Below are 144,179 nucleotides of genomic sequence, written 5' to 3'. Positions count from 1 at the left end.
CCGTCAGGGAATGTGCAAAAAAAGAGTCACATCTTGGCGGCCAAAGATGTCAGCATTGCAACTGTACTAGAGAATGCGTTTCAAATAGGTGTAAATGTAAAAAGTCAAACCTCATGTGTAACTCAAAATGTCACAAGAGCCTTACTTGTAAGAATAAATAATAATTATGACCTGGTTAATTAATGTCAGTTCGTTTTAAAAACTTTATTATTTTTGTCTTTACTGGGTGTTGATCCCTGTGTTTTTATTTTTTTGTTTTATAGCCAGTGAGCTTTAAATTTACTTTATAAATTAAAGTTAAATAATTTTATAAAAATGTTAATTTACGTGAAATTACTATCTTATGTTATTTTAATTTTTTAAATAATCTTTATGATTAGTTAAGGCAAATTGAAATATAATTTTAAATACATACCTACGTGTTTTATTACACTATCCACGTCATCGAAGATATTATATATAATAGCTAGTTAATGTGATTAATTTTGTGTCCATTATCACTTTAACCAAATTGAGTAGATATTATGCAAAATGGCTAGCCATTATACATAATATCCAGATTTATTACTTTGGCTGTAACATATATACAAATAGAAAAAGAGAAAGGTCGCCTGAAGAGGCCATAAAGGAGTTTCCTTATGATATCTGCCCAAAGATGTGTTATATATTAATGGAAGCGAGCGTGCTATGTACTTGTATAAAAATATATGTATATAACACGAGTCGTTCGTCGAAGTTCAAAGGTTAGTTCGACAATGAATAAACATTACTATCGGATGTTCTGCTCGCTCTGAATTTACATTCGCCCACGACAACGGCTACACCTCCGTGAATGTCTAGAATAATTCAATTATTTTCAATTCAACGTTTTTCTAAATGATCGTTAATTTTAATCACTCAAATGTAAATCTATACACCAATGTTCTATTTTTAAATCGTGTTAAGGTCAAATCACACTGGATATGTTTTTTTTTTTTAATATTATGAACGTAGTTTATATACAGTTCTGGACATTTAACTATCTTTGATTATTATTTAATAATTCTATGTAAATATTATTTAGACAAGCATGGAAAAAGTAAGCTCTGAAAAGTACCTTCTCATCAAATATATGTCAAAAAGCAGTATTTATTGTGTTCTGGTTCGAAGGTTAAACCAATGTAATTAGACACGTTACATCTTAGAGCCTAAAGGTGGCATTGGCTATGTAAGGGTTGGTTAATATTTACTATAACGCCAATGTCTATGGACCGCGGTAAAAACTTACATCTGGACTGACAAAGGAGTCACATCACGTGACTCCTTTGTCAGTTTACATCAGATATATTTTCAATAAATAATAATTAAGATATAACAAAGCACGATAGTGAATTAAGTTTACCTAAGAGAGAAGAGTTAATCTTATACGTATTATGATAAGATCTGTTTGAAAATATATATATATCAAAGTCGGTTATTACTATTATCAGTTTTTACTTCAGTTTGTTACCTTCAGTATTAAATACTGATGGAACGCGCAAAGCATTTAAATACAGCAACAAAAGCGAATACAAAATGAAAAGCAAATTAAACCGAATTTCCGATAGAAATGACAAAACACCAAAACTACTTTATATTACCTAGTACATCAAGTGTTGCTATATTAATCGTTAACTGTCGATATACATATGTATTAACAAATAATTGTTGATTACTACACTCACTGCCGGTATTATTTTTAATTATATTTACGCATATATTTGTATATATATATATATATATATCATCGTTTATGTGTGTGCAATCAAACTTGACCGATGACGTTATTTCATTATATATTTTTTGTCTATGGTGCTTATCTATGCCAGGATTCAATAGGTGGCGCTGTAGTCAAATCATTATACAAAATTACGTTATTCATATTATATATCAATATGATATGATCTCTATTACATATGTATAAAAATATTCGACAAATTTACCTACACTATTTAAAAATAATACTATTCATTTTCACTCAAATCAAAAATAAATAGTAAACAGCAATATTTCGTTACGTCAAATGAATATATGTTCTACATAATAAACGATCTTATTGGAATAGTTTTGTGTTTTACAATTACCATTCAAAAACCTAAAAAATCTGTTCTAAATGATTAAAACAAATATATAAATTCAGACGCTTCCCCCATTATAATGAATAATATAATCCTTATTAAGATTTCGTCGTTAAAAGAAAATGTCTAAAACTTTCTTTAAAAATATTTCCGGTTTTATAACTTCACGGACGCGAGACAAGGAAAACGCGACTCCCTCTCTCGCTCGGCGCTGTTTTCCCCTCAGCGTTCATAACTCAAATATATTTCATTACAAGCAGCCAGACGAATGAATAATGATTACTTTTGGAACAGTAAAACATCATTTTATGAAATGTTAAATAACTCAAAACCTTATTACATAAACTGAACGAAATTGATAATACTAAAATGTTACATATATGATTATAGTATCTAATTAATTCATTGTTTACTTAGTATATACCATGTAATCACAACATAGTATAAAACAAAGTCGCTTTCTCTGTCCATATGTCCCTTTGTATGCTTAAATCTTTAAAACTACGCAACGGATTTTGATGCGTTTTTTTTTTAATATATAGTGTGATTCGAGTGGAAGTTTTTTTGTATATAAAACATGGTCAATATAATAAAGGAATACTGATAATTTTAGAATTTTGTAATGTGATGTCGTAAATAAACAAATTCTGTAGTATATTTAGTATCAGTATTGCACCATTAATAATATTAAGTCAAAACCTTTAAGAATAAATCATAAGTATGTACTATGAATCTGTAAATAGTAAACAATGCAACTGAATATTATTCTACTACAGACGAAATGCTTTAAGCTAACTTGTCCTCGCAGTACTACCTCGTTTCGCTCAAACTTTAGCCATAGAGACAATTACTATAGACTTCAACTGTACCTAGGAAGCTCTAAAAACTTTTGTAATACTACAACAATTTTACAAATATATTTTAAACTTCATACAATGTTGAATAGTATAATTGTAATCTACACAATATTCGTGCATTTGGAATTTATTGCACGTGGCGACTCGACTCTGTTGTATGCGATTATATGTATATATATGTATGTTACTCGTTCCGCAAAGTACGTGTGTAATCCTAAAGCGGTGCATCATGCAACGTATCAATTTGCCCCAACAAAATGGCGGCCGTTAGCGGCGCGGCGACCTCGCGCGTTTCCCGGAAGACGGCCATGTTGGCTTTCGTTGCGCCCGCGCATTCTGTGTCGACACACGACAAGTGTTCGATGTAAACCCTGCCTTTGTACGCCTCGCTATGCGTTGCTCGCGAAGATAAACTATTGTAATGGACGAGAAAATCAAATTGAATATATCTATGTTTCAAGCTGAAATAAATAAAATATTAAAATTGTATAGAACAAAATTGAACAGAGAATTGACGATATTATGTTATAAAAACTATAACACTAATGGCATAGGTAATTTGTTATCGTCATAATATGAATTTACTCATAACACGACAACTATAAAACAGTATTTCATTTCATAGTCCGGAATCTCCGTGAGTTTTTCCTTATATCATCATCATATTTAAAAAGAAATCTGTTATTTCCCCGTACACTTTAGACAGGGAAGAGACATATTCTAGTTGATAAAAAATTTATAAGGTATTTTGGAATTTAATTACTAGCTAATACTTTGTCAGATTGAATGTAATAATGAAATTAAATTATATTAAAAACTAAAGCACTCTCAATCGTGTCTGAATGTTATCAAAACCCGAGATGACTTGGCGGATGAACGTGTTCACAACGCTCGTGGATACATTGTGGAGTTCAAATTCGGGCAAACACTGAATTATCACGCGCATAATTTTTGTTATTATTATGATTCATCTCGTGATCATCGAAGAAACAAAACATCTTTAGGTTATGAATTCTAAATATGTAACGAACAAACAAAAGGTATTTAATAACATGGTGAAATGGCCTCTAAGCCAACTTATAGGAGAGGACGCCTTCGCCTACTCATATATTTACCAACTAGTAGCCACCCATGGCTTCGCTTGCGTTGTAAGCTGTTGTTTGTCATGTGCCAAGCAAAAAAGTAGCCCATGTCCTTAATTAGAGTTCAAGTTTACTTCAAACCAAATTTCATCAAATTCGATTCAGCGGTTTGGTCGTGAAAGAGCGACACACAGACATAGTTATAGTAATAATATAAATATAAATTGAGTAGTTTAAGTAGGACTGGTAAATAAAAGCTCCTATGACGTCATAAATAGCATAATTACTTTAGTTAAACAAAATTTTGTCCTTGATGATACTATAGAATTAGATATATTATATTAAAACTCGTTATATGTCGTTACTTCTATTTTTTTGTATCTAACATTAAGCTTATAAGATAAGATATTATTTCGTGCAAGCTCGCGTCACACGCCAGTGATCCCGTTATGTAAATTACACCAGCCAAGTGTGATGTATTTCATTTGGATATAATGCTTAAGAATCAACTCGCTCAATGGTTTATTTGCTTCAAAGATAGCAGATTTCAGGATGTATGCTCAAATAATATGAGTTTATAATCTTGATTTTATACTTGAAAAAGTTTAAAACCTATTCTTCAGCTTAGGCTACGTCTATTTAATAATATTATTATGAGAATAAAGTGAATAGAGTGCACCTGCTTTTCGCGTCTTAATTGAAAATTAATACGATTGATAATTAATTATTAAAGTTAATCAAAACTATCGTTACAAATTACTATTGACCCTCAAAAACAATTAATTAAAAATCACATTAAAATTATCATCGATTATAATTTATCTGATGAAGTTTGTAAGACCAATTTTAGTCCATATGTTGATTTGTATTTGATCGCAGGCATAAATAAAGAGCTTTTTGTCATGTATATTTTATAGTACTATGTCTAAATAAGATACAGTAATCCATTTATGCTATATATGTGTGGGTAATGTAATAGTGAACTTTAGGGTAAGTTTCAAGTATCTACACGACCCTGCTGTTTATTCGGCGTGTGTTCTTTCATGTAATAAAAACGTTCCTTTAGCGAATTCCAATGGAGGTAGGAAATAAATGAAACAAACCTTCATTTAAGGAATTCATGCAAATTGCTAATGACTCAGCTATATAATGTACTACTAAGAGTTTATGATTAATGTATATTTATTTATAAAACAACATTATTGCACTTCACCACTTTTTGTTCCAAAATTTCGATAAGTTTCGTGAACGTTTAAAACTCCATGAATCCATGAATATCATGGATTAATCGAGCTCTCAACCAATGGCATCGCTTCGATTTGTCGTCAAATGTTGCTTATTTGACTTTTTTTCCTGTCATATTGGAATGGAATATCAACTATTTACCTTTATTTTTGTAAACCCTTATTAGCAGTCATGATTCAAATTTAATCTTTAGTAATATTACTGTCAGTGTGTCTGTTCTTTAACAGTCAAATCACTAATTCGATTTTGATGTAATGTGATATAAAATAAGTTTAATACTTTTAAAAAGATAATCTCTTATGCCAATTAAACCCTAAATCGCGACGAGAGCCGCGCGATACAACTAGTTTCTAATAAATATTTAATATTATTGAATAACATAGTAACGGATTTGCGTGTCTATGAAGCATGTAATTACATTAATATGACATAAGAAACTATGATAACGCTGTATACTAGCATGCTAACGGGAAAAGTAGCTTATCTATAGAGTGCATATTATATTGTTTATCATTATTCCAAATCTAGAAACTATTAATTTACATGATTCATAGTACTTTTTAGCTCATCCTGCGGCTTTACCCGCTCAATTATATAGCACAAAAACCATCAAATCCTATTTTACCCCCTTGAGGAGTAAATTTAAAAAAGTAGCCTCGGTCTCTCCCCAGGATTGAAACTATCGAAAAAAAATTGGTTCAGCGGTTTAAGCATGAACAGTTTCATTCGTATTTATAATCAATTTTAATATTATGAATGTGCAAGTAACTCCATCTGTCTGTCTGTAGCTCTTTCACGACCAAACCGCTCGCGCTGAATCGAATTTCATGAAATTTGGTATTAAGCAAACTTGAACTTCAAGGACAAGCTACTATGACAACCAACACCCTAAAAAGCGAGCAAAACCGCGGGATAATTCTAGTATTAGTATAGATTTGAAACGAAATTAAAATATATCGTTACGTGCATTAAATTGACACGATGCAAGAGATAATAAGCGTTAAAAAAGCGCTCGATTGTGCGACTCCTTTGTGTAACGTCTACCTGAGGACGAAGCTGCGTTCGCACAATGCGGCCGCGAAGGGACCGGCGCGTTGGGGTGAGCTAGGTAGATTCTGTGAGAATCATCCGGAACTTTGCAATATAATAGATAGCTTTGTGATTATTATTAATGTTGTTTTATTCGCTTCTAATAATATTTAAAGTTGCAGAACACATTTGGTGTAAAATTTTGTTTCTTATTTTTGCTATTTACATATATACAAATGTAAATATACTTAAGTAAATGGTTCCTCTTTTAGAGAATGCTTATCAATCTTTAATTAGAATACGTATTATACAATCGGAGTTTATCTTTGTTATATTAAAAAAACCGCTTTTTACTAAAATATATGCATATGTACGTATATACCGAAGTAACATATTTTTACAATTCTTGTTTATCTGTCTGTTTGTTACGGCTAAACACTAGAAAGGAAAGGTTGGACCGATTCTGATGATAATATGGAGTAACTAACTTTTTTTATTCAAACGCCCACGAAGTCGCAAGCAGATCTAGTTATAAAATATGCTTTTATTAAAAATATAAGTTTGTGAAAAAACATTAGTTAATGAGTCCACACAATAGTTTGTAAAGCGTCGCGTAAAATTTCATCTTAATTACATATTTATTGAAAAACAATGAATTTTCTTTTAGAAAGTTTGGTATACATTAAAAGCGTTAATGGAAATATTCTAAATAATTTCAATATATAAAAAATTATACGTGTCATTGGTTTAGGTTGGATCCATGTCGTACTTATTTATTTTCTTTATATGGTATATAATAAAGTAAAGTAAAATAATTTCAATGGAGCGTTTTAAAACTTTTCTTAGGCGTTGATTTTAAAAACTTTACCTATTAATTATCCTAATTTTAAAAACTTGAAAGTTTCATTCATCAAATATTTATAAAATTTCAGTAGAAACAATAGGGTAGATTTTAGTTATATTACTATTGTAAAAGAAATATCACGTGCTCGTATTTAATCGTTCAATACACTTGAACGTGTATATAATGATGGGAATTCCCAACGTTGCTGCAGTGTTTAATAATTCCACGAATTCATGTATTGAAAAAAGTTACTTTAGTAAACAATAGTCTGTAGGTGCAGATACGTAATACAAAAGAACGTTAAAGCTCTTTGTCAGTATGTTGTCTATATGTATATTAATATAGAGCTTCGACAATAATTACTCATTAAACCCGAACGCTATCAGCTTCCTTGAGAGATTGAGAGGAGATGTCATGGTACTCTTATCGATTCGTCATCCTCCTACCCCTTATCCCTATTTACTTGGAGTCGGCGCAGCATCTCTTCTTCTCCTATATTATACTTCCCCATCTGACGTCACCTCGCAAGTAACATTATATATGTATAATATCGTCTTTCACACAATTATTAATTATATATATTGCTCTTATATATAAAACGATATTTTTGACGGTTTTTTTTTTTAAATTTAGATTTCGAAAAACTAATGACACGAATAAATATAACGTATGCTGTTCGCGAAATATTCAAATATCTCTGTTAACTTGTTGGTGGAACTTTTTGCAAGCACTGCTATAAGACCATACTTTTAACTAAATATACATAAACTAGATATACATATTATTACTATGTTTCGATTTGAAGGATGAGTGAGCCAATGAAAATACGGGCTCAAGGGACATAATATCTCAGCCCCGAATGTTAGACCCGTATTTCATATAAGAGATGGTTAATAATTCTAACACCGCCTCTGGGGTGACCACTTACCATCATGTGGCCGATTTGCCCGCGAGTTTTTTATATTATAGAAAAATGGTTGTTGATGACGTGTAATTTTAAGTAGAAATACAACACTTACTTTGTTTGCCTTCTTGTTTTAAATCGATGATTAATTGAAATAATTAACGATTTTAAAGATGACTAAATATCCCCCAAATAAATTCAAATCAACCAAACAATCGATTCGCATAATTTATACAAAAAATGTTATCTTTGTCAACAGAGTGAAAAATGGCTGACGTACGAGAAATTAAAAGAAGAAATACTCGAAAAGATCAGGAAAATCGAGGAGGAAAGACACGCAGTCGACCTGTGGCCCTGCGGTACGGAGTGGGGCCGCAAGCGGCGGAGACGGCAGGTGTCGGTGTCGCCGCCCTACGTGGTGTACATGCTGCCAGACTCTGACATCATGGAGGATTGGAGACTGGTTAGGAAGCTGCTGGAACGAGCGGAATGATGCGAATCATTCAAAGAGGTTTCCGGACATTGTGACAGGTGAAATTTTGACAGCTGGTATCGAAAACTCTTCGGCGGTACCGAAGTAGAGAACAAATGACGCGATTCTAATGTCGATTTCGTATGTTCTTTCGTATATACTACTACTTCATAGTCCCAAAATTAACACACAAAACAAATTTAATACAGATGTTTGCAGTTCGATACGACACGGAAACACAAAATGACTTAAGACGCTATAACATACTACCTCTGTCTTGTAAACATTGTAATTTTTGTTCTTCGAATTCCGAAAAAATTTATTATAAAATAACATGTACATACGGTCAAATAATGCACCCAACGGTGTACTTCACAATCAGAATATAATAATGTAATACGCGGCCTATTAGGACTTATACTACTAGGACTAAATATAGATATATTCATATATTAATATCCTGAAAAGTATTCGTAAGATGAGATAAGAATGATTTGTTCTTCCTGTTTGCTATTTTGTAAGTCTTGTCTTATCTTGGAATAAGTTTGGAAACCTCTGATTTATAATATATTGATTTTAAGATGTAAAAAAATTGTACAATCTACGCAAAAATTGTGCATAATTATTTAATTTGTTTTAGCTCCGTATGGTACGGTAAGTTTTCTGAAAATTATATCTAGAATAGGAATCTGCGTTGTGAGTAATTTTGTAAAAATCTATTATCATCTTCTATTTATTAGTAATTCTTACTAATACTATAAAATGTGAACGTATGATTGTTAGTAAGTCTGGTTATCGCTTAATGAAATGACTTGAGAATATATAGAACTGGCAATTAAAATAATGCTTAAAATGTCTTTTGTAATTAATTAGATTGTTCTTCATTGGTGATTATCATGTTTTTATTTTCTATAAAGTAACTACTTTTATACCGTTAGGTTTCCTAGTTTTTTTTTTCTTAGTATATAATGATTGTCGTATAGTGATGGGTAACATAACCGATATTTAAACGTTGTAATTGTAAATAAATTTAGTCGTTGTCTATGGGAAATAATTTTGTTCATCAATTGTAATGATAATTATTGTAACTCAGTTTCATTCAACCTTTTCTCGATATCTTTGCCCATTGCAACTGCACTTATTAGGGTTAATTTGCAAAGTCAACTATTGATTATTTTTTCAAAACATAATTTTTCATTTTTCCTTTTGTATAATAATAATGAAAGATAAGGATAGATAAATTACTACTAAATTTAATGTTTAGATATCGTGTAATATTTGTTAAACAATTGTTGCACTAAAAGAACTTTCAAGAATTTCCATGTATACTGTTAAAAATCTCTGAATATATATTTAATACAATACATTTTTGTCGGATGTTAAAACTCAAAACGATAAATTAGTGCATTAATTTTGCATGTTATCGCTCGAAACGGTTGTTGTATAAAGGAAGGAAAACTGTGGGCCAATTGACTACACGCGCAATCGTATTCCGACACAAGGCGATAATTGACTTAAAAATAAATCAATATTCGCAGTTTCACTTGTACATGCTTAGTAAATATTTTCAAACAGAAATAAAAGTGTCGTGTAATCAATCGAAGCACCTTTATGATGGAAGAGAACATTTTATTTTTATAATTTAACGGGATGATAATCAATTAGGTCACTATTGTATACTGAGGGGTAATTCTACTAATAAGTTGTCACTTCATCGCAATCAAATCGAAACGTTAACGACAAGCCGTTTTCCAATTCTACTATGTTCTAGATGCAGTTCGGTTGTAGTTAATATCTTAACCTTTATGAATTAGTAGAATTGTCCCTCAGTAACGATTGAGTTGTACTCATGTTACAAAATTTAAGTTGGATTGGGACAGAATGGGAATATATATTATAACCGTTATATGTAAGTGGAATTTGCCTTACGTTCACTCACGAAATAGCGCCCCTCCACGTTGAATTATCTGCGTACATTAACTATTACAATCTAATTTGTATTTTTTTCTTTTTCTTATATTAGTCATCTCACTCACACTAAGACATCTTGTAAGCATGATAATTTGGCGTGAAGGGAGGCTTTGGTGATTAAATAGATCTGTAATTGGTCACCTCTACAAGTTATTAACACTCGATAAAAATGTAAGCAAATACCTATAACTGATTCATTACGGGAATTCCAAAACTATTGTTCCGATTGACTTGAATTTAGTATGGTTACTTCTTTATATATATAGATAGATAAGGGGTAACTTTTGTATGATTTATACCCGAAAATAGTCGAGATAAACATCTAGTAATGTATTTAATACGTTTTTTTTTTAATGTAAATGTGCGACAATAATAAATAGACGTTTTTTATTTTATGTATGTCAAAATTATGTTTAAATTACAAAGGTCCGATTCCCACCCGGGGAAACATCGCTGTGTTTTCACTTGTTTATCTTGTGCCTATGAAACCTTCAGCAGTGGAACCTACATGCTGTTACTTTACTTTGTAATACATAATAAGTTTACCAGATTTATTTTAATTTATTGTCGTTTAAAACCATGTGTGTCGGTGAATAAAGACGTTGAAAATGGTTGGTGGTTTTATTGAAATATTTGTACTTCTTAGTAAGTTCAGTAATTAATTTATTTTTCACTTTTCTTATACGAATAATTTGCTATTTGCCAAATTTATATAACACATTAAAATATAATTTTAATGTATAAAAACTAAATTTATTTTAAAAAGATATAGCAGATAAATATATTATGTATACGTACGAATAAGCCCAAATAAACAGGCTTACATTTTTTTTTATTATAACATATATTGGGATATAGATAAATAGACAATCTGACCGTAAGTGGTCACCACATACATAGGCGATTTAAGAAATACTTACCATTCCTTACATCGCCAACGTACCACCAGCCTTGGGTACTAAGATAGAATTCCTTATGTATCCTGTATTTACACTGGCTTATTAACCTTGCAACTGCAACTTGGTAACCTGCAAATAGGAACACTCCCATAATATTGCTGCTTGGAGGTAGAATATCTAATAGATGGTGGACGGTACCTACGCATACAGCTTTACGTGTGGTACGTACAAGTATAATCTGAAGGACACTTCTTATGAAAGGATCTAAAATAAAAAAAATAAAAAGTTTACTTGGTGGTATGGCTTTGTGCAAGCCCGCCTGGGTAGGTACCACCCACTCATCAGATATTCTACCGCTAAACAACTTTACGCAGTATTGTTGTGTTCCGGTTTGAAGGGTGGGTAAGCCAGTGTAACTACGGGCACAAAAGACATAGCATCTTAGTTCCCAAGGTTTGTGGCGCATTGACGATGTAAGGAATAGTTAATATTTCTTACAGCGTCATTGTCTATGGGTGATGGTGACCACTTACCATCAGGTGGCCCATATGCTCGTCCGCAAATCTATTCCATAAAAAAAGTGTATCTACTAAATTCGCGTTCAAAACGATCGCCTCAACTTCAACATCTTTACTAATAAGGAGACGGTACTAACGAATTGCACTTCGCATTGTAGTCGCCATCACAGTGAACGAATGTGCAACAAAAACATGTCGTATCAACTGCAGCAGCTTAGCACGCCATGAGCTAATTACAAACATTGGATCCTATGACCACGCCTTGTCCACTGCACTTTGCTGTAACACATCTATGGCCTGTACTTGGGCATGTAAACGATCAAGTTTTGTCTTTTTCTAGAACAACTTGAAGGGTTTTGCATTATATATGTACATTTAAATACTATTTGTGTAAATATTAATAGAGTCCCTACTGTGCCAGTTTGTGTGCTCAGTTATAAAAATAGTTGTTTTGCAATATAATTAACAAAAATAAGAATTTTCGGACGGTAATAATTTACTCCAGACTTACCCCTACTAAACTAGAATGTAATCATGGAATTAGTGTTTTACAAATGTCAAAACAAAAGATAAACGCGACTTAGCTATTCATAAATGCATATATATTTACGATATACATACATATATAAATTAATGTGGATAATTTCCTACAAGTAGATGCACAAGAAAAGGGGCCACCGAAGTAAGTGGTCATCATTACCCACAGACATTCTATACATAATTCATCGCCATCTATACATATATAATGTCTGTTTGTAATATTGAAACAACCACTTTTACTAAATGCCTTTTGAAATAACTAATTTTACTAAATTTAGCCGTACATATACTTTTTTTTTTCATTTTTGGCCTTGACCTAAGAGACAGAAAAAAATTGATTAATTTCTGGAACATCAGTCCAGAATTGTTTCATGAATGTTCCATTTATGTTCTAATCTTGAAGGACATTTTTCACCAAGTTTAAATTGAATTTTAAGGTTTACAATATAAAAAGAAACAATAAAATCAGATAGATAATATGATGAATAGTTTTTATTTTTAATAATTAGTCATTAAATTGTTTATTGTGCGCGTTGACCTCACGTTTGTGCATTCTCAACCAGAAAAGATTAATATGCTTTTCTTTGTTAATAGCAGAACGACTAATAGCCATTAAGTGGTAAAGGTAAGAGATAACTTACATTAAACCCCTTAATTCTTCTCACGAAGCATAAGTTATATCTACGACCGTCAACACACTAGCAATTAGGGCGACGACTTTCATACATATTTCGTACCTGTAATTCCAAAATCTCTTTTCTAACCTAAATAAAATATATAATATCTAACAATAGAAATCCCGCGGTTTCACTCGTATATGATTTGTATTATACGTGGAATAATAAAATATCCATAAAGCTTTATATACAAATGGAAGAAACTTACCTTTTTTAAATGTAAAATATGTTTGATTATTGTAAGATATAAGATATTCTTTAGTGTATTTGATGGTAAGGTGTACGTATACTACCACGAACCAGCAATACTTAGTATTTATGGTGTTCCGGTTTGAAGGATTAGTGAGCCAGTGTTACTACAAGCACAAGAGACATAACATCTTATATCCCAAGGTTAGTAGCGCATTGCTGATATGTATAAGAAATTAATATTTCTTATATCGACAGCGTCTAAGATAATTTGTAAACATTTACCACCAGATAGACAGATGCCTGCCTACCAGCTAACCTATATCACAAAAAGTGTAAGTATTTATAACTTAAAATACTCAAAGAATTTGATGTAAACAGAAAATTGAAGGGTTACTTAGAAAGTTTTGTAACAATTATTTATTGACTAACAAAAAAACAAATAGGTAATACATAGTAAATAACGCATGGCCGTACTAACTTTAAAAATATCGCTCAAATTGAAATCACAAACAAACACATAGTTGCATATCTGAGTAGATGAAAATATATATCAAAAACATTAGTGTACCATACAAAACAAAGAGTCTCATATTAATGTAGGAAACGGGAAATCTGAAGGGCCTTTGACGTAACTAACGTGACTACAAAGCCCGCGGTATTATCATACAGAGACGAGCATCCCATAGAGGCATATAAACATCAAATAACATATACATATATGTATAACACAAACTTACATTCAATTTTTCAGACAGCCGATCCCATGAATCCTTTAGGAAATAAAGTCAGAACTAACACGATTTTTGTATTTACCTGCGACCTACATTAAATATGCTACAAAATTTGTTTATTTACATTACATTAGAAACATCTAAAATTATCAGTGTTTCTTTACTATATGTACTACATACAAAAACCTACCACTGGAAACACTATCTATTAAAAAACCGCATCAAAATCCGTTGCGTCATTTTAGAGATCTAAGCATACATACGGACAGACAGTGGTAAGTGACTTTGTTTTATTCTAAGTAATGATAATAATAATGATGATGATGATGATGATGATGATATAGTCTTGATTTTTCGCACTTTGACAAATAATTTATCAAACAACCTCGCCTCAATGCCTCCACTGGTGACAGGAGAGCTGGTTCGTTTTTTACCCAGATGATCGGAATTGCGATTCAACGAGGAAATGCTGCTGGCATTCTTGCCACGATTCCACGCGGTCAAGATTTATACAGTAACTAGTTTTAATTTTTTACACTTAATTTTATTAATTCTCATGTTAATGAACTTATTACTTTTTATCAAATTATACTTTATTCAAATAGGCTCTTTAAAGTAATTTTGAAACGTCATTTTACAAAGTTAATCTATACATATAATAAAATTGTGGAGTTTTTTTTGTAATATTAAAATAGCCTTTTTTACTCAATGTATGTATATGCATATACACAAATAAAAATGTTTAATAACTTTTTTTACAATTTTTGTGTGTCTTTCTGTTTGTTCCGGCTAATCTCTGGAATGGCTGAACCAAGTTTGATATAATAACGAGTAACTTAGGCTACATTTATTTTAGAATGATGTATAAAATCTTATGTCCACCGTACGAAACCGGGTAGGGCCGGTAGTCATACATATTAAAGTAAGCTACTTACTCAATTAAGCTTACAAATCCAAATAAAATATGGTGCCCTGTAATTTGTTAAAAGTGTTAACAAATTACAGGTCGCGATAATGTCGACCTTACTACTTGAGCCCAAAAATAAAAATTAATGGCGTTATTATTCAGTAGAGCGCGCTCTTGTTTTTAATAAGATCTAGCTGCTTATAAAGATATTTCATAAATATATATATTCAATGTATACAACAAAGGCTTAATATAAAGCTACCATGGGTTCGTCATGTTGATTCTACGAAGCAAAACTGACAAGAAATTCAACAGTTACTTTTTTTTCAATGAAAATAAAATGCATCTAATGAATATACTCGTTTATTTTTTACGTGTCCTGTAATACGAATATTAACACCGCGCTCTTCTATTGTTTATATAATCCTATGCGGTGTCATATACCTCACTTGTGTTTTTTAAGATAATTTTAAATATAGGCAAATGTAAAAGTTTCTCTTATGTCGATAATAAAAGTTTTTGTTTTATCTTGAAACTGATAATACACGCAAGCTACACTACATTTATGTGTTAAATTATATAACGTTTAATATAGAGGTAAATTAATTATTTAAAAAAAATATATATTAAAATATTCAACTATACCCTTTTTTGGGTTACGATCTACTAGTTTGCCGTTTGAATCACGCTCTCTTAAGGCGTTATTCCTCCTTTCCGACAGCGCTCTCTACCTCCTTTATTATTTGTTTACTAACAAAATATATTTTTTTAATTATTTAACCAATAATTTAAATAGTGGTTTTCTTTAATATCTATTAAGTTTTCTCGTTGCGTGTAAGACAAGTGATATAGCACAGAGAATCTATAGTACCTAGTTGAAAATATTAGCTTTTACTGAACATATTATATGACATGAATGACAATATGACATATAACTTATGATTATATTATTTATATTATTATATTTGTACTTACCGGCCTTCGAAAGATACGCTTTGAGTGTACGTTTCGAAAATATAATAAATTATCGATTATTTAAAAAGAAATCACACGACAGATTCGAAATGACAACAATAAAAGGGGGTAATCATGTAGTGTTTGTTTGTACATGATACATAATGTAGTTCCAGTTCTTTTATAATTTATATTATCCTGTACAGTATATAAAAACTTATTGAATAATACTTTTGAATTGAGGATAAAAATTACTCAGGCGAAATATCGTAAAATTTGTGCTATTAAGGTCGATATATATTAATATTTAAAAACAAAGTGAAACAAAATCTTACTTTTACCCATTTCATACTTAGTCCACTATGGGTCACGGGAACTTGCGTTAATATTAAATACATGTCAATACATCAACTCCTTAAGTGGTCCTTATAATAGCTCTAAAAGGGTAACATTTACAAATTATAGGTCCTTTTGTAACTACATATTTCGTAATAATAACTGGTATTTAACTTAACAATGTGATAATTTGACGCTACGTAATTTATACACAATACTTTTTTTCAATTAAAGTACAAAATATTCTGAAATGTAAATACTATGGAAAGCAACGAATACAGCCATTTATTAATACATATTTACAATATTTAAAATTAATAAAGAAAGTCATATAGGAACTAACTTATTATATAATGACCACTCGTACGCAAGAATCCGTTACATTCTTTTATTTAGCAAGAGTTTCAAGAGCGCTTTTAAAAAAATATTAATAATTTCATGATGATACCTTTATCATAAACATATATCATAATAAAGTATTTTAAGTAGTATTCAAACAAACAAAAATATTCTTTTAATATATTTTCTTACACATTTTCTGGCTTAATGCTGAAATACTAAGTGTTACGGCGTTTGGATAGAATATCCGACGAGATGTACAAGCCTTACTTAAGATTAAAATCCTTTCCTAATTTATTACTAATCTACTTTGAGCTGAGCACTGATGTCATCGACGCCTTTTACGACGGCTTTTTTATTTTTATAAATATTATAATAACTAACTATATTGCATAGCACAACTTTTTTAATTTATTATTTATACCGTGGGAGAAAAAAATCCTTTAAAAAGTTACATGAATCTTCTGTAGTCACTTAAATTTGTAGTAGAGTGACTTAAGTGTGTTATTGATGTTTCTCCTTCACCTTGTTTGTTGTTCAATTTGTGATAGGTTTTGGAGTAGATATGGGCTTCCCGCCCCACATCTTAGCTACCAAATTTGGTGACGAATTTGTGATGATAGGAATGGTTAATAGCTCTTGCTGCGTCAATGTCCATTGATGGTGGTGACCACTAACCGTGAGGTGGCCCATATGCCCGTCCTATATTATAATAAATAAGAATAAAGGCTAAAAACCAATGAAGGAAATAAGTACATATATTTCCTTGATCATTGAAACAAAAATATAATTAAAAGCAGCTTACAATAAAAAAATGTAATGTTTATTTTTACCCTTCTTATATTTTATTTTTGATATTATTACAGCCTTAATTTAAATACACAATACAAAAAATGGCTACCCGGGTAACGAGGTGAAAAGAAGTTCTGGATAATGCGGACCCCAAGATATTGGCAGCGGGTAAGTCCAGAGATAAAAAAATACATATACATACATATATTGAGTCTACTCACTAAGAATTTAATCTAACAAAAAATTTTAATAATAGTATGTATATAGTATAACGACTATTACGGTTTCAACGAATACCTCATATCGATGAAAGGTTTCTAATTTTCCTTCTCCAAATATCAATGGAGTGTTTACACGACCTCTTTAATTATCAGAGATAGTTTATATGCTTAACAATAAGGCTGGTTTCACATGGATAGAAAATTAAGCTACTATTCCTGAATAACATTACCAATGATATGTATTAATTAATTCAACCTTCCGGCAAAAAATGTACTCCGGAGTAGCGCTCTACATATGTATGTATGTAATCAGCTCTACTTAGTCCTATTGTTTTCCGGTTTGAATAAGCCAGGTTGGTAGCGCATTAACGTTGTAAAAACGAATAATTTTAAAAGCAGATAACGCATCTGCAAGTCCCCGGTGTTGCAGAATGCAGCGGTGGTAATCACTTTACATCAAGTGACTCTCTTTCTCATTAGGCACCGATGTAATTAAAAAAATGTCTTACAGTACAAATATACTATCAATGATTTGCTTTCCACCAATTTATAATAAGTGTCATAATATACGTACACATCGTTGTGAAATTATTTCTTAACGTTTTTGCATTATACATGAAACAATAAAAAGTTCCTTATCGGATGTCATACTGTTTCGTGTTTGTTTAGAAAATCTTGAAAACGTTAGTGAATGCAATATGATTTATGTGTCTGAAATAGCAGCATAAAAATATACAAACACTTTTGTTATTATAACTTTTGTCAGACATTAGATTTTAATAAAATAATAATATAGGTTTATCTTTAACCATGGTATATTCTCTATAATCTATAAATATATATATATATATATATATATATATATATATATATATATATATATATATATATATAATCTATAAATATTATGAAATTCCGCTTAGAAACAACAAACTTCAGCACTAAGGAACGGCTTCTTTACTACTCCTAACACCTATGAAAGAAAGCCTGGTGACAGTAGAACTGGATGGTTTTTTGCCGAAAGGATCGGAATATATGTTTGTATTCTTGCCTCCTTTCCTCGCTATCAAGATTTATACAGTATACATACATAATTGTACATATTTATTAATATTTGTATATATTTAAGGACTTAGGTAATGTTAATAGATATACATAGAAATTTATGTTTAAAACGAATTTAATATTTAATTGTTGGTTTCATTATTTTAGACACATTTCATGTTCCTTGTGTTGCTTAAATTATATGTGAGTTATATTTAAGGAACACTAACATTTTATAATATTTTAGCACGAGGTAGCCGTAAATGAATACCCTTTGATGTTGTTAATAAATAAATAAATAACCAGTTGAGAAACAAGTTGAGACATTTTAAATTAATCTGTTTTTAGGGTTCCGTACCTAAAGACTACCTAAAACTCTGTAACTAATAGTCCGCGGTATCTGTCTATCACCAGACTGTATCTCACAAACTGTAATAGTTGTTAATAACCGTAATAGTTTGTAAATTTTAAGAGAAAAGGTAGTTCCGTTTCCACCATAACAACGAAAACTAAAAACAACCCAAAATATATATGTGCAATTCTCATACAATTTTGTGCCGCCTTTGTAATAATACGGAACCATTCGTGCACGAGTCTGACTCACACTTGGCTTATATATATAAGTACATAAATACCCTTAAAACTTCGCAGTGTATAGTACACCTTATATATGTTCAGCTACATATTTAACTCATCAATCGCCGGTTGGCAGTGAGCCACCGCGCATAACCTTACGATTACAATATACGAGCTATATGAACAAAGATAGACCGAATGCCAATCGCTAACGTTAAGTTGGAAATGTCTATTATATTTAAATTTGAAAATCATTAAACCCTTACAGAGCCGATATGGCCCAGTGGTTAAAACGTACGCATCTTAACCGATGATTGCGGTTTCAAACCCAGGCAAGCACCTCTAAATATTCATGTGCTTTATTTGTGTTTATAATACATCTCGTGTTCGGCGGTAAAGGAAAATATAAAAAGAAACCTGCATGTGTCTAATTTTATAGAAATTCTGCCACATGTGTATTCCTCCTATGAATATGAAATATATTTCCCTCCTTTAAACCTTCTCATCAAAGGGAGAGGAGACCTTAGCCCCGCAGTAAGAAATTTACAGGCCGTTGCTGTTGTTGTTATAGAGGTACGCAGCCAACAGTATTAATGTACGCTAATCAAATCATCGCCAATAAACGTCAAAGTTTTATAACCTTGTTAATAAAATTGTATACCATTATTCTTAAAAAAATAAATCGAAATTTAAAATAAGGAAGAAAACCTCAAAATCATAATAAACTTTATTCAAGTGGGCTTTTACAAGCACTTTTGAATCCGTCATTTAACAATTAAGTGAAGCTACCAAGCCTACCAAAGCTGCCGCTACAAATTTCACTTCATGAACTCACATTTCAAGAATTAATTCTAGCAATAATTTAATACCAGTGGGCCGCACACGAAACTGCGTTTATTAAATTTTTATGAATTTTTAGGAATTTTGAAACCTATGACAAGTTTTGATTTTATCAACCGACTTTTCCATGGGTATACGATTTACGATTATTTTTTGCTAGATATATTGTATGGTTTTCTGACCCCTTGGGTTGTCTGACACCGGCTCCAAATATAACAAAAGTGACTACATAATATATATATTTACTTGTAGTAAGTTGTGGTAGTGCTTTGTGCAAGCCCGTCTGGGTAGCTACCACCCACTCATCAGTTATTCCACTGCCCATATACTCGTCCGCCAACCTATATCCACCTATACCCATAAAAAAAAAAAAAATTAAATCGTAAATCGACTTTTAAGTAGTCTAATAGTTTTCATTTTACTTAGGAGAACTCTATAAAATATTTTGAATACGTAATTTTTTTTTTACTTTTTAGTGCATATTAATTTGTTTTGAAATAGTGTATTGTTTGAAGTAAGTTTTTCTTTTTGTTAAAATTTTTTATTTATTTAATTTGGATTTTAATCTGACTAGTCTTATCTTATGATGTATGCTGTGTTTACCTTTTAACTTTAGTTTATTTATTTTTTATGTTAAGTAGGTACTTTTTTGTAATTGTGATATTTATAGTTATAGGTAAATCAAATAAAGAAAGAAAAAATTACCGTTGCCTCGGAAAGCACGATATGCCTTATTTTTCTCTTGTTTCGGTTTACCAACCGTAGTAGACATGTACCTGTGGTTGCGCAAACATAGTTCACAGTTAGCTCGCCTTAGAAATATGCTACAGTGGCTAAAATTCTATTAGAAGTTTTTAAAATATTATTCCCTAAAATTTGATACCGCAATTTAGTTTTATGTACCTGATTTTATTTATTTTTAATTAAAAAATATGTTATATCATGTATATAGCATACATAATGGTATTTGAAATTCTGACTTAATTCTATTAATATTAATATTATGAGTAATTATTAAAAGTAAAGTAAGGACGTTGAAAGCCTCCTGTAAGCTGTATAGAATCGACTGTTTCGACTTTATTCTACTACGCTCCTTCACTGTGCATTTGTCGAATTGCATATGACACATGCACCATTCTTAACAGTGACTTCCTTTGTAACTGAGTACGAGATAATTGAGATTGTTACCAATAAACCTGAACCAATACAACACCACCACATCTAAACTAACTTATCCAGGGATACTTAACACACTCAAAAAAAACCATCAAAATCAGTCCAGCCGTTAGGACACAGATACAGAAAAAATATACAACTTTATAACAACACACAACACAATTTTCTTATATAAGAAAATTAGAAGAAATAAAATAACAAATTATAACTTTAATATATAAAAAACATGAATGAATAAATTTATAGCTAGTGTTAGACTGGTGTATAAGGATTGTAACTTATACATCAGTTCATTAATTCTGAGTTACGGAACAAATAAACTCACATATACCCTAAATGCATTATGCTTCTTTTTAGGGCAGGACTTATACGTAATAATTGTAGAGTAGAGTGTTCTAGTACTATATTGTTTGAGTGTGTAATGTTCATCTTAAGTGTAAATAAACTAACTACTCTGGTCGTCCTTGCACGGAGGCCGGAGCCGAGGTAACTTTGGTCTGGATATCAGGTAAATTGTAATAAATAGTCGCTTCTGCTTTTTACCTGCAAAATTGTTCGCATTACTGAATGCTATCGAATTGAAAAATTAAAATAAGTTATTTTTGCTATTATGCGTCGTTTAAACCAGGAAACAGATATTTGCTAAAAGTTATATGTATTTAGTATTTTTTAATTGAGATATCTAAACGTGAAATAATATTGGAGATAACGTAGGAAAGTAGTTGAAACATCAAAGTAATGGAATATTAATTAATAGGATTTCAAGTTTAAAGTTTTTGTACATATTTAAAAAGAAAAATTTTAAAAAACAAAGTTATTATTATTATTCTCAATACGAGTATGATTATTATCAAGCACTTTTGTCATTAAATATATTAAATAAAAATAAGCACTAATTACCATCTGCCTTTTAACAAAAAACAATATCTTTGGAATATAAAGTTTACAGAAATGAACAAACAATAAACTCAGTAAATCTATCCTTAATGAAAATCAACGAATAAAACTTGAAGCTTTTGTACATAGACATATTTACAGAATATAATGTAAAATACATTATTGAGAATTAAGATGCATTAAATTTATATGCGACTTTGAGTATAATCATTATGACATTTGAAGGTTATATGAATCAAATTAGCGTATCACCGTATATCAGTTTTGACATTTCACGAATAAGAAAAAAGCACAAGTTTTTTTTTCTTTTAATTATGTGTTATGCCAAGTGTAATAGAAATAGAAAGCCTTTAATTTTTTGCATAAATTAAAATGATGATGGTTTATATTAAATTTATAATATTTAATAGTGATGTGAATAAATGGTAAAGAATAAAATTTGAAAATACAAGGTTACAATAACTTATCATTCAAGCATGCAAGGACCTCTCATCTTATGTGAAGGTGAAGAGCTTCTCCAGACTTTTCTATATGTGTCTGTCTTTACCAATTGTCATCCAGTATTTACTATTTACCAGCTATTTTCATCATGTCATTATCCCAACGAATTATTGATATTCCTCTCTTGCTGCATGTAATAGCATGCTAAAATAACATTATTTGTATTTTAATTAAATTCGAAATTCAAATTACTATTTTTAAAATTGGAATTCATTATGTTTGTAATATTTATGATTATATGAATTCATTAAGTATTCTGTCGCTGAAAATTTATAGTCACGTCACCGTTTTAATATATGATACTATAAATATGTACACTAGAAAGAATACATAGGAATTCGTTAAAGTTAAAGCTGTCATTTCTTAATTGTAATAAACTAGTTGTTGAACGCAGCTTCGCTCACGTTTAAAAAATCATCGTTAGACATGAAAAGCTGTCTTTCCTTAGAGTTTATAACAAATTTAATGATATTCCCTGCAGTGGTTCGGCCATGCCTTGATGAAAGATCAACAGACATACATTCTGTCCTCTTTCATATCTATAACAGTATAGACGTATATTTTTTTAATAAATTAATAGATCTATGCAGAGGTATTGCACATACCTGTGCTGTAACTTATTATTCTACTTACTATAATAATTCAATTAACTTTTTTATATTCCTGGCCGTTTTAGGGTTGCGTACTTAGAATCCACTATTAGGTACTTTATATTACGAACCAATAATTATTTATGACTACAGCAATGCGATCTGTAAGATTTCACTTCGTGTCTCACTCGTGAAATGATGACAGCCGATTGATTGACATTTAGATACGAGTGTCCTATAAATTTCATAATTATAACAGTTCATGTAACACATACAATTTGACATTTTGTGCGGTGTTTCTGCGATGAGATTCGAGTTCTTGATACAGAATAATGCTACTAGAATCGAACGTGAATTTTGTAAATGGAGATATTTTAATATCTGTTGCTGTGTTTAATCTTCATTATTGCGTGAAGTAGATTTGGCGGGCTTTTAAGAAACATAAGTTTGAAAAAAAATGGCGGGTTTTGTGACTATGTAACTGTATATACATATGTACTTAATTAATCATTTGATGAAATAATGATTAAGTTCATTTTTTTAAATAAAAAATTAAAATATTTTAAGCAATAGAATACAGTTTTCATAATATGGAGTTCATGTATCCAAACAAACAACTATTAAGTTGTTCTGACTTTAGCAAATTAAATATGGCGATTATTATTTTTTATAATTTGACACGTACTGGTCGTAGTATATTCAGCCTATTACGTGTCTAAACATACCATTTATAATTGAGGTAGGTATAATAATGCGTGAGTATTGACTATTATCGTAGGTACATTCTTTTTGGAGATACATCGGTATATAATTGCAAATAAATATTTTAAATTGGAAGATTCGACCTGGCGATATGTTTTTTTTTTAATAAATGTTCTTTGGATACGTTTGTAAGTGAAGTCCTTTTAAACGTTTGCATTGACTTGGATGCTTTTTTATCTGTATTTATGAATATGAATAGTTTAGATTGAACCCCGTAGGTATTGGTGCGATCGCTCGAACTATTTGTTATAATTTGCATATTTACCCTGCAATAAAATCATAATTAATCCTATTATTCTGAATTTATTTGAGTACTATGACGTTTTCCCTACACCTATTTTTCAATATATTTTTCCCTGTTCAAATTTGACTTATACTCGTATCTACTACAAATAAAATAACTTTTTAAAATTCAAATTAAGAATTTTAATGGTGCAATATATTGTTTAATGATTTAAAGCTTATTTTGGTTATTTGGTATTGTATGCATCTTACACGAAACCTTAATCGTTTGTAATTGATATATGAAACAAATATTAAAACTGGAAGACAGGATCTAAGGTGCGTAGTGTATAGTGAATTCTAATATTAAATTAAAATTAAAAAGCGATTCAGCGATCGTCAAACTGAACTATTTATAATTAATATTAATTAAAAAATAATTCTAACAAAATGACAAGAATTAAAGTTAGTTCCAAGCATTTATTTAAATCGTTTTATTTTTGTACCTAGTAAATTAAAAAAAATTACATTGCGCAACATTTTGAGCAAAGTACAGGTAATGTAGGAATCAAACACTCGTATTTAAATGCAACATTTACCTTAAATTTGCCAAATTATAATATAATATCATTACTTCCCTAAAGCTTCCTAAAGTCCCCTAGTTCCTTAAAGTCCTTATTAGTGACACTATCTTCCTTCTTGGGGCATGGTATCCTTTTCTACAATAAAATTCCACAGACATTTTTAACTTTGCCGTTTCATAAATTTAATTCATTTGTTAATAATACTTTGGTAAAAGAGGCATACTATTCAATACAATAATAATACAGACAATAAAAAAGCGTCGAATTAATACTTGTTAACTTCCAGACAACATACATTTATAATTGTAACTAAATAACATGGCTGTTTTTTTAAATATTAAAAAAGAGTAAGTACTAAGTTTTTTGCCGGTTCTTTCTTCTCGGTAAAATCTACGTTCTGAAACGGTTGTAGCTTCACTTAATATAAAAAATGATTAAATGATGATTCAAAAGTGCTTGTAAAAGCCAACTTGAACTAAACCTACTTGAACAAAGTATGTTTTGATTTTTTTTTATTATAGAATGGTGCAATAATTCAGAATGTTTTTTTTTTCAATACAGCATTTACGTTAACTGGCTAGTAATATTGTTGTTTTTTTTTATTCCAATGATTTCGTTTTAGTTGTCATTTAAATTGAGCACCAGATCAATATCATAACACATTTTGAACACTCTTTACTTTTCCTTATCGCTTAGGTTTTGGCCATACATAACCAAATGTAAAACTTACACCGTGTACCTATTTTAAATTGTTCTGTCTATCGGAATCCAGGTATGTGATCGCTTTTATTTAAAACTATTCATGATTTACCAGCTACCCATTCCAGCTTTGTCCCGGTGGTCGAGAAGTGTGTACACGGGTTCGATTCTCGGCCGATTCGATGTAGAAAAAGTTCATTATATTTCTATGTTGTCTTGGGTCTGAGTGTTTATGGTACCGTAGTTACTTATGATTTCCATAACACAAGTTCTTCAGCTACTTACATTGGGATCAGAGCAATGTATGTGATGTTGTCCAATATTTTAAAAAAAATAAAGAAAATCTGTGTATATATACAACTGTTAGTTCGAAGAACATACAAAGAAATAATCTTGATTTTTTTCCGGCTTGGAAATTCTCTGCGGTTTTCTCCTTTAATCGTCGTATCACGTCGGATGCCCCACCAACGACGTTATATCATTAAAGCTGTCTAATTAATAAATAAGTTATAGTAAAATCTGCGAATTGAGCGATAACTTTTTTGTTAATTTCATGAAGTTGCTCCATAGCTAGTTACAAATATATATTATGTACGTTTTCACTTATAAGTAAGTGCTATAATAATAGAACAATTAAATTTTATATAATAAGAATCATTATTCTATTATTATTATATATCTATTAATAAGTTGACTGTTATTATTTTATTATAGTCAAAAACAAATTATATTTTATTCAAGTACGGTCATTCAAGCGCTTTTCGAATCGTTATGTTACAATGTTGAATTAAATTTAAAGCTACCACCGGTTCCGAAAGTAGCTTTTAGCGGCGAGTATCGGTAAGAAACTCAATAGCTACTCTTTTTCATCATTTCAATTACAGAGTGTTTATTACTTAGACACTGGAGTCCGAACTCAAAAAATCCGAACGCAATTTAACAAAAAATTGCTTTAAAACTAGTTTAATCTTAATATTATTCCAATATAATTATACATTATTACATTGTCATTAATAGTAAGTAAATAAAAAACAAAAGAAGTTCACAAAACATTCGATTTTACATATTACTTTTTATTTTTGAATGTTTTAAAAATGGTTTTATATATAGCAAAATAATGTTAATTAAAATTAAATAGAGATTTAGATATTTATATAATATAGATATAATTAAAAGAAAAATCGCAGGCGGTTACACAGAGTATGTTCGTAAAGTATTATATATCGCGCCTAGAAATCAATAAATACTTAGTCCTAGCTTTTTTATTTCAAATATACATAATATTGTATTGATTAATACGCCTCATATATCAATATAATTTGAACAAAGCTTTATATTTTTTAATAGAACAACTTAAAAGTAGCTGTGGAATCATATTAATTATTTCCATATAAATAAAAACTCTTTCCAATGTTCATTAGTATGTACTATGTACACGACGCACTTTTTTGTAATAACTAGCAACCGTCCCGACTTCTCATGAGTACTTCATATGTATCGTTATATTATGACCAAAATACATAAAATTATTTAATTATTAACAAATTGTAGCCGATGTGTATTCTAATGTACAATCTATTTTACTGTAATTTAGTAATTTTTGCTACCAAGAATAATCGGCAAGAAATACAGAAGTTACTCTTTCCTGCAATATGTTACAAACATTTATTATTATTAATATATACTATGTGTGTTCCGGAATGTAAATGTATTACAGTTATTTGAAAAATTTATACGAGGATTAAGTTCTAATGTGACGAAAATCAATAGAAAATTATAACTGTTTTAAAATTATATCATCAAAATCTTTATTAATATTACAAATATGAAAGTAACTCTGTGTCTGTCTCTCTTTCACGACGAAACCGCTGTACCGAATTTGATGAAATTTGTAACGAAGCAAGCGTAAACTCCATGAAAGTACTACTTTTTTGCCTAACACATGACAAGCAACAACCTAAAATGAGAGCAAAAGCCGCGGGCGATTACTAGTCTCTACATAGTATAAAACAAAGTCGCTTTTTCTGTCCATATGTCCCTTTGTACGCTTACATTTTTAAAACTACGCAACGGATTTTGATGCGTTTTTGTTTAATCGATAGAGTGATTCAAGAGGTAGGTTTTTGTATATGATAAATAGACAATATAGTTAAGTAACGCTGATAATTTTAAAAGTTTCTAATGTGATATCGTATTTTTTTTAAAGTTTTTGCGCTTACATTGTAAACGCTAGCTGAACCCTGCAATATAGATCATAATAATGTACTACAGAATTGTACACCTCAAAAATGTCTACAAAAAAGTCTGTGATGGTATATGTCTATCTCTTAAATATAACCCACCATAAATATTTAGAGAAATAATGACTTATTTTCGAAGCGACTTTAAGCAAAATAGCATTAATCCTTATCGAATTAGGTGCCTTAAATTAATTGTGCATTCAAATAGATCAATATAATAAAACAATTATTATTTAAACATTATATTTGTCCGTACCCTAAAATATACAGACTGTTTTTTCAAAGTACCTTTATTTGTCGATTTAATATCCATAAGCTTTGTTTTATGGAATAGGTTGGCGGACGAACATATAGTCCACGTGATGGTAAGTGGTCACCATCACCCATAGACAATGAAGCTTCATTTAACTAACAGCGGTTAGTAATATTAACTATTCCTTACATCGCCAATGCTTGGAAACTAAAATGCTATTTCCATTGTGCCTGTAGTTACACTGGCTCACTCACCCTTCAAACCGGAATACAACAATACTGCGTACTGTTGTTTAGCGGTAGAATATCTGATGAGTGGGTGGTATCTACCCAGGCTGGCTTGCACAATGCCCTACCACCATGATTGAAAAAAACATACACTTTTAAATTTGAACCAATACTTTAAGATATATTAGTTATTAATTTCATAGCAAGTGCAGGTAGAAAGCATGGCTTGATTGCTCTTTTATTTTAGTTTATTAAAATTTTCTTATTATATTATTATTATAAGACAATTTAATATGCGTTGTATGTACTTATTTATATTTACATGTGTATTATGTATTATTATAATTCATACGCAGTATTAATTTGTTCTAGTTATTGTATCCCTTCCCAAATTTACTTTACAGCCAGTCCTCTGCCCAAAAGTTGCTTGGAAGTGATCGCTGTACTAGCGACAAGTCCGCCTGTTGCATTCATGCAATTTTTGTATAATTTAATCTTTATGTATCATTTAGATTTAAGTATTGGTGCATTTATTCATAATTAAATAAATATTGGTATATTACCATACCATATTTGGTAGTTATACCAAGTAATAAATCACTAAATTGTTATGAAATTCATAAGTTAAGAAACACTAAGTCAATGTATAAAATTTATAAAAGGAGTGCAGCGTGTTTCGGGTTAAAGGTTTTCGTATATAATATTATTATATTAAAAGCCATATTACGTATTTTCTCGACCTTTAAATTTTGATAATCGATGTCACAAGCGTGAACTTTATGTTAGTATAATAATGTCCTATGGCTTTCATCTTTACTCAAACTATCTCCGTAACAAATTCCATCTCAATCGATTCAGCTGTTTAAGCCTGAAGAGGTAACAGATTTACTTTCGCATTTTTAATATTAAGTATAAATAGCCCACATAATCTCTATAAGGAAATATTATAGCTAAAATAAAAAAATAAAAAAAGAAAAACAAAATTATAGTATAGCTATTTAAATTCATTCTAAACAAACATAATTGATAATTAAGTCAATTAAAAAGACAAATTTAAATCATAGTATTCTAATCCATTATAATTATATTTAAATTGAATATTGCTAACATTTTAATTTAGAATTTCGACAAAACCTCTTTAAACCCTCTGTTGTTGCAGATGTCCATGTGCGGTGATAATCACTTTCCATCAGGTGATCCTCCTCGTCCAGGCTCGTTTGCCACCTCTTACATAAAAAAGAAAGAAAAACATATCGAAATCCTTGTAAGCAGTTATCTAATTTTGTTGTTGTAATTAGCAAAACTTATTATACTGAATTCAGGAATAAAAGATGTCGTGACGATAGCGTGAGATCTCGATCCAGTGACGCCCAAGAGACAAAGGGGGTGAAAGTGTGAAGTGTGATGAAGGTCAAATGAGACAGTGTACTTATTGCCACAAAGTTCTATAACTGCTTACTTCCCAAGGATGGTGGTACATTTGCGATGTAAGCGATGGTTAATGTTTCTTACAGCGCCTATGTTTGTGATTCGACCTACAGGTCTGCTAGGCTACATTAGTCAGTCTGATTTACAAATACGATTGGCACATTGAAAATTCTATATTCAAATTGAGGAATGTAAACATCGAATATAATTAATCGAGTAAATATACTCTTATATTTACTCGATTAATGTCATTCGATATAAATCTATCAACGGAAACCATATAGCAGAATTGTTACACTGTTTTAATCAAATAAGTCAAGAATAAAGTGGAAAAATGGACTACTTTTTTCTATATACCTACACTTCTACAGGTAAAGCTCAAAGCCAAAACAGCTAAGGACCCCTGTTGACTATTTTTAGATAATATACCAATTGTGTTAATAATAAAGTAAATATGCCTATAATTACAATAATGTTTATCTTAAAATTTTTAGGCACGGACGAACACAAGTATTTTTGATTTATCGAAAACTGAAACGAGCAGCGACGCTGTCGTGACGTGACGTGAAATAACTTGAAATTAAAAAAAAAGAAGTATAATGGACAAAATAAGTTCCAATTTTAAAATACACCTACATATTGCAATTTTTGTTTTAAAGATAAAAAAAGTTTCAAGCTGATTATTTATATGAGGGACTCATTTAGTGTAATAAAATTTATTTATAACCAAGATTTGACTTAGTTGTAAACAAAAACATAGGGTGAAAGGGCCGTCGATAGTTGCGTTACTTTATCTAAATGATTTATTCCGGCCCTGACTGTAATCGCTAGTTTATCAATTTAAAAATCGAAGGCTTAATCTCGGCACTTTAGGGTAGTACCAACCGTAATACTGAGGTGACACACATATGTATATTAATAACTATCTGAGCCTGCGACTTCAAGCGCATTTGAATTTATCCTAAAGGTTATTGACGTAGCCTAAGTTACTCCTTATTACATCAGCTTTCTGCCAGCAAAAGTCCCGTCAAAATCTGTCAAGCCGTACATACAGGTAAAAATTGTAAAAATGGTATTTTGTTATATGTATCAAATATACTGTATACATATTCATTTAGAAAAAAACGATTTTTTTTTTAATATTAGGAACAAACAGACACTCCAATTTTATTATATGTATAGTGTACTACAAATAGAAAATTAAGTAAATCTGTTTACATTTAAATATATTTAAAACAGTTCTTGACTAGACGGAGGATTCCGTGTGTAGGTGTGGCATAATTAATTAACATTTGAATGTACATACAAATACGTCGAGATGGCCCAGTGGTTAGAACGCGTGCATCTTAACCGATGATTGCGGGTTCAAACCCAGGCAAGCACCGCTGTTTTATGTGCTTATTTCATCTTAATAATTCAGCGGTAAAGGAAAACATCGTGAGGAAACCTGCATGTGACAAATTTATAGATTATAACTAGAAATTCAGCCACATGTGTATTCCACCAACCCGCATTGGAACAGCGTGGTGGAATATGTTCCAAACCTTCTCCTCAGTGGAGGCCTTTAGCCCAGTAGTGGGAATTTACAGGCTGTTGTTGTTGTTGTTGTTGTAGTACATACAGCCTTACTATGGAAATAGTATACAAGTATACATATTCTTTTAAAAACATATATGCCGTTTTTTAAGTTACATATGTAACGATTTATTTTTCTAAATATAATAACAACTTGATCCGCTCTATAAGATTAGAGTCCAAGGTCAAAATCGATTTTAGAAATTGACCAATCGACAGATAAATTACTTGTCAAAAAAGATATTACTATTTCAGTGATAAGACTATTCCACTTTGCATGATTTATCTTTCAACATTACTCGTTTTAGGCCTTCTGGTATTTTACTTTGTCATTTGTAATAAAGAAGTTCATTTTTGTATTAAATTCTCAACAATTGTTATGTTACTAAGAATTGTAATATAACACTGATAAAATTCGAAAATCATCTAAAAAAATACGAAAAAATACGAATAAAATATTAAAACACACATTAATTGATGTCAAAATTAAAATCAAATAAAAGCACGAAATGACATTCCGATTTTAAATATTTTAGACTTGATTCATAATTATAATTAAATTTTTGTATACAACAACAACAACTACAGCCTGTAAATTCCCACTGCTGGGCTAAAGGCCTCCTCTCCCTTTGAGGAGAAGGTTTGGAACATATTCCACCACGCTGTTCCAATGCGGGTTGGTGGAATACACATGTGGCAAAATTTCTATGAAATTTGTCACATGCAGGTTTCCTCACGATGTTTTCCTTCACCGCCGAGTACGAGATGAATTATAAATACAAATTAAGCACATGTATACAGTGGTGCTGGCCTGGGTTTGAACCCGAAATCATCAGTTAAGATGCACGCGTTCCAACCACTGGGCCAGTGATGATATTAGACATCAACTTAATTTGTATTAGATATGCGTTAATTGTAAATGCAATGTTTGGAAGTTGGATAAGATATACGTTATATGATTATATACTCATGTTGGCTCAGGAATTTTATTATAATAATCAAAAGGATATCTTTCAAACCAATTTCGATACAAGACCATTCACAAAAGAGACTAAGTACACTGATGGCGTTAAGGGTGCAAAGTCTGGTATTATAGGAGAGATTTTGCGCAGGAGTGGGTTTACGTCGTTTCCGAGACACTTCCAAACTCTGGGATGCTATCGAGAGGACATATAAATGCACTAACTTTTTAACCGACTTCAAAATAAAAATGTTAATTCGTATTTTTGTTTGGTTCGTACGAACCTTGTCGTTTATAAATCGTTTGAGAACATTATTCTTTTACTTAGTAATTATTTCCAGTTTGGTCTCATCTGCAACTAGAAAATAGCAACGTAAGGGTAAAACAATACGGGATAGAAAATTATGTACTCGACTTTTATCGAATACTTTTACTTTTGTATAATTCAATTTCTCTGAGAGTAATTTGAGGTCAGCTTTTTTGCGAAAATTTTATAGTAATACTGGCCAATTCTAGGATTTATATTTAAGACCCCGAGATATAGAGCTCTGTAAGCCAGCCACAAGCCTAATAAAGCAGTTGACCTACTGTTAAACTAAAAAATGTATCTCGTTATTGATAATGTTTCATAGTTTAAACAAGCTGATATTGTTATTATAAATGCAGTTACAATTTGAAAAACAATAATTATTGTCATTATATAAGTAAACATAATCGTCGCACAAATACTTGTAAGTAATTAACGAGTCGATTACGCCATCTTGAAATAAGCGTGACGTCACACGTTTAATGTTATTCTTAGAAATAAAACAAATACGACGACGAATTCGGTGCAGGCATCTGAACCGTGGGTGGTTGTTTCAATACACGTCATATTGTACACACAAAGTTGTAATCTTTTGAAGTATGGTTCAACGAAGTCAATTAGGATCTAATTTAACTATAAATTGAATTATATTATAAGCTGAATCGCTATATTGTATGACAGAGACTCGGAACAATACTATGTGCATGTTATTTTTACATTAGCTTACTAAAAAAACACACGTCAAAAAAACATTGACAAATAAAGCATATTAGTCAATACAAGATTATTTTAATGGTAAAACGCGTGGGCTTTGTACCTATTCATTGATTTCTGAGCAGAATACATACAAATTTATTCGTACTTTACTGACATACACTGTAATTAAATTTTGAAAAATAGAACTGAATTTCTGGCGTGGTTTTCTCGGTAGAATCTAAACTAGAACGGGTAGTAGCTTTAACGTTTAATATACTTAAAATGTTGATTCCGATTTTTTTGAGCCCATTTCAATAAATATTTTTGTAATTTTGATTTGACTTGTACAAAATAATAATCGTATTAATGCTGGAAATAATACATACATATATAATGAAACAACTACACATATATACATAGGTAGTAAGTTCATGTTTTGGTTATTATATAAACTGTAACTTTCGTAGTAATATCTCTACTAGTATTAAATGTAAAATTCGTTTAATAGAACGTAAAATGCAAAGGATGTTTTGTATTTTACTAATAATAACTTAAGAATCGATAACAATAATGCTTAAAAAATTACAAATATTAGTTAAACAATAGTTCAATTATGAATTTTGGCCACGTGGAATGGTGCCTAGAATCTGCTAACATTCTTCCCCGTTGAATCGCAATTCCGATCCTCTGGGCAAACGAACCAGCCCTCCTGTCACCAGTGGAGGCAATAATACGAGGTGTTCTACTTTTGTTTAAGCTTTTTGCTCCATTACTCCAAGGCCAAAGTGTTTCGACAGCAAATGGGACATAAGACACAAAGACTTAGAAATAAACTATATTAAGGCATTAATTTTCGTCAATGGGTCACTAGCCAACAGAACTTATATGTTATATGTACCTTTTAAATTGAAACAACAATACTAAGTATAATAGATAATAGTCTCTTTGACGGTTGAATATATGATGGATGGACCAAGCCAGACCAATTTGGACGAAGTTCTAACACAAAATAATTAGTATATTCAATATTTATTTTATTATATTTTAGATCATTGTTAGTTTCAATTAGTTTTTGCCTCGAAATTTTTACCAAATTTTTAAGATTTATAATAAGCAAATGATAATATATTTCAGCCAATATTATCGTTATTCTCTGTTATATTCATTACATATAACGTTTTAGAATTTAGTAACAGTTTATATAATATAAGTATATATAGTATAAGTAAATTAGTAATAGTTTCTATAGAGGTATAATATAAGTACGTATCCGTCAAAGCCTTATGGCGCTAAAGCGTCTGAAATGTAATTTTCACTAAGATAATTTATGTAAATCATCTCAATATCGATGTCATAACATTCGGTGACCCTATCTATCAGCCCCGCGTAATAAAAAGTATTTAGGTAACAAAGTCAGTATCAACTAACACAATCTTTCTGCCCTAAATAATAATTATCGCGCACCACTAACATCTAAAATCTTCGAAACTACGGATTCAATGACTGAAACTTTTTTAGTAAAATTATTAATAAAATTAATATTATTTATATATGTTACCGTAAAATTGTAAGTCTATCTTGCGAGATTGAGAACTGTCGAAAGATTGCGAACCGTAACATATACTACGTAGAATATAACGCATTATTTTTCAGTAGATTAACCATCAAAGTAAATATCAGTTAAAATATTAAAACTATAACCTCACCGAAATATTATGAACTATCGAAATTGTATGTTTTATTGCAAGTTGTATAAACGTTCGCAATCTTTCGACAGTTTATAATTTCACGAGATAGATTATAATCTAACAGTATTTACAATTTTACGGTGATATACATTACGGATTATATCAATATATAATTATTATTTTTTATTATACTATTTTCCGTCTTCATTTTCTTTCATACAAATAAGTCTTTCATAAACATTTTTATGGGAACATATACTATTTATAATATAGAATAAAAGTAGTACAATATAAAATTATAGGTACCTATTATAATCTCTTACTATAAAACTTTGTATGAAAGTTTTATAAACGCTCGCCGGAAAAGTGACAAACCGGATTTTCCCTCCCTTCGTTCACACAACTATTTTTAACAAAATACGTAACATATAAATATACTATGATACAGTATGTTACATCTTTTTTAAAAGTATACATGACTTATATAACAAAAAAGTTATTGGTTGAAACAATTGGATTAGAACTTCTGCGTAAAATAAAAAAAAAACGTAACATTGTTTTTTTTTTAAATATGCATTAACATGACAAACGTCTAAATTTAAAGGGGTTGAAATACAACACGACCAAGTGCTTGTATAATAAATAAAATATACAATAAAAACTTCTTGGTAATCCGCTTGGTTTTCTGGTATACATTTTGTATATATGGGTTTAATAGATTTTTCAGTTAGATGTTACTAAAAAACGATTCATCTTTTTGTGTAGTTTATATAATTATGTAATCGTGGTTTATTTAAAAAAATCTCTAAAAGTAAAGTAAAGTAAAGTAAAAATGCATTAATTATGTGATAAATTTACTTTCTCACGATCGTAACATCTTATTTTATCTTGTCTAATATTATACAAGTAAGATTCAGAGACGTACCTATTGTTTTGGTTGTATGTAAAATTGTTAAAATTAATCCTGATTTTTAAGCGACTTCAAAAAAGGAGTGTTCTCAATTCGACGATTACTTCGCCATTTATGAACCGATTTTGATGATTTTTTTTAGTTAGAAAGAATATAATAAGTATAACTACATTATATAATCGTAAATCGACTTTTAAGTAGTCTAATCTTTTTCATTTCATTTTACTTCGGAGGACTCTAAAAAATGAGTCGGATTTACTTTTTGTTAAATTTTTTATTTATGTACTTTGTACATATTTCTTTCGGTCGTACTTCAAATCACAAAACTAATCAACTACGGCGAACTTCCAATGTTTGCATTTTTATTTATTAGTAATTTTGTTTTGTTTCAATACTTATTATTAGTAACATACTTTTATTAATTATTTATTTAAATCTCAGTGTCGGTCCAAATTGTATTTGCTAATCGATCTATTGATTGGAAAATATCTAATATCAATTTTCAATTTTGATAGATAAAATAATAATTTTGAATAATGTACGAACAAGGCTTTAAACATCGCGGTAAACATGATTTTATAAATAATATTATTTGTCTGTGGTCTACTTGATAACAATAAAAAAAATATTACACTAACTATTTGTAAAAAAAAAAATAAACTATGATAATTATATTAGAAACCTTATCGCTAAAAAAGGATCTCTTCCGGGTAAACTAAAGGCAAAGGAAATGGCCGACTGGAGGTTTAGAAGTACTTGCAAGCTGTAAATATGAGCAAGACAGATCTAAAATGACAAATAAACAAACATACCTGATTAATATAATGATAAGCCATTAAACTAATTAAATTTAAAGAACATATACAACGAATCTATGATAATTCGTTCATATATATATTTAAGTATCTTACGTACCTCATATATTTTACAAATGACTCACTTTGTTGCAGCTTGACGTATAGAGCTGCTCGTTTACCATCAATAGCAGGTAAAAAGGAAATACAATGCTATTTACTTTGAGTTAAATGATTATAGACAGATTAATTGTTTTTATGTATAACTTATTTCTAAGTTTACGAAATATATTTTGGAATTAAGTAAAGAGTATTTATTATGATGTATTTAACTCATCGTTCGGCTGAATACAGTACAGCACTTGTTAAAAATATATATCTAATTTTTAAAAAGTAATAAAATATTCGATTTAATTCTTGTTTTGTTTTGTTCAAAGCATTTAATGTTTACTTAATATTATGTAAGTGCCGTCACTACAATAGACTGAACTAAAAGGTCAGGATCAGAGTGTGATCTTGGTACGTTACTAATCCTACATTTGATCCATTTATGTCTGAGTGTCGTAAGGAAATGTCACTTTGCTTCGGATATATTGCATTCTATCTCAGAATATTTATTGCCTAGCGAACCGGCCCGACTTCGCACGGGTGCAATACTGTTACTAAATATATTACAGAATTTGTTTATTAACGACATGACATTAGAAACTTCTAAAATTATAAGTGTTTCTTAGGTATATTGTCTATGTATTATATACAAAAACCTAAATCCTCTCGATTTGCCTATCTTTTAAAAAACCGCATCAAAATCCGTTGCGCAATTTTGAAGGACTAAGCATACATAGGGATTGACAGCTGTAAGCGACTTTGTTATACTATGTAATAATAATGATGAATGAAGAGACGTATTGTGATGCTTAACTGAAAAATCTACTAAACCTATACACACAAAAGTTATACCAGATGATGCAGCGCTTTTTGGAGAAGGTTTAAATACATATATAATATTGTCATATAAATAGTTGCCCTTCGTAGTTTCACTAGCTTTAAATGTAGACGTAAACGTAAATTTCTTGTACTTTTTTACATATATTTTTTTTAATATAGAAGCAACAGTAAGTTACCTTAAGGTTTAATGTATACGGTCAATAAATTTTGTAACTAAGTAGGTATTTGACTGTGTTTATATGATGTAATATTTACGTTTATCCGTATCATATAATAACGCTTAAGTAATTTACATTGTTTCGTTAAGTGCTATTTAAAATAGACTAAAACTATTAAATATATCTACAAAGTCAGCTTTTATTAACAATATTATTCTATTTTTTCGTTGGACTTAAGTTTATTGCTAGTTTTTCGTAGAATCTAGATAAATTGCGAAACGGTGTCAGCTTTACGTTTAATGTGTTTTTGTAAAATTATGATTCAAAAGTACAAAGAAAAGACTACTTGTAATAAATGTATTTATGTTTTCATATTTGAACCACGTTACCAGAAAAAAAATTGAAGCAAAGTTTTAAATTCTATTTTTAAATTGTAAAATAAATGCAGATTATAAATAATTCTACCTTGATTAAATCGAGTGATAGCGTAAATAAGTAAATCTAATTATGTTTTAATCAATTAACATATAATTAACAACATTACATTATTAAACGAGTTTTAAAATAGGCACATAATATAATGGAATAGTCAACTTTTTAATTTAGAAATCGATTTCGGGTAAAAAATTTAGGTGAAGAAAACACAAAATAAATATTTTAAAAAAAAATGGAATCGATTTAATTGACTGGTTACGTTACTCATTTTACGGGTACTCAAGTTTAGTATTAAGATTTCTACGTACGAATATAACAAAAAAAAGTTTTATAAAATACATAATAATTTCGAAGTTTCCAACTGAGCAAATAAATAAATAACCCGAGGGCTGCTAAATAAAATCAAAACTTTTCCTCCATTACGTAATTTATTGTTTTTAACTAATTCGATGTTACAGCGAAGCAATAAAAATCTAATGTAATTCAATCACGGTAAAAAGTTATTAACAAAATGAAACCGAAGTACTTAATATAATTAATAAATTCATTAAAGTATATAATTTTCATTTCTATATAATACAATTAAAGCTAAAAATACGTACATAATAATTTATTTAACCCTGTATTATTTAGCTATTGATTGCAACGTCATATTCTGAAAGCACTTGGCCTTGATAAATATATTTACATAGGCACATAAACGTTCATTGTGTTATGTAACACCGCACATATTCTAAACATCGATACTGAATCATTCCGGCTAATTTACAACAACTTCAATAACTTTTGTACATTCTCAAGCTATTTATCACGCGAATAACTAACCTAATTTATATAACATTTAATAACCTCTTAAAACTCACGCCAAATGTTCACGTTGAACTGAAAAGCATGATAAAGTATCGAATCGGAACGCTAAGATGTAGAAAAGTTGTTTTAAACAAAGAGAAGTGTAGTCGAGTCGAAAATAATATCTTGGTGAGGCCCATAGAACTCCGGGCGGATATCATATAGCTACGTAGATAAAACCTTCCGCCGTCGCCAGCGCCCCTAGTGGCGGCTGAACAAAACACGCTTCATGCCGCGTACACTGTGCAAACCAGGTACGCGTCACGTATTTTATTATTATATATTTATTTATTTTGTAAATTCAGAAATTTAATTTTATATCAAATCTGAATTAATTAAAAATGTGTCTTTAAATTATGAATAATGTTTTAATGAAAGAGACAAAAAAAAGTTATTTTATAAATTAAAATAATTAACTTTTAATTTTTACTTTAAGGATTTAGTTAAATGAGTAGAGTAGTACAATTTATTTTGTAATTGTTAGTGTAATAAGGTACGAAATAAGGAGTTTCAGGTGTTAGAGTAAACATAAATTTAAAGTTATAAATAAAATACAATAATATCTATTTAAATTTTATTTTTAACAATCTACATTTATATAGAAATTTATTTTTTAGAAACCTTTAGAGTAAGCCCACTGTCGTAATGAATTTACAAAATCTCCCTTTACTTCAATAAATCTACCTAATTCATGCACTCTCGTTTCAACGTAGCGGTTGAAATTTTTTTGTAAGTGTTCTTTGATTAAGTCGTTCATTAACCAAATATCACCTTCTATTTTTCTCAACATCGATACTTTTCTCTGTCCTTTGTGTGTGATAACCAAATATATTGGCAACTCATGATTTTTGGTTCTTGGCATAAAATATGGTAGATCCTTCGCTTCTTCCTTCGGTGGAATCCATCCAGATGGATACGTTTCTTTAGGTTGTACTGGAGGAATTGTTTCTAAGGGCAAAAGACGTTCTACATATGCCCATTCAGGAGGATTTTTTTCTAATTCAAATTCATATTGTTCTTTGATTTTTTTAACAAGTGGGGAATGTGAATAGTTAGAATAGTTTCTGGTGGTAGATACCTGTAAAAGAAGAAAAAAAAAATTTTAGAAAATAACCTCAAAATCGCACCACGTGATTTTATAATAAAATGTCCATCTGAGTTATAACACTTTAAAAAGTACCACAAACAATAAGATTTGAATCGAAAAAGCTGAATTAAAGTTTTTTTTACTAGATATATTAAATAAATATATTATTATTTGATACGGTCAAAGCTTTTTGTGAGGGTGTACACCCATAGTTCTGTCACATGTCGCGGTCAAAGCGACATTACAGCCCGACGCGAGTAAATATAATTGAATAATTACCGATATTGACTCTGGTGTAAGTTTTATACCCAAATCTGCAGCGTTGTTCAGGATCCGCCCGGTTTTTCCGACAAAAAAACGTGCAAACGCGCACTGTGAACGCCACACGGTCGCCATTTTGAATAGCGAATAGAGCGATTGCTTGCTACAAGAGCAATAAGAACTATATTATTCGTTTCGAAGGAAACATTATGGCGGACGCCTGCAGACATTTGGGCTTTTCAAAAATCGTTTTCTAAGTTTAATCGTGTGTTCTTATTGAACTTTTTTGCATATTATGGTGCATTGAGTGTCTAATTGACTGTTTATTGTGGTTTTTGGCAGTTCCGTGGAATAAATTGTGAGTATTTAGTGAGTACATTGCGGAGGTGCGCCACGGATAGGGAAATGATTTGGTGCTTTCTGTCTCTCGGTCGACGCACACGCAGCGCACAGCTGTAGGTGGCGTTGCGGTCATACGAGATGTGTACCAAAACATAAGATTTTCATGACTTTTCCGGCTGGATTTTCTATGCAACGAGCGCCTTAAACGTAAATATTATTATATATTATGCATGTCTAGACATTTGAGTGCGCGTTAAAAGTTTTATTTATTTACATTCCGTAGTTAAAATAGGTATATTAAGAACGCAAAGTTGTTGATTTGTCGTGCATCGCTTTTGTTTACCACGACTTTTGGACTTAATTTGCGACCGAATTACATAGGATTAAGTAATGAATGCTCGTTAAATCTATAAAATAGTACACAACATTTTCAAATACTACAATTTTTGTAGATTTAACATGATAATTCTTCTAGAATCTTTAATTATATAAATTTTATTAAATTAGTAAATAATTTATAAAAGATAATTAAAATATATATTTTTTTATATTTCAGGGTGAGATGGCATTTCAAATTGAAGAAATAATGGCTCAATATTATTAAAATTCAAGTAGTATAGAGGCCAAGTGTGATAACTCTATACAATCTTGAAATAATTACACAGGAGAATAGTCTAAGAACATAAGACATTAAAAGTGTAATAGGGCTGTGACAGAAGCCAGTAGACGGGTCAATAGTGTGTCTTCATTCACCAAACAACATACCAGACCCCTCTGACTCACAACAGAGCTGATAACCAACAACCTGATGTCGGAAAAACAGAATTATCCCTCACTACACATTCCATCATGAAAACTAAACAGGTTAAAGAAGAGACAGATAAGAGCCTAGATGAAGAAACAATAGTTGAACCCAAGACTCGTGCCCGTAAAAAGGCCTCGGACCTCAACGAGGAAGAGAAAAGCAAACCTTCCCAAGATGAACCGAAAACATCCAAAGACCCCAAGAAAAATGCACCCAAGCCTAAGGCAGTAGTCAAGAAAAGACCTCTAGGTATTAGAAAGACAAAAACTTTGAGAAGAAAGAAAGTTGTAGCCGCAAAGAAAAATGTCTTAAGACAAACAGTGACACGTACGAGGAAGGCTGGCAAAGCTGAATCTGATAATTCTCAAGATAAGGAAACCGTCCCATTGATACCTGCCGGAGAAATAAAAAAAGAGCCTACAGAGGAAGTCACACCTAATTCTAGGTCTTCAAGTCCCAAAACTGCTGGCAGGAGAGTAAGGCTTAGTTCTGATATGGTCATGATGAAGTCAGTCTTAGGTGACTCTCCAACCAGCTTAGTCTTAGGACCACGTACCAGCCCCTACTCTATGCGCTCTGAAAGAAGCAATAGTCCCTCACTTTTTGAAGGAAAAAACTTAAGGAGCGGGAAACCAAGGAAAGTTAAAAACAATCTATTAAATGAGGTTGTAATGAAAGAACAGAAAAAAAGACGGAGACTTCTCTCTGACTCAAAACCTTCAGAGGTTTCGGAGACTTCAGAAGATTGTAAGAAATTGAAAAGAGGACGTTCCTGCTCAAGGGATGGCAGTGAAATCTCTAAATGCTCAGATATAACAGAATCAGATATCAGCCTCAGCGAACCACTCAATGATAGTGAAAATAAGGAGCTCAGCAAAAGCTTAGATAAAACTAAGACTGACCTAGATATAGATATTGAAAATAATGTACAGATCTCTCCTATTGGAAAAGTGCCTTCTCTTAGTGTTGACTCAAAATTAACTGAAACCAAAACAGATACAGAGCCTAGTTCTATAGTAAAAGAAAAGGATAAGAAGAAACTGAGCTTAAAAAGAAGTACTTCATTAGACTCCGACAACAATAACAGTAATAGGATTAAGTTAGAAAATATTAATGTATCAGACCTAGAAGACAAATATTTGCTGAAGACTGATAACGATGCGCTTTTTGAAGAACGTAGTAGTATATTGACAAGTATGTCGAAGACATTTAATTCAAAGGAGGTGTCTAAAAATATTAGGAAAGCCAGAAGAGGAAAGAAAGCAGCGACTACATCGAGGCCCATCAACCAATCTTCTAAGAATGGTATAACTAGTACAATAACAAATGACTTAGCCGAGGACAAGAATGAAACGGTTGACACATTATCTAAAGAAATCAGTGATCTCATCAACGACTTGGACCAGAATATAGATAGAGACCAAGAGATGATAAATGATACTGTAAATACTGATCCAATGACTAAGCCTGTTCGTCAGTTCTATGGACATTCAAAGCCATTAGGAGATAATAACAGCATTATCACACCTGAAACCCCAGTCAAAGATAAAGATGCAATTTCAGCAATAACAAATGAATGCACGCCGTCTAAGAATGACGATAGTGAAAATATCCGCCTTCATTATGAAGAAGATTCTGCTGAGAAATGTTCCGAAAATAGACAAGAGATAACTTACAAATGTAGCACAACAGTGGCCAGTATAGACAAACTCATGGATAGACTTAAAGAATTTGAAGAGTTTGACAAAAGAAGACAGAGACAAGAATCAGAATCTAAATCAAATGATAGCAAGTCTGTAATGGTAACAAATGACGTTGTTTTAATACCAAAATCGGGAGCTGACATTAAACCTCTGAAAGACATGCAACCTGTTAGATCACCAGAAAAATTAATTGAGAAGGAAAATGTGCTGAGTTGCTTTGAAAACAACTCAGCTATTTCAATAGTCAAAAGAGATCAAGTGAGAAGGTCTATTGATGTAGATCTTCCTAATTCTGTCACATTAATAAAAAGGAATAGTGTCAGCGCAAGGAAGGAATCAACAAGTTCCAATCATTCAAAAGAATCTGACGCTATCAGTATATTTGAGAAGTCACTGGGCAAGGATGTGACTTTGACTGAAATCAGAAAATCGGTAGAAAAAGCAGCACCGGCGCCGCAAATCGATTTACATCAGTTCGCGACTTTACATCCAAACAGCCCGAGCCAAGCTTTAGTCAGCGCACTCGACTCGAATCAGATATCAATAACTCCACGCAGTATAGAATCGAAATTAAATTGCAATGAAGTGCAAATAACTAAAAGGAAATCAAGTGGTGGCTCTTCATCGAGAAAGTCGTCGGACACGGGGATTGAAATAGAAGAGAAGATGGCAACGATAGAGAAAATAAAGTCACCACCACATCAAATGAAATCACCAGCGATTTCGATAACCCCTACGCCGGTCGCGGTTAAGTCGCTCGAGGCTCCCCAACCTATGGAAGCAGAGGCATCCGCGCCTCCATTAGAAACTGTTAAAGCTATTCCTGAAGACATATCTTTGACCTCTGAAGTCCCAAAACTAGATAGTGCTGTTGCAGATACTGCTAAAAATAAAACTGAAACTACCAACGTCGAAATTAAACCTGAATCACAACCGACCCAGAAGACAGAAATTATTGAAAAACCGACTACGGAACCGACTGTAGAAACAGAGAAAAAGGAGGCAGATAAAGAAGAACCAGTACAACCAGAAATTGACGTTAAGAAAGATGAACCAGTCGAACCCAAGATCGAAGAAACAAAACCGAAAGTTTCAAAGGTGAAATCGGCGCGTAATTCCACAGAAAACTTGCCGGGGCCGAGTAACGTTCTTCAAGAAACACCAGAAAGTCAGAAGAGGAAAGAGAATGTACTTAGGACTCTAGGACTGCTGACGCATAAAGCTGCATCTGAGGCCAAGATAGAGAAATTAAAGGAGAAGGAACGTATATACGGTATGAATTACTGCGGTGTTATGGGCAAGGGTAAATCTGGGAAGTCTGACTACACTGGTACTCTGAAAACTGTGATAAAGTTGAGTCGTGGCGCTGGCGAGAGGGATAAGAAGAAATACAGGAGTTCATTGAAGATGACCTTCCAGAAGAGCAAGAGCAGATCAGGCAGGCCTCAGCTGGAAGTGGGCGATACGGGCAGCGATGATGACGCCTTCTACACCATCGAACGGCGAGAGGTAATTATTGCTGAAACTTTTTTTTAAACATATGTTTTTTTTTTAACTTTTCAATTAATCTGTATGGCATTACAAATGATTCCTCTTTATAAGCGTTTGGTTAAAAGCACAAATCTTTGTTTCATAATTGAAAATCTAAAACTTTGTTTACTTCTCACTTCATAGTGTTATATCTCTTTCGTATTATGGAAATATTATTTTAATTTTAGATATTTATTTTCACGAATTTGTCTTTCAGGGCGGCGCAAACGCAGCATCAGAGGGTGGGCACAGAAAGTCTCATTACAGTAATCGGCTTAACAACCATGGTGTGTGGACATTGCACTCACCCATGCTTCATGTTTATGAACAAAACTTATAAATAATTAAAAAAAAAAAAAAAACAAAAAAACAATTTAAATTCAGAGTTCTTTAAATAATATTATTCCTGTGAGTTCCTTTTTCAAAACAGCTGTTTTGTTCATATTCATGTCCTATTATCAGATCTCGTTAAGAACATTAAATCATAACATATGGATTATAATATATTACAATTCATATATTACAAATAACATTACAATCCATTGCGAAATTATAGTCCTAAAATATATTTTTTCTGTTCACATAATTTTAATTTTTTTCTTTAATTTCTTACGATATCTGATAAAGATCACAAATTAACATCTTTAAACTTTAAGATTTCTGACACACTAACACAAATAAAACAACGAAAAAGCCAAATTAACAGGGGGTAATGGTAGCAGAATAATTCATTAATTATATGTATTTCTAAAACACGTATTAATAATTAAACTAGCATGCTATAATATTTCTTTTGAAAGATAAATAATTTACTTAAGAGTAATTCGTTATTGTACTGTGCTTTACTGGTGATAGGTGGTCACAATATTTTTTGTGACTTGATTTTCGGTTTCAATGGTGGGTGAGCCAGTGCAGTAACCTGCAAAGGAATGAACAAGTCCCATGAATAGTTTGCATTGGTACAGTTACTATCTCACAACCTATATGTCATGGATGGTTACAATGACTTACCATCAAGTGGAACATACGTCCTATAGTAAAATAATAACATTTAATTTTATCCGTATCTAAAAAAAATATTACAATAATTATTAACTAATTTAACAAAGAAAAATATGATCTGAATTGTAACTTAAATAAAACATTTAATGTCCAAATATAATTTATACTAATATTGTAAATACGAAAGTTCGTGTTCTGTTCTGAAACCATGAGATTAAATTTGGTATGAAGTAAGCTGTAGCTCAAGGATGTAGATATTGTAAACCTAAAATCTGATAACCAACTCTTAAAACGTGATTTACCGCTGGCGCCAACTAAGTTGTTCTAAGACCAACAGCTGCTGGCCTTATAACAATTCAACAATCCAAAATCAATGCGAGATTGTGGTCTTAGTTTTTTATGCTCATCTAAAATTAAATTAAAACAATACATCTGTGAACTTTTAAATATTGTTTTTTTTTTTGTGTGAATTGTACGTAATGTTGTGTATGTAAAATTTTATGGACGTTTTATTTTCTTAAGACAAAAAAATAGGATCTAAAATTTTGTAATTTTATTAAGATTGATAAAGTTTTTAGCGTTTAATTTGACAAATGATTACTTTGATTTTCATCATCAAATAGGTCATAGTTATTATCATTCTATCAACAATCAATTTCAAATAAATTGCACTTGAAGATAGATTAAAAAAACCATTAACTCCTAATTCGATTTTAGAAAGTAATATCCTTAATAGCTTCTAATGAAATGGTTCGTGCATATATTCAACAGATGCAGAAGCAGTTATTGAGCCTGAGCCTAAGGAGACGCTTAATCTCGTTATCCCGGAGAAGGCTTCATCATTCAGCATCCACCCTGGGCGGCTTTGTATGGACCAGTGTTTCTACTGCGGCGGCAAGTTTGGGCTTTTCGACACGCCGTGTCATATCGCCCAAATGAAAAGCAGCGAGAGACAGCGGAAGGTTTTAGACAGTGAGCATTAATTCTTTATCAAGTAAAGTACATCCTTATTTTGATTCGTGATGTTTTTTTTTTCTAAATTATTTCCAAAGTTGATGTGTTTCAATTTATCCGATGTCTTTCGAATCATTCTTTGTTAGTGCACCTACCATCTAATAGGGGAACTGCTAAGCCAATTTTAAATTGTTATGAGTTTGAGCAAAAAGCCATAATTAAGTATATTATAAAAACAAACAACAACAACAGCCTGTAAATTCCCACTGCTGGGCTAAAGGCCTCCTCTCCCTTTAAGGAGAAGGTTTTGGAACATATTCCACCACGCTGTTCCAATGCGGGTTGGTGGAATACACATGTGGCAGAATTTCTATGAAATTTATCACATGCAGGTTTCCTCACGATGTTTTCCTTCACCGCCGAGCACGAGATGAATTATAAAGATAAATTAACCACATGAATCAGCGGTGCTTGCCTGGGTTTGAACCCGCAATCATCGGTTAAGATGCACGCGTTCTAACCACTGGGCCATCTCCGCTCTTATATTATAAATTTAGTAGTAAATCGAATACGCCTCATTATAAAGATGATAAATGTGTGTAGAAAAATGTAATTGCATATTCATCGTCTGCTGAAAATAGTATGATCGGACCGTCAATGTGCTTACCCCCCCCCCCCACCCCCCCAGACGAGGAGAAGTTGACGATCGACAGCTGCCTGTGCGACGCGTGCTACCGCCACGTGGACCGGCGCGCCAACTGCCCCTCGTACCGCAAGCGGCCCGTGGCGAAGCCCCCGGACACGCCGCAGCCGCCCGAGCCGCCCAGCGCCGCGTGAGTACTCCCACCTAAAAATTACTGCGCACTACACATACTTTTGTTATCATCTATATATATAATAAAATTGGAGTGTCCCTTTGTAATTATAAATATGTAATTGTAAAAACTATTTTGCTCAATGCATATGTATGTATACAAGGTAAATATACCAAAATAACATTTTTTACAATTTTTGTCTGTCTGTTTGTTCCGGCGAATCTCTGGAAAAGCTGGACCGATTTTGATGAGATTTTCACTGGTAGATAACTGATACAATAGGAAGTAATTTAGGCTACAATCATTTTTTTTTTTTGTTATATTCAACGGCGAACAAAGTACGCGGGCACAAAGAAGTATAGTCTAAAGAGATTTTCATGTGTTTAAATTTGATGCCTGTAGCACAATAAAAAAACTTTATACTGATGAACATTGTTTCAAATAAAATTATTTAATTAGTCTTATATAAAAAAGAATTATATTATAAAGTATGCAAAGGTGACCTCATCATTTACAGTGACCTCCTTCAGAACAAAGATTAGACATAGTGTGCACTTAAAACGAAAGTAGCAGGAGAACTGAAGAATAAAATGTTACATAAAAACAATACTTAGAGACAGGGTCGGATTTAGGGAAGGGCAACCGGGGCAACTGCCCTGGGGCCTCCACATAAGTGGGGGCTACAAAAGTTTTCAGTGAGTTAACAAATACCGAGATATAGTCAAATTATAATAATCTTACTACTTAATATTTTAAAAGTTACCGATACCAGTCAAGAAATACTTACTGATTCAAATTAATAAAAGCTTAAGCTAATCCATTAATCCATGATATAATTATTAGGATCTCCACGCTCCTGTTGGTCTAGTCCTCCTAGGCCTCCACTGCTTTGTGGCCCCAGGGCCTCCAGATCTTTAAATCCGACTCTGCTTACAGACAATTATGTACACTCCTTTTAAAGATCTTTAATTAGCTAGTCTTATTTTTGTCAGCAGGGAATTCTATACTATAACTTTCCAGATTTTTTCCTTTATACTAACGAGTGTGATTGGTCCAGTGGAATGGAGAAGGTTCCGACGAGTCCCCCGGATGAGGAGAGTGAGGAGGAGACTGGTGCGGAGGCAGTCCGCCTGGCCACCTGCCACGCCACAGCCTGCCTCGTGCCGGCTGACCACTCCATACGGCGCAAATGGCTCATCAAGATGCGCTCCAGTGTCAACAAGCTGGTGAGTTGCCTACCAAGCGAACTCAAACTCAAACTCAAATATCTTTATTCAATATAGCAGCATTACACTTTCTTATTGATGGTCAATTGAAACACTACCACCGCTTAAGAAAATACCCTGACCTGAGAAGAACTGGAGAAAGAAACAGCGGGTTTTTTTGTTTTTTATTATTTGTCTCATATATTATTTTAAACAATTTAATATGAGATGAAATAGCCAGGAATTGACTTCACGCTACTGAAACTTCCCCTCAAGACGACCTCTCTAAGTAAATCTTTAAAGTTAATAGCACTAAGATGACGCTGTTACAATATGGCAGATAAGTTAACTAGTGACTGCCTCCTTGGTCTACTGGCTGGGATATAAAGGTACAGATCGTAAAGTTCTAGATTCAAATCCCACATCGGGCCGGTAAAAAATAATTGGGTTGAGCTGTTTCCTAGTAGCAGTCCAAAGGGTAGCTGGAACTGTACCATCCCGTGCCTCAGAAAACATGTAAAGCCGTTGGTTCTACGTCTAAATTATTTCGGTTTGAGTCGAATTTGTCGCACCATGGGATTATGAGATTGGCGGTTCAGACGTTTAGTCACATATAGTACGACACAACTTAGATGTAGCATCGGCAAAATTCGTAAAACCGATCACATCCGAATTGAGTATACTATCCCGAATTATTAATATTTAATTTTCATCTGAATATGATCTTTACACAAACGTAATAACTTGTAATCTCATATGACCTAATATATTCGTCAATTTCACACGTCGTTTTACATTCACTTGTTTCGAATCCATAGCGACGAATAGCGTCGAATGGCGCGATAAGGAGCTATTTCTATTGGTTGTGTAAATCGGCAGTAATCGGTTTTATTTTCATTCCATTGCATTTTCCGATGCTACATCTAATTTGTGTCGTACTATACAGATCGTAAAGTTCTGGGTTCAAATCCCACATCGGGCCGGTAAAAAATAGTTGGGTTGAGCTGTTTCCTAGTAGCAGTCCAAAGGGTAGCTGGAACTGTGTACAATCCCGTGCCTCGGAAAACATGTAAAGCCTTTGGTCCTGCGTCTAAATTATTTCGGGTTAAGTCGAATTTGAAATAAAACTAGTTATAACGGATTTGAATCGCGTATATTAATTATTTTTGGATTTTAAGTAATTAATATACGCGATTCAAATCCGTTATAACTAGTTTTATTTCAATGTGTAATTTCGAAAATTTAAGACAACATTTGAGTCGAATTTGTCGCACCATGGGATTATAAGATTGGCGGTTCAGACGTTTAGTCACTTGTGCACGGTAAAATGTTCTGCATACTTGGTTAGTCTCCCTAGAGATTGGTCACCTTGATCGATATTGGTGACCTTGAGCGTTCCGACGCGGTGTGTCTTGTGTAAAATGTTCTGCGTAGTTGGTTAGTCTCCCTAGAGATTGGGCACCTTGATCGAACTTGGTGACCAAACCAAGAGCGGTCCGTTTCGAGCGGTCTGACGCGGTGTGTCTTGCAGCTGAAGCTGGACTGCGACTACCCGGGCCTGCACACGATCCCTCTGTGCGCGGAGCACCATCGCGTTCTGGCGCCGCTGATGGCCTGTGCTCTGTGCCGCCGCCGGCTCACCAAGCACCACAACTTGCACTTCATACACCACGTGAGTCACCATATGAGCACCATAGTTGGGACTCAAAACATATAATAGGCTATTTAAAATCCATTTTATATTATCTAGTAGAGGTTAAGAAATCCAGTAAAATAAGATTTTTTTTTTTATTTCTAGTACATATTTGCCGATAAATATCATATTTAAAAAGCGCACGAAAATGCTATTTGAAAAATATGGCGCTATAATGGGGGTCGGTGACGTCACTTGCCTGTATTTTAATCTGTAGTAATAGACAAACAAGGTAAACAAGCAAGTGAGGTCATCATAAACCCGTCCGGCCAATCAGGAGCGTTTTGTGTCACGTGACAAGCGTTTAAAAAAATCGTTTTTATTTATGGATTTTTGAATAAATGAAGTACTATTTTCAACTTTCGTTAATAAATAACCAATTTTAAACTCATACATGTATACTGGTGTCAATAATTGACACTTTATTTTTCGCATTGACAAATAGCCCATTGTGTCTTCAATCTCAGCACTGTAAACATAAAGAATATCTGCTTTTCAGGGCTACACGGAATTGAATCCATTATTTAAAGAAGCGGGAATTCCAGTAGAATTCAATGAACGACCTGTGCTTTGTAAAGTGTGTCGCTACTTCTGCACGCTTCTACAGCGGCCGGGACACAACGACAAGCATGCCAAAGCGTACACTCGCAAGTATGTATTGTGCCATTCCTGAAACGGAACATTTATATCTTCTAGCAATTTTTATGAAACTTAATGTATAAATATGTGAGTTATTTAATTGGCCCTTTTTATTTCAGACTCCTCCTAATATATAACGTAGAAATACCACCTGAATTACACCAAGAAGTAGATGATAGTAAAGTTCTAGAAGATTGTAATACTAGTGCAAGCAAACAGAAGAAGAAAGCGCGCACTAAATCTAAGCAAAGAAAATCTACAGAACCAGAAAAACCCGATAGCGAATCTTCTGAGAGGACAATCGAAAGTTCTCCAGAAAAAGAAAAAGTAAAAGAAGACAATGTTGCAGAAGATCCTAAATCTGGCCAAGCACAACCTTTAGCAGAAGATATTGAAAGTCTCATATCATCAAATAAAATTCCAGTTCCAGGAGCTAAACCCACCGAGAGCAATCCTCAAAGTGACGCCTCCGAAACTGACATGGTATCTGATGTCGAAATGCCTCTGCTACCGTTGGACAAACAAACAGAACTGAGATATCTTCTTCAAAAGCAAAACAATCCAGCGCAATTCCAACAGAACAAATTGACAAATTTAACGCAGAAACAAAGAAATATTCTCAAAGTACACAACCTTGGCATACAAAAGCCGGGACAGCAGCACAGAATACTTGACAAAAACGCAAAGAGAGTGCATAAAATTGGTCAAATTGTCACACATAAGGACAAAACTAGTAAAAAGGAAAGCGAGGTCGAAATGTTCGAAATAGACAAGTCGAAGGAGATCACTATATTGAAAAATATATCTCTTAATGACGAGTGCACGATAGAGACGATACCCAACAAGAAGCCAGCTGATATTAACACACTTAAAAACAAATGGCAGATGTCAGAAAGCTTCACGCAAGTTAAGAAAAATTTGAGCGAATTGTCCAAGAAATTGCCAGCTGACAAAGATTCAAAGAAACTCTCAGATTCAAAATACTCAAATCCTGTTAAGAGGTTGGAAACAAATCCATCAATATCAGTTAGAGAACTTTTCCCCGGTGAAGAAGAAATGAATTTGCAGTGTAATATAGAATTCAACAATGTCAAAGGCGTGACTCCTGAGGGTTGGGAGAAGTGCAACACCATGATTCAATATGACGTGGAAACCAAAAAACTTTGGACCGAGCTACAGCGACCATACGGAAATCAGTCGAGTTTCTTACGACATTTGATCTTATTAGAGAAATATTTCCGAAGCGGTGATCTTATATTATCTCACAACGCGTCGCCTCACGCAGCGAACTACAGCACGTCAGTACAAAGTAGACTTCGAGCTTACGACAACTTACCGCCTGAAACCTCACGCCGCGAATCCGTGAGCCTAATTGAGTTCCGTAAGAAACCTTCAGTAAATGGAAAGAGTTTGCTAAAATCCAATCAAAATTCGGAAGAGAAAGATCCTAAAAAGTTCATGCCTCCACCCGGAAATCTTCCAAAACCTAAGGCAAAAACAGAAAAGAAGACCAAGGCATTACCACCGGAATTAATAGCAATTAATACTCCAAATGCTCAAGGCAGGAAGGCAATACAAAATGTCTTACACAATATTCAACAATTAGTTAAAGGTGTCTCGGCGTCAGATCCTACAGAAGTAGCGGCCGCACCATTACCTCCACCCAAGTTTGATCCGCCGAAAGAAAAGAAAGAAATGCCCGGGTTAAAGTTTGAACCCATAAAGGAAAAGAAAGACAATACTAAACTAGACAAAGAAAAGAAAGAAGCAACAAAATCTGATACACCCAAAAAGCAAAAGGCTAACAGCAAAGGCTGGAGACCCACTCTTATGCCCATAACACCAGTAAGTTTTATTCGCTTTTTCAATCACTTTAAAATATCACTAGCTTAGCTCATCAAATCAATCAATTAATTTGAAGGTTGACTTAATCTCTCGTGACAGATTAATAATATTCTTGTAAATATTTTTCAGGAAAACTTGGCCAAAGTCGCGCGGGAACCCTTAAAGCTTGCAGTAGATGGACACAGCCTACCAAGTTTGGTGCAAGTTCTATCAGCAGGCAACCGATACCACATTACATTCGAGGATTACAACAAAATGTGCCTCATCCGCCGGGAAAGACAGCAGAGATTGCAAGAAAAAGAAGCAAAATCAAAGAGACCGTCAATCGAAGAGACGACTGTCGTTACAGAAATACAAACTGCAACAATGCTCGGCAATGGTGGTACAGTTGTCCAAAATTTCACCACTGAAAAGGATACTGATAAAAAAGATATACCAGACTTACAGATTGGTACAAATGCTGCGACAATACTGAAGAACGTAGGTCTTAAGAATATCACAATAGCTCCAATCCCTCCAAAGACGGCGACCGTGACGTCCCAAACCATATCAACAGCTGTATCCTCACCGTCGTTGCTGGTCACCACGCCTATTAAAATCCCACAATTGGGCCCAGCCGTGTCCATTACGAGTGAAACAGTTTTTACACCCAACATACCAATAATGACGCCGAGTCAAATGATTTTACCTAAGATTCCAAAATCGCTAACAGTGATACCGCAGACGATGGTCTCAAATCAAGGAGTCGTGGTCCCAGTGGCGACGACCGCTCCCTCTCAGGCGGTGATAACTGAGCAGCGACCATAACGAAACCTGATATTCGTGGTTGTATAGTGACCACCGATCGCGACTTCGAAGCCAGCAGACTGATGGTAGTGTAACGCTACTCGAAAGCAAGATACGTTAGATTAGATCAGATCCCTCGAGGAATGGTGATAGTGATTAGTTCCCAAATATTGAGTAATTCGGTCTGTGCTTGTCGCGTGTGACTCCTAAATTATTAACAAATCCTATTTTCGTAATTAGTGATATGCCTCGGATGTGTTCGTGACGGGGGCGCAGCAATATGTAAGTGAGAGCACCGGAAAGCCTTAACTGTGTATATATTAGTGTAGGAACGTCGACTTCATGAGCTGTGAATAGTGGTGACGAGGATTGTGTTGAATATATTGTATTGTAGTACTCTGATTTATTAGTTATTATGATTGTTTGTGCAAATGATATGGGGAAGTCTGTTTATCTCATCGCTCTATTTATTGATTATTATTTATTTAATTTCATTAAATTAAATTACGCACACTTTATTTATTTCTTTGGTTTTTCACTTATCATAAAACCACTCTACGTAAAAAAAATAAATGAATGAGAAAGTACATGAGGTAGCCACCGAAACAATCGATTACATAGTATCCCTAAAATAAATCACCGACACAGATTCAAAATTCTCTAGTCAGTTTAGAAAATGCATTTATAATTTATTTATCACAATGGAATCATTACATTACTTCGTATCATTTGCATGAAAATAGACAATTACTTTTATGTATACAGGATGACGTTACAAGTGATCACATGACATTTGGCTGTACATACTAAATTGTTTTTTATTCCCATTTTTAAATATAACCAAATTCCTCATTTAGATATTTACCAAGTAGCATGTGATCGCTTGAAACTATTGAATATGTACAGCGTGTAATTATAGTTTGGATATCATTGAAGCATATTTTGTAATAATAATGTTTCGTAGAAACTAATTCACATATTGATAGTGTAGTGCACTAAACCAAACCCAAAATGTGGACTATATGCTATTGAAGACAGCTGATTGTAACTAGATCACGTATCCAACAGCGTGATGCTCTGTGGATGATCACATTATCATCAAAATTAATTATCCATTTGAATATTTGTATCGGAACAAAACACATAATCTGACCAATTTACTGTGCAAATTTATTCCGTAAGTGTATTTTCCATAGTGTAAAATCAACAAATCGTGAGTGATCCAGTGCCTGACGGAACATTGAAACAAAAATTATGTCACAGAATTTGCACTCTGTAAATAAAACACGTGGAAAAATACTGTTTTATATTTGGTAAAGCTCATGGTTGAGAATAGTAAGTTAAACATATATCTATTGTTGAGAATTACTAGTATTTTATTTTTGGTCAAATATCTTAGGATTACGAACCAATGTTAACGATTAGATGTACAGGACGTGTGTTAAGGCGATGCTTCTCGTATACACCGGCGCCACACATTCGACACAAGTCGCCCATACACGTCGCATTCGCCAGTATTCGCGACCAGAACAATACGCAGTTCTTGAATAATTCATACAAAGTCACGAAAGTTTGTGCCGCAGCATGTGTAGCGCCGGCATAATGGTCTCATTTAACTATATTCAAAGACTTTGATTTGATGATCTGTATCATTGTGTTAAGGAAACAATTAATGATATTCCATAAAAGATAGAATATTTTTTTAAGAAATAGTATTACATGATATATTTATCGCATACAATGTAATTTATGTGTTTTTAGTTTCTGATATATAGAAGTAAGTTTGGAACGAAATCAAAATACATTGTTTTCTTAACATTTGATAAAGATTGTTTTAAATTGTTCAAAAAATATGGAACAGGGATCTGTATATATTCAAACAAATAAGTGTTAATCAGAGTAACGGTAACTATTTTTATATTAAAAAAAAAAACAATGTAAATATATATATTATGTCGATTTTAATGACGTGAAATAAAATTATCCGAAATACGCTTCGAAAAAACGAATAATTGAGCTAAATATTAAAAACTTCCGTTAATACTGCTAGGTCTTATCGTGTTAAAATGGTTATTACATATATACTAAAGATAATATTACTCGACCATTGTAAAATTTACATCGTCCTCGTAGAATAAGAACTGTTAGTTTTGAAAAGTAAAAAAAAAAACTAAAAATCATTTTGTATATACTTGTAATTAAAAAATTGTATACCATTATGTGGATACTGGTGTATTAAATACAGTTCATTCCAATCTAATTTGTACAAAATGTTAATAAAAAAAGAAATCAAAACGTTTGCATTTATAAATTTACACCCTCGTTCTTATTTTCAATTTTTTTTTTTATTATGATGTATTCAATTTTATTAAAGTTTATATTTTATCTGTCTATATTTTGTACAAATTAAATTGTAATTAACTGTAGTTACTCTTTGTTTTATTACATTTTGTGGTCTTACCTTGTTTCGTAACTACATTGACTTTGGAGACAATTAGTTATATGACGAGAAATATTTTGGAACACCCTCCATGATAATGAACTGAAGAGATAACATAAGATGTTTCATCTCTATCTGTTATTTAAATTAAGATGTTTGTATGAATTTAGATAATTGACAATAGCTTACTCGCGACGCCTTCAATAGTCACAAAACGGAACAAGAAAACCGTTTTTATATGTTTCGTGGAAGTTTTCGCCTTAATATACAACAATTGTTATATAATAATAATTTAGTATTTGGAAGTTTCAAAATTTGTTTTTTTTTTATTGTGTTTCGATGCTCACAATTTATGAACAAATGATTAAAGGCCTTCATAGACCGGATGCTTAATTTCTTCCAAAGATAGCGTGTTAGTTTACAATATTATTTTTTAGTTTTTACGTCCGGCACGAGATGTCGCTGCGTGCCCGAGGTATGAATTTGTCTAATAAACATATCCTTATGTCCTGAAGTTTGTTTTTTTTTCTTTATTATACGACATATCACACTACACTCGTTAGAACGGTTTCATTATTTTTTTACAGATAATAAATGAAAAACATTTTATTTATGGAATTGTTTAATACCTAATAAAAATATGTGATATATTTTTCATATTTCTATTCAATTATTTTGCTAAACAACACACATCAATAATCTCTAAATATGAACTTAAGAAACTTTTGAATGAAACAGTAATTCTTACCTATTATTTTAAAAGTAAAAATATATTTGGCTTAGTTCTTAAATCTACTTATAAATTAAATATTATAATTTATAATATTTTAAACTTCTTAAATAACAGAAATTACAAAGAGTTTTCATAAAAAATACCTTAAAATACAAAGGCTACCTTTTTAAATTGTTTAAGGCGCACTATTAAAATGAATGAAGTATGAACTACCTATACAGATAAAAATAAAAAATAGTATTTTATAATAAGCTATAAATTACACTAGCTTATATGTAATTGTAGATACATTAGAAGTAATTTGGTACAGCTTTTTCAATGCTATTAATATATTTTTTTAAGAAGAATAGTAGATTTTATTTGACATTTGTACCGTCAAGTAACTACTGTTCCTTTTTCTTTGCTTGCTTCGCGCCCTTAGTTCGTTTCCACTTCATTCTTCTATTTTGAAACCAAACTTTTACCTGAAATTACATGAAAATAATTTGTACTCAAATATTGCAAAATATATTGCACTCTTTATAAAGATTTGCTTATTTTTTTACGTATGAGTAAAAAGGTAATATAATTGTATCGACTACCTTGTTGATTTAGTGGCTAGCTTTAAAAACAGAGCCCTATACTAGCCAATACATGTAAATTAACAATATTTTTTTAAATAAATATTTTTATGAATTAATATTTTTAATAAGTATGCAACTTTGAACGTGAGTCAAGATGGCCCAGTGGTTAGAACGCGTGCTTCTTAACCGATGATTGCGGGTTCAAACTCAGGCAAGCACCGCTGCATGATTCATGTGATTAATTAGTCTTTATAATTCATCTCGTGCTCAGCGTAGTGAAGGAAAACATCGTGAGGAAACCTGCATGTGACAAATTTCATAGAAATTCTGCCACATGTGTATTCCACCAACCCGCATTGGAACAGCGTGGAGGAATATGTTCCAAAACCTTCTCCTCAAAGGGAGAGGAGGCCTTAGCCCAGCAGTGGGAATTTACAGGCTGTTGTTGTAATGCAAACTTTAGATTATAGATAATTAAAATATCAAAGGTGTCCATTATTATTCAATTTAAATAGATGTGCAATTAAAGTTAAAAATATAGCTGGGTAAAAATTATCCATAATCTCAAATCCGCGTGTTATTGAAGTTTTAAATTAATTCTTTATATATTTTTTCATTTACGATATTATATATAGTTTATTTATCAGTCTTTTAAACTTTATAAAAGTTTCGTAAGCATAAATATGGATACTTCATTGAACGTAATCTGAGGTTTATTTTATTGTTCTTGAATTAAAATGACTGTAGTACTTAATTTATTGAGAATTGAGATATGCATGAAAAGGATTACAGTTTCGATCAGAATCGGATTTAAAGGTCTGAAGGCCCCGGGCCACAAAGCAGTGGGGGCCCTAGACAAACAGAAGCGTGAATATCCTAATAATCATATTATTATGAATTAATTAGATTTTTTTATTTCAATCAGTCAGCTATGATTTATTTACTTTTATAGGTCACTTTTAAAATATTAAGTAGTAACATTATTATAATTTGGTATGGTATTAGTAACATTACTATATCTCGGTATTTGTTAACTCGCTGAAAACTGACGTGGCCCCCTCATGTGGAGGCCTCAGGGCATTTGCCCCGGTTGCCCTCCCCTAAATACGGCCCTGGTTTCGATCATCGTAAAGCGTTTATTTAGGACAAGTTAATGTGTCTTATAAGGACATTTTCGTTGCTTCTCAAGCATACCTGTCTCTCGGTGAGGTGTAAAGCAACAGCTATTTCATATCTTCGCAAGCGGGTGAGGTAGTTCGCGCGCGCGAATTCCGTCTCGAGACTGCGAATTTGCGCCTTCGTAAACGCTGTGCGTTCCTTTCGACTCGCTGACGGAGATCGCACATCTGAAAAAAAAAATGTTTTATTAGTTAATGAAGCAAAGATTACAATATGTTCGTCCTTAATGAAAAATATTTAAAATTGATTTTTTGCTTTATTATAAAAATTCTAAAATATTTCTGGCGGGTTTCCAAAAGAACTTGTATTTAGTTTCCACATATTTTTATCCAAAGGATGTAAAGGGTTCCAGGGAATTGTCAAAAAAGTATGTATTCCATGTTCGATATTTAATTATCACTACATAGTAAATTTGTAATCTGTATCACATGTTTAGCGCCGGCGCCATGTTGTTTAACGGAAGGTTACTCTTACACAGGTGGGTTTTATGAATGGGATGTTTACGTTAATGTATTAAACGACGGCATAATGTCAACAAATCAGTTAATAAATCTAAAATGAACACGATTTATTGGTAATTATTATTTGTTTTCTACGATTTTCACGCAGTTAATAGCTTTTTAAAACGTCAATATTTTAAATTCCTTTTTACATTACTTATGGAAGGTCAACGTTTCGTTTCTATATTGTTTATGCTTATAGCTTTTATAGTTAAATTTACAAAAATATATAGGTACAGTCGGGGTAAGAGAAGGTTCGTCACCTTAAGATCTATTTTCGTGTGCTCAGTATGAGCGATATTTTGCTTTGCTGACCGAGAATGACATTGCGTCGCAATGATTTGATGTTTAGATTAAAAAGGTACTAAGAGATTAAGACTTGATAAAGGAATGAATTAGAAAACTGATGAAGGTTTTCTTACTCTGACTGTACATAAACACTTCGTTCGTTTTGTAAAATAATATAATATCGCCATATAATGATGAATGAAAACCACGTATTTAAATAATTTAATTTACCGGTTGCGAAATCAGGTAGGTAGCTATATTTTATTTATAGTAAACCAGAGACAGTTTACAAAGACGTTAATAAAACTAAAGATAGAATTATTTTTTACTGGAATTATATTTCAATGGAACATTCGAATGATTTTTCTAAGACCAAAAATGTATTTTAATTTAATTTTATTGTTATGCATAACAATAAACGTACAATAAAAATCTATTTCATTATAAAACAGAATATATTCAGAAGTATAATTATTTTAATTCATTTGTTTCTTTTTAAATTTTATTATATGGTCTGGTCTAATGAATAAAGTACTCGTTAAATTGTCGTTTCTCTTATAAAATTTGCATACCTATGCATACATACCTTGCATACATACCTTGCAAATATAATCAATTTACCAAGATTACAAAATTACAAAATTTAAAAAGATTATTAAGACTAAATTAATAAATAAATCTTATCATTACAAGAGTACTTTTTAGAAAGAAACGCCTGGAGTTAGGCTCGGGTTCCATCATAGGACACTAATTACTGTAAATTGTACATTTACAACTGCGAATTGTAAATGTACAATTGAATTGTTGCAAAATGCGATTTTCTTCCCGTTTCTTCTCGCTAGAAGCTGCTTTCCGAAACGGTGGTAGTATTGAATTGTTGACGATTCAAAAACGCTTCATTGTGAAGTTTACTTAAATAAAATTGATTTGATTTGATTTGCACCTCGAGATTTAATCGTAATTTGCATCACAACCAAAATGCTTTTCAGACGTAGTTAATTTATTTAATAAAAATAATTTAGTCAAATATAATAACGTCTATAATTTTTACGGTATAAAATATAAATATTTCACAAAAAAATACTAAAATAGCAAATAAAGCTACTTAATTTGATTTAAGTAAAACCATTTGTACGCGGACTTATTCTAAATAATCAAAAAATATTTACAACACATTCACAGCTTCAAATAAATTTTATATAAAGTATACCTTCATATAAAATTTATTCGAAGTGTAATTATTTTTATTACGTTTTTTAATAGCAGAATATTTTAAGTAGGAATTTACCCTTCACGAGAGATTTTTAAAGTTTTTTTTATTTTACAGGTTAACAGCAGTATAATCTAATTATTAGGTTGTTTTAATCATCATTAATTCAATAATTGCAGGTCATAAAAATCATATAGATAAACACAGATATTTACATCACACACAATTATCACCTACATATACACATTAGAGAATTCTTCAAAAAATGTAAATAAAAAATGTTGTGCCCCGTTTAGAAATAGCGAACATTGCTTGAAATATAAAGTCTGACTTAACTTATTATTTATTTATTTTATGGAATAGGTTGGCCATATGGGCCACTGTTGGTAAGTGGTCACTATCACCCATAGACAATGACGCTATAAGAAATATTAACTATTCCTTACATCGTCAGTATGCCACCGACCTTGGGAACTAAGATGCTATGTTCCATGTGCCTGTAATTACACTTGCTCACTCACCTTTCAAACCGAAATACAATAACACTGCGTACTGTTGTTTAGCGGTAGAATATCTGATGAGTGGGTGGTACCTACCCAGGCGGGCATGCACATAGCCCTACCACCAACTTAAGCAAAAAAAAAAAGAATACCATACCTTCCTCGCTAAAGCTGACGGAGCCTCTCGTCTCCAGGTCCTCTTCCTTCACTTGGGTATCACCGTGCCACTCCCACTCGGGGTAGGCCTCTTGGCTCTGAAAACTTTCTCGTTCGGGATATTCGTAGAGCATTTGAAAATAATTAGAAAATTCAGGATTATGGTTTAAGACTTCTTGATACGTAATTGGTTCATAGTTTTGTATGTCTTGTTTATCTGCCATTTCGTTTTGTGAAAGAAAGTTAGTTCGGATATATTCCATAACTACACTGTATCAGATTTATACATTAAAAAATTTGAATACTAATGATTATTAGTGATTAATAATTTCACTGTTTTTCTGTCTGTACACTAAAAGCACGTCCTCCTGAAATCAGTTTCAGATTTCGAATCAAGTGAAACGCGCACGCTGCGCAAGCGCAAGGGCGGAGCTTCGGACCCGCCCAACAAATGCGTGATAAAAACATCGTCGGTCACAGTTTTGTTTTTTTCGATCCCTTGTTATTAAATTTCAGTGTCCCTCTCTAATTTCCACTTAAATTTTTATTACAGTAACTAGTCAAAACTTTGTTATTTTTATTGTTTGTTTAAACATGAAATAAACCCTTAATTTAATTTCAAATTCTCTTTTTTTAACATTAATTAAAAAAATTATATAAATAGGTAATTTACATTAAAAAAATCAACGTATAAAAATCCCGTAGAGTATAACTATGTATCTAGATTTTTTAACATATCAATGTGCATGAAAGCCTGTAGTGATGTATGATGTGTGTATGATGTAAGTTGTATTTAAACTATGGCAGCCACTGTCGCCATTCTGAAGAGACTGAAGTCTAGCTGAATATATTTTTTAATTAATAATTATGTGCAAACACAACTGTTCGATCTCTATTCCCTTATTTCGTAGTCCGAATACGGAGCCACAGCTGGAGAGAGATGCAGGGCCAACTGCTTACTTACTAATAATACAGAAAAAATAAATAACCTATATTGACAATAAGCGACTCTTTAAAATCATGTACTCGTACATCAATTCATTTTTATCTGCTCAAGGTGGTATGTATTTAATTTTAATGATATATATGTAATAAATTGTTGTCAACAAATATGACTAATGTTATTATTGTCATTTATATAGTTAAACTAGCGACCCGCCCCGGCGTCGTTCGGTTGCAATGCTAATCTATACATATAATAAAATTGGAGTGTCTGTTTGTAATATTAAAATAGGCCTTTTTTACTCAATGCATATGTATACGTAGTGCATATACCAAAATTACATTTTTAAAAATTTTTGTCTTTCTGTGTGTTCCGACTAATATTTGGAACGGCTGGACCAATTTTGACAGACTTTCACTGGCAGATAATTGATATAATAAAGAGTAACTTAGGCTACAATAAACATTTTTGTGTTAGTTTAAAACGCCTGCAAGGTCGCGGGGACAGCTAGTACAAAATATACTACAGAATGTCTTATAATGTTCACAGTTGTTCTGTCTTTCTCCACTATATTATGCATGTACTATACATACAATTATTCCTCTTGAGTCAACCTATTTATTAAAAAAACCGTTCAAAATTCGTTGGGTAATTTTGAAGATCTAAACATACTTTTCTTGGTGATAGAGCTTTGTCCAAGCCCGTCTGGGTAGGTACCACCCGCTCATAAGTTATTCTACCGCCAAATAACAGTGCTCAGTATTGTTGTGTTCCGGTCTGAAGGGTGAGTGAGCCAGTGTAACTACAGGCACAAGGGACATAGCATCTTAGTTCCCAAGGTTGGTGGCACATTGACGATGTAAGGAATAGTTAATATTTCTTAAAGCGTCATTGTCTATGGGTGATGGTGACCACTTACCTGATGGTAAGTGGTCGCCCATATGCTCGTCCTCTACCCTATACCATAAAAAACAAAACAAAAAATACTTAGAGACCGGCAGCGGTAAGCGAATTTGTTTTATACTTTGTAATGATGATGATACACATTTTTATCTCGAGATAAAATTTCGTAGGTGCAAGTGCCTCGTCATCTTACGCGGTAGTTATTCCATCACTTTTGATTTTAATTAATATAATTATAATTAAGATTTAGGTGTGAACGACGCATTACATGTGTTTATCGACAAGGGTTGCGTTAGCGAATCCCTCGAGACCTCACCGCCCCGCAGTTCCCACGCCCTGGCCATTTTATATTAGCTGTTAACTGAAATATTGTTAGAATAATATATTATCCTTCCATTTTTATAGGATCATATAAAAAAAACATAAAATTGAATTGTTTCTATCAATATTTTACATCGATAATAATTATTGTCATTTATTAAAATTTACATCTTTGAATCTTTTGGGCACAAGTGCACGAAAAAATGGTATAATATATGTAGACTACAGACTACTACTACAGACCCAGAATGATATAAGACATTTGTTAATGTGTAAATAACTAAAAAACTAATCGAGCCGTTACAAACATCGGTCAATAGTTTTAATTTATTTTACCGTACAGATTGCAGAGGTGAATCTAGTCGCCTATATATTTATACCGGGATATACCAATGCAGCTAAGAATCTGAAGTCATCATGGATATTTTTTTCTAGAACATTTACATTTTGAACATTTTAACTACATTAGTTATGACACAACTTTTTCTCGCTGGAAAAACGCATTACGCGCTTCCCCCACGTGATGGAAAGTGGGGGGGGGGGTGTAGGACTCCCCGGAGCCAAGGACACTGAATGCGCCCAAACATAACGGGTTTTTCCCACTAAAAAACCAGCGGTATCCTCTCCGTCTTTCGGTGGACGCCACGGGATCGCTTACGCATGCTACCGTAACGCGCTGATGGTCGGTCTGCCTATACGGGCCTCCAACATCTAGGGGGGATTCCCAGGGTACTGGGACCCCCCTTAGTCTCTGCGGCGCCTATTGAGGCTAGGGAGAAGGTGCGCGTAGCGCCTTTTCCTTCTCCCTGGTCGTCTGCGGAGCGAGTCAGCGGCGGCATTCTTTTCCCGCTCCCGCTCCGCTGGTTTTTATGCGACATGACACTTTCGCAGAAGGAGCGCATCCTGACCAGCACATCTCGCTACCGAGCATAAGTTATGACACATCTTACATAAGCAGTTGTAACCTTAATATATCATTAAACCAATGTGGGTAATATTTAATAGGATCATTGTTTACTTTGATATTTATTGGAATTCGTCTTGATAAGCGTCCGCATGATGGTTCTGACTTCTGACCCACATTGGTTGCTTGTGACACACCGTTGATGAGCTTCGATGCCAATTTGACAGCTGGTATCTTGACGCATCACAAATACATTTTAATAATACGCTGATAAATATATTTTTTGTTGTCAGATAAGATTATGAAATATTATGGACATCATTATGATGTTTAACGCTTCAATTATAAATATTACAATTAAGTAATACAATATTCTGATCTGTATCGCTTAGTTTGAAATGAACTGAGAATAAATAAACAGGAAAAAGCAATGAGACTTATAACCAGTCGACTCTTAAGATTGCAATTTATAGGTTATAGGAAGAACGCATCCTGACATCGCTGATACAAGCTATGATCTCTATTATGTATACTTCCTTAGAGTAAGTAATTTATTAGATTTAAGCTGCATTTAATAAACTATGTTTTTTTTATTATTCAATAGATTTCACTAATTGAACTTTCTTAAATCAATTTTTAAGGTAAACGAAACAAATAAACAAATAGGTCATTTTTATACATTTAAAAACTTTTATTTAGCTACTTTTAGCAGCATTTTAATTCACCCACAGCTAGGCTTAGAGAGACTCCTTTCATTTAGAGAAAATGACTTGAAAAGCCATCAAGTCTTTAGTAAATAATGCCATCCCCACATTGCTATAATGCAGTTTTTCTCACGATGTTGTCATTTGCGGCTAAGCATGTCATGAATTTTAAAGGAAAATTCAGTTAAATTATTAAATTTAGCATATGCATTAGTATAGTTTGATAGCAGGACTCGACTATCTTATAATGTAATGTTAAAGTGTATTGAATATCGCTTATCCTTAAAAACATATACTCAATAATATTTACAGTGTGAACTATTTTAACTAATTTCAAAAATTGAGGTTGCCGTACTTAACTTGTGTGATATTTATGATTTTGTCTCGAATTGGATGATTTAAACTGTGCTGTCTTGTAAAACTTTATACTTGTTTGTAAGAATATTAATTAACTATTATATACCTACCTTATATACTATTTAGAATACGAAAATGCCTTTAAAATAACCGATCCCTAAATTTTAGGTTATCAACTGACCATTGTAATTTGCATCATACATGCATACTGTCCAAAACGGAGATTGCGTTTAACTGCAAAGCCGTGGGTGATCGACTATCTCATCCGCGCCTTACACCGCATCTGTTTAGATAAAACATGGGCCACTATTCTAACTGCTCTTAACTCACAATTAGATGTACTTAGAAATCTAAGATTTTAGATATCTCTGATTTAATTCGTACATATACAATATACATTTTTAATCAGCTAACGTACAGCCTAAACTAGAAGGTGTAACAATATAACATATTTTTATTTAAAAAATTATAGCACCGGAATTAAGGAACACCCAGAGTGGTTGCCAGAATTACTCGGCCCTGCATAAGACCATGAAACTCGATTAATATGTTTCATGAGCTCGTGTTGCAAGTGGCCCTGAAGTATCAACAGATTTTTACTATAATTTTACTATAAGTATTTGAAATAATTGCAGAGAAACATTTTTGTACAAAGCATCGATATCATAAATTCTTGACACGTAATTATATAAAATTTCTCTTTTCTCTTTCAAGCGCGTGTGCCCCTCTTGTTTTGGCAGCTGCGTTGTGAGCACGATGATCAATATATGTCCAATTTTTTAAGCGTGTTTATTGTTTTAAATCAAGTTTGAGGGATATACCGCTGACTCAACATGATTAAGTTTTGAGACAAAGTTGAGCATTAGTCATGCAATGTCAGTCGAAATATTTCAAACAGAAACAATAACATTTCATACTTATATGTTTTAAATTATTTATTTCAATTCGATACAAATTGGGATAGTTTAGTTATAATGACATATATAAATTAATTATTTTGTTATACTAGCAGATCCGATACGCGTTTCTGTAGCTATGTTAAACGGAATTACTTATGTATGTAAGTCTGATAAATGATATTTTGTAGTCATAAACCTACTTTGAAACATGTATACAACAACAGAATAGTGGTACAAATTTCTCGTCATAATGTTTAAGGAAAAATGTCTCCAAAAAAGACCGCTTGGAACATATAGATTAATGACATAATACAACCAAGTATAAGATTGCCAAATTGGTCTTGTAGCTACGCTATATTACCGCAGATATACTGGTTTACTGATACTGGGTTCAAACCTAAGGTCCGATAAAGAGTTTCTATCGAAAAGTTTCAGTATTTGAGTGAAGGAATAGTGTTCCCCTATTTTTGCACACACTTTTAAACTAAGCTGTCCTACTTAGTCGGCCTTGAGATTGGCCGAAAAGGTAAGATAGGATCAATTATAAATGACCTTACCTACCTTATCTTTATTATATAATTAAACGGATAAAAATATCAGAACTATTTAGTAATATATATCGCTCCTAATCACAGTCAAAATATTACTAGCTTTAAAATAAACGCTACACTTTTCATTTTTCACTATTTACGCGAATGGAAATTGAAAATGAGTTATCATTGTTATTTCTATTATATTTATTTTGAATTTATTAACGAGTTTCGAATTTCGGCGCTGCCTGATTAAAGACCGACTCAAACAAAAAATATACATCATCCGAATTATTTTTTATCTCATATATAATGAAGTGTCCGGCCGTAAATATGCCGCAGAGAGTCTTTAAAATGTGTCTGTTTTGCTCATCAGGGCCGAAACTAGTAGGGTTGACGAATATCGTTATGAGAACTCTAATCTATGTGAATTTGAAGGTAAAACTTTAAAGTCCCGGAATCATTTGGAAATCGTTAAAGGTTTTATTACAAACAATATACGGTATTGTCAATTACAAAAATGTAAACATATGTTACGAATACATTATATTAGTGAAGAATTGGAGAATTATCTATGTATTAATCTCTTTCTTTATGCCGGGTTATTTTGTATTTGTAGTAATTAATAGTCAGTATACGATATACATATAACTATACAAAACTTTTTTGTTTTTAATATAAACTACATCCACGGATAGTTCGCCCGTGCCTTTTTTACGCTCATCTTTCTAACAATTTTTTAGCGTAAGTACATAGATTTACAATAGTTTCTATTCTTATATTATCAGCTTATTGATTACTGTAGATCGAAGAGCAGCTAAGATCTCCTGAGCCTGCGAACTATAACATATACATTATAGTTAATATTCAAATTTGTTTTATTTTTGTTGTTTTTTTTTTTAAAGTAGATTCGAAATATTTTGGGATAGATATTATAGTTGATCTATCACGACTACTTTTTAATAGAGATAAATGTTCCTAGCTTCTGGCATACAGTAACAGAACATCGGATATTTCACCCCATATTTTATGTTAAATGTTTGTTTCAAATTCATCTCGTACTTAGCGGTGAAAGAAAACATCGTGAGAAAAAGGGCATGATGGGATTAAAATCACATATCTATCCTCTAAACTAGATTAGAGCAGCGTGGTGGAATAATATCCTAACTTATCCTTTCAAGAGTAGATGCCGTGGCCCAGCAGTCAGTTATTTTTATATTATGAAGGTTTTTTTCTAAAATTAATTTTTGAATGTCCAACCCTAATTACAAAGTGTAGTAATGTACTGTTATAAAACCATATATCTTTATTTTTATAGGATTTGATATAATAACATTAAAGTAATTTATTTCACTGTTAGGCGGATGTGCAATAAGGCGACATGCTAGCAAGTGGTCGCCACTGACCATTGACTAAGCAGTAAGATCAACAACCTAAACCTTGGCAGCTTCCTTGGTGGTAGGGCTTTGTGCAGGTCCGTCTGGGTAGGTACCAACCACTCATCAGTTATTCTACCGCCAAATGACTCTATACTCTATAAATAAGTACTCAGTGTTGTTGTGTTCCGCTTTGATGGGAGAGTGAGTCAAGGTTGGTGAGGAATAGTTAATATTTCTTACAGCGTCATTGTCTATGGGTGATGATGACCACTTACCATCAGGTGGCCCATATGCTCGTCCGCCAACCTATACCATAAGAAAGGCTAAAATATTACGTGCTTTGTACATGTAGCTGCACAGGCCACTCGCCCTTCAAAATGGAACTCTACAATACTAAGCACCTATTACTCCTGGGCGAAGGAAATATGTAGTATAAGTAAATATAAGTACGCGGTACTTACCCAAACAGGCTTGCACAAAGCCCTACCACCAAGTAAAAGTTTAATTCCTATTCAATGTGGACAAAGTTGTTTTTTACGCAACGCATATACTAATCATAACTCATGACTTCAGAACTGTGCCTCAAGATAAAATAATAAACGCCGATCATTTCAGCATTGCGATGATTTCGACGTAACTACTAATTAATGATTAATTGAAATTTTCTTCAGATATTTATAATGTCATTATATATATATATCGGAGACTCGTTATCCTCACGGTCGCTCATTGTGGGGCGTCAGCAGGGATCCGGGCGAGAAACAAATACTTTTCAATATACACAGCACAGTTCCTAGGCTAGTGTTGTTTATTCAGCCGATAGTAACGTAATGAATTCTCGAATACAGAGTGCACGTTCTTTTATTAACGTTTTCCTTCTCTAATCTAGGCTCTGTACACGTCATTTTGACGTTTGTGTATGGTTTATATTCCGAACTATTGTCCCGGATGCGACACGGCCATCCTGAGTTACACGCGTCCTCGTGTGTTAATCTGGAACAAAAGCAAATACCGCAAAGTATCATTCACGCTCGGCCATATCTGACCACTCTACTAAAATAACTGAAATAAAAGTCTTGTGTCATCAAATAATCTTTATTCTAAACACAAATTCTATAACAACATTGAAATATTACATAAACGAAATAAGTGATTGACTACTGCTGCAAGTTCTCCCCGTACAATTCATGTACACAGTAACTAAATCTTCCCTGTAACCGTGAAATCGACACATACACACGTACACTTAAGTCAACCCTGTGACTATAAGTGTTCAATGATAGTCATCCCTGTGACTCAAATCAACAGTCATCTCTGTGACTCTCAAATCAACAGTCATCCCTGTGACTCAAATCAACAGTCATCCCTGTGACTCTATTCAACAGTCATCTCTGTGACTCAAAACAACAGTCATCCCTGTGACTTAAATCAACAGTCATCCCTGTGACTGAAACGCAACACAAAATTAACATTCATTCTTTTAGAGTACTTGCAGCAATGTCAGTTGAAGGTTCTGAAACTTTTTCAGTATCACATATCGGTAAATCACATTTTTCATTTAAATCAATGTCTACATTAGCTCCTGGCATTTTCCTAACCCTATCATGCGCGTACTTATAGGTTCGTTTGGAATTCAAAGCCTTCAATAGGTAGCGGTCACCATCCAAAACTTCTATTATCTTAAATGGGCCCTTGAATTTAGGGTCTAATTTGGTTTGATTTCTTTCTTCGTTTTCAATTAATACAAACTCGCCTACTGTAAATTTATTAAGCCTTGCCTTTGTACTATTAAACCTTTCCCTATCATATTCAGCCGATTTTCCTATATTATTAGCTGCGCTTTCTCTTAGTGCGTCTAAATCAATGGAAATTTCGTCATTTTGTACCTCGCTGGTCATCAACGACAGTGGCCTGGCTACCCTACCGATCATAAGCTCGAGTGGTGAGCACTTAGTAACCCTATTGATAGTACAATTGATAGCCAATTGCACGTCTCCTAATGAATCCTGCCACGATTTTTCAGAGTTAATCTCTACTGCCGTTAGCATCGACTTCAGTACGCTCATGACTCTTTCAACCTGCCCGTTCGCACGAGAAGAGCCGGTGGCAATTAAATGAAGGTTTATATTTTTACTGTCACAAAATTCCCGAAATTCTTTGCTCGCAAAACACCTCCCTTGGTCAGCGATGATACGAGTGGGTGTTCCAAAAAGTGCTACACTATTTGTTACCGCTTGAATACTACTTTTTGTGTCAATATTAGCAGTGTGATATAATAAAACGAATTTTGTGAATGCATCAATTACAACAAAAGCGTACTCTTTTACATCATTTTTCCCACTAAGTTTGCCTGTGGCGTCGATGTGAATAGTATGCCAGGGCGACGTAACCTTAGGTATGGGGTGAAGTTCGGATTGTATTTTACCTGATCGAGATTTAGCTACCTTACATGTTACACAACTATCTACAAACCGTTTTACATAGCGCGACATTCCCTCGAACCAATAATGATCATATGCTTTCTCGAGCGTTTTCTCCCACCCAAGGTGAATAAGGGAATCATGAATGTTATTTATGACCGACCATTTCAATGCATGTGGTACAATCGGAAGACACCGTGTCCTACCGTTACGTTGTATCTTTCTGTGTAGAATACCGGATCTAAGGACATATGTATTGGCTAAACTATCTTCCAACTTACCGTTATTCATATCGTCAATAATTTTGATTATTTCGTTATCTCGCTGTTGTTCAGCGGCTAACCAATTTGAAGAGAGCTCGACTATATTTACTCGCTTGTGCTCTACTTTACTATAAGGGCGACTATTGTTCAATGACACTGGTAGAGGATTTCGAGACAAAAAGTCAGCATGTGCCATGTGTTTGCCCGGTCTATATTCAACATCGAAGTCAAAACATTGAAGATAGGACCACCACCTATGCACTCTAGGCGTCAAATCCACTTTACGTTGGGAAGACTTTAATGAATTACAGTCCGTCACTACCAAAAATTTACGTCCATGCAAGTATTGTCTAAAATGTTTGATAGCATTTACGACAGCGAGTGTTTCCAATTCGTATGAATGATATCGTGATTCCGCGGGAGATGTACGCTTGCTAAAATAAGCTATGACATGTCGTTTATTGTTATGAATTTGAAATAAAATAGCGCCGTACCCTTCTGAACTTGCGTCTGTATGAAGTTCTACAGGGAGACTAGGACTAAAGATTTTTAAAATTGGTTCATTAGTCAATATTGTAATTACTTTTTGTCTGATTTCTTCATGCTCAGGTTTCCAAATGAAATTGCCTTTGAGGGATGTTAATCTATAAAGTGGAGCCATTAAACACGCAAACTGTGCAACAAATTGTCGAAAATAAGAAGCTAATCCTATGAATTGCCTTAATTGTGTAACGGTTTCAGGAGGTGGTAATGCAGTGAGTGATTCTATTTTTCGCTTATTTGGTCTAACATTACCGTTTTCTACCTCATAGCCTAAGAACTCAATTTTAGATTTAAGAAAAGAGCATTTTTTAGAATTTAAAGAAAATCCGGACTTGGTGAGAACTTCAAGGACGGTATTAAGTCTGTCAAGTCCCTGTTCTTCCGATTCAGCCGGAATCATGACGTCATCAACATAAACAATGACGTAATCACGTGCCAAGTTTCCTAATGCATTTACGATAGCTCTTTGAAATACAGTTATAGCATTCTTTAAACCAAAAGGCATAGTCAGATATTCATATTGACCATCAGGAGTTACGAAGGCCGTACGCTCTATCGACTCCTCATGGCATGGAATTAAATGGAATCCACTAGCACAATCAAGTTTAGTAAAGAATTTGGCTCCTTGTAAACGTGATATTAAATCAGTAATGATGGGGAGGGGATATCTATCAGAAATGGTATTTTCATTCAGTTCCCGGTAGTCAATACACATCCTGTCGGACCCGTCCTGTTTTTTAACTAACAAAGCTGGGCTAGCAAAAGGCGAACAGCTTGGCCTAATTATATTTGCCTGTAAAAGTTCGTCAACTTTATTTCGCATAACGGTACGTTCCTCAACCGATAACCTATAAGGACGTCTTTGAACCGTTTTGCTCGGATCCTTTAACCGTATCTCTAATTCACCTGTCATGACGCGTGTAGTAGGCATACCGGTTATAAAGTATTTCGAATAACGATTTAATATCTTTAAAAGTTGTGATCTATGTTCAAAGGGTATATCTGTATCGATACATTTAAAGTCAGGCCAAGAGTTTTGGATAGTGCAGCTATTAACAACATTATTTTTTAACAATTTAAAGCTAGTACTCGTCATCACAATCGAAAATCCTAAATTCAAAATTTCACGACCAATCATTATGTCACTGCGTAAATAAATATCAGGTAAAACATGTAACAACAATTCTAATGAGTGCTCATTAATAATAACTTTAGCTAAAATTTGTTCTGTTGATTTTACACTGCTTTGGCCAATACCAGTTAACGAAACAATATTACAACTACGTTTTCCGCTAAACTTCGTAGCCAAACTTTCCTTTATTAATGAACACTCAGCACCAGAATCATAGTGAAAAACATAGGACTCACTGCGATGTTGAAGGTATCCGGTAGGAGGTTCTACTACGCACAGGTCGACACGACGCTCGGCCGACGTACTAGCGCTGGTGTTTCCACCGCGGGAGCCAACTCCTGCAGTACAGCGACTTGCCACATGTCCCAATACTCCACACTTGAAACATCTGATGCTCGTTGATTTTTCTACACGATGAGAAGTGGAAGTCACGTCAGTCTTCACAGGAGATTTTGGCTTGTAGATTTTGGGCTTTGATCTACAGTCAGCCTGTCGGTGACCCAATTTCCCGCAGCCAAAACACTTTAATGTAGACTGCTTGTAAAATTTTGCTCGCTTGCTATCAGTTGTCTCTGCTGCAGGAGCTTTTCGCTTTTGATACGAGAAAGCCTGCAATTCTTTTTGTAGTTGCTGGCGGGAAGTAATTTCCGTTGTAAAAGCAAGACGTTGTAATCGTGAGTCGTGTTGAGAAATGTGCGCTAGGGCGGTTGCTACGGCGATCTGTTCTTTGGTGCAATCTTTCCAACGGCTCATCAATGAGGTAATAATCCGACTCGCGCATGCAGCTAATGACTCGTTGTCTTTTAATTTTTCACTATTTAAGTTAATGAGGGTACCTGCACATGTGTCTGTAGATATGAATCTTGCAGTGAATAGGTCCTTAAATTCCGGCCACGATATCCCAGGGTATGATATATGTGACAACCATGATGATGCGGTACCTTTCAGAGCCTTGCTAATGACAACAATGAGTTGACCGCCACGTGGTGGGTTGTCTTCGAAACAAATATCCGCTGTTGCACACCAAGATCTCGCGTCACTTTCTTCTTTATCTGGGTTGAATTCCGGTAGAGTGAGGCGACGACTTGATTCATGCGGTCGTAGCGTAGAGATTAGTGCCATCATATTTTGGTTCTGTTTTTCAATAAGTTGTCGCCATAATTCTTCATGATTTAGCGGTTTCTCAGCCCGTTGAAATCCCACTTCTGATATCGGAGACTCGTTATCCTCACGGTCGCTCATTGTGGGGCGTCAGCAGGGATCCGGGCGAGAAACAAATACTTTTCAATATACACAGCACAGTTCCTAGGCTAGTGTTGTTTATTCAGCCGATAGTAACGTAATGAATTCTCGAATACAGAGTGCACGTTCTTTTATTAACGTTTTCCTTCTCTAATCTAGGCTCTGTACACGTCATTTTGACGTTTGTGTATGGTTTATATTCCGAACTATTGTCCCGGATGCGACATATATTAAATTTATCGAAATAACAGTTATTTGAAATATTAATAAAATTATAATTACGGTTCTCGCAAAACGACTTCGAATTGTATGTAATTTAAATCTTCTTATCGTATAAATTATTCTTTCTTGTCTTCTCTAATCAAATTTAATAAGTAGCACAATATCAGGTGTGGTAAACGATTTTTTTTTATCTAAAGTATGAGAATAAGAAATAAGTTATTTGTTACATGCTAAAGCATATAACGTAGTGATATTTCCTGTCTCAATATCTTTTCTTTGATTAGACATATTTATGTATATTTTACAGTACGACAAAATAGTACGCAGGCTATATAAGGCTACGATCTGTGGCGAATGACTCTGTGATAATAATTAGTATAGTATAGTGTAATTAATAATTAAATTTGATAATCTGAATGATTTGAAATGCGCCTTTTGAAGAGAAAATTCACAGAGAAAGACTAAGGAACCTGTCCTTAGTCTTACTCTGTGAATTTTCTCTTTCTTCAAGTTGTCATTCTAATATCAGACATTTTTAGGAACTCTACACACTCCATAATATTCAAGTGTAAGAAAAGTAACAAGTGGCTGTGAGGTAAAAACATATGAGACTTATAATTTCACAGATATAACTCACACAAATAAAAACAATACATGTAGGATATATAAATAAAACAGTCATCTATGAATGATTACCTTTTTTTATTTCAGATCATTTTAACTGAGATCAATACAATTCAAAAAGCTGCATTATTCTTAAATCGCGCATCAAGTCGTTATTACTTTATCGACGTCAAATTTACATAATAACGTGTATTATTTTCTAAGTTTTATAATATATCGATTTCATGCGCGCTTCTCGAAACTTATTCTAAATAACCTAAGATTTAAAAGGCTTTGCACAGTGATTAAGCCACGGAAAGCTTTTTAAGTACACTTTGGCTAAAATACTGACAAGGCGCATTAAAAAACTTTTTAATTTAAATTCTATTTTTATTAAAGAGAGCACTATTCATTGGACATGAACATGACTAAAAAAATTATATTTATCACGCCTCACTAACTTTGTAATTATTATTAGTTTCTTTTTTTTTATTTGTGCCGAGAGGGCACAGATTATTTCGCAAATGTCATTTTTTCGTTGTCAATACTTGTGATGTCAATAATTAAGCACCTTCGTGTTTAATAAATGCACAAATTATTTTACATATTCTAATTTATGCTCCTCTTGACCTATGTTATGTTACATATTTCATTTGCACAATGTCGTGAAAATGGTTAATAATAATTATTGTAATGAATAAATTAAATAGACAATTACGATAACCAAGCTTCTACTTAAAAATATCCTTGCTATATAAAATAATTTGTGATTAATTTGAGTAAAATATAACGTTTTTGTAATATTTTTTACTTTTTATTACAAAATAGCAACGACATATATCTTCTAGTAAGTGTTGTTTTTTTTAACAAGAAATGTATTAATAAATGCTTTTTTTTTTAATATAAATAATTTCTGACTTTCAAAAGTGACAGCTTTTATGAATCTTTAATAGCTTTGATTTCTTTAATTTATGATAATTGTTGAATAAAATTTAAATAGATTTTCTTCTATTTAAATGAAAGTCAATCAAATTAACTTATGTCAAGAGATGTTGTCTTGCATAAGAAATTGGAACGTAACTTTTAATTACTAACACTAATTTGGAAACTATATAAAACTATTGTTAAGAATGATCAATATCACGACTGCAGAGAGAGTATCCTAATAAGTGTTGACGTCACATATCTGATGATCATTTTCCTTCTGCTCATCGAGGGTCTTGGCTACCGTTGCTGGTCCCCAGGAGGGTCGGGGCTCTCGGCTCGCTTACTGAGCTCGGACAGGGAGCTTGCGCGTTTCATGCTGGTGTATAAACATCTTAGTTATAATGGAAAAATTCGTTCATTAGTAACACTAAGCAGAATTTATAATACAATTTTGGTCCCCAGGTGCATCAAAAATAAAATGAAAACGAATAGGCGAGCAAAGGAAACTACGGGTTAGAACTAAGCTTGTGTTTATAAAACATTGATCAACATTTAAATCTATACAAACTGTCATACAGCGAAAAAAGAGATAAGGGTAATTATTGCATGACGTTCGAAATAAAACAAAATTATTAACTTAATCGAAAAAAATAATAATTTTAAATTACAATCAGTAATAATTCGTATCTTGTATGAGTAGTTTAAACAAACCTCTCAGGGTCGGTGAAGTCTACATCAGGCGGCAGATGTGCCGAGTGGCGACCAGCGATCCGGTGGAAAAGTCTCACCGACGATCGCCTCAAAGATTCGCGAAGTTTCGAGAAACTGGCACTCCGCGACACCTCGGCCGAGCCCTGCCCCGTGTTATGCAATTTACACTCCATTTCGAAAAAAAAGTTTAAATCTCGAATTTGGAACACTTTGAAAAATACATTTTCGATCGAATTGTATTGAATGGCAAGTTTTATGTTATAAAGGCTTTTTGGAATTACATCATTTGTCAAACTTCAAATTTGACATGAAATGTCAATCAATGATTTTTGGCGGTTTTTTATTTTCAAACATGTATGGTATATGTATTTAAAATGTAAATAATGCTAATGTTGATGATGTGGTAGTTACTAATTATGTTTAAATGTACAAATATATAATGGATGAGATGCTACATGCATCTACGAGTCTAACAGCGAAAGCCGTTGAAATATCAAATAATGACAACGTATCTCCTGCGTATATTTAATTTAATGAAATCGTTTGTTTCATGCGTAATCTCGGTGCAGGTTAAGTTGATCACGACTATATATCTATCGTGGACTGTAAATTGCATAACACTGTAGACTCACCTTTTACTATTTTAATACTTTATCCTCAAAACGCAAAACAAAATAAAACAAAAACAAATGATACATAAATATTTATTAACAATTAAAATTACCATTCGACAGCGCGATGTTAAACAAAGTACCAAATTTTCAAAAATATTTCTCGAAAGGGATTTTTTGCAATGGAGATTCATTCTTAATAAAACTGATATTAAAAAAAAAAAACAATAATAATGACGTAATTTGTGTGTTTTGTATAATAAAAACGTGTACAATCATAATTGGCATTCCCAAGCAGCACCCTCGTACAGATAAAAATTAAAATTATTAAAAAAATACTAAAATATTTATATACCTATCTCTCACATAAAGCTTAAGACCGAAACATACGCTACACTGGAATGAGTTAAGCATAACTTTATTAAAAAAATACTATTGGTAGAACATAATAAAATACGCATGATAAATTTTAAAATAAAAATTACATACATGCATTATCCGATACAGGATACTATTATACATTCATAACAATTATCAGAATATTAAAAAAAAAAAAAATTAAATTGTAAGCGAATAAAATAAAAATCGTTGTATCCACATGCAACAAAGAATAATAAATATTTCAGACACGACACAATTAAATAAATGCAATATATTTTAGATTCTCTGACCCCGAGTGTGAGTTTTACGAGTTTATATTTTCATAAAACTAAATGCGTCAGGTATCACCGTATCAAATATGTATAAAAATTAATTATACACATTAATAATATGTGTGTTTTACATTTAATGTTCTAAAGCATATAATACACTCGATTATATAAAATACATCCCTGTATCTGTTAGGATGTCATGATATTAAAACATTTCTAAATATTTATTTATATCTTAATTCTTGCACCATATAAGTTATATATGTTTGTATATAATATTAATACATATATCTCTTCGGGACGGTATACAATATACATGCTTTAATAACGACTTCCTATCACACATTTCGTTCGTATTTTATTTTTATTTTTTTGTAATTTTTCTTAAAACTTATAATCCCTATCGCATGCTAATAAATTATTCTAAGCTAGGCAGCCCGCCATTTTGATTTTCATCGACCAATATCTAATCTGAAAAACACTATGACCAAACTCTTATTGCATCGGTCATACTACAACACTTGTTCAATCGAAAAAAAAAAAAAAAACAATCATATGTAATTCTAACTACGAAATACAAATAGGCGGGCAAAATTTGAGTGTGAGACATGAATGATCCTCTCGTAAAATAATGAGCCAATGTGCCCCGTCACAAGCGTTTACGAGATAGAAATATACGATATTCATCTCGACGCTTGGAGCGAACAGACTGAGGAGCATTCACATAGAAGCGAGTGAGTGCTTATAATTAAATCCTAGACATCTAAGGCTTAGTCTAGACTACTGGTGCGGCGCATTGCTCCCCGTGTTGATACCTAGCGCATTGAACAGTTTCGATTTTAGGTTCATGCGGGGCTCACTCGCCTGGTTCGTGCCCTATAATAAAACAAAAAAAAATAATACAAATAAAAATGTGCAAATCATATTATAAAGCGTGAAAGAAATGTATGTACAATATATTGATTAAAAAGCAAGACTAAACACATACTATACATTGAATAATATACATAACAAAAATGATATAAGAAAACTGTCCCAGCGAATAACTTCAGTGCTATGAATCTTTGATGAATCAATTGAATCATATTCAAAATGCCGAAAAGCGATCTGATACAGTTTCAGAGTAATTTTGTGATTGCAACGCTGCCACACACATACACACACACACACAAACACAACATATTACATAAAGCTCTCGTTTTATTGAATATACAAAAACAATGTTTTATTAAAGCACATAAACAAAAACCTTGATATATTTAACTTTTAAATGACTTAAATATTATGCTCAATCATTGAAGTTTAATACTTGATATTTACGAAAAGACGACACAACATTTAATTCAATCGAATCAAAATATTCATTAAGTTTTTGTGTACATGAAATTAATAATAATGACTCAAATAAAACAACCATCAACGGTGACGCATTAATTAATAATCCCGCTCACAAAAACCAAGACGTGCTAAACCCTAGAACACACAAAGCAATGAGCGAGTGATAAAGCACAAAAACAAGAAACGCCGTAACTTGGGACAGGCTTGGAGGGGCATGGGGATCGAACAAGGAACGGATACCTGTTGACTTCCAGGCAGGATATTTTAATTTAAATAATTATATTGACTAACATGACTGTATTTTTTTAAATGTTGAAAAAGAGTAACTACTGAGTTTCTTGCCGGTTCTTCTCGGTAGAATCTACTTTCCGAACTGGTGGTAGCTTCACTTAATTGTTAAAGTTTATTTTGATTTAGATTTTTGGATATATTAAATTTAATTTGGATTTGAATAAAAATAGGAAATGAAATCCGATAATCTTGTCAAATCTAATCTCAAGTAACTGAGTAATTAAATGATTTTTTTTATTATGAGGAGTTACAAATGAAGTTTTGTAAGATGAGAAAATTGGTCTCCTCCACCAATCGATAAGGTATAGGGTAAGTTTGAGCTCAGGGGCTCACAGGGGGCAGGAGGGACGCGGGGCGGGGGAGGGCGGTTGCGGGTGGGGGGCAGACGGGACGCGGGGCGGGGGAGGGCGGTGCGGGTGCTGACCTCGTCGAGCGCGTCGGCGTCGGGGCGCGCGGGGCGGGCGCTGCGCGCGCGCGACTGTTTGACGATGTCCAGCGCCTAGAATCGCACACTTCTGTATCTGATGACGTCACTTACTTCATCCTTCGCGTGCCCTCATCCCATTTATTTGGCAAACTATTACGAGCCAACGATTGTCTAGAATCTAGACTCTAGATCTATGTGGTCGATTACTTGACGGCCTCCGTGGGATAGCTTCGTCGATGGATTTTTTCATCCGCCCACGAGTTAGTGTTACTCTTCACTTTCTCATAACTTATCATATGTCAGACCACTGACGATAGAATACTTAATGTATTTTTATTTCTGTTTATTGTTAAAATACTTCACATATATTGATGTGAATGAATCAATTATCATTATCTACATGTGTTATTCTTTTCGAGTGACTTACATGAGGTGGGACGTGCTAGGCAGCGTGCGAATTAATTTTTATTATTTTATTTTTGCTAATTTTGTAATAGCAAAAAAATAATTAAACATGATAATAAAATATATAATAAAAAATTACGTCTATAAATAAAGTTTCCAAGTAAAGTTAGTTTAAATATAATTAACTAGATTAAGCAGTTATGCTGTTGAGTAAAATATATTTTGAATAATACGAAAATAGAAAGTCAAATTCAATAAATGCAATAACTTATATTAAATTAGAGAGATAATAAAAGACCAGGCAAACAAGCATTCAAATTAAAGATTAAGCAAATAGCTGAAAGGAATCGTTATTTGTCAACAAAAATTATGTTCTATTACTGAAGTGGAAATGAGCTATTAATAATAATGAAAATACTATGTAAATTGAAGAATGAAAGTTTACTCAAATTAAGTATATTTTTAAATAAATTCTAAGCAGTACTAGAAGTACACATTAACAGTGTGATCTTATCAAAGTCAGGCATCAGACAGATCGTTCATATTCATCGTAATAGAACAAATGCGCATGCGCAGTACACAGCGTAACTGACGGGAAAATTAGATAAAAAAAATTCTGTGACCGACTTATATCCAAAACTTCGATTTAAATGCTCATTTGATCGGACAGTCACTGTCAATATATGGATAATACTTGAAAGATGGGAATGATATTCCGAGTAGCACCCATGTTAAGGGTGCTGACTGACCTCCTTCCGGCTGCGCAGGGCGCAGTCCTCGAGCGTCTCCGCGGCCTCGTACTTGCCCTGGCGGCGGTACAGCGCGCCGAGGTTCTTCAAGGTCGTCGTCACCGTCGGGGAGTCCACCTGCAATACACGAAGGCTTTACTGACCACTTCGGACCTTCCCACCAGGTAAGATTTTGCCTTTCATCGCTTGCTTAAGAGTTAAGTACTGAGTAAGCTCGACGCATGAGTATTATAGACTGAGGATGGCCTGATATATGAAACTCCGCATGAGTACTATAGACTGAGGATGGCCTGATATATGAAACTGGAACACTCGAATTGGCTTTAAAAACAATATTTTAACATGAACGATGACACGAGGTCCTTTCGAAATGTCTTATGAGTTAATGTCACGTGCTTTAATAACATGTAAAGCAGCTGAAAACAAAAATCGCGTATCATAATACTCTCATGTTTTCATGTGATTTAAATTACAAAATTCCTAAATATGCAGAACATGCGTTAAAATGTCATATATATAAGAAGAAAAAAAACTAGCAAGAACTCTAAAGCATGCGCAATACACGAACGATATGTTATATTTCAGTTTTAAGTTTTAGTTTATATGATGGGTCTGTGTGTGTGGGGGGGGGGCGTACCTTCGCGGCCTTGTGCCAGCCGCCGTACTCCCCGTAGGGCGCGTTCTCGCGCTGCAGATGCTTGTTCTCCTCACGCTCCTCGGCCACCTGCCATATCGGCTTGTTGTCGCCTGCACACACGTCACTGTTATTACATACGTCACCACTCACGACATATCATATTACACGACCATTGACGATCTATAATACGAATCGTCAATGACCTTATATGTGACACAAGTCGGGAAGGTGTGACACAAAGGTAGATTTCAATAAAATATTTAAAAAAAAAAAACAATTGAAAAAAAACTTGCCCCCTTTCCTACCTGTGCCACACGTAAATAAATCCAAACTTGTGTCACTCACCTATTAGCAGTGGCAAAACACCCCAATTGTCATCGAATAAAAAGGATACTAAAATACTGATACTTTTTCTTGTTTAATTTTATAAAAAATGATAAAATAAATAATACATTTAAAAAAATAGAATCAATTTAAATTTTCAAACAGTATTCATATAAAATAATATAACAAATTTTCAAATTGCACAGCAGTGTGATCGCAAATTCTAATCACAATTAACAAACTATAATAATTATAGTCCATTTCATGAGTCGAACTCCTACCATACAAAATACTCGTATAGTGCAACACAGCTTGATGTAGCGTCGGCAGAATTCGTAAAACCGATCACATCCGAATTAAGTAAGCAATCCCAAATTATCAATATTTATTTCTTATGTAAATATGATCTTTACGCAAACGTAATAACGTGTTATTTCATATGACCTAATTATATTCGTCAATTTGACTCTTCGATTTACATGTACTTGCTTTTCTCGGGTTGAACTGACGCGAGAATCTAGCGACGAATAGCGTCGAATGGTGCGATAGGGAGCTATTTCTATTGGTCGTATAAATCATCAGTAATCGGTTTTATTGAATGCCGATGCTACATCAAAGTTGTGACGTACTATAACCTCATTGGTCGATGCGCGCGACTGCAGATAAACAAGATGAATACAGCATGTAATTACATCTACATAACAGCGTATATTAACCAATAAAAATTAACGAGCAATGTCTTTGCGTATTCGTTTCATGGAATGGACTTTAAATGCGTATAGTTTGTTAAATTCGCAAAAAAAAATAATAATATTAAGCTATAATAAAAAGGCACTTTGTTTAACACATTAACTTATATTTGGCAGATATTGCTTATGCACAGCTGTTTGGCAAGAGAGCTATTTCTAAGTTCAATCCTACTCTTTACCTTAACTGTGAAGGTTAGAGTGATTGCATTACAGTTTCATCAGTTACAAGTGCTGTTAGGACCTTTCGAAACTTAGCTGCACGACGTATCAACGCGTGTTAGTACCGTTAGCAATGACATTTGAGATATTTATTTTGCATTCAAAAAGTAAAGTTATTTAATTAAATGATTTATCTTTGACTTAAATCATAAAAGACGAAACAAAATAAAAATAGTTGAATATCATAAAATAAAATAATTGACTTATATTAAATTTAATTATTCATTACTTTAAATTTCTATAAGAATATCCTACAAATTATTGTACTTCTGCTATTTATTATAAAACTTTTTTTTGTATTTTTTTTACTTCTAGTGTTTTTTTTTAACAAATAAAATAACGATAGTTTTTTTATACAACGTCTTATAACTATTAGGTAGCATTTCAAAAGGTCATAAGAGCATTCGGAACAGATAACAATAAAAGAAATTCTTGATTCTATGAAACGTTCTTTTCATAGCCAAGTATATTTTGATTATATCAAAATTATATTAATATGTTTCCTTATCACATAAGAAACATCAAGTACAATTGTGATAGGCCTCTTAAACATAATTAATATTTGAAAACAACATTTAATTAACATTAATTTTGTAATTCAATTGAAAATTATTACTAATTGATTTAAAAAATATATATTGCACGATTTTTTGATTACACACAATTACAATTGTATCCAATTATGTAAATATTTTGATACAAATATACATATATATTCACGTTTTCATTTTGTATAAATAATCCTATAATGTTCACGCAAGAATTGGCCCCATTTTATATTGGCACTTAAATAATAACAATTCATAATATACTTTAAAATTTTGTTTATATATATATATATATATATATATATATATATATGTTTATTAGCTACCACTTAAGGAAAAACTTTCTACGCTACGAAAAAAAAATTCGAGTATTAACAAAATGCATAGAGAGATCTAATAAAACGATAGGAATAGTCGGATATAAGCAATACAATAAAAACTAGAAGCGAGACTAATCAAGCAATAACAAATGACATGCATTTTTTTTTTCTATTTACTCATACTTTTTTTACAAACATGGGTAACTATTTCCTTTAATTAATTCTGGTTTCTAGAGCTAAATATCAAATATACCTTGGAATACATAATAAATAAAAAAAAAAAAACAAAATTTTCAAAATTCGAAACTATTCTCTCGATATATAGTGGGATTTTGTGCTTTGGTCTTTTGTTTAATCTATAGCCATCACCTTCAGCGCAAATTAATGACATTTAAAGTAAATAAATTATAAACCATGGAAGACAAATATCACTAACCGTTCCAACAAAATAGTTAAGCAGAGTTACAATTTATATATGTAAGATTATAATATATTAAGTATATCGTATGTTCTTAATCTATCTTAAAGACGCTGCAATGCCATTTATATGCGCTGTTAAATAACAAGAATTACAGGGATCTGCGACGTAATAACCATTCGCCCATTGAGAATCGAAGACAACTTTTTCGATGTGCGCTTATTAACAATATTTATGAACTACGAAATATAGAGGGAAATAGAAGTATCACAAAATGTATGAAACTTAGATGACTGGAACTAGAGGTACCTAGTACAGGTAAATACCTGTTGACTTCCAAGCAGGATATATTAATTTAAATAATTGTATTTCATTAACATGACTTTGTATTTTTTAAATGTTAAAAAGAGTAACTACTGAGTTTCTTGCCGGTTCTTCCCGGTAGAATCTACTTTCCGAACCGGTGGTAGCTTCACTTAATTGTAAAATGACGATTCAAAAGTGCTTGTAAAAGCCTACTTGAATAAAGTTTATTTTGATTTTGATTTTGAGAGGGTGAAAAATATAATACGAAAATAGTGAGATAATGTTAGACATCTGCCTTCATAAGGCGCTTGTAACTATAGAATGCCATTTTGGGGGGTAAATTTTGTTTGTTTAAACCACCCTTAATCTCAGGAAATACATTCAATTTAAAACAAAAACATCACTGGTAGAATGCTACATTATTCCTGAGTGCTAAAATATATACTATTTTTTATTTTTTTTAAAAGTTTCATATATGTCTGAAGATACTTTCTGCAATACTTCTTTTAACCTCTACGGTGTACAAATTAATCTTAAATAAAATAATCAAGATCAACGCAAACCATTCGTTTGAACGAATGATAATAACAAAAGAACGAATGGATCATTCTCGATCAGCAATTGGCGAATCGTTTTATGCATCTGTTATGTCTATATAAACACGGAATGTAGTCACAGTTGTGATTATAACACATCTTCTAAGTTAGTCAGCTCTGTATAATACTGGTTATTTTTTTGGTTTTTTTAATGATTGAATATACTCTGAAACGGCAAACAGAAAAATAAATTTCAAGCGGGTAAAATATTACACTACCGTTAAATTATATATGGAAATTCACAACTTTTGATTAATATTTTGTATCAATAAGTAAATTTTTTTCTTTCTTATTTTTTGATGAAATCAAAAAGTCGTATCTTGTTGTACGGAGTTGGCAAGCTGGGGACTAATATTATTATGTTTGCAAGCAGCTGGAATTTAAGGTAAGGTGGCCCGGGGTGACCAGTTAATAATATGGAAAATTAAATTGGGTTCAATTCTTATTAATATTATTTTAAGTACCAAATTTACCAACAAATCACATTACAAGTTTCAATTTTATTTAAAATTGTCTACTTTATATCGTTTCATTCTCAAGAATCAAATACTAAATAATATTTTATCTGTTACAGAATATTTAAAATGTAGAGATACGACCTTTTAAAATTGATCATTTTGAACGTCCAAATATTTTTTTGATATGGCAAGTATTTTACACTAGTATCGATAAAGGCATTCCTTATATACGGAAATCTAATTTATATAATGATAGCAGGTACTATTATGTTATAGGCAGGTTGACTTACCATCGATGGTGCCGAATTCTCGCTCGTGAGCCCTTGTCAGTACTTGTTTGTATAGAGTTTCGGCTTCCTTGTATTTACCCTGGAATCACAATAGTCATTATAGATAAAGAGAAATATTTTAAACAAAATCAAAATAAACTTTATTCAAGTAGGCTTTTATAAGCACTTTTGAATCGTCATTTAACAATTAAGTGAAGCTACCACCGGTTCGGAAAGTCCAATCTGTCACCTTAATCTATATAAAATTATCAGTGTTTCTTTAATACATATTGTGACTGTTTTATACAAATAAACCTTCCTCTTGAATCACTCTATCTATTGAAACAATCGCATCAAAATCAGTTGCGTAGTTTTAAAGATATAAACATAAGATTAGACAGCGGGAAGCGACTTTGTTTTATACTATGTAGTGATTAGCGGTAACCTATCACCTTTGCTGGGCAAAAAAAAGATGGGTAAGAAATACTGTCTTTGATTAGTCAGTGACACGTACCGTTACGTTCAGTAGTTTTTTATGAATACTCAAAGAAAAAAAAACACCATAAGTAAATAGTAAACCTTATATACTGTATTTACGTCTTATTATAAAAATCAACACATCAAATCAATCGGTTTGTAGAAACAGTTGAAAGCGTCGTCTCGTTTTCTATGACATTTTTTTTTCGAGTATTATTAATAGTTTAAATGTAAGGTAGTATTAATAGTTTAAACGAAAGGCACGCACCTGTTTGAGGTAACAAGAGGCGAGATTGTTCTTGGTCTTGGCTACGTTGGGGTCGTCGGGGCCGAGTTTGCTCTCGTATATCTCCAGCGCTCTCTGATAATATTGCTCCACCTCTTCGTATTTGTTCTGTAAACATTTATAGTGTTACTATATTAATATTTTGTATCTCATGTAAAATGAGTCGCTACTGGACAACTATCACAAATCTAGAATGTTCTCCTTTAAAGGTACAGATCTATTATAACACGCCACTCCACGTGAAATGACCGTTTAATTACTACAAATGTAATGCAATGAGTGTGTTCTGCTGTCGGTACTAGTGTGCGTGCGTGCGTGCGTGCGTGCGTGCGTGTGTGTGTGTGTGTGTGTGTCTGTCTGTGTCTGTGTGTGCGTGTGTGTGTGTGTGCGTTCGTGCGTGTGTGTGTGTGTACGTGTGTGTGCGTGTGTGTGTGTTCGTGCGTGTGTGTGTGTGTGACCTGGTTCTGGCAGAGCAGCGCGAGGTTGTTGAGCTGCTTGGCGACGTCGGGGTGGTCGCGGCCCAGCACGGCCTCGCGGATGCACAGCGCGCGCTTGCACAGCGGCTCCGCCTCGCGGTACTTGCCTGCCGACGCACACACATGTTTAAATTCACTTTGTAAGTCATTTGTTAGTTTATTATATTCCTATACTACAGCTGAGAGCTGAGATGGCCCAGTGGTTAGAACGCGTGCATCTTAACCGATGATTGCGGGTTCAAACCCAGGCAAACACCACTATATATATGTGCTTAATTGTGTTTCTAATTCATCTCGTGCTCGGCGGTGAAGGAAAACATCGTGAGGAAACCTGCATGTGTCTAATTTCATCGAAATTCTGCCACATGTTCATTCCACCAACCCGCATTGGAACAGCGTGGTGGAATATGTTCCAAACCCTCTCCTTAATGGAAGAGGAGGCCTTATCTCAGCAGTGGGAAATTTACAGGCTGTTACTTTACTTTACTATACTACAGTAATTATACTTTAATATAACTACATAATTTATAATACTAATATATAAATTATTGTCTACTTTAATATAACTACATAATTTATATATGTATACTATTTATTTATTTATTGACCTTCAAAACACCCATCGGCATATTACAAATTAATGAGTAAGCACAGTCTTGAACAGAGTCATAAAACATTAATCGCATTTAAATTTTACATTATAACAGAAAAAAATAAACAATGCTCCTACATAAAAGTAAATAAATCTTTAAAAAAAAAACAAAAAAGTAAGATCAAATATAATGATAAAATCAAGTATCATATCAAACGAAGGTATACTATTGAATAAATCTAACCTCGTTTCCCATAAAGCACGGCGAGGTTGTTAAGCGTGGCAGCGACAGCGGGGTGATTCTCTCCGAGGGTCTTCTCTCGGATGGAGAGAGCGTCGTTCAGTAGATTAGCGGCTTCCTTGTATTTGTTTTGATCCCTGTATTCAAATTGTATGTTAGAAGAACTAAAAAACCTTTAACCATCGAACTTTTTAAGAGTTAACCGAAATAAATTAATTGGATTTTCCAAATGTTATTTCTCGATCTATAATATAATATTCCACGGTTATCGTGCTACTACAATTATTACTTTTGTAGTAAATAACACATTCAATAATAGTTAACAATGTTCTAAACAATGATATTCTAATAAAAAGATATGTTATATCCATACTTGACAACAGAAAAAATTGTGCCGCCCCGGGGACCGTTTATTTTACATTTCGTTACAAGTAAAAAGGATAGCTTGATAAAAACAATAAATAAAAGGGATAACTAGATGTTTTAATTACACAAAACGTATTATCACGTAATTATGATAAACTAAAGGCAAACGTCCCAATTGGGACGTTTTCTAGTTTTCACTTTTTGCGCGTTAATATCTGTTTACTACAATATCATTGGTTCTAAATTCAAAAAATAAAAATATATGGACGTATAAGACCACAGACGTAGAGGCAGGCGTACCTGTAGACGTCAGGGCGTCACGGTAGCATGCGTAAGCGATCCCGTGGCGTCCGCCGAAAGACGGAGAGGGTACCGCTGGTGGGTAAACCCGGTGTGCTTGGGCGCACTCGGCGTTCAGGGCTCCGGGGAGTCCCACACACCCCCCCACTTTCCATCACGTGGGGGAAGCGCGTAAAGCGTTTTTCCAGCGTGATAAAAAAAAAAAGGCTTACCTGTAGACGAGCGCCAGGATATTGAGCATGGTGGCGACGTCGGGGTGGTCGTGGCCGGAGGTCTTCTCCAGATCCTCGAGCGCCTGCTTGCAGAGCGGCACGGCGACCTCGTAGCGGCCCTGCGACGCGTACTGGATCACGAGGTTGTGCAGAGTGCGCAGGCGCGCCGGGATCTCGTAGCCCGCGTTCACCTGCTGCGCGAACTGCGACGGCGGCGTCGGCGACATGGCTGCGGGCGAGCGAGGCAACTTCTGACGTCATTCTATACACGTCATCATTGAGCCAGTCCAACTGGGTAAGCGGGAAGGCTCTAACAATGAGATTATTCATATCATATTAATGAGGTCCGGTCATTTTGGCCTCCTCTATAAGTGAGACAGACCCCTTTCGTAACTCTGTAAGCTAGAAACTTGGGTGAGAAACCTTTCAATACCTCTATACGAGAAACAGACTCCTTACGTAACTCTGTAAGCTAGAAACTTGGGTTAGTGAGAAACCGCTATAAGAAAAAAAAATCGTCATTTTGGCCTCTTAACACCTCTATAAGTGAGACAACTTCTGTAAGCTAGAAACTTGGGCTAGTAAGAAAACACTATAAGAAAAAAATAGATGGCGCTCCTTTGAGTTCTCATTTATCCAGGTTTGACTGTATTATTATTATTTTCGTAATTTACTTTAACGACTATTTCCTTTATGTGGAATAGAGTAATATATTTATGTAAATAAATAAGCAACATACACTTATTATTCCTGTTGTCCTCGTGGTCGTCGTCAGGGAAGAGGTCGACCATGGGATCGTCACGCTTGTTGTCGCCCTGACCACTGCGACTGGTTTCCGACTCTTCGTTGATATCGCTGTCGTATTTGCTGAGGGAATTCATTAGATTTCGATTAATATTTAACAAGAACATTAAGATCGATCTTATATATAAAGATTGGTTTTTGTACATCTGATTGAGATACATGTATTTTTAATGCAAACTTTTGTATCTAAACTATTTTGTAACTTGCTACTAGGTGGCGCTGTGATACATCAACTTATATTCTGTTCGAACGAGCACATTGACAATTGTTATATAGTCCAGTCATTATTATATAAAAAACAGACCAAGAAATGCAAATGAACTGAGAAGGTTGGATAAGACATTAAAAATACGCGCGATCCTCTTTCACAGAGATCAGAGCTTTAGACAAATTTCTGAGTCATAGATATATTATAAAAAATCATCATATCTATTTTTGTTGCTGTTATTTGTTATTATAAAGTCAGATAGTTATTAGGCTATTTAAATATTATATTAATTTTTATAGTCATTTTCACTTCTAGACAGTAAGACATGTAAGTAGACAGAAAAACAACGGAACCAGATTCTATTAGTACATATGTATGTATGTATGTATACATACGTATGTACAACGCGACATACTTTAATAGAGACAAGCACTTTTAAAGAACCTCACATCCTGCATTTTTCATTGAAAATATAAGGAATAGGATCTCTGATATCAATAACATTATTTTAAGAACTATTCCCTATACATAGCATGTAATTAATTTGTTCTATTACACATTTATTAGTAAACGTTTTACATTACTTATTTATAAAAATACATTGTACATATATATGTGCTTTTGTTGCACTATCGCTGCTGATTTAAGAAATAACTTTTTATTTAAGTAATTAGAAAAATATATTTTTACAAAATATATTTTTCCATTTTAACAACAGCCAATTATATTTCTTCCCTAATTAGCTGCATCTTTCGAAACGATGGAATGCCAAACTAAATTATATCTTAATTGGTTAGTTTATTATATTTGAACATTTTGACTAAAAATGTAACGGTACTTGTTAATTGATTACGCGTGCGTTAAATATAAAGAAACAAAAACCACTATTAATATTTAACCAACACAAAAATTCTTATATTATCTAAATTAAAAAAAAAACCAATTATCTATACTAATTTATAAATGCGAATGTAAGTCTATCTTTTTTATGGAATAGTTTGGCGGACGCGCATATGGGCCACCTGATGGTAAGTGGTCACATCCATAGACAATGACTCTGTAAGAAATATTAACTATTCTTTACATCGTCAATGCGCCACCAACCACTGGAACTAAGATACTATGTCCCTTGTGCCTGTAGTTACACTGGCTCACTCACCATTCAAACTGGAACACAAAAATACTGCGTACTGTTGTTTAGCCAGCCTACCCAGGCGAGCTTGCACAAAGCCCTACCACCAAGAATCTGTCTGTCTGCCGGCCTTTACTCCCAAACCAATGAAGCCAATTTGATGAAATTTGTTATGAAGCAAACTTCAAGGAAGAACATAGGCTGCTTATTTTAACGTGAACGAAGCCGCGAACATGAACTAGTTTATATTAAATCAATTACCGTTATATAAATGTCATTCTACTTTAAGTATGATTTATAGCATTGGTAGTCGGACCATCAAATGGGCCACCTGATGATAAATGATCAACATTGCCCATCAACATTGGGTCCACAGGAAACATTATCCATTCCTTACAACGACAATGGACCACCAATCTTCGAAACTAAGATGTTATGTACCTTTCCTGTACAACAAACCTAAACACAACGTACTTATTGCTGCTTGGCTCTACCACAGAGTATATTTTATCATATCGCCTTTGATAAATTCTTTTTTTAAATATATTTAAAAGCTCACCGTATAGAGGCCATAAAGTCCAAGTGCTTGTTCTCCTCTTCCAGCTGTGAGACTCGTTGCTCAGAGGCCTGGAGGCGCTGCTGGGCGGCCGCCAGCTCGTCACGGAGCCAAGCGTTCTCCTGACAGAGCCGACGGACCTGGGTACGAAGCTTCTGTTTCTCAGCTTCGACGGACTGCAAGTGCGAGGCTAAGGCGATCATAACCTGCAAACGAATGGCGTATGATTTATCTCAAATGGATCTATACTATAAAATTGGAGTGTCTGTTTGTAATATTAAAATAGCCCTTTTTTACACAATGCATGTATGTACACGGTATTTATACCAAAATAACATTTTTTTTTACAATCTTTGTCTGTCTGTCTACATGTTTGTTTGTTTCGGCTATTCTCTGGAACGGGTGGACCGATTGTGACGGGACTTTCACTGACTAACTAATATATTAAGGAGTAACTTAAGCTACAATAATATATTTTTTTTGTTAAATTCAAACGCGTAAAAGGTTGCGGACACAGCTAGTCCAGTAATCGATTTTTTAAGTGTAAAAGGTTTAAGAAAAACTAAATACACAAAAGTTTTATCCATATGTATATTATAAAGAGGTAAAATTTGTTTGTTATTAAGGTAAGGTAATATCCGGAACCAATGATCCAATTCTAGAATATTAGTCAGTCGTAAGAACAATAATATACTTGAGTGTAATTTCGTATGAATAATATTTATGTTATATAATTTAATAATAAATTGCACCTGTCCAAATATACCTACAACAAAATCTAAACTAGATACATGCTTTGAAAAATATTTAAATTAAATTGGTATCGACTGGGATATAATACGAATTCGCAGAAATAAATTAATAGGCACAAGGTATATACATATATGCCTCAGTAGATTTGTAATAATTGTAATAGATAAATAAGTTGCAACAAAGTATTTAATAATATATTAAGCCTTAAGCCGTATTTGTCTATGTTTGTTCTAGCTTATGTTTTTATTGTTATTTAAGAGTGCATTCCTTTTTATTTAATTCAACAGTGCTGTTAATACCTGTAGTGGTACGTGTACTTTTATTACATTGTTTTTGTGAATACGATGGTGATTCAAATAAATAAACCGAGACCAAACCAAGCCTACAGCATATTAACTACAAATGTCTTATTTATTTAAACATTAAACATTGATCTCCCGTGGAAATCTCCATTGACAACTTTTCAAATTACTTATACATCTGCCATCGATCAATGTCGTGAATGAAACCCGTTGTATTTTTTCGTAGAAGAGAATTCAAGGAGACCTGTATCCATATATTATATAGATTTCGATTAAATTGGGAAATGAGATCCGTTTGTTGTTGTTTACGATTATTTGTATTTAACATCGATGAATATCTGATTACTATATTCGAGCGATTCATTTCGAAGCTTAATCGTGAGGCAAACAACTTTTCGTATTCGCGTAAAAATTCAAAGGAACGACTGGAGTAATTCTTTCCAAACTAGTAGTTGATTTTTAATACTGAAAGTAATGTTATTTTAATGTATATCATAATTTATTGTTCTTAACTCAAAGGCGATCGCCTATCGATTATACACAATAAAGGGTCTAAAAATTCACTATATTACTACATAGTTTAGAACAAAGTCGCTATCTCTGTCCCTATGTATGCTCAAATCTTTAAAACTACGCAACGGATTTTGATAGTTTTTTTTTTATAAATCGTGTGATTCGAAAGGAAGGTTTTCGTATATAATACATGGACAATATAGTAAAGAAATAATAATCATTTTAGAATTTTGTAATCTGATGTCATAAATAAACAAATTCTGTAGTATATTTAGTATTAGTATTGCACTCGTGCGAAGTCGGGGTGGATCACCAGTGATAGTGTAAAATCATTTTTTTACAGTATTGAAAGATTTACATTTTATTACAAATTGAAAACGTTCTAAATTCGAATGTAGTGGAGTTTCCGCCCACTTTAGCTATTCGTGCGAGCCTCCCCCAGGCTGTGTACTGCGATGCTAGTTCAACAACCCCTGGCACGTAAACCTTTGTGCTGGGCTGATTAAGGGCCGCAATCTCATCTCGACGTGGGGCGTGGAGTACGTATGATAAGAATCATTTGACTCGTGTGTTTGTTCAAACACGTATCCATTAACGGACTTTACATGTTATTAGCGAAACCAATGCAACATGAAAGATGAAAACTGTATTTAAATAATTAGAAAATATGTATGAAAAGTGTGTTTTTGTTATGTTTTATTGGAAAATATACTAAGTCTATATACATACAGATTATATTAATTTCTTTGTGTTCGATGGCGTACATTAACGTTACTAAATACCAACAATATTACCCAAAAAGGAACATGTTATCAATCAACATCTGTTTATTGTTTCTGTTCTGATTATTAAACGTAGGGGTTATTTATTGATGCGCCCTTTTGGCCACATTATTATAATGATTTCTGTAAGTTCAGGGCAGTTAGCGTCGGTCTTAGTTGAGTAGGTACATAAAGGTAGAAATGTGGAACCCTCGTGTAGACTGCGGAGCAGTACCAATAGAACATCCTGGAATTAATTGGCTGCAGTTTCAACTGCAGATACGTGAATCATTGCTGCGCTGTATCTGATATATCAGCGTCAAGATGACTCAAATTGTAAAATAGGTAACGATAGATACAGACATGATATAAATTTTAAGCAAAGAAATAACGATTTCTTATATAAACATATCAAACAAAAAATATTTTCCAAATCGAACCGTAGTAGACATATCTGAGTTAACAAACAAATAAATTAAAAAAATATATATTTAAAATTACCTTTCTTTGGTCGGTTAAACTTGCTTTGACAAGCTTCGTCTGGTTACTCGAAATAAAAGTTTATAATAAACACGTTCAACATTCACAAACAAAGTAATATAAACTTTACGGAATAATCTATACAAATTATAAATCTGTCGTGAGTTTATGTCAAAATACAGTACCATAACTGGCAGGAAAAACGCACTACTGAACAGTAGCCATTAATATTCATGCTGTTCATGTGTTCATAACATCACTGTTCGTAGCTTTACGACAGTTTACAATCTGACTAGATTTATTACAAACTATTGATCCTAACAAATATCAGATACCAAATAAGACTCATTGTATTTAATTGACTTAAACCCTGTAATTAAACAGATTTTCGTTGTCAGTTTTTTTTGATTGAATCGCCATTTCGAACATGAGGACCCTAACGAATAATATTTACACATGCTTTGAAAACAATTCTTGTAACAAATATTTCCTTAGACCAATTTTCAAGTATATACCTATATAATATTAATCTGTACATTTATAGTCATGACATTGCTTTCAATTTAATTACATAGACTAAAAATACTAATGATCTATTTTTGTATTGAAATCACTTATAGAATAAACTAACACGTTATCCTCTATTATCAAATTCATTAATGTCTTATTAGTTGAAAAAAAAACAATTGAATTAATTAAGAACAATGACATGTGGAAGTAAAACTTGTTTAATGAAAAGAGCCGCAAGTTTTTAAGCGATTTTTAATCTGTATTCATAAGTCCGTCTCGTGCTCGGTGGTAAACGAGAACGTGAGGAAACCTACATAAGTCGGATTAAATTAATATCTACTAGCTACTAACGGATGAGCTGAGTGATTGAACAGATAAGTTTGAAACCCATCCACTTAGCAGATCAGGATTCTGTCGTGGGGAGTAATTTGACATACGACCCGGTACTGTAGATAAATTATTAAGAATATGATATATCTTGTATCATTTTCTTAACTAGCTGTGCCCGCGACCTTGTACGCGTTTGAATTTAACAAAAAAATATATTATTATAACCTAAGTTACTCTATTACATCAGTTATCTGCCAGTAAAAGTCCCGTCAAAATCGGTCCAGCCGTTCCAGAGATATGCCGGAACAAACAGACAGACAGACCGACAAAAAAATGTGAAAAATGGTATTTTAGTATATGTACCGTGTATAAATACATATGCACTGAGTAAAAAAGGGCTATTAAAATATTACAAACCGACACTCCAATTTTATTATTAGATATAGATAATATAACCGATTCCAAGGAGTTCGAGTAAGTAAATAATTTCGACCTTGAATTTACGAGACATTATTAGCCAAGATCTAAAATTATCTATGATGTCCATTATAGGTTCATAAATAATGGCGCTTCGAATATAAGCTGAGTTCTTATTGATTTTGAAAGTGGATATAAGTAGTTTGTTAAATTTACTTGGTGGTAGGGCTTTGTGCAAATCAGTCTGGGTGGGTACTCACTCCGTCAAACAGCAATACTTAGTATTGTTGTGTTCCCATTTGAAGGGTGAGTGACCAGTAACTACAGGGTATAACATCTTAGATCCCAAGGTTGGTGGAGCATCGTTATAATGTAAGGAATGGTTATTTTTTATGGTACAGGTTGGCGGACGAGCATATAGGCAACTTGATGGTAAGTGGTCACCATCAACCATAGACATTGAAGCTGTAAGAAATATTAACTATTCCTTTCATCGTCAATGTGCCACCAACCTTGGAGCTAAGATGATATGTCCCTTGTGCCTGTTACACTGGCTCACTCACCCTTCAAACCGGAACACACCAATACTGAGTATTGTTATTTGGAGGTAGAATAACTGATGAGTGGGTGGTACCTACCCAGACGGGCGTTTACAGCGTATTGTAATAGGTAGACTATTGTACTAACATTAAAAAAAGAATTAGAATAGTATTGTATTACAAACATATCATATCGATCAAAAACTCTTTGTAGAGCATTATACTGCTATATTATAGCTATTAGAAAATGCACGGAATATGTTAATCTATTATAATAATAATTGTATTTCTTTACTGTCAATAAAGTATATGCGAACTCATCCATTTTTGTGAGTCTAGTTTGGAAAATCTCAACCCTTGAAGATTTCTTTATGGGTGGTCCTTAAAACCATTGAGAGAATGTAGGCCACGTCGAGTCTTCATAATAGTGGGAATTGAAAAGCTTCAGGAAATAGGGCACTTCAGTTACGTTTATATCTAGACGCCTGCTATGGATTATAGGTCGATCTTGAAAGTATATTTTTTACATAATATTGCATATGAATCTAGAGGTTATACCACACACGAGAGGACAGAAGTCAAATAAACAAGATTTAACATTGAATTGACGCGATATCATTGGTTGAAAGCTTGAATGAATATACAATAGTTTGTTTATATTTATTTCTTTATCGATTTGAATAGACAATACATTATAAACAAAAAATCAAGGGACGTCTTCGTAGTAACATTTTGAATCTAAAATGAATTTTTTACCTTATTTACATCTAGTTGAAAGTAGTCTATTCGAAAAGACAGACTTCAATAAATCTAATCCATACTAATATTATGAATTCGCAACTAATGTTGTCTGTTGCTTTTTCACATCCAAACCATGAATTTGATTTTAAGCAAGGTAAAGCTCCAAGGATTTACAATACCTAAGTTTAATGCCTAACACTTGACCACTAGGCCCTAAAACGCGAGTAAAGTCTTAAATACATATACTTAACTATAATTGACTTAACGTAAAGACGTAACACTACTTTTTCTAAAAAGTGTATAAAATTGAACTTTTTAAAACTTTTTAAAAAGTGTTTAGTGGTCACCTTTAGGCTCGGGTTCCGCTACTGTTAGGAAACGATATCTTAAGCCGTCAATGCGTCGCCAACCACACGTATCTAAGACGTTATGTCCCTTGTGCCTGTTATAACAATCTCAGTGACCGTTCAAACCGCAATACAGCTATGCTCAGTGTAATCGTATCTTCGATGTTATAAAGTTCCATTTTATGTCTCGTTATATTTTATTTTAAAAACACATCATATATATTTTAATGAAGCGCCATTACGAGTTTATAATCAAGTTTTTTAAATATTTTAATGTTGTTGTCAATCTTTTTTTTTATGGTATAGGTTGGCGGACGAGCATATGGGCCACCTGATAGTAAGTCACCCAAAAACAATGACGCTGTATGAAATATTAACTATTCCTTACATCGTCAATGTGTCACCAACCTTGGGAACTAAGATGTTATGTCCCTTGTGACTGTAGTTACACTGGTTCACTCACCCTTCAAGCCGGAACACAACAATACTGAGTACTGTTATTTGGCGGTAGAATAACTGGTGAGTGGGTGGTAGCTACCCAGACGGGCTTGCACAAAGCCCTACCACCAAGTAAATGTACGTTGATTTATTTAATTACATTCGAGCAATGGATTTTTGGCATAACTATGAATATTAAAAAAATAATGTATTGTTTTAGTACATACATATACCTATACTCTTGTCTGTATGTGTACCGTTTTATGCCATATGCATACCGTGTATTATATTATTATTGGTTTCTCTGTACAAATAATTAGATAGTGCTCCCTATTTTTTTCTAAATCAAACTGCCAAATTTATTACTTATGATTTCTGGTTTGAATACAAGAGTAAACCCATTATCTCCTCACCTGCACCGTCACCAAGCATGTCAGACAACGTACAAACCAATTGTCATAGTGAAAGAAATGAGACTACATCAGTTTTCGCTCATACACTTGACCAGTAATATCTGTTGCGTCGTTCGTTGGCTATTCCCCGTTGCGAATGTCCGCGGTGACCTATATCGGTCAATGGGACGTAATATTTTTAATCTGCGTACAACGAAGATTGTAACAAAATAAACACGACTGTTTCTATGCCACAGATATACTAAATCGTACACATTAAAATATATATAAACTGCTTGGTGTATAGGGAAAAGTTTATCCACTCTATTTCGACAATTTCCTATATTTAACGAGTTTATATTAAAACTAGTTGTCACCGCGGTTTCGCTCGCGTTATATGGATCTGGTTGTCATTTGTAAGGCAAAAAAGTAGCCTATGTCCTTCTTTGAAGTTCAAATTTGCTTCATACCAGATTTAATCAAATTCGGTTCAGCAGTTTGGCTGTGAAAGAGCGACAGACAAGAGTTACTTTTACAATTATAATATTAGTAAAGATATATTTTTTTCTTTTTATTACATAAAATTTTTAGTTTACGTAAACTAAGAAAATTATAAAAATATACCATAGAGGTAATTAATCATTCATTATGTGCATAGATTAACTGCGTAAATAGTTTTGTGTATGGGTTTATATATAGAAGGAATTTTAAGTGTCTGCGTCGTGACGATAGGGTTGTCGTGACGGTTATAAACTAAGCTTTGTTCAAACCTGCCTTAGTAATTGGTGGAATACACATGTGGCAGAATTTCTATAAAATTAGACACATGCAGGATGCCTCACGATGTTTTCTTACACCGCCGAGCACGTGATTAATTTATGAACACAAATTAAGCACATGAATATTTAGGGCTCCTTGTCTTGGTTTGAACCATCAATCAATCATCGGTTGATTGCTTTCTAACCAATGAGCCATCTCGGCGCAATGTATATACCACCAACTCATATTCTTCCAGTACATATTACCAGCGATACTGAGTACTATAGTGTTCCAGTTCGATGAACCAGTGTAACTACAGGTCCAAGGGTCGTCATATCTTAGTTCCTAAGTTTGGTGGCGCACTGGTAATGTAAGTAATGGTTATTATTTCTTGCAACGCCGATATCTTTGGCGCTGGTGACTACTTACCATCAGGTAGTTAATCTGCTTAACTATATCATAAATATGACAGTAACAGAAATAGCCTTAGAATGCTAAGGCTGAGAAAATAATTAATTAACTAATTCAACATTGAGTAGTCGACACACTTCGCAGCCATAATCGATACATGTAGTATCGATACAATAGCTCGATATTTCTTTTTTACATAAATACAACGTCACATCACATGAAAACTCAGGGCCTAGACTGAACCTCCGATCTATGCTTAATAACGATAATAATTAGGCAATTAGAATATTATATTAATAATTCAAGTGGCAGCCCTAATATACCATCTTTATATAGCCAACTGCGAACGAGAGATGCACATTTGCATAGATTTCAATTAACTCGCAGCCGCATTAATCGTATGGAGTTCGATATTAATATACTCCAACTATTTGTGGTCTAATCAGTACGATGGATATGCATTTAGTATTATTGAACTATGTTATAAATATCATTAAAGTGCACGGTTGAAACAATTACTTACAATTGAATTCGTTATGTTAGTTAATCGATACTAATATTATTAATTCTGCTTTGCTGTTTGTCTGTCTGTCTCGCTTTGACGCTTCAACTACTGGACCTATTTAAATGAAGTTTCGTACAAAAATAGTCTAGAGCCTGAGAAAGGACATAGGCTACTTTTGAAGCGCCTAGCTTAAGTGATTTTTAACAGCTACGTAGTTCGTTGAAAAACGAAGTATAGCAAAATAAAACTATTGTTATCTATTAGAAACAATAAAACCTACTTCAAAATACATAAATTATATCACGATTGGTTATAAAAAAAATTTACAACTACTCTTTGTCTGTCTAGTAACATGAACTGTCGCGTTCTTGCTTGGTGAAGCCATTAGTATAACTATAGATAGATATAGATATAGATATGAGACAACATCACATACATTACTCTGATCCCAATGTAAGTAGCTAAAGCACTTGTGTTATGGAAAATCAGAAGCAACGACGGTACCACAAACACCCAGACCCAAGACAACGTATAAAACTAATGATAATCTACATTGACTCGGCCGGGAATCGAACCCGGGACCTCGGAGTGGCGTACCCATGAAAACCGGTGTACACACCACTCGACCACGGAGGTCGTCAAACTTGCTCACCTGTGTCTCTCCCAGTCCGAGCTCGATCGCGTCGATGCTCTTCCGCACCAGAGACACCTTCTCGTGCTCGTGCTCAGTGTTGGCCGCCAGTCCGGCCAGGAGTTGCGTGTGCTCCGCCCGCAAAGCCTCGAGCCCAGCGGCGACCGTGCGCGCGCCGGCCACCATCTCCTCCTGCGTCATCGCCGTCATCCTGCCTAGCGATTCGATCTTCTTTCTGTTGACAAAATTAAAAAAGATTTAGAACATATTCCACATTTAAAAAAATATATATTTTTTAATTAAAACTATTTATAGTTTTATAAAGACGTCGATATACCTTCGTCTTATTTAACGTTCTAAATTCAAATAAATTACGATAAAAATATGTAAGCAGATACACACATCAATAAACACAAATAATGAAAACGTATCGATATCTGACCGTGAAATAAACCTTGGATGAGAAAATGATACTTATCAGGTTAACACGTCTCACGATACAATGACAGGATAACTATAGAGTTAACTGTATAGTGACAAATCAACATTGAATACGTTTTAAATCTGGGTGTATTTATGTGATTTAAGAAACGATACATCAGAAGATATTCGCAACAGAATTCCACTGGTTTTGAACAATATTTACAATGTACAGCCAAAGATATTTTGTTTTTTTTTTTTTTGTTCTAATGTAAACGTGTCGAAATTATTCTTTTATTATCGTTTGAAATAAAACTCCTTTGAATGCGGTTAGAACAATAATTTCAAGGTCAAATTTGAGACCAACTTTCCTGTGTACTGTAATGTTTTTTTTTAGTCAAATAAACGTAGCTGACTAATACATACATATAGTGTCTGTTTGGAAACAACGGTAGTCTGTTCAATGCGATTGAAATAGACACATTTTGTTTTCTTTTTTATATATGTCGGAGATGTCAATAATACGGATGGTGATTTGACGAATCGCAAGCGTTGTCAGCATTGCATAACGCTTCGACGGAGTCTAGATGGGTCGGTGCGAGTCGGCGACACACCACTTCAGTGCTAGCCACCGTACAGGCAACTCGTCTAGAAACTGTCTTACGACTCGTCGTTATTGTTGTGATTTTTAAAGTGTGTAAAAGTAAATCATTTGAGTGATTACGGGACTTTTATTAATTAACCGTACCCGGATAACGCCCACACAATGTCCGATTGTGAGAACAACCACACAAATCAACCACCTCTGCCGTTATCAGAAGTGGGATTCGAGCGGGCAAGCGGACACCCTGGTACTGCATCGCATTCCGGAGAAAATGGCGCGAGTGAGACACAATGGCGGACGTTGTTTGAAATGCAAAATTCGACAATGAAGGCATTAATTGAAGCACTTAATAAACCACAACGATCTACCCACACCGTGAATCTACCGGAGTTCGATCCTGATAAAAACGACGCAGATGCACGTTCGTGGTGTTCAACTTCAGACCTAGTTTTCGCTGAAAACCCTATGGAAGGAGGCCAGTTGATCATCACCATTAGCAAGGCTCTGAAAGGATCAGCATCGACTTGGTTGTCCCAAATATCATATGCTGGCATGACATGGCAGGATTTTAAGGAGTTATTCACTGCACGATTCGTGAGCACGGAAACCACCGCTGCTACCCTCATAAATTTGCATACCGACAAGCCAAAAGAAGGTGAAAGTTTAGCTGCGTACGGGAGCCGTGTTATGTCATTATTGTCTAACAGCTGGAAAAATCTGACCGTTGAACAGATTATAGTGGCAACAACGGTTGCACATATTTCTCAGTTTAATACAAAATTGCAGAGATTCGCATTTACTTCAGAAATTACCAGTCGTCAGCAACTACAACAAGAGTTACAAGCCTTTACTCACCTCAAGCGTAAGATAAGTGCACCAGAGCCACCAACATTAGGAAACAAACGGATGAAGATGACTCAAAACTCAGCTATAAAATGTTTCCACTGTGGAAAGATTGGACACAGAAGAGCGGATTGCTAACACAGGCTTAAGGATGTAAATGGAAAACCTGCAAGCTTAAACCCGAAACCTCAGCCATCAACTGCCATCAGCTCTGTTGTTTGCTACAACTGTGGCAAGCAGGGGCATATCTCCACCCGTTGCCCAACTGGTGGGCGCGCAGAGGCATCTAGCAGCGAGCGACGTGTCGACTTTTGCGTCGTCGACCCTCCCGAAGGAATTTTAAAACATAAAGGTCAGTCTTTCACATTCCATTTCGATTCAGGTGCTGAGTGCTCTCTTATTAAAGAAAGTGTTTCCGGTAAATTTTGTGGAAAACGTGAACAAAATATAGTTACATTAAGAGGTATAAGTCAGTCAAGTGTTCTCAGCACCGTTCAAATCATTTGTATTGTTGAGATCGATAGTATTGCAATCGAAATTTTATTGCACGTTTTGCCTGATGTCTTTCTACGTAGTGATATCATGATAGGGCGCGAAATATTGTCCCAAGGATTTTGTGTTAATATGACCGCGAAACAATTTAAAATTTCTAAAGTTCATGAAATAAACAACTTTTATTCACAAGTGCCCTCAACTAATTTAGAAAATAATGTTTTGACTCGTAAAGACCGGTTGTTGATAAATAATAATTTTACCGATATTGATACCGACGTATCTCCTGTTCATAAAGCGGAAATTGTTGCTTTGTTGATTCGTTACTCGAAATATTTTATTACGGGTATGCCGCAAACTCGCGTGACAACGGGTGAACTTGTGATTCGGTTAATTGATCCTAGTAAAACAGTACAAAGGCGTCCCTATAGACTTAGTGCGGAAGAGAGAAAAATAATGCGTGAACGTGTTGATGAGTTAATGCGTGCTAATATAATACGACCAAGTAGTTCACCGTTTGCAAGCCCAGCTCTTTTAGTTAAGAAACGTGACGGGTCGGATAGGATGTGCATTGACTATCGCGAACTTAATAGTAACACAGTACCTGATCGATACCCATTGCCACTTATCTCTGACCAAATATCCCGATTACATGGAGCGCGGTATTTCACCAAGTTAGATTGTGCCTCAGGTTTTCATTTAATTCCTGTCAAAGCCGATGATCAATCAATAGAACGAACTGCGTTTATAACACCTGATGGCCAATACGAGTATTTGACCATGCCATTCGGGCTCCGCAATGCAATATCGGTTTTTCAACGCGCAATAGTTAAAGCTCTCGGTAATTTAGCTAATACTTGTGTCATTGTTTATGTTGATGATATTTTAATTATTTCTGAAACTATTGAGGAAGGTATAGAAAGACTTGATATAGTTTTACAAGCATTAACTAAGTCTGGTTTTTCATTAAATTTAAAAAAGTGTTCATTTTTAAAGACGCAACTTGAGTTTTTAGGTTTTGAAGTAAGATCGGGAGAAATAAGGCCTAATCGTAGAAAGGTGGAGGCATTGTCCACTCTACCTCCACCATCCACAGTAACTCAGTTAAGGCAGTTCATAGGCTTAGCAACTTATTTTAGGCAATTTGTACCTAAATTTTCTCGTTTGATGGGTCCCCTCTATAAATTGACACGTGATAAAGTTCCTTTTAACTGGCAAACCCGACACGAAGACATTCGAAAAGAAATAATTTCCATTCTCACTAAAGAACCTGTTTTAATAATTTTTGACCCGCGATACACAATCGAATTACATACGGACGCTAGCTCTGATGGTTACGGTGCTATTTTATTTCAAGTCGTGGAAGGCAAACGTAGAGTAGTCGCGTATTTTAGTAAGAGGACTACATCGGCGGAATCACGGTACCATAGTTATGAATTAGAGACTTTGGCTGTTGTTAACGCAATAAAACATTTTCGGCAATATTTACACGGTAGAAAATTTACAGTAGTAACTGATTGTAATTCTTTAAAGTTATCCCGTAAAAAGATCGACTTGACACCGCGAGTTCACAGATGGTGGGCTTACTTACAATGTTTTGATTTCGATATAGTTTATAATAAAGGCAAAGATTTGGCACACGCAGATTTTTTATCGCGTAATCACCCAACATCTGTTTATTCTAAATTGAATATGAAATCTAAAATTAATTCCACGTTAGGTCAAAACAAAATTGTTAATTTTACTGAACTTTCTGGTAATTGGCTTCTAGCTGAACAAAAACGCGACTCTGAAATATCCAAGCTAGTTTCTGATCTAAATAACGGACGGCTAACCGAAGATATCGCGAAAACATATGAAATTCGTAAAGGTATTCTCAATCGTAAAATCCAGCGTAACGGCCGAACTAAATGTTTACCCATACTACCCAAAGCATTAAGGTGGTCAGTTGTCAATAACGTTCATGAATCTCTAATTCACCTCGGGTACGATAAAACCTTAGAGAAACTTTATGATGTTTATTGGTTCGAAGGTATGTCACGATATGTTAAAAAATTAATTGATAATTGTGTAACTTGTAAGGTGTCTAAGTCACACTCGGGTAGAATACAAGCAGAGTTACATCCTATACCGAAAGTAAACGTACCATGGCATACCATACACATAGACGCTACGGGAAAATTAAGCGGCAAGAATGATTCAAAAGAATATGTTTTTGTTCTTATCGATGCGTTCACGAAGTTCGTCTTATTGTATCACACTATTCATATTGATACGAACAGTAGTATTAAAGCTGTAAAAGATAGTGTTGCGTTATTTGGTACGCCAAAGCGTATAATCGCGGATCAAGGACGATGCTTTGCGAGTAAGGATTTTAAAGAGTTCTGTGATAACGGTAATATTAACTTACATTTGATAGCTACAGGATCATCGCGTGCGAATGGACAGGTAGAGCGCGTAATGTCGGTATTAAAGTCTATGTTAACCGCTGTAGAGTCAAACGATCGGTCTTGGCAGGACGCTTTAGGCGAAATACAGCTTGCAATTAACTGTACAGTCAATCGTACAACAAAAGCTAGTCCTTTAGAACTTTTAATTGGCAAAATTGCACGGCCGCTTTCATTAATGGCAACTAATGATGTAGAATCCGAGGTCGATTTAGATACCGCGAGAGATAGCGCGCTGCGTAATATAGAAAATGCGGCATCCTATGAAAAACGTAGGTTCGATCAGACGAAGGCAAAACTCGATAAATTTTCGGTTGGAGACTTTGTTTTGATTATGAACGAGGAACGTAATCAAACAAAGTTGGATCCCAAATTTAAAGGTCCTTTTGAGGTCATAGAAGTTCTTGAGGGTGATCGTTATAATTTAAAAGCACTGAATTCTAGGCGTACATACAAATACGCACATGATAGACTTCGAAAAATGCCAGAAACTCAAAGCATATCTGACGAAATTGATGTAGAAGCAGGTAGTTGTGATGATAAGGAAACTTAAGTTTACATGATGATCGGACCGTACCAGAGGTTGTTGTGTAGCCGTAGCTCGGTAGAAATCGGTATCTACTATTAGTAGTCCGTGAGTACGCGGTAGGCAGGCAACTCTGGCGGAGGTCGGGTTTCAGTAGAAACCGTAGAGTCAACCCATGGGGGTTGTGTAAGAAAGATAAGTAACTGGAGGTTACTGGGCTATGCGTAGCCATAGATCACATGTAGAACTTAACGTGCTTAGATGTTGCGATTAGAGATTGTGTAGAAACACAGTAAAGAAGTCAGTTCTGCTTTGAGTTGATATGTTATTATTTAAGATGTTAAATTAATAAAGATGTTTAGTTATGTATTATTTTCTTTTATTTCTATTTTTTTAGTTTAATAATCAATTTTGTTTTTGATTGTAAACCGAGGTCACGAGCTATGTGATACTGTGTAATGAATATTGTTTCAGAGTAACACACGAGGACGTGTGTGTGTCTTGTAGGATGGCCGTGTCGGAGATGTCAATAATACGGATGGTGATTTGACGAATCGCAAGCGTTGTCAGCATTGCATAACGCTTCGACGGAGTCTAGATGGGTCGGTGCGAGTCGGCGACACACCACTTCAGTGCTAGCCACCGTACAGGCAACTCGTCTAGAAACTGTCTTACGACTCGTCGTTATTGTTGTGATTTTTAAAGTGTGTAAAAGTAAATCATTTGAGTGATTACGGGACTTTTATTAATTAACCGTACCCGGATAACGCCCACACAATGTCCGATTGTGAGAACAACCACACAAATCAACCACCTCTGCCGTTATATATAATAAATACGGCCTCTATACACTTTAATAAGATATTTACACACACATTCACATACACTATATGCTTGCGGAATATATTTTAACGAACTTGATACATTCGGCTTTTAAATCACGTGAAATGTTTTATGATATAATACAAATATTTAGAAAAGTCTGTCTTGTATATTTATACGTTAAAATTAATTGTACGTATATCTCAAACACATTATATATGGCACTGACAAACAACGTTAATAATTTAAACATAAGAATAATATTTTATTTTTATGTGCAATACCGTATACTGATATCAATGTATTCGTTATAGAAACTATTTTTACAGCGCTTTGAAAAATACAAAAGATTTATTTTAATAACCTTTATATACAGTAGAATAAGACATCAAATGTTATGCCTCCTGTTTTTTGACTTATGACTTTATTTATTTTGAAAAAAGAAATACATTCCATATTATATATTCACGTCCTTTCGGTTTCGACCTTGGTTACTATTAAGAACGAAGAGTAAGATATACAACAAAAAATTAGAGCACAAGTCTGTGCTAAAATATCTGTGCACTGCACTTTATCTCATGGTTATGTCCACAGGATGACAAACATGACCGAAAATTGCTCAAGAGTAGGATCAACTGTATTTCGTGCTTTCCGAGGCACGGGAGCATAAATAGTAGCCATTTCAAATGTGCGACGTATTTGGGAAATAGACAATAGTTTTATATTTCTTATATTATAGACATATATATTTCACAGAGACATATTTAATATGATATCACGTAGCAGACGACCTTTAAAACTATTAACTCTATGGTCAAATTATTCTTTATTTAAATAAGCTATTAAATTACATTACATTATTAAATCGACATGATACATGAAATTGAATTTGAAGAAAACCGTTTGGATTTTGGAATATGATTCCGAAAGAACCGCCGAAACACACAAACAAACACATTTCCGTTAGGAACTATTTCACGTCATAACTGTCATTAGAACTAGGTAACTAGTCTCCTAGTAGGTTAAAATAATCAAGTATTGCTTCCTATAGCTTCCTATATAATTGAAGCCATAACTCAGATCCTTATAAGGATTCGCCGATCGTATATACGTTCGCGACGTCAGCAAATCATCGTAATTTGTCATTATCATTACGCATCGAAATAGTAAATATAAAATATATCTTAGACCCTCAATCTTTAAGACCAATCTCTAATCTTCAACATTCATACAATTAAATCTACTTGCTTAGTTAAGTGTATGATATTGCAAGAAAATTGTTTTTTTTATTGTTATTATGGCTTTTAGTCGAGCCAAGAGAACACAATTATTTCACGTGCGATGGAAAAGACACGATGGAGATTGAACGCTACAGTCGAGCTTACAGGCTTTTTATTTAATTTTGAAGGCACAATAGTAATACACTCTATGTAGAACTTTGTACATCAATACAATGATATGTTCCAAACATTCTTCTCAGGGGTAGAGGAGGACTTAGCCCAGCAGTGAAAAATTTATAGGCTGTTGTTGACAGTTGACAGATGACAGTTGACAGATGACAGGTGACAGATGACAGGACAATTGACAGGTGTTGTCCCGCGCATTTCGTATTATATATTTGAATGTGTGTAGTAATTATGAACCTGTTAATTTTAAAGCAACATCACAATTGAAATTCAATTACTATATTGATTGCCTTCTGTTTTATTATAGAACAATACTTTTATACGTCAGTTTTCTTCATTGAATATGACATCTTACAGGAAAGAAATTACCAACAAAGAGATCGAGTAAAGTCTCCAATTGAGACTAACAATAATGAGATCACCTTCATTAATTCGTCCTGGATCTTTCAATCTAGATTAAGCATCTAATAAAATTGAAGCATCCTTCTCTACATTTCTTTAAAAACAGATACCATTTCATTTAGTTGCATATTAATTTGTTTCATAAATGTTAGTTAAACTATTTACTTTATTCTTAATTTGAAATACTGACTCTGATATTGCAATGAAGGCTGTGGCGCTTGAGATCTTATAGAAACATTCGAAATGCATTGGTTTTTAATACGCTTTTTAACCCGCTTAATAAAAGAAAGTAAACATGAACAAAATTTCGATATTAATAATACAATTGCATTAAAATTTTCACTTCAATTATCTCTTAGTATTTGAGTCATGTATAATTACAATATAGCGTCATGAAGTACATTTCGCTTCCAATGGCTTTTATGAACGTCGTCATGATCGTTTGCATGAATCCTTTAACAGGATGTTACTAGTCATCACGAAAGGTGTGGCTTTATGAACAGCGATGCTATTTTATAAGAAAACATTTGAAAGCCGACGCTAATGTGTTATTATGATGTCTCGTTCAAATGTTATAGTTTTTATAGTCGCGTAACACTTTCGGAATTTACATGACCGTGCACTACAATGAGTTTTATGTTTGACTAGCGACCAGCTCCGGCTTCGCACGCGCATTAATGACACTAAGTACATATACTACAGAATCTTTTCTTGTTTCCTTACTATATATGCCATGTATTATATACAAAAACCTTTCTCTTGAATCACTCTATCTGTTAAAGAAAACCGCTTCAATGTCCATTATGCAATTTTAAAGTTTTAAGCATACATAGAGACAAAGAGCAGTAAGCGACTTTGTATACTATGTAATGATAATGATAATACAGCGTATCTCCACTGGGCGGCTCGAGAAACGTTCAAACCGGATATATTTTTGGTGACTGTTGTTGACGTGGTTTAAAAACGACAGAATCAAAGAACAAACCAAACGCAGGTTACAACTTCGGTTAACTATGAAGACGACATATAATTTGGGATACACTCTTGAATATGTATGACATATATTAGCGATCATTATGAATATTCATTAACAGTTACGACATAATATAGATAAGTTGTATATCTTGTGTGATAACCTAAACAATGTGCAGGTGACGAAACACATACGTTCCATTTTAAAATGTTACAAAACGATCAGACATTTTTACGTATTATTTTCATACGTGGTATTTCATATTCACTACTCAAAAACGATATTTTGATATAAATATCTTATATGTGTACTTATAGATATTCTTATTTTAGGTATGTATTCGAATCTTGCTTCGTTAATTTATAATTTTATACATTTATTGTATTGTATTATTTTACGCATTAGTTAAAAAAATCTGCGTTTTAACAAATAAAGTTATAAATTGTACATCATCTTACGACCAATTCAAAGTATTTATAAGAATGTCTTACGATATTACTCTTTCTTTTTTTTATGGTATATATACACTGGCCGCCAAAAAAATCGACCCACCCGTATTTTTTTACTTACAAAGTTGTTATCTTAACTATGCGACGACCTAGGTGAATTGTTTTACTTATGGAACATACATTTAACATTTTATTACCCACTTGATATTGATTTGGAGGAGTTGTAAGTGTTATTGAGGATATTTGGAATATTTTTAAAGTATTGATAAGAAAGCGTTACTTTGTGCACAAAGTCCATGGTTAGTTTATTTCCAGTTCTTAACGCGGAATCATCTCGGTTCGATGTTTATTATTGATAAAGTGAATGAAACTTTGTTGAAACAATAATTTTAATAAGTTTAAACATAAAAAATGGATACTACTGAAGCAGAAGCCGCTCAAGTCGTAGCTCTTATTCATGAGGGGTTAAGTCAGCGAAATGTGGCTAGAACACTAAAATTAAGTCGTTCAGCGGTGCGAAGAGTGTACAAAACCGAAAAGGCATTTGACAAGCAGTTGGACATATAAGAGATTTACTTTATATGCCTATCATATTATAAATTTTAAGCACACAATATACCGATAATCCTATGGACATTTTATTTATAGTTAACGTTGGACTATGATCGAAAGATAATCTTTTTTTATGATACGAATAGGGATAAACAAATGAGCCACCTGGTAAGTGGTCACCACCGAAATAGGAAATAATGGTTTCAAAAATATTAACCATTTCTTACATCATCAATGGCCTTATGTGACACTGATTCATTTACCCTTTATACAGGATCACAGCAAAACTGTTAAGTTTTTTTATTATTGTGTGGCGATAGAATATCTGATGAGTGGATGGTACCTACTCAGGCAGGCTTTCACAAAGCTTAACCTTACCATCAATCTGTTTCAGAATGACTAAATTTCCTAACATCAACATTCACACAAGCATCTAGTTTCGACGCGTCACCTTCATTGAAATGGCTATATTTGGCAATATTGCCAGTTGCTGTTCTATGTATAGACGTAGACACAATTGTGTGTCTATGTCACTTTAAAGAACTAGCACACGATATGGCAACGCTGTTACATTGTTAAATAATTCCCTAAATAGTTGAGATAAATTAATCTTGAACAGGTTCGAACCCAATATCGTCCGTCCGAACTATCTCAGCTCCATACTTACATACCAATACCAATACGTGTACAATTGCCAAACAACTATGTTTTCCAATTACAAGAACAATCTACGCTGCACTTTCGAAAACAAGGAAATCCTAAGCATTCTCTTTCCGCATAAGTAGATTTACAGAACAACTCTGGGTGAAAGGTTTTCGGAATACGGCTTCAGTATCATTAAGATCATAATTAGGTTTGGCTAAGTTAAAGTAAATCGCATTTCACGATTACTTTACCGCAAGTAGGTCATCGACACCCTCAGCGATATTGGCTAAGATTGAGGGCAAACATTCTTAAGCCGGTTAAAATTACGAAATATTTCAATATATTTACGTTAGACTAACGGACTGAATCAAGGTCAATATTTACCTACTCTATCAGCGATGTCAAGATTACCTCCTTCGTGATAATGTCAAAAATAAAACCATTTAAAAGTAAAATCTCACTAATACGAATCTTTACAATTTTTAACCAGCTTAAAAAGAATTTGCTAAATTTCGATTATTTTAATACATATTTATATCCATTAAGTCTGCTTTTTTGTTCTTTTATAACTGATTTTTTATTTTATGAACCAACTTTGACGATTATTTTTGCGTTTGGAGCAAAATAGCTTCAATTAATATTTAATTATTAGTCTATTTATTTATGTATTGAAAAAAAATTACAATGATATTATCTTATGAATCAAAGATAGAGTATCGGATAATTTGTAGATAACAAATGCGACAATCCTAGACCTACTTAGTGTTGCCATATAAAAATATTTACTTGACCATAAATCATATTCATCACGCTTTACCGCTAGGTAACCAATCAGCTGTGCAACAAAACCGATCATCACATAGCTTTGTTTATATATTATTCAAACCGGTCATACAGACGTGAGAATATGCCGCAGGAAATCGCATGATATGCAAATCGGAACAATTTAGATATGGGTCAATAGCTTCGACATCCTTCGTTTAATAATTCTATCATCGTACGATACGACATTCATTTTTTTCTCATTCCCGAATGAGACTTGGCTTGGACTGCGTTTTTAAATTCGTAATACGATCGCAGCGCGTCATCTTAATCAAATAAACGGTTGTCAAATACAAACTTTACATTAAAGAAGTTAATTTTAAGCAAGGTAGCAATGCAATTGAAATTCGACCTTAACACATGGCTAATAAAAGTGAATTTTAACATTCATAGAATTTTTTTGAGCCGTTAGAAAAATACGAAGAAAACATTATTATAATACTAGTGGATCACCCGCCAAACTTCGCGAATATTCAATAGAATTGAGGTTTTTTGATACCAATTTTCTTTAATTTTGTGCACGTTTTTATTTTCTTTACAACTGTAGTACCGCTCTCTAGACTTCCATTAACTTTTTTCCACTCTCTAATATTAAAAATTTGTTAAATCACAACAATTTATTAAATTGCAATCAAGGATACTCTTAATTCTCCTGCATATCTATGGCTTCCCTTCAAAATGAGACCATAACCAATTTTCTATATGCAGCTATCGTCCCATAATCATCATCATCAAATCGGCTTACGTCACTAATATATAATTTAGATTATATAACGTGATCAATATGGGTAACAAAAATAAATTGTCTTATAAACGATTTATCTATGCCAATTACGCTCCTCTGTGAATTAAATATTACTAAACATACCCCTTTGTCCAAACTCTTCATAAATTAATACTACATAAATGGTACGTTCCAATTTAAACGGCTTATGTGATTATGCTATTTTACAGACGGTTGCCTCTGACCTTCAGACACGCTGAGGTTGAATCTTGACACATACCTTCAAAGATATACTCGTTAACGAATATAGTAGAGGTTTTACAAATGTTGACACTTTTTGTTGTTTCTTTAACAAGTATATCGTTGAAAAGACGAGAGTTTCGAAAGTGTACTTGTGTAATTTCCGCCGACGAGAATTACGAGTAGGTGACAGTGAATTAATTAATGAAAGATGCCTACTAACGCTTATGTAAGTGTTTCCATTATGTTTATTATACGATATATTAATATTTAATATAACAAAATTATATATTATTAATATATAATTTTATATTATTAATATATAATCTATAATTTTAAATTATATATTATTAATATATAATTTTGTCGAACGACATTGCTAAACTGCAAGTTTATTATTTATCACTATTATAAATCGAGATACGGTGATACGCTATTTTGATGAGAGATCATTTATAGATATATAAGTCAAATACCATGAACGCTTTCGAGATTTAGATGATCAATAAAAACCAAAAAAAAACCTATCTGTAAAGTCGGGACCAAGAACTAGCTTTACTAACTTGTAAACATTTAACGATTGATTCCTGACTTACTGACTTTTGACTTTTTCTTGCAGAATATTTCTAGAGTAACTCGCCTCTTAAATCCTCTATCAATGTGCATTCTCACGAGAACACCAGCAACCTTACATAACGCTTAGTCATATATGCATTTACTGAAATTTAAAGTATATTGAGACATGTCTTTATTACATCCAAAGTAATGGTTGCCAAAGAAACCTTACATGAATCATCTGGCGTTAAAGTGCTCTACAAAGTCGAGGACTTGAAATTTCACCCTCGCAGCTTGCGCCGTTGGATAATAAAACCAAGTTCTGCTACGTGGGGTTTCAACTTTATGGTTTGAACAAATGTTACAGACAACGTATAAAATTTTTGTTTACAGTAGGTGCATTTACATGTCTCGTTAAAAAGAAACGACCGATCCGAGGTTTATGAAAATAATAAATAATTACATTTAAGATCTTTATCGGATAGCAAAGGTGCATTTACAAGGCTTGTTGAAATAAGAAAAATAAAAACGATAAGCATAATTGTTTACGATGATAATTATATTCGAAAAGGCAATTACAGGCAATTCATAGAATAGCATATCGCATTCATCTACGGGATCGTTGAAATACTCATAACAAAGACGGTAAGAAAGATTTGAAATGAAAAATTTTCCAAATATTCCAGAAAGGACGACGGGGTAAAGCGTTTCAAATCCCCGAGGGTGTTTCGGATACTTTATTACTTTCGCATTGCACCACACGAGAAATGCTGTAACATTTTATCAGCTACATTTTTACTTAAAGTAACGCGAGCATTGGAATAAGATTGAATTTCAAATTTAGAACGTAATGCTGCCTATACTTATAAAATCATCTTGACCGACTATCACTCGCACAACCAAAACTACGAAGTCTAGAGAACCGAAATTTGGAACAAACGAACAAAATAAACAAACAAAACAAAAATCTTAGTTGATGCTTACATTAAAAATAATGTAAGCATCAACTAAGATTTTGGTGTTTTGGATATTGGTTAAATGGCCCAGTTGTTAGAACGCGTGCATCTTAACCGATGATTGCAAATTCAAACGTAGGCAACCATCACTGAATATGCATGTGCTTAATTTGTTTCTAAAAATCATTGGCGGCGAAGGAAAACATGGTGGGGAAACCTGCATGTGTCTAATTTTATAGAAATTCTGACACATGTGTGGAATACATAAACTGCATTGGAACAGCGTGGTGGAACATGTTCCAAACCTTCTCCTTAACAGGAGTGGAGGCCTTCGCAAAGCAGTGGAAAAATACAGTCTGTTGTTGTTATTGGATATTGGTGACGTTAAAGTATAACACCATAAAGTATAATATCAACAATAATAACAATAATGTCCTTCTGACCGAGTTTCAGAATCAGCAACAAATCTCAAAGGCTATCCCACTGCGCAGAAGTGCGAACGCAAATACACACAATCAATTCCCTCGTAATCAAAGTCCAACAGAACAGCAAACCGAAATCAGGAGAAATCAGTCGCAGTCCAACGACTATACATGCTTTACAATGTGTAAGTTTCCAAACTAAATAAAACGTAATATGTCCGTTACCACAAAAATATGATAAAAATCGTTGAATACATGAATAACGTTACATAAATAGTTACGAGATACTGTACAGAAACAATAAGCAGCTACGAATACGTCGGTATAATGCGTGAAGGAAAATATTTCACGCAATAGATTAGTAATAGTGATAACACTTGTGAAAACATATCTGCTATATCGTAATTTGATTCAGTTATGTTGGGAAAGATGAAAATTACAAAAAAAAAGACTTTCGTAAAAATAATTGAAGATTTCGATCACAAATAAACCGTCCAATGAAAATGTGCCAATATAGAATCTCAATATATAAATAAATGTATTCCTTAGACTTTAATATCTATAGAATAATTTAGTTATGCTAGAAAAATTGAAGTTAAAATACCAACTAATTAACGGCACAAAAAAAGGTTCTTTTATTCAGCTATAACGTTTGAAAAATATATTTATATAAATTATAGAGTGACTACTATCTCTGCGACCCATCAATGTTTACGACGATAGCAGTTACTCGATTACTATATTCAAAAAGCAATTCGGTTTGTTTACAGATTACTATCTACAGATCGTAATATATAGCTACCAATAGATTCCTACTTGGTCAGAAGGCTACAAAAAAAACCCTCGTATGAAGATAACAATACCTAATTCTCTTAAAAAGTGTCCTCAATTAGATTTCTACAATTCCAAATCAAAACGAATCATTGTGACCAATATTTTACAAGTTTCAGTACATCAGAAAGAAGAAAACCAAAGATGTTTTAATTAGTTCGACTAGCGAAGATACCCAAGTGACTTCAGCGAGTAGCATTTAATACGACTTCAAAAAGGAACCTTTTCACCGTCATTTTAAGAGAACAGTCTACCATCGTAAAGCCGCTCGAATTGAGATTTCTAATCAAAACACCAAGCCCCACCCAATTTTCCGATAAATACGTTTACAATATATTCACCTTGAATATAAGATCGGACAATGGCATTTCATTCAAGCATTACATGTATGACTCGACCTAATTACACTTAACAATACAAAAGTACATAAAATACTATGACCGAATACCACTTTCGTTAATTTACACGATTCATTCAAATGTCCTTCGTTTGGCAATTATCACATACGTATAAACTATCGTAAATTATTTTAGGAAACATTTTTATCGTAAAGATGTTACTGAATAAGGCAAATCACCTGCAGCCGTTTGTACTACTACGTACTCATACGATAAATACGCAATGTCGAAGACGACAAAATGAACGACCTTGAAAATACTTCTTTTCAAAATATAATACAAACAATAAAAGATGAACAGTTGGGTTCATTACATCATACCTTTGATGGTAATCTTTTTAATTGTTCAAACGTCACGACCGTTGTATTGAGTTTAACATTGTTGACACAATTTGAAATTCAATTATTTCCTTATTGGCTTGTAGTTAGGCGACAGCTCACAGATTATTTCGCTAATATCTCGTGGGATGGAGTCCAAGCGAAGAGGATTAACTGAGTTAAATCTAAATAACTTAAATAAATGACTTTTAAAGTCATAATATCAATCAGTTAACCAATATCATCATCTTCCTGTCCTTATCCCAATTTTATTTGGGTTTGGCGCAGCATGTCTGCTTATTCCACACTCTCTCTGTCTGACGTCATCTCACAAGTAACATTCTCTCCAGCAATATCGTCTTTCACACAATCCATTTATCGTTTCTTTGGTCGTCCCCTTCGTCTATATCCATCCACGTCTATGCATAAGACCTTCCTCACAACATAGTACTCATTCCTCCGCATAAAATACCCATAACATTCCACATAGCTTCTATATTATCGGTGCCACTTTCAAACTTCCTATTATGTACTCATTCCTTACTTCTATCCATTCGCGTAACTACAAACATTGCTGTCAACATTCTCATCTCCGCTACTTGCAGTTGTCTTTCATTCACCCAATAATCAACCAATAAATGTTAATAAATTATGATAAACATAATTTGGTTTTCAACATAATTTAAACAATTTTTATTGTATGGATTATGTGCAAAGTATACTAAGACACCTTATGTTAGTCTATTACGTGTGATAGCTGCCAGAAAATAAATTAAGAAATAAACATTTCTCAATCAAGCAACAATATAGGAAGGCTAATCAAAAATATCTGTAAATATATCTCGGCATAATATGAGCAGCATCATGAAATTTTCGAATCAATGGGTCGAAACTAATTTGGATCATGAAAGGGATCGCTATAATAACAGCCGATTCGATAAATAATATATTTAGAACATATACTTTTTAGGTATCCATTTGACTTAAACATGGAAGTTGTAGAACATGGAGTTAAAGCAGGGAAATCCCCGTATGACTCAATTTTTTCGTTACTTCTGACTACTTATATGTCTACTATTTATATGTCACTAATATACCTAAATTTAACGTAATCAGATAATCTTATTATAAAATTTAATTGATTCAGAGGAATAATATATATACGACGGAAAAACACAATATGAAAATTAATAGAAAGTCGACATATACTCTAACGTAACAAAATAATATTTACAATGAAACGCACAGTATTTAGCCGAAGGTATTTCTTTGTTTCTCAGTCGCCTACGGCCTATAATCTTGCCTAAAACCCCCACCCCCCCCAAAGAGTAGGTAATGGGCGACGCGAGGCGCATAAAATATCCCGTCTCCATGGCAACCAAGGGCGACAACCCTCCTTACAACCACTAAGCAAGTTTCAGGTGAACGTATTACAAAAAGTAAAAATCAAGTTAAATTATGAGACTAAATTGTTATTAAAAATTGTAAAAAGTGTAATAAAAAATAAATAATATAAAAAATAAAATTATTTAAAATATTTTAATTGAGATTGAATATTTCGCATAAAAATAAATAAAACATTAAATTATTTCTTCTCTTATCGATGATGATTTGCATTATTTAATGATAAACATCAATCGTACTACATAGCGACCTACAAATTTAAACAGCCATCATAAAATCGAATCTTAATCAACAATATTTCGAAATTTATAATCTACAATAATAGAAACTTTTAGCAGTATTGGAAATATTAATATTCGTGAAACAGTAAATCAAAAATGAACTCGAATATTGTAATAACAGTGTTGCAGACATAATAAATTTTGTGTCTTATCGAAACTGAACGAAACACAAAGGACACGACTTCAACAATATCATCTCAACGTCGAAGCAGCTGGCAACCATCCCGCTACGACTAGATTACCATCTACCATAAAAATAAAATATGATATACAAAAAGAAAAACATCAATATATAAAGCCTGTCGAAGAGCAAAAAAGGTTCGAGTATCTTGTATGGGTCCAATTAATACAAAATTCAATAGAGTAATATCAGAAATAGTTTGATTGGAAAATCCATTAAAATGAAATAAAATATGTACAATGCAAACGAAACAAGAGCAAATACTAATCCAATTAAAATATCGTTACTCCATACTGGACAAAGCTTGGGTAATCGATGCGTCTAGACATAACAGGGGGTGCAATGCAACTGAATGGTTAATCTACGGAGTTGTCATCCATTTTTAGGTTGCCGTTGTTATTTTAGGAATTCCAGACAAAGTTTAAATATTTATGACGTGGAACCTTTGTCTCTGAGAACAGGAAGACTAATGTCCAAACTTTGATATTTTGTTTTTTAGTGTGGGTAAACTGATTTAAAATTGGAATGCAATTTTTTTAATTTTATCTATGCTATTTTAATATTACTAAAGTTAAATATAAAAAATCTTTCCATAAAAAGGTCGTTTTATCTGTTATTTTAAAGTCTAGACTGTCCATCCCATAATTTCCATTCAACGTTTTATTAAAAAGCGCACTAACGAGAGGCTCGGATATTTTACGCAAACAGATTTAAAACGTTGGAACAAAAAAATAATAATTTAAAACGAAACTTAGAATTTTACTTCCATTTACTTTGTAGGAAGTACGTGCATTAAAAGACGAGTAAATTTTGTCGAGTGGGTTTAATTAGTATTATGTGGCTAAGTACATATTATAAAAAAATATGTTACCATGTTGATATTTCATTGGAGTATCTACTGAGTTTTTACTGACTTTTCTCGGCAGAATCTACATTTTTAACCAATGGTCGTTTAGATTTAAAATTTATATTCTTATATAACAATTCATATGCTTATAAGAGTTTATTTGAATTATGAATATTTTGATAGAAGTAATTGCTCAAGGAAATTTTGTCTACACCGTCCTTGAAATCAAGGTTGTTCCTTCAAAGGACAAAGGCAAAGCTTAAACACCCTCCCAAGGTTTAAAGTTCAAGGACGGAACGAGGACAAAGGGATTTATCCTATAAGGATATACAGATCCACTCTAGAGTTTGTTCAGTATAAACAATGTTCGATACGATAAACTAAACCTTTGTTTAAAGATAAATGCGTTCAAATCAAATTCATACTTACATTCTGTAGGCGTTTAGAGTTTTCGACATTATACGTGTTGTTGTATTAACAATTATTTTCCATCACAACACTAACACGGTTTGCACTATAGTACACTGTATCACTTCAAGTAAAAAATTACATATACAATAGTTATTAATTAAAACAGCACCTGCAAAAATGGAATAATGACTCACTCTACGAACAACTAACCAATTTTGTAATGAATTAATTTGACCGAATTATTTGTCGTCAAGCCGTTTTCAAGAATAAGCTATTTTTTCGCGTCTTGTACTATTTTTTTATTTTTATTGGCAACGTTATCACATTTAAGTATTTGTTAAAACAGTTTATGGCTCGATTTTAGTACTTAACGCTTCGGCTTTAATAACTTCCATTAGGTTTTATACCACGATAATTGGATGAACAATGATATTAAAACCTCCATCAGACTAATGCATTTCACATTTAATTTAACGTAAAACTAAAATTTTAATTATGAGACGTTCCACCTTTCTGCGTAATTAGTAATTAAAAATATTTGGCTTACATTTTGGGCCCAAACTACCGAAAAATTACGATTTCTTATACAAAATAATTTAAAAACATCACGTCCCAAAACCAGATATTTCAATCTACAGTTCATGCACGTGTATTTTTTGGCACACTCTCGAGTGAAAATAGATTTCTTGCCAATTATTGCACAATTTCACCCAGACAGAGAGGAAGCTACGTATATTCCTGGAGCGTGAATGGGACAGAAGTATAATCGAAATTAAAATAGACCCACTCCTACGCAACTCAGCGGTTGGTGTGTCGTTGATCCCTTTAGATCATTGTCTGATGTTATGATACCATTTGTTTGTTTTTGTTTTACACTTTCAATAATAACGGTAGCAAGATTTACTTTATAAACAATAACAATTATCTTTATTTCTTCGCCTTTATAATTAGCTTTTATTATCTTCAAATTACTTGTATTTCATAAATTTAATTAGTATGCCTCTCTCTTAATTTAACTTACACCACAAATTTTAGTATAATAAATAAATATAAATTCAAATCTCAAATATAAATTGCGCTTATTTCACGAAGCATGTACTACATAAGTATACTACTAATAACAAAAATAAATACAGTTGAACATAATAAATATGCCGAGCCTGTGAACATACATATGGTCAGCACGTGCAAAATGTATTTATATTTGCAGACTCATATAAAAAGGTTTCAACAGTACTCCAGATTGAACTAATTGAGTTACGTACGTCTTAGATGGAGGTACTTTTCTTAATAACCATTCAAGGTTTACGTGACGAATTTTAAGGATTAAGCGATTTCGTGTACTAAAAAAAATAATTAAAAAGTATGTCTAGTTTTGCTCATTTTAATAACCAGGTAACATTTAATTTATGGTAACACAGTAAAGTATAAATTTAATGCTTCAGATTAAGTGTGTCGTGCATCGAATGAGGATCCTATTTTTAAACCAAATAGCCAATCAATATTCAGAATGTCGCGTCATTTATATTTTTTACGTTCGAAAATCGGAGCACAGCAGAATTATGAGAACACTTATAACTAGAGTCAAATTTAATTTTAATTCAAAACTAGCATGAGCATTAATTCTATTTTGTTAGTGAATAAGTAATAAAGATTGCCATATCTGCTACTATAAAGGCACGAATAGGCTTTAAACACGCAACATTTAAATGTTACGTTCAAGATCAACAAAATAAACGTTCCAAAGTTTGTAACCCTTTGTTATTTCTGTAATAAGTGTGACTTCGTTTAATTTTAAATATCAGAAGTTATAACTTAAATTTGTCTTCCAACAATTTCAGTTACAGTGTTATCCTGTATTCAAATAATCGAAAACACTCCAAATAGTAAACTATAAGCACTGGAATGAATAATATGGAAGCAATTTCAAATAGATCTTTTGGGAAATCTCAAGAATATAAAAGCCACTTTAGAGAATCTTGACAAACATTCACTTGAGCGTGAATAAAAATACACTTCAATTTCGATACGTCTTTTTAAATAAATTCTCGGACGTGATTTAAATTGTAAGAATATTTCAGGCTTTTAAAGTAACAAAAATTTATTTCAGCATCGATGTCTTATTATATAGTCCATTATCTGACATTAAGAACTGTTAACAGAAATTAGTAGAGCATTAAGTACAGCTTCAAACGGCGCAATCATTGCTGTTACAATTTATTTTAACTGGTCTACTGAAGTAAACGAGTCTGACGTTGGATATTTACAGAAAAATCGTTTATTTTGAGATTTAAATGGTGTTTACGTTTTATTTACTTCAGTAAAAACCTGAACTAACGAAGGCAATGTTATCAGAGTTGATATTGATTACAAATATGATGTAACCACACAATCATTCCGCTCTTTAATTCTATCATAATCGGTATTTCATTTAGCAGCGATAACCTCATTTCAGTTGGAATTGTAAATTCTGTGAGGCACTTTTTCATAATAGGTAGTACGGGTTCTATCAGTAAGTTTACTGTTATACGATGAAAAAGATTCTTCATATAATACATCTAAATTGAAGTAAAAAAAAATATAAGCGTAACTAACGAGAAAGCAATTTCATCACGACCAATGAAATAGGACGAGATGATTGCCATCCCGATCTAAAATGTCTCGCTCCATTAGATCGATATTCGCAACATAGAGACTAAGAAGAAATCTGAAAAATAATAAATAACAATACACATTTACACCGCCATAATTTATTAGACATTATTGCATTCTGAAAATATCGTGATATACGATCATAATTGCGCGTGCATTATTTCGGTACGGAAAAAGTTTCGTGTGAACGCAATACTTTAATTAAGCGCAATCTTTGTATAAAATTTCATTTTATTTAAATTAAATCTCAGTATAGTTGGTGTTAAAAAGTGCTGATTCATAAAGTTGCTTTGATTTATTGTTCAAGCATTCATAATTAACTTTTCAGTCTCTTAAATATTTATGGCGGATAAAAAGGATCTATTAATAGCTTCACCGTGTTAGGTGTTAATTTTACATGATAAAATATCGATATACCTTGACCAGTCTAGCGAGCAGTGAATATAGATTTTTAATAACGCAATTGAAAACGGAACAAAATGATAGACTAACATATATTTACATAATAACTGCAATGAACTCTGTTTGAAAATCGAAAATAATAAAATATATTATACTAATTGTGCAACGTTGGACTGTACACATTTTGTATCTGTAGTAAAAAGGCATTTATTTGAAGACAATCAGAGCGTTAATAAGAATGCTAATTGACATAGTAATTAAATTGAAGACGACTGGCAACAGGAATGTGTTGACTCACTAGCACTATCACAGATCGATAAACTATTCAGTGAATCTATTTAATAATAAAAAAAGACGATTTCACAAAGGATATAAAGGCGAACAAAACAAAAACACGCAAACGATAAATGCTTAGACCTTCATACACAAAGAAGCGAATAATAACAATACCGGGGAGCTGTAATCAATAACAGAACACATTTCTGATAACACGATATAAAATTAAATGACAAATGACAGTCGATTTTAATTGTAGTTTTATACAAGTGACCGATAAGCGTACCACGAATACTATATTGAAGTTTATAATTACGTCTAATACTAAATATCGAAGTGGTCAATACGTTAAAATCACGGTGAAAAGTCGAGCAGCTTGTACACAATTTATTAACGGCATCAACCGTTTATACACTTTTATTATATATTCCAATGGTAGAAAACTTAAGGACGGTAAAATGGACGCGTATTTTATTTCATAAACGCTATTTTAATGCCGGTTCAGGGAAGCGGTTTCAACACGTCCACTCCCGAACATTACCGAGTGCGTACTACAGTGAATCGACTCCTCGAGCTAGTGTGGCGCACGCAGTGGCGCCGGAGATATCGAGTCGATAGCTAAAGATAAAAATATAATACTAAGAAGAACACTTTAAAGTGTAATAAAAACAATTAAATGCATTCCCGTTATAAATGTGAAAAAAAAAACTAAATCACTTGTGTAAGCCAACAGTTTTTTTTAAGAAACATTGACTATGGTATATTCCGAAAACTGCTTATAATCGGTTTAAGAAGGGTAACATATAAAAAAATAGCGCAACATACTATCGCGTGACTCATTGCACTGCCCTAGATTGACGATGGGGTTGCCACCCCTGCATTTTCCACGCCCCGAACTACATGCGCGTTGTGCAACGTACGCACACAGAAAAGGGGTTCGTGTATCATTATGGGTGAATTGGAAGAGCAAACAAAAACAGACCGGCTATTAAGTTTTATGCGACAGATTACTACATATTAAATAAGGTAACAAGCGACTGTTGTTACCCGTTGCTGTAAAATTATACAAATGAGTATGTACACATGAAAGTTTTGTAAATTTTGTAAACCAAATGAAATATGCGCCGCAAATTTTAAACGTCGCAATTTCATCTGCAACAATTATTCAACTTAATAACATCAACATTAATGTTACATTGTTTTATCAATTCAAATTATAAAGTAACAATAACTTGTTATACTTACCAATATTATCAAAATATTTTTGACAAATATTACTAAACAGAAAAATAATTGTATTTTCTCTAGTAATTTAATAACGAACGACGTCCGCATTACAAGAGTCGAGAATACACCGTAATGGGATAAATGGCTAGGATTTCAAAAGGAGGTTTTCGAAATGAGTTTGTATTCTTTTGAATTTATAGAGAATTAAAGATTTTCACATACGTATCAGGTAATTTACACCAGACAAATTTAATTAGTCAATCGTGTGAAATTCGCGCTTCGAGAATTAGAAGATGAAAAAGAAAGCTCAAACAAAGTTATATAAATGCTGCAAGGTCAGAAGAATCAATACGAGAGCCGCCGACGAGTCTAGATGCGTAACCTTACAGTAAATCTTTATCACACTCGAATTGAAGTTTTAATTTATGAAAAGTTTTATGATTTAATTCATCGCTTACGTCTTGTTTGCTTGTTTCAGTAACAACAACAACAGCAAACAACAACCACCTGTAAATATCCCACTGCTGGGTTAAGGCCTAGTCTCTTTGAGGAGAAGGGCTTGGCTTCAGTTAATTGCAATATAATTATAGTGTTGTCTTTCTGGTTGATATCGTCCACAACTGCCAATCTTAAGACATCATACCCAACTGCCATTTATAGTGTCCAAGTGTTGGTACAAAGGCAAGTGCACTTACTATTTCTCTGCTCTTATAATCCAGGAGAACAACATATCTGAGACGACCGTAAAGAGTTTATGCTTGGACTTAACGGAGTTACGTGCTGTCGGCATTAAGTTTAAACGTCCAATTTCCAGAGCCCAGACGTCTCGAAACTAAAACTATTAATTTTACAAGCCCACCGTGCAATCTTTAATCTTATAAGCTAGGTAGTTGACCAATAAAGTTAGTGGTAGGCAGAACAGTAACAGCCTGTAAATTTCTCACTACTGAGCTAAGACCTCCTCGTCCAATAAGGAAAGGGAATATATTCCATTATGCTGTTCCAAAGCGGCTTGGTGGAATGCACATGTGGCAGAATTTCGATGAAATTAGATACATGCAGGTTTCCTCGCGTTGTTTTCCTTCACCGCCGAGCACGAGATGAATTATAAACACAAATTAAGCGCATATATATATATAGTGATGCTTGCCAGGGTTTGAACCCGCAATCATCGGTTAAGATGCACGCGTTCTAACCACTCGGCCATCTCAGCTATTGGTAGAGCATTTAGATAAATTCGACACTGATATAATATTAAGACAAATTATCCATTTTAAACAGCATCAGATTATCGTAACAAATGGAACAATCAATGTGAAATGCGAACTATTTCTTAGGTACGTTCAATTACCCACAACACAAACACCGAGCACTTTCACAATTGATTACAAACAATCGATAAGTTATTATACATATGTATGATGAGTAAGATGTGGACGATAGATAAACATAACAATAGAATTTTAGATTAATTTTAAAAAACATTTCGAGTTTATTCTTGACTAGCGACTCACTTTGTTTCGCTAGCTTTATGCATAGGGGATTATCTTGGGAACTAAGACGGTATGTCCCTTGTGCCTGTAGTTACACTGACTCAATCAACCTTCAAACCGGAGCACAACAATACTAAGTACTGTTGTTTGACGATACAAAGCTGACATCATTGGTCGAAATCTAAAATAATAATGAATCGTGAATACGGCTTAATTGTTAGCGAAGTTGTTGTGGAGCTTTAAAAGTAAAATAAAAGTGGAAAGTCTAAGTATTCAAGTGGACTAGTATGAGGAACTTTTTGTAGCGCACAATATAACAGAACTTTTAGCATGAAATAACTGCGTTTGTTTATCCTTTAATCCTTCTGCCAGTGTTGCCAACTTCTCATTAGACTTCTGTGAGGGAAATAGTCGCTTTGTAACTGAATTACACATAACATTATCAAATTAGACAGCACAACCACTTTGTGGAATCTTCTGCCGGCGGTTTTTCCGAACCGATACGACATGGGAACCTTCAAGAAAAGAGCGTACTCCTCTTTCTTAAAGGCCGGCAACGCACCTGCAAGCCCCATGGTGTTGCAGATGTCCATGGGCGGTAGTAGTCACTTTCCATCGGGTGAGCCTCCTGCTCGTTTGCCACCTATCTCATAAAAAATAAAATATAAGCTATCAAGCAGGTTTTTGTCGACTCACATAATGATGTTTCTAGAATTGAAATTTGATTCTATCTTAGATTAACGAAATTGAACGATGATCTGTAAATTCTTTTTACTTCAGTGTTCCTTTAATAGCATCTGATCCAACATCCCAACATGGCAATTATTTCAGTACCGTTTATGTTGTCGTATAGTATACTTAGAAGTTAATTTACTTAGATAGATTCAATTAAAATAAAACTACAATTATAAATTTTAATCATATCAAATTGCAAAATATATTAAACATTAATTTCAAAACAGATGGGGTGAACGAAACTGTAATCGCTTAATTATAAATCGAATTTTATTTATCATAATCTACAAGAATCGTAAAACTTTCATATCAAAACATTTACGTTATTAGATATACGAAATTCTTTAGAGCTATTCTGTAAGAAAAAACTAGAAATTAACAGCAGAACTCGATTTTAATATGTGACATTAACTCATATTAATTTATTAATTTACCGTAAGTCGGAATTAAAAATCACACAAATAATGCGGAGTGAATTCTCAATGTAATCTGTTCTGTGAATATACGTAAAGAAACAATGACGATGTAAATAATATAGCACCGATGAATTAGAATAAGGAAGCATTAGGGGCCTAATATTAAGTGCAAAAACCTGTTTAGTCGAGATAACTAAAATAATGGACTAATTCTTTCTTCGAGCTGCAGCTTTCTCCGGTGAAAGATTTCGAACACAAAGACCTCGTGCCGAGCTCAATGCAAGCAATTAGAAAATTGCGTAATTTTAATTAACGGATTCGTTATTAATTCCGTCTAGAAATGACGAATCTTCAAATCGGAGAAAGGCAATGAACGACGAATTTAATGAGAGATTGGATCGATAAATAATCTATGTCATGTTTTAGATATAATCTTTTCTTAAGAGTAAATATTTATTAATGGAAAAGTAAAAGTTATTATATGCTTAAGTAATCTCAATTTAATCTAACCTAATTTATGATATTGAAAATTTTATCGACGAAAAATACAAAACCAAACCAAGACATTCCCATACATTTGGAAAAAACATATGCATAGGGACGAACGCATACCATACCATAATAAAAGACATATCTAAGAAAATATACACAAGCAGGGAATCTGATAAACTGCTTATCAGTTTTGAAAGCGCATGTATTACTAATTTCACATGTCCACCTGTCTTGTACGGCTCTTCAATATCTACCATCAGAACAGATCCATTTATGCCTGCCAGATCAATAACAGAAAAGACAAGGTGTAATTTACTTGGAGAAAATAAACTGCTTTCAAATGCATTACCGACTGTGGTTAAACTGTGGTATTACGACAGAAATTGCGGTGTTACTGACGTTCGTATCGGGTTAAAGTACACGAAACGAAATGTTCTGGTTAGATTTATAATGACAGCCCTTTCACGTCTACTGGAAGATTTTAAGACGATAACTTTAGAGTATTTAATAATAAAATTAGTTCAATTATATTTATTAAAAATTTACGATATTATTATGAAACAATTATATTATATTTTATTCAGAAACAGTAGATCGTTCTAATATAAATATAATAAGAATATTGTGAAGCCAATTAACATTTTATTAGACACATGAATCTTAACCGTTTGTAAACTTGGGCAAGTTTAGAAGAATTTTCCTCTGATATTTATCTGTATTTATAATTCATCACATATTTTGCGGTGCAGGAAACTTGCACATGTATAATAAGAATTTGACATGTGTGTTTTCACCAATGCCAGCCCAGCGGTGCGACATTCTCAGGCTTCAACTTCTATAAACACAGTAAGAGACATTTTCGATTAATGATAGTAGACGAAAAAATGAAGATGCTATTTTTATTTTAAAAAAATTATATCAATAGTAATGTCATAACCGTATGCGAAAGTATGTTTATCTGTTTGTAGTACGTTGCTCAAATTTGTCATAAAGAAAATTTTAACTTCAAGCAGCCCTTGTTCCTTGACAGAGGCTCCTTTTTTACGCTTAACACTTGACGACTAATCCCCTGAATCAGGAGCGACAACTAACATTAATTACATTTATACTGAATAAATGCAATAATAACGCACTTATAAAACCTCACTTTCGTTTTTGACAACAAGTTTTATAAAAACAATCACTGAACGGAAAGCTAAAGCTAATATGTAATTAAATAATTACTAACTCGTAATATTGATATGTTTTTTTTTTTTACCAAACCGATTACTTATCTAGCAATTTATATCAAATCATAATTTCGCTTCCATACAAAACAAAAAATAAGACGACAATTTTAATTTATATTTCCACAGCAAGAGGTACAGAACGGATGTTGATTAAAATGGGAAACTTACCAAAATTAATTCATTATACAGTTATGATAATCACGATAGATAATGCTTTGCTACAATAGTAATCTATCGAATAGAAAGTAGTTGCTTAAGATTTATAGAATGATAGATGGAACAGGAGGGACTAAGAGGCCTTTCCATTTTTTCCGGTCACATTACTTTCGTCTAATTAATATTACATTTTAGATGTTTCACTATTGCTCCACTTTTCAGCGTCGTGGCTTATGGCGATTCTTAATATTCTTTTATTAAATCTTATATGCAACATGGACCTTGCTACATCTGTTCGATTAGATTTCGACACTATTAAACATGAAACTTGACATTTATTAATTATTACATGGTGGTATAAGTAGACACGCTAGTAAGCTTTCATACCGTTCAACAAATCGCCAAAAAAAATCAGTATAAATACTGATATATTCATTTGGTACCCAAAAAGGAAAAAAACAGGTTTTAACAGGCAAACTATTAACTAATATATACTTCAATGCAATTGCATTAGTACCGATCATTCAATACCAATTGTTTTACTTCTGCCAAATATTTCGTAATCCACACAAACTAGCGCATAGTCATATTAGAGCCGTTGATAAAAAAACATAATTAAATTAGACGCTGTGGCGAAACTGGGGCTGCTTTCAGCACCTTTCTATTTCGATGTTACTTTGAATTTTAATAGCAACTTACGTCAATGTTTAGAGCTATATGACTAATTCGATTCATTTCGTTATAAGCGTACATTTATTAAGCTTAATAATTAAGTATCAATACAATCCATGTTTTATTAAACCTGTTTTAATACAAGAACTAATTCCAATTCCAATATAATTGTTACGTATATAAATAGACGAAATGAGAAAAATGGAGTCAAGGGTAATTATTCGAAAGAGAGACAAACTGTCGGAATTCCAAAAGGTGGGAACGTCGATAATAATGCCGATTTTCGCATGCGACAAAAACCCAGACAAGACGAACTGGAATGCTGCAAGAATAAATTGTCAGCAGACATGAAACGAGGCTGGCCATATTTATTTCAAATTACAAGAATATATATATTGTAAAAAAAAACGTTATTGTATAAGTTGCAAATATTTTACGTAATAATGAAATTTTCAGAATTCATTTTAAGAATCTATTCTTCCCTTCGTCGTGCATTCAACTTTTTCATCAAAAAAGTTCTGTAAAATTCCAAACCACATTTCGTTTAAGTAGGCTTAAGATCACTAGACCGGAGACAAGTTAACAAAAAACAACATGGACCAACGAAGTCACATGACAAAGAGTAAAAAGCGTCCTATTGGGGCTTAAATAGCCCAGGATGCTGTCTGGTCGCATACCAACGTAATTTATCTGTACATACCATATTTATAGACTGTCACTTTGTCTCGCCTAGTTCCGATAGGTTTAATGGATGTTATAAATTAACTTAAGCCATTTTAAAATAACAGGTGAATGTGCCTATATTATAATATTACCGTGAAAAAATATTACATACATATATATAGTAACAGCTCGTAAATTCCCCACAGCTGGGCTAAGGCTTCCCCTACCATTAAGAGAGGGTTGGAACAAATTCCACCACTGCGGCTTGATGGAATGCACATGTCGCAGAATTTCGACATGTATGCATACATATATATAGAAATATAATTCACTAAGATTAACAAATGATACACGAAAATAGATTTAAGACAATTCGTGACCGTTGCTTATTTCAGACATCCGCATATTCGAGAAGATTGTCGAGACCATTACAGCCCCATGCTACGGATAAGTGTAAATTGCAATGCGAGTGTATCATTGAATCATTGGACGCTGCACGCGCTCGACCGTGACCTTAGCGGAGGCGGGAACGCAACCAGTTTGCTGTTACTCTTGCTGCTCTTGTTAACTACAACTCGCAAGATCGGTCGATCAATTTGCATAACTTATTGGTACTTTGTTCATACGCTAAGAGTAATGTAGCTTGGTCCAGTATGAGCATAATTTCAAATTAAAGGTTATGTCAATTAAATCAGAGATCAATAGACAAGATCAAATATATATTTTGTGGGATATACCCAATTTGTTTCTTACATGACGTTTTTACCCAAAAATGGAACAAAACGAGAATAAAATGTTCCTCTCTGAAAGTTGTCAACTATTGACGTTTTAACGTGATACCTAATAATTCCAGTTTGATTTTATTACAGTTGATTTAAGACTTCACAAAAAGGTGATAATGTATTTTGATATCAAGAAACTAGTTACCGACAGTTAAAAGAAGTAAAAGATTTTTTGTCGCCATTGACATTGCAACTCAATGTCATGATTCATGGCGCGTCAACGGAACCCTGAACGTTGTTCATAATAATTTATTTAAATAACTACGAACATCAGGCACCTGTCAATGAGTTATTTTAAGAATAATTTCCATTTTTTATCCCTTTTTGTACTTGTGGAATTTTGCATTTTTATTGCACGTTTTCGAAACTGAAAGGTGCTCCGAATATCAAACATGCTTTAGAAATATTTTGCACTCCTTGTGTGTAACCAATGTCAATACTAATAACGTAGTATATATGCACTTTTACAACTTGCTTACGCTAAAAAAGCTCATTACAAATTTTCTCAGCCTCTGTCAAGTATATTTTGATATCTAGTTCACATAATTCACATGACTTTATTATTTCATTTCTAAAGTCTGCAATACAAAGAAAAAAGCCATTAAAATCTCGTAAAATTACACGTCAAATGATAGTGCTCGGACTTATTAATAGACGCAAATACAAGCAACTGGTGATTGAATGTAGTAATATCTGACTGAGCTATTGTAGTTACTGAAATGTCTGTTTCATTTCTTCTGAAAAATCTTTTCTTTTCCAAAAATCAAATTTGCGTTCTATCATAGCACAAAATTTGTACAACTATATAATGATTTTCGAAACAATGTGAAGATATATGTACATAGTAAAGACAGTCTAATCTATTGAAAGACTAGTATTATGATTAACATGAAAAAGCCTGCTTTGAAAGTCCAAAAATGAAGTCATTCCGAAACCTATTTAACTTGCCAAATCCGTTCTGTCGTTTGCCACATGTCAGAAGTACCGTAACAAGGACGTTACGTAAATAAGAAACTATTTAAAAAGTGTGATTACTTGTAAACCACAACAGAAAGACAAGAATGATTCACAGGTAGAACTGTTTACCGCAATACAAAAACATTGGCCAATGTCCAAATGGCCGGATGGGAATTGTGCCTTCCTCGCAGCCTTGGCGAATTACATTAATATATATTTTTGGTATGAACTTTCTCTAAATTTCTTTGCATAATTTTCAAGGTCATAGGTAATTTATTTAGTTAATTTTCTCCTCCGCTTTAATCCGAAATTAAAGTTAAAATTGACGCAGCAATTCAGAAAGCATAGCATATAAACTGATACCTTCTGTGTAAAAAACAACCTACAATACTGTATGAAGTATTGAGACTTTCTTATTTATATCATTTATATGTCAAAAAACAGAAATCCTAGCATATATGCATATATTGCAGAAGAACTCATGACCTTGCTTCAACATAAGGTATATTTCGTTCTTGTTTATGTTCTCCTGGTTGACGGACTGGCAGATGGAACCTAGTAAGTGATCACCACTGCATTAACATTATTACTATAGAAATATTAATCATTTCCTATCATCATCAATGCTCCACCAAATTTGGGAATTATGTCCCCTGTACTTTATTCTGGGTTCCTCAATATTCTAACCGAAAATTGAGACAGACAGAAACCAAAATACTTAGTATTGCTGTTTTGCATTATAATATATGTTGAATGTGTGCACTATACACAGATGTTCTTGGACAAAAGCCTACCAACAAATAAATATAGCAAAACAATAAGCAAACATTTATAGAATATGCAATCCTTAAGCATTTGGAAGGTAGTAAATGAAGCAAAATATACATCATACATCATACATCTAGTACTATTGACAATAGTACATCTGGGAATGTTTTTATCAAAATTAAATTATGATACAATGCTGAAAAATATGCTTACTTCATAAGAGTCAGGCTCACCTAAGATTAAGAGAATTGAAACTTATGTTATTATTGGTTCTTGTGGCTAGAACTTTTACATGTGATACTACAATTACTAATTGAAATAAGTGAAGTACCAGTTGAGCTTAATAATTACAAGGCATTAGTAAAGTATAACAATTGATAATAAAGACTCCTTTTTTTATATAGGAGCAGTACATGTACAAACAGGTGTAAAATGAGATTTACAAATAAAATTTAGGAACAAATTGTATCATAATCTACCGTAAAGTAAATGTATCTGTTTCAATTTAACATTTTATGACAGAAAATGTTGAGTAACTTTACCATCCATTGAGAGTAGGCAAGTGTTATACACCCCAACGTCCTTTTCTGTACTGACAAATCATGACAATTGTATCAAACAAAAAACCTCACTTTCACATTTAGAACATTATTTAATTGAGATCATTAGCATTGATCTTCTTCTTTTTTGTATGCTTTGCTATGTATGCTTTATTACTGAAGGTTGTGCTTGTCCTGAAATAATTTTACCAATGTTTCAACTAGCTTCCTCCAAACCACTCTATCCGTGGCTATTCTCAGGTATTAGTATTGATATTGTCATAAAATTATTTATGTCCTTTGTTTTTGTTTATTGATGTTTGAAAACACAAATCAAAATACTAACAATTGGATTGTATACTACATTTATGATGATATAAAACATCCGCTAAGAATGACATCATATATGTAATGAAGATTATAATGGTTGATGATTTAAAAATGTGTCACCTATATAAGGTTACTGGTACAAAATTATACACATTTGTGTATAGTAGGATATTAGTTTTTTTGTTCATAAGAATTATGTTTATTTTCATTCATTTAATTTTTCATAGTTGCATTAAAATATATATATTTAAGGTTTATGAAAAATGTGTCAGACAAAAAATGGTTAAATAATGAATGTAAACAACTATCCATTACCATTATTTATTATATATTTTTGTTATTATTTATTATATCGCACCATATTTTTTTATGAAGGATAATTATATTTTATTGCAGAAATTTATTATAGTTGTATAATAAATATATTGTATACTATAACCCACTCCTACCACAAAAGGAGTAAAAAATATTTCTATAAACATCAACACTGGATGAATGCAACATCATAGGTTAAGATCCTGAATAATCGCAGGCATTTGCTATAGATTTTTTTTTTTTAATTTATTGACTAAAAACATTTTTTGTTACAAACGATTAGAATACAAATAGACATTCCACTTAAACCTGTATGGTTTCTATTTAGAAAAAAGAACAATAGTATTTAATTCAAATTGTAAATAATAATATGATTTTGTTTTCTCATACACATTTTTCGGAGTATTTAATAAATCGCAAAATTTTAAGTTTTTAATATTTCAACTACTTATTATTCAATATTAAATGACTAATTTTACAATTTCAAACAAAATTGTAGAATTTCTACTTAAGTTCTGTCCTTCAAGCCAGCACACAATTAGTGCATCTATTAATGATAATTTTGACCATTAAAAATAATACACCTAATTTATTTTTGAAGCGATCACATGGTTAGTTGCAAATTTATAATATATTTTTGGTAATAAAACTCAGTATATATATTATCATAAAGCAACACAAATCTTGTGTACTGATGAAATCTGTTTTTAGATACCAATTACTATCACAATAAATATATAGATAGGAGTAATGAATCGAGTTATATTGAATAAAATAAGGGTAGACAACATATAAAGAAATAGAGGTCAGTGACTTAATGTTTTGCCCTTCCATTTGAATCGGAATTATTAGACCTTGTTACCCGATTAGTCATCAAAAACAAATCGGCGGAACTTTAACGTAAAATGTGACATTTCGACGTTTGATAAGCACTACTGTAATTGTAACGCAAAGTACTCGTTAAATTATTTATTTTGATGATACGAAATATTAATTTGTAAGCTAATTATTATACATAAGTATTTTGTGTTTCAAACGATCAGCACAAAGTAGAAAATGGCGTTAAGATTTTTTCGATTATAACTAAGTTGTGGCGGCATATGGCGACGTGGAATGTTTGAAATATTAATAAACTTGAATCTTAGAAAACATATCTAGTTAAATAAACCATTTAATACAATAAAAAACTAAAAAAATACTTACCTTTCTATTAAACTGACAGCAACTCACAGCACTAGAAATTCACTGTTACTTAGAATGTTACCATTTAAAAGGAAAAATAGTATTTAAATAATGAATTTTCAATACAGATTAAAAAGGATACAAGAGGTTTTATATGAAGTAAGATATGTTGTGCTTTTATTTGCCCAAGTCGCGTATTCCTTCAATAAATATTACATATTTTAAGATATTTATAACTTTCGCAATAATTCGTCTACTGTTCATTAAAATGACAATGTTGACCGATTATTTAAAAATGAATATGTATAATAAATATGTCATAAAAAATAAGCAGAGGAATACGGTGAAGTTAATTATATTTTTAAGATATAGATAACAAACGATTAGAAGGCTCGCATGATATAAAATGACCACCATTGTATATAAACACCTGCAATACCGGTGGTTTGCAAGTGCGTAGACGACCTTTCAGAAATAAGTACGCGCTTTTCTTAAAGGTTTCAAAGTTATATTCGTACGTGAAAACCACCTTTGAAAACTCTGTCCAGTAGTATGTTTGTGGGAGACAAAAAAGTTTTAATAAATAGGCTTTTATGGCTTTTCGAAGCGATATGGTGCAGATGAATCTTGTAATTTTAACTGAGGATGTCCGAAGGTGAAATTTCAGCAGCTGGGGCTAATACACATAATTCTTTGGAATATTCCTCGTGAAAAGTTCGATTCAAAATGCAGAATGATCAAATATGAAATATCCCTACCCAAATCTAATGAATGAAGCAGGTCGAAAAGGGCTCCGTCGTTGATAATTCGAACCGTTCTGCGTTTAGTACAGTCAAATCAAAAAAGCTAATAATGGGGAACACCCTCCCTGAGATGGGAACAGTATTCTATGCGAGGTCAAATTTGCATCGTGAACAACATCTGGTATATTCTCTGCGTTTTTAAAAATACTGTGTAATTTGATGTTGGGAAGGAAATTGTTGCAACGGTTTTGAAATTTCAACAGACATTATAAAAAACATCAGTAACAAAGAATCCTATCGCCACAAAGCTGATAATTATGCTGTTGTCAAAAAATATTTCAGAATACCAGTTGCTATTAAAAATAATGCCTTGATTATTGTTAATATTTTATTACGTAATAAAAAAACTACATCGATTTTTTTCCCTTTTATATTAAGCGATTGTAAGATGCCGATTTAAGCCGTTTTAGGAATTTTAACTGGGATCTTATGGAAAGCTAGTTTAATTGCTGGCAACATTATGCCACCGATCAATATTCGATAATCACCATTACGATATTTCGATAGACCGAGTAGCACTGTAGTGGTACATCTTTTGGCAGAATTTAGATAATGTGTTAAATCTGGTAGTAACCGCTTTTTCTAAATCGTGCAAGACAATATAGTGCATCTATGTGAAATTTAATCAGATAAGCTGTAAATAATTCAGATTTCCTGCATGTTATAATATCCTATATAGTGTGATTTGGTACTAGTGTTTGTCTATTAACCAAGGGGTGTGATATGCAAAACAATGTCTAACTCTGCAGCCCGGGTATGGTATTTTTTTTCTAAATACGTTCGCGATTCCTGGGAATCGTTTTCGCATTGCCATCCGGAAAACATTTTTCTTTTCGGTGCAATTATCGCAACAATTATATTGGTATCCTTGCTAAACAGCAACGCACTCTTCAATTGTACTTCGAGCTTGGATCTTGAAAGGATTTATCTTTTCACCGTAATAATTTTATCAGCCGTTTTTCTAATAACTGTATTTAACAACGGTCGAAACATACCCTCGAATTGGAAACTGGAAAACATATTTCTCTCTATTGTATTTTCCTTGGTAACTTTATTATTTATATATTTGATCATACTAAACCAGGACTTAACCCTTCCCTCCTTTTTCTATCCTTTTAATTCTCTCAATTAATTTAATTAATTCTTTGATGGGTTTTAATTTTGTTTTTAATTTTATTTTATTCCCGATCGGAATGCAACAAGTGCAAAGTATTGGTAACAAAAATAACTAACCATAGGTGAGTATATAATACGAGTTGTGTTCGCTTATTGTCTGTTAGTTTGTTGTGTATTATTAAACATCTTCCATCAGTAACATAACATAAATTTAATGAATTTTATAATTATATTCTTATTGATTTTCCTAAAATATAAAACCATCATCATATAAATGTTCCATATTTAATTTGGTTTTTAGTTTTTTTGGTCTGTGGTTAATCTAAAAAAAATAAATATTTAACTTATAAAAGGTATCTGGGAGCTATGGCAAATTACCATTAGAGCATGTTAAATGTTTAAACATCATAAAAAAAAACAATGCATGTTTTTTGTTTTTAGATTAAAATATATGTTTGGTATATTTTTTTAAGTCTTAATATAGGTATTACTTATCACGTAAGTATTATTTAATAAGATATTAAACAGGAACTTGGTCTATAAATAATGTTAAGTGGGTAATTAGTTAAACATTGTTATATCTCTTCTTTCACATACCAAATCTATTATGACAAAAAGAGACATCAGCATTTAACTCATCACTTGCTTAACAGTGTGTCTTAGTTAGAAGATGTCTAAGAGATTACTTTATCAGTTGATTTTGATAAGGTCATTATCATAGGTTCATCTTGTCTTCTTATTCTTTTCATTTATAAGTATTTGACATTCTTGAATTTAATTTGACATTATTGTCATTAAATCCTCTTTGTAGGTTTTAATTGTATTTTTTTTTAATTTGTGTGAGTTGTCAATTTTTATAGAAATTATTATTTACTTGCAGAAACAATGAGTAATGTTATATGTCAGAGCCTTCGCTCCCCTGTGCGAAGGTTAGCAGTATTGAAAAAAACAAAAGCCATATCAACCTCAATAGTACACAATGAAACTATACTAGTCAAGAATAATGATGAGTTTGTTAATAAGGTTAGTTTTGATTTAAATATTCCATCCAATTTATAGAAGATATTTATACAAAGCATTATTTTACTACTTCAGTACATAATGTCATATGTTTAGTTATGATTATTCAAATATGTTTCATATTACAGTGGCAGATTCACAATTAGATCATGTTTAATATGAAGTATATTTCTACATTTTTTCTTACACATTTTTAAAATAAAATAAGTCTAAAGTTCAATATGGCCTGATTTTACAATTAATATATAAATAATATATATATATATAATAATTTATTTGTGTAAGACTAAGACTATACCTTGAAGACATCATCAATGCATCATTAATCTTGAGATTTTAGATATGTGAATGTCCCTTGTCCCTGTGATTATGCTGTTTCACATAACCTTAAAATCTTTTTTAAAGTAGTTTTGAAAATTAATAAAATCAAAATAAACTTTATTCAAGTAGGCTTTTACAAGTACTTTTGAATTGTCATTTTACAATTAAGTGAAGCTACCACCGTTTTGGAAAGTAGATTGTACCAAGAATAACCGGCAAGAAACTCAGTAGTGACTCTTTTTTAACATTTATAAATACAAAGTCATGTTAGTTAAATACAATTATTTAAATTAATTTATCCTGCCTGGAACTCTACAAGTATTAATTCCATGCTTTTTTAACATCTGTATAATCTTGTACTGAACAATATGCCTTCTTTACCAATGTATTTTTTACAAATGATTTAAAATTATTAATGGCAAAGTTTAGAGTGTCTGTGGAATTTTATTATTGAAATTGAAATTTAATATGAACTTTTACCACATTTTTAAATAAAACTAGTTATAACGGATTTGAATCGCGTATATTAATTATTTTTAACATCCCGACGTTTCGAGCACTTTACAGCGTTCATGGTCATGGGTAGACTTATTAATTATAATAGAATTTAAGACAACATTATTTTACCACATTACTTATTCAATATTCACATTATTATGAGATGTTTAATCCAGTTTATAAATGTAAATGTGTATACATATATATGTTAGTATTAAAATTATCATAACTATGTATTTACCAGGTAATGAATAACGAGAAGCCGGTTATAGTTAATTTTCACGCGGAATGGTGTGAGCCTTGTAAGATACTCACACCAAAACTGAAGGAACTTATCGAGCCCTTAACCAACTTAGACCTGGCTGTCGTCGATGTAGAAGATAATGCTGAATTAGTACATGCATTCGAAGTAAGACTTTTTTCTTAACCAGTTTTTTGAGTTTTTCGAGTTCAATGAGTGCTTAAGTGTAGGTAATGCCTGATTTCTTTTTGATTATGTCACATTGCAGAAAAGTACTATAATATTGTATTTGTATTCAACTAGACTCATCTCAATATCTCAGACTCATATAATATTTTTTTTTATTTTTGTAACTGTTTTTGGTAATGATTAATTGGTACTTTTCTATTAAGGAAAATAGTAAAAAACATGAAAAATTTAAAGTATTGTTTTTAAATGATGTGTTTCTCTACACAGGTAAAAGCGGTTCCAGCTGTCATCGCGATTAAAAACGGCCTCATAGTTGATAAGTTCATTGGCTTGGTTGATACCGACATGATAAACAACCTAATAGACCGGATGTGCGGTAAAAAGAAGCCAACATAAATGAAAAATTTAAATATTCTGATTGTTTATATCTTGCCTCCGATGATTATGTTTTAATTGACCATAGCTAATCTTAGACATATTTACTTTCTTTTTATTTAAATGAAGAATGTAAAGGAAAGCATTGTTAGAATAATTTGAAAAATATATGAATTATTATGTATATTGGTTATGAAATAAATTTATTTGTAATATTGGATTTATTATAAAATACGTAATGAAGGGTACAATGTATGTTAAAAACGGCGTGACAATATAAGGGAAGCTTATTTAGAGTATACGGAAAATGGGGTATCAATTTTATTTATAAAAACATGGTCCATTGTTGGGCCAAATAATTTACATTACTATGAAATAAAAACGTGACGTAATTACAACTTGGCACTTGAAGTTACAACTAGTGCCAAACTATGTAATTTAAAAAAATACTCGTTTTAATTTTACTAGTGTGAAGTAATAATTATGTTAAATAAAAGAAATGGTACAAGTGTTACCAAGTAAAAAAATTACAGCTTTCTTTGTTTTACTCTATCAGTGCAAAAATGTGAAATATAAATAAATTAAATCTTGTTTTATTTATCTTTATTATCCTTTAATATAATGGTAACTATGATTATTTCATAAAAACTCTTGTTTGTGTTTTAACAAAACATATTTTATGTCATTATTTTTTTTTGTATTTTCGTCTTATCATTTAGATGAAAAATACAAAAGATTTTTTTTTTGATGACTAGATTACTTTTTTTATTTATGTTATGAATTCAAATTATAAACATTTCACAGCTATAGATAAATCTTTCACCAAAGATAGATCTGAGCTTAGCAAAGTATACTCTTTATTATATTATATAGTATTGTTCCTTCGAATTATTTTGTAAGTAATGTACTAATAAGTTTATATCTTAAATTTTAGCGCTTATTAATTTAAGAGTTAAAGATTTATGTCCAAGTTATTGTATTGTTATATCATTAATAAAGGTTTTTTATTTTCATTTTTCTTTTTTTTCATTTATATATTTTAATTTTTTAAAGATGTACTAAATTGTATTGCGTATTACCTACTTTTTGTAACTTTTATATATATATGTATTTTGGGAGTGTTCAAGTATTTTTTAACTATTTTTTTTAATTGTATTTCGTTATAAACAAATTATGTTTTTTGGTTGTATTACATAAGATTATCTATATCCCTTTTCACTTCAACCCTTGAACACTCCCTTTAATATTAATACATCATATAAGTATTCTTAACCAGTACTATCTATATTAATTCATGTTTCATGAATTTTAGAGCTTCTAGTTAAACTTTAGAATTTAGATTTTAGGTAAAATTAGATCCCTAGAGAAACCATGCTTGTGATGAACCCGCGCCTAAAACCACAATGGACCCCCTTTTTGAAAATTTTATTAATAGTATCTAAATGTACTAAGTATTATTTTACCTGAATAGATATAGTTATTGAAATCGTATATTGTTATTTTGCGACTTAGTAAATTAATCTTTGCTATATATGTCTATAGTAGATATATAGGTGCTTATTATTCCTTCCGAATTGATGTGTATTTGATTCTAGTAGTTTTGATTGTATTGTAGTATTCTTAAATATAAGTACATATTTCGAATATTGTATTTATAAAGCATATTGTATGTTTCTTGCGATGTGGGAGTCTTGCGGTTCGTTTTAAGTTGGCAAGAGGTCGAGCCTATTGTAGTCGGATGCCACAAAGGTCTGACGACACTCGATGACTTGATATGAACATCCGTAAGGAACTCGTAGGTTTGATAAGTGTCTAAAAGATGCTCAATCACTACGACTAGGACTTATTGGACTCGAACCCGAAGTAGTGGAAATGGGCCTTAGATCCATATGGCCGGATTAAGAGGTCTACATACCCTGGGCCAAAGAGTGGGTAACTTGAACTATTTTTCAAATAAAATTAACAATCTTTTTCATTTGGGTATTTCAATAATTTACTACTTAAATAAAATAAATGAACTCATATAGATAAATAAAAGGAATAATGTCTTATTTTGAAAACTAGATATATTAAAGTTGTTAACGCGTTGAAATTGGGATTTAAAAATGAATATATTCGTCCGTTTGTGCACCGTCCATATTGCTAATCCTGATAAGTGACTAAATTAAAATTATTATTTTTAACCATAAACAACGGAGACCTAAATTCATAAAGGAGAGACTAAGAATACTAAAGAGTCAGCTTATGACCTTAGTTATTCGTACAGGTTTACAGAGGTATAAGTTGGGCTTTAACTTCAAGCCCTGAGCAATTCGAGATAAGAATAATGTTAGCAAATAAAACAAAACATCTGTATATTTTTTATAAGTAAAAAATTGTTCAAGTTCCCTACTTCTTAGTCCCAGAAGGTCTAAACTAATATCCGGCCATAATATCAAAGGTCCTTTCATAGAGTAAGTAGGTATTTTTATTCTTACAATATCTATGGTATATGTATATCTATTTTCTTACAGCATTCATCTTTGTATAACAAAATGAGAATGTTTCAAACTAAAGTCTAACTATATTCTATAATTATTATAATATTTATAGACACATATTTCTATGCAACTAAATATCTATATACAAATAAAAAGGATTCTATATACTTTTATCAGACTATTTATCATATATTAATGTCTATGAATGTATTAGATACATATATTTACATTCAATGTTATGTAGAATTAAACATACTTTTAATCATATTAAAATGTTAGATCAATGTTCCTCAAATAAAAATAATAAAAAATGTAATTTGTTTTTTTCATTCAATATATTTCAAAATTAAAATAATATTTTTTGAGAAGTTGCTTTTAAACAATACAAATGAAAAACTATATAACAGTTGTAATTTCAGTAAGACTAATAGCCATTATTTTAATGTACATATCTTTTCTATTTATGTAATAAAGTTGGAGTGTCTGTTTGTAATATCAAAATAACTGCTTTTTACTAAATACGTGTATGTACTGTACATATACTAAAAACATTTTTACCTTTTTTGTCTGTCTTTGTTCCGGCTAATCTCTGGAACAGCTGTATTTTTAATTGCCAAAAGCAGATATAAAATAAGATAAAAGCAGATATAATATATAAGCAGATATAGAAGTAGAATAGGTAGAACAACAACATTTTTTTCCAATTAAAACTTGCACGAAGTTGCACATCTAGTCAAGAAACTCGAATCTCACGAAAACGAGCGAGTAATGTCAAATTTTTTTTTCATGGTATAGGTTGGCAGACGAGCGTATGGGCCACCTGATGGTAAGTGGTCACCATCACCCATAGACAATGACACTGTAAGAAATATTAACTATTCCTTACATCGTCAATGTGCCACCAACCTTGGGAACTAAGATGCTATGTCCCTTGTGCCTGTAGTTACACTGGCTCACTCACCCTTCAAACCGGAACACAACAATACTGAGTACTGTTATTTGGCGGTAGAATAACTGGTGAGTGGGTGGTACCTACCCAGACGGGCTTGCACAAAGCCCTACCACCAAGTAAAATCAAAATGTGGTATGCAATACTGACCATATTAATTAAACAATTTATGGAATACACTTATCATAGATGAACACCATAATTCGGTTGTCAAAATTTCACGAGTGAGATGCGAAGTGAATTGTTAAAAAATCACACTGTTGTTACATATGATTGAGGGACGCGCGTCAATCATTTGATGATTGGTGATGGATCCGGTTCCAGGTAAGTAAAGTAAAAAAAAAGTAAAGTAACATCCTGTAAATTTCCCACTGCTGGGATAAAGCCTCCTCTTCCATTAGGGAGAGGGTTTGGAACATATTCCACCACGCTGTTCCAATGCGGGTTGGTGGAACGCACTTGTGGCAGAATTTCGATGAAATTAGACACATGCAGGTTTCTTCACGATTTTTTCCTTCACCGCCGAGCACGAGATGAATTATAAACACAAATTAAGCACATATTTGTAGTGGTGCTTGAGCCCGCAATCATCGGTTAAGAAGCACGCGTTCTAACCACTGGGCCATCTCAGCTCTCCTGACAGGATCGCCGGTTCCAGGTAGCGAAACAAATTATTATTTAAACCTTACGAAGATTTTGAGACAGGCAGCTAGTATGTTATATAACTGACGTAACGAAGGTTTAGAATATTAATGAAATACAAAAATCGATTGCCGAGCTGTTCGATTCAAGATTAGACAGTGATAATTACTGATTCAATAAGAAACAAGCATAACTTTCTGTCCGTGAAGGAAAAACATCGCGAGGAAACATGCTTGTGGAGACATAATGAAATGAAATTTCAATGAAATTTTGCCACTTGTGTACCAACCAACAACTCAAAGGGACAAAGGGCCTTAACTCAGCAGGGAGACATACACAGGCTGATCAGTTTTTTAGATCGATTTTACTTTCAACATTAAAATTGTTTTTTTTTTTCTGCTATATTATCAGACTTCAACGACCTCCGCGGTCGAGTGGTGTGTACACCGGTTTTTATGGGTACGCTACTCTGAGGTCCCGGGTTCGATTCCCGGCCGAGTCGATGTAGATTACCATTAGTTTTCTATGTTGTCTTGGGTCTGGGTGTTTGTGGTACCGTCGTTACTTATTTTATATACTCTTTATTGCACACCAAAAATAATAGGAGTAAAACAAAAACAAAGAAAAGAAAAAAATGTACAATAGGCGGCCTTATCGCTAAAACAGCGATCTCTTCCAGGCAACCTTTGGTAGAGGAGATGGTAGGGGTGTACAAATTATTTAATACATAAAAAATAGATATAATATATATATATATATGTATATATACGATACATAAATAAATATTCCATAAATATATAATATACATACACATTATAAATATATACATTTACATACTATAGATACTTACATAATAAATAAAATATTTAATTGCAGTATTTCTTTATAAAGCAAGATAGTGCTCTTTTATCATATTTTTAAACGAAGTAATAGTTGATGTACGTCTTGCTTCTAGTGGAAGAGAGTTCCAAAGACGAATTGATTGGACTGTAAATGAGTCACTATAAAAAGACGTTGTATGGGCAGCCCCGGATCTTCAAGTTTTTTTAGGCGGGGCAAAACCTGAAAATGCCGCTCCCACATATATTCATTTTTACTTTTATCATCCATATAATTTCAGCTACCAGATGTCCACTAATTCATTGAAATTGGGAAATAATGCTTCCATCGCTGGTTATTCTGTGTTTTAAATTTACAGATATATACATAAAAGTGTAGGGACATATATTTATTACACGGCACATGATAGAATTTAAAATAAAAATATGTATATTAACAATCAAATAT

General features: G+C 32.8%; 7 protein-coding genes across 19 annotated transcripts in view; 3 read left to right on the top strand and 4 right to left on the bottom strand.

The window, feature by feature from the left end:
* The window catches only part of LOC124535799 (breast cancer metastasis-suppressor 1-like protein), a 128,327-nt gene extending 118,840 nt beyond the window's left edge, over window positions 1-9,487 (top strand). The window contains exon 4 of the mRNA XM_047112154.1: window positions 8,317-9,487. Within this exon, the coding sequence (XP_046968110.1) occupies window positions 8,317-8,550 (234 nt within the window). The 3' untranslated portion in view covers window positions 8,551-9,487. The remainder of the gene's footprint in view (window positions 1-8,316) is intronic.
* A 30,056-nt stretch (window positions 9,488-39,543) lies between these two features.
* Window positions 39,544-40,495, bottom strand: LOC124535607 (probable 39S ribosomal protein L49, mitochondrial). Its single transcript, XM_047111874.1, has 2 exons — window positions 40,333-40,495; window positions 39,544-40,044 (listed from the first exon to the last, which is right to left on the bottom strand). Exons 1-2 carry the CDS (start codon window positions 40,447-40,449, stop codon window positions 39,580-39,582), a joined length of 582 nt encoding a protein of 193 aa, XP_046967830.1. The 5' UTR covers window positions 40,450-40,495; the 3' UTR covers window positions 39,544-39,579.
* A 36-nt stretch (window positions 40,496-40,531) lies between these two features.
* On the top strand, window positions 40,532-56,587 carry LOC124535605. Of its 3 annotated transcripts, none has more exons than XM_047111873.1 (10): window positions 40,532-40,672; window positions 41,213-44,673; window positions 44,912-44,936; window positions 46,468-46,668; window positions 47,339-47,483; window positions 48,523-48,691; window positions 50,202-50,342; window positions 50,863-51,014; window positions 51,122-52,847; window positions 52,977-56,587. In XM_047111873.1, exons 2-10 carry the CDS (start codon window positions 41,506-41,508, stop codon window positions 53,652-53,654), a joined length of 6,405 nt encoding a protein of 2,134 aa, XP_046967829.1. In that variant the 5' UTR covers window positions 40,532-40,672; window positions 41,213-41,505; the 3' UTR covers window positions 53,655-56,587. The 3 variants fall into 3 exon arrangements, with proteins under 3 accessions (XP_046967829.1, XP_046967827.1, XP_046967828.1); XM_047111871.1 differs by having other exon boundaries at window positions 44,912-44,981; XM_047111872.1 differs by lacking the exon at window positions 40,532-40,672 and adding an exon at window positions 40,681-40,863 and having other exon boundaries at window positions 44,912-44,981.
* Window positions 56,588-57,132: 545 nt separating this feature from the next.
* Window positions 57,133-61,603, bottom strand: LOC124535744 (homeobox protein MOX-1-like). Its single transcript, XM_047112056.1, has 3 exons — window positions 61,204-61,603; window positions 58,564-58,715; window positions 57,133-57,270 (listed from the first exon to the last, which is right to left on the bottom strand). The coding sequence occupies exons 1-3, from the start codon at window positions 61,463-61,465 to the stop codon at window positions 57,190-57,192; spliced, it is 495 nt and encodes a 164-aa protein (XP_046968012.1). The 5' UTR covers window positions 61,466-61,603; the 3' UTR covers window positions 57,133-57,189.
* A 7,232-nt stretch (window positions 61,604-68,835) lies between these two features.
* LOC124535841 lies at window positions 68,836-73,954 on the bottom strand. Its single transcript, XM_047112225.1, has 2 exons — window positions 72,737-73,954; window positions 68,836-69,135 (listed from the first exon to the last, which is right to left on the bottom strand). Exons 1-2 carry the CDS (start codon window positions 73,740-73,742, stop codon window positions 69,131-69,133), a joined length of 1,011 nt encoding a protein of 336 aa, XP_046968181.1. The 5' UTR covers window positions 73,743-73,954; the 3' UTR covers window positions 68,836-69,130.
* Window positions 73,955-75,599: 1,645 nt separating this feature from the next.
* Window positions 75,600-134,412, bottom strand: LOC124535670 (kinesin light chain). Of its 8 annotated transcripts, none has more exons than XM_047111963.1 (15): window positions 122,650-122,845; window positions 118,991-119,141; window positions 100,024-100,237; window positions 91,177-91,379; window positions 89,213-89,340; window positions 88,474-88,702; window positions 87,599-87,732; window positions 86,745-86,869; window positions 86,269-86,394; window positions 85,545-85,623; window positions 81,317-81,426; window positions 80,680-80,796; window positions 79,953-79,967; window positions 79,523-79,597; window positions 75,600-75,870 (listed from the first exon to the last, which is right to left on the bottom strand). In XM_047111963.1, the coding sequence occupies exons 2-15, from the start codon at window positions 119,017-119,019 to the stop codon at window positions 75,835-75,837; spliced, it is 1,620 nt and encodes a 539-aa protein (XP_046967919.1). In that variant the 5' UTR covers window positions 119,020-119,141; window positions 122,650-122,845; the 3' UTR covers window positions 75,600-75,834. The 8 variants fall into 8 exon arrangements, with proteins under 8 accessions (XP_046967919.1, XP_046967920.1, XP_046967922.1 ...); XM_047111960.1 differs by lacking the exon at window positions 75,600-75,870 and adding an exon at window positions 76,894-78,345 and having other exon boundaries at window positions 122,619-122,845; XM_047111959.1 differs by lacking the exon at window positions 75,600-75,870 and adding an exon at window positions 76,894-78,345.
* Window positions 134,413-135,519: 1,107 nt separating this feature from the next.
* On the top strand, window positions 135,520-139,834 carry LOC124535671 (thioredoxin, mitochondrial). 4 transcript variants are annotated; one of them, XM_047111967.1, is made up of 4 exons: window positions 135,520-135,697; window positions 137,058-137,200; window positions 138,261-138,425; window positions 138,714-139,834. In XM_047111967.1, the coding sequence occupies exons 2-4, from the start codon at window positions 137,063-137,065 to the stop codon at window positions 138,840-138,842; spliced, it is 432 nt and encodes a 143-aa protein (XP_046967923.1). In that variant the 5' UTR covers window positions 135,520-135,697; window positions 137,058-137,062; the 3' UTR covers window positions 138,843-139,834. The 4 variants fall into 4 exon arrangements, with proteins under 4 accessions (XP_046967923.1, XP_046967924.1, XP_046967925.1 ...); XM_047111968.1 differs by having other exon boundaries at window positions 135,541-135,815; XM_047111969.1 differs by lacking the exon at window positions 135,520-135,697 and adding an exon at window positions 135,822-136,299.
* Window positions 139,835-144,179: the final 4,345 nt, after the last annotated feature.

The sequence above is a fragment of the Vanessa cardui genome, chromosome 15, assembly GCF_905220365.1.
Source record: "Vanessa cardui chromosome 15, ilVanCard2.1, whole genome shotgun sequence".
Taxonomy (NCBI): Eukaryota; Metazoa; Arthropoda; class Insecta; order Lepidoptera; family Nymphalidae; genus Vanessa; species Vanessa cardui.
This window is presented reverse-complemented; position numbering and strand designations above follow the sequence as displayed.

Bases quoted from the DNA above. Each gene is read 5' to 3' on its own strand.
- LOC124535607 (XM_047111874.1), bottom strand. From the start codon at position 40,449: ATGGCGACCGTGTGGCGTTCACAGTGCGCGTTTGCACGTTTTTTTGTC. The intron at 40,045-40,332 runs GTAATTATTCAA...CTTCTTTTACAG, and splicing joins TTACACCAGAGTCAATATCG to GTATCTACCACCAGAAACTA.
- LOC124535605 (XM_047111871.1), top strand. From the start codon at position 41,506: ATGAAAACTAAACAGGTTAAAGAAGAGACAGATAAGAGCCTAGATGAA. The intron at 44,982-46,467 runs GTGTGTGGACAT...TATATTCAACAG, and splicing joins TAATCGGCTTAACAACCATG to ATGCAGAAGCAGTTATTGAG. The intron at 46,669-47,338 runs GTGAGCATTAAT...CCACCCCCCCAG, and splicing joins ACAGCGGAAGGTTTTAGACA to ACGAGGAGAAGTTGACGATC.
- LOC124535744 (XM_047112056.1), bottom strand. From the start codon at position 61,465: ATGGAATATATCCGAACTAACTTTCTTTCACAAAACGAAATGGCAGAT. The intron at 58,716-61,203 runs GTATGGTATTCT...TTTTTTTTTCAG, and splicing joins CGTCAGCTTTAGCGAGGAAG to ATGTGCGATCTCCGTCAGCG. The intron at 57,271-58,563 runs GTATGCTTGAGA...ATGTAATTTCAG, and splicing joins TACACCTCACCGAGAGACAG to GTAAAAGTTTGGTTTCAAAA.
- LOC124535841 (XM_047112225.1), bottom strand. From the start codon at position 73,742: ATGAGCGACCGTGAGGATAACGAGTCTCCGATATCAGAAGTGGGATTT.
- LOC124535670 (XM_047111960.1), bottom strand. From the start codon at position 119,019: ATGTCGAAAACTCTAAACGCCTACAGAAT. The intron at 86,395-86,744 runs GTCACACACACA...AAATGTTTACAG, and splicing joins CGCTGCTCTGCCAGAACCAG to AACAAATACGAAGAGGTGGA. The intron at 80,797-81,316 runs GTACGCCCCCCC...CGTGTATTGCAG, and splicing joins GCTGGCACAAGGCCGCGAAG to GTGGACTCCCCGACGGTGAC.
- LOC124535671 (XM_047111967.1), top strand. From the start codon at position 137,063: ATGAGTAATGTTATATGTCAGAGCCTTCGCTCCCCTGTGCGAAGGTTA. The intron at 137,201-138,260 runs GTTAGTTTTGAT...TGTATTTACCAG, and splicing joins ATGATGAGTTTGTTAATAAG to GTAATGAATAACGAGAAGCC. The intron at 138,426-138,713 runs GTAAGACTTTTT...TTCTCTACACAG, and splicing joins AATTAGTACATGCATTCGAA to GTAAAAGCGGTTCCAGCTGT.